This window comes from Salvelinus namaycush, unplaced genomic scaffold (genome assembly GCF_016432855.1).
Source record: "Salvelinus namaycush isolate Seneca unplaced genomic scaffold, SaNama_1.0 Scaffold98, whole genome shotgun sequence".
In the NCBI taxonomy this organism is placed as follows: Eukaryota; Metazoa; Chordata; class Actinopteri; order Salmoniformes; family Salmonidae; genus Salvelinus; species Salvelinus namaycush.
The window spans coordinates 129,163-273,341 of NW_024061730.1; the positions used below are offsets into that span (position 1 = coordinate 129,163).

Below are 144,179 nucleotides of genomic sequence, written 5' to 3' on the forward strand. Positions count from 1 at the left end.
TCTTAACTCTGTCTTGAACTGCACTGTTGGAAGGGCTTGTAAAGTCAGCGTTTCACTGTAAGGTCTACACATGTTGTGTTCGGGCACATGTGACTAATAAAGTTTGATTTGATTTGAAACTGAGCTGCACTTCCTAACCTCCTGCCCAAATGTATGACCATATTAGAGACACGTATTTCCCTCAGATTACACAGATCCACAAAGAATTAGAATACAAACCCATATATTTTGGGTGAAATTCCACAGTGTTGCATCACAGCAGCGATATTTGTTACCTGTTGCCACAAGAAAATGGCAAACCAGTGAAGAACAAACACCATTGTAAATACAACCCATATTTATGCTTATTTATTTTCTATTTTGTGTACTTTAAGAGAGAGAGAGAGACTAGAGACTAGAGAGACTAGAGAGACTCGAGAGACTAGAGAGACTCGAGACTAGAGACTAGAGACTAGAGAGACTCGAGAGACTCGAGAGACTAGAGAGACTCGAGACTAGAGACTAGAGACTAGAGACTAGAGACTAGAGAGACTCGAGAGACTCGAGACTAGAGACTAGAGAGACTAGAGACTAGAGACTAGAGAGACTCGAGAGACTCGAGACTAGAGAGACTAGAGACTAGAGACTAGAGAGACCAGAGACTAGAGAGACTAGAGACTAGAGAGACTAGAGACTAGAGACTAGAGAGACTAGAGTCTAGAGACTAGAGACTAGAGAGACTAGAGAGACTAGAGAGTCTAGAGAGACGAGAGACTAGAGACTAGAGAGACTAGAGACTAGAGAGACTAGAGAGACTAGAGAGACTAGAGTCTAGAGACTAGAGTCTAGAGACTAGAGAGAATAGAGACTAGAGACACTAGAGAGACTAGAGAGACTAGAGTCTAGAGACTAGAGAGACTAGAGTCTAGAGAGACTAGAGAGACTAGAGACTAGAGAGACTAGAGAGACTAGAGACTAGAGAGACTAGAGACTAGAGAGACTAGAGAGACTAGAGAGACTAGAGACTAGAGAGACTAGAGACTAGAGACTAGAGACTAGAGAGACTAGAGAGACGAGAGACTAGAGACTAGAGAGACTAGAGAGACTAGAGACTAGAGAGACTAGAGACTAGAGAGACTAGAGACTAGAGAGACTAGAGAGACTAGAGAGACTAGAGACTAGAGAGACTAGAGACTAGAGAGACTAGAGTCTAGAGACTAGAGACTAGAGAGACTCGAGAGACTAGAGACTAGAGAGACTAGAGACTAGAGACTAGAGAGACTAGAGACTAGAGAGACTAGAGACTAGAGAGACTAGAGACTAGAGAGACTAGAGAGACTAGAGACTAGAGAGACTAGAGAGACTAGAGACTAGAGAGACTAGAGAGACTAGAGACACTAGAGACTAGAGAGACTCGAGAGACTAGAGACTAGAGAGACTAGAGACTAGAGAGACTAGAGACTAGAGACTAGAGAGACTAGAGACTAGAGAGACTAGAGACTAGAGAGACTAGAGACTAGAGACTAGAGACTAGAGGGACTAGAGACTAGAGAGACTAGAGACTAGAGAGACTAGAGACTAGAGAGACTAGAGAGACTAGAGAGACTAGAGAGAAGATAGGAATATCCAGATATTAAGGTGTATTCCTATCTTAGCAAACTATTTGACATTTAAAAGTAATATATAGATAAGTGAAGATGCAGCACTATCTTCTTACATTACCTTTAAAACAGTTGGAGGACACACAAGTAATATATTACAAATTATGGACTACAATAAGACAGTAATATATGACATATTATGGACTACACCAAGACAGTAATATATTACATATTATGGACTACAATAAGACAGTAATATATTACATATTATGGACTACAATAAGACAGTAATATATTACATATTATGGACTACACCAAGACAGTAATATATTACATATTATGGACTGCAATAAGACAGTAATATATTACACATTATGGACTACAATAAGACAGTAATATATTACACATTATGGACTACAATAAGACAGTAATATATTACACATTATGGACTACAATAAGACAGTAATATATTACATATTACGGACTACAATAAGACAGTAATATATTACATATTACGGACTACAATAAGACAGTAATATATTACACATTATGGACTACACTAAGACAGTAATATATTACACATTATGGACTACACTAAGACAGTAATACATTACATATTATGGACTACACCAAGACAGTAATATATTACATATTATGGACTACAATAAGACAGTAATATATTACATATTATGGACTACAATAAGACAGTAATATATTACGGACTACACTAAGACAGTAATATATTACACATTATGGACTACACTAAGACAGTAATATATTACACATTATGGACTACAATAAGACAGTAATATATTACACATAAGACACTAATATATTACAATAAGACAGTAATATATTACATATTATGGACTACAATAGTGCCTCCATAACATATTTATTACATAGCCTACTTTACATACAGTATATGATCTCTTATTCTTCTTGTGCTGAGACGTGTTTGTTTCTCTCTAGAAGATAAGAGAGAGAGAGAGAGACGGGCTCTTTATCGCAGATACAACAGTCCACAGCACTGTCTCTCTGTATAGTACATCATGTCCCGATCTAACTTTGTTTAACGAGGTCACGATTCTGGCGCTCTGGAACGCATCGGTATCCAATGGATAAGCAGCTGCAAGACGACACACCCCTTTATGCATCGGGATGGCACGCCCCCAGCATGGAAACAGCTTCTAGTCGACTCGGCACATTGACCTGTCACAATGCAGGAGACAACTAGGGAAATATCACTGGGATGGAGTATGTTCATTTGGCTAAAGAAAGAAAGAAAAGTTATCATTTCATAACTGTTTAATTTCCCAAAGACCGGAAAGGGATTCATACTCGACGTGTTTACGTTTAGATTTTTCAAAAAAATCTAGGATGGCAATTCCATGGAGAAGCCGGTAACATGTATTATGTGAGTTGTTTCCTATCGATAGCATCCTGAGACCAAAGCTACCTCCATAATCACATAAAGGGATCAACCCGACTGAAATCCTTTAAACCAGAACATAGTTGTTATATTTGAATGTCACCAATTACGCATCGGTGTTCCGTCTGAAAGGATATGGATCATTTCGCCGCTGAGTGCCTTGTGTCTATGTCCAGCCGGGCTATCGTTCACCCTAAAGAGAACAGAGAGTTCAAAACGGAACCAGCCGCATGCTATCCAAGGAACGATGGGGACGATATGGTCAAAGACAACTCCTCTCTTTTCGTGGTGGCGAGGATTCTAGCGGATTTTAACCAGCAGGTACCCACGACTACTAGCGATATTGCCGAGCAGGCAAAAATACAAGAAGGGTGCGTATCGCCAGCTCAAGTCACAGAGGATGGGAATACTGCCACACCTATCCTCGTCAGCCCCGCCGCCGACCTCACACAAAGAGGCAGTAAACGTGTCAGAGGTCGATCCGAACCGGAATCGCCTCAGAAAAAGCACAAATGTCATTATTCAGGTTGTGAAAAAGTTTACGGGAAGTCGTCCCACCTCAAAGCGCACCTAAGGACACACACAGGTCAGTTCCCTTTAAAAACAATTTACATTCAAATACATTATTTATGTGATATTATACTCCCCATCGGTTTCACTAGTAGCCTAGTATTATGAAGGGCTGGGTGTGAATAGTGACCGTAAATTGGACGTGAGCCAACGCATTGATGCAATGCACAACGTGTCACATACGGTCGCTCACGGTTAACTATTCTATTGACCCGTTGCACATTAAAAAAACGCTTTAAAAACAACAACACATGATCTAACTATTCTGTTAATATAAACTTAACTCTGTAAACGACCCTCTCTGAAACAATGTTAGAGTTGCGGTGAATGAGAGAGCTGCGTTACATTGTAGTATTGTCTGTATTCACTGGCCGGTGGATAAGTTGAGCGCTTGTAGGAAACACTCAACTCAATGACCTGCCGTATGGGTGACGTAGAACAGCAGGTGCAGCGTAATGGGATTCATACAACTAACGGAAGTATACCACTATGGGCTTGTTTCAGTTGACAGAAAAAACACAAGAAACACACTGAACATAACGACAACAACAAAATTATTTGACTTTATCACAAAACGTTTCTGGAAAAAGTCAAATCTATTTATTTACTGTAAGCAATAAATCCTATAGGAAAGGATGGATGGAGGGAGGGAGAGAAAGAGAGAGATAGACAGAGAGGGTAAAGAGAGAAAGAGTGAGAGAGAGAGAGAGAGAGAGAGATGGTAAGTGTGACTCTAAGCTCTTTGTTTTGCTGTGGGAGGATGTACCACACCCCCTTCACTGGCTCCTCACTAGTTACCACAGCCACAAAGTCATAATTATGGAAAAACCGCGCCTATTTCTACAATTTATCATCTTAAAATCAGATTTTAACCCTAACCTTAAATTAAGACAAAAAAGCTATTTTTGTTTTCATGAATTTAAAAAAAATATAGCCAATTTTCACTTCGTGCTTGTGGTAACTAGTGACAACCCCTTCCCTGCCAACACCAGAGTTCTCTCTCTCTCTCTCTCTCTCTCTCTCTCTCTCTCTCTCTCTCTCTCTCTCTCTCTCTCTCTCTCTCTCTCTCTCACTCTCACTCTCACTCTCACTCTCACTCTTTCTCTCTTTACCCTCTCTCTCAGTCTCTCTCTCTCGGCTCCAGGCCCAGCCCCAGACACACAGTCTGCCTGCCTTACAGCTGATCTGTCCAGCAACAGACTCAGCTAGCAGAGCTCAGACACAGGGAGGTTTCCCATAGGATAAGATGCTTCATATCATATCATTAGATGGAGAACATAATGTCCTTAATCTGCCATCCTATAGCTTTCTGAGACCCAGCAGTTCATTGTTGTCCTCTCTAATGGACATGTGTTTTTCTACGTGTCCCTAAGGCCATACATGCCACTGTGTTGGGACTTGTTGTACCTTTGAGAGGAGCATTCTGGGCTTTTCAATGATATCACGTGTGTGAGGCTTCGTCATCTTTTCTTCTTTGTTCTTCAAAAGAGCTACCATCACAATTACCATCACAATTACCATCACGATTACCATCACGATTACCATCACGATTACCATCACAATTACCATCACACTTACCATCACGATTACCATCACAATTACCATCACAATTACTATCACAACTACCATCACACTTAGCATCACGATTACCATCACACTCACTATCACACTTACCATCGCAATTACCATCACAATTACTATCACAATTAGCATCACGATTACCATCACAATTTCCACCTTTTATGGTAAGTGTGTGTAATTGTGTAAATATAATTTTGTGTGAGTTTGATATCCAAATGGTTTCTAACAGGTAAATACCTCTTTGTCCCATTAAATCACACCTGTCCTCTGTATCTATAGCTTCTGTAGCTTCCAATTGGCTCATTCATCCCCCCCCCTCCTCTCCCCTGTAACTATTCCCCAGGTTGTTGCTATAAATGAGAATGTGTTTCTCAGTCAACTTACCTGGTAAAATAACGGTTAATAAAAAATAAATCAATCTATGTTTTCTACCTACTCATAGTTATTTTCAACAGAGTCCTAATGGCCACTACAGTGCACATACAACAAGATGGTGAAATAACTACCCCCCCCCCCTGTTACTTTCATCCCAACCCTTATGTTGATGAGAATAGAGCATGTTATGAGGTACTCATTAAATGGATAGCCGGACTGTTTGCCTACGCTGCTGCTACTCTCTGTTTATTATCTATGCATAGTCACTTTAATATCTCTACCTACATGTACATATTACCTCAATTACCTCGACACCGGTGCCCCCGCACATTGACTCTGTACCGGTACCCCCTGTATATAGCCTCCACATTGACTCTGTACCGGTACCCCCTGTATGTAGCCTCCACATTGACTCTGTACCGGTACCCCCCTGTATATAGCCTCCACATTGACTCTGTACCGTAACACCCTGTATATAGCCTCCACATTGACTCTGTACCGTAACACCCTGTATATAGCCTCCACATTGACTCTGTACCGGTACCCCCTGTATATAGCCTCCACATTGGCTCTGTACCGGTACCCCCTGTATATAGCCTCCACATTGACTCTGTACCGGTACCCCCCTGTATATAGCCTCCACATTGACTGTACCGGTACCCCCTGTATATAGCCTCCACATTGACTCTGTACCGGTACCCCCTGTATGTAGCCTCCACATTGACTCTGTACCGGTACCCCCTGTATATAGCCTCCACATTGACTCTGTACCGGTACCCCCCTGTATATAGCCTCCACATTGACTGTACCGGTACCCCCTGTATATAGCCTCCACATTGACTCTGTACCGGTACCCCCTGTATATAGCCTCCACATTGACTCTGTACCGGTACCCCCTGTATATAGCCTCCACATTGACTCTGTACCGGTACCCCCTGTATATAGCCTCCACATTGACTCTGTACCAGTACACCCTGTATATAGCCTCCTCATTGACTCTGTACCGGTACCCCCTGTATATAGCCTCCACATTGACTCTGTACCGGTACCCCCTGTATATAGCCTCCACATTGACTCTGTACCGGTACCCCCTGTATATAGCCTCCACATTGACTCTGTACCGGTACCCCCTGTATATAGCCTCCACATTGGCTCTGTACCGGTACCCCCTGTATATAGCCTCCACATTGACTCTGTACCAGTACCCCCTGTATATAGCCTCCACATTGACTCTGTACCAGTACACCCTGTATATAGCCTCCACATTGACTCTGTACCGGTACCCCCTGTATATAGCCTCCACATTGACTCTGTACCGTAACACCCTGTATATAGCCTCCACATTGACTCTGTACCGGTACCCCCTGTATATAGCCTCCACATTGACTCTGTACCGTAACACCCTGTATATAGCCTCCACATTGACTCTGTACCGTAACACCCTGTATATAGCCTCCACATTGACTCTGTACCGTAATACCCTGTATATAGCCTCCACATTGACTCTGTACCGTAACACCCTGTATATAGCCTCCACATTGTTATTTTTACTGCTGCTCTTTAATTATTTGTTACTTTTATCTATTTTTTAACTTAACACTTATTTTTATGAGGCGGCATTAAGGGAGAGTATCAGAGATGTGTAGATGGATAGGGTTAGAGGGGAGTATCAGAGATGTGTAGATGGATAGGGGTAGGGTTAGAGGGGAGTATCAGAGATGTGTAGATGGATAGGGTTAGAGGGGAGTATCAGAGATGTGTAGATGGATAGGGTTAGAGGGGAGTATCAGAGATGTGTAGATGGATAGGGGTAGGGTTAGAGGGGAGTATCAGAGATGTGTAGATGGATAGGGTTAGAGGGGAGTATCAGAGATGTGTAGATGGATGGGGTTAGGGTTAGAGGGGAGTATCAGAGATGTGTAGATGGATGGGGTTAGGGTTAGAGGGGATGGGGTTAGGGGTTAGTAGTGTAGTACAGAACTTCTGCATCATTTGGTCACCATCCAGAAACACCAAACGACCACAAATGAATCACTTGTATCGTTCTATCTAGGAACGTATCTATTGCAAATCCTAGCATAACATTCACGGTGCATCGGTTTCATCTGTCTTCTGGAGTTGTAATCTACAAAGGCTTCTGAAGTCCAGGAAGGCTTTGATCATCAAAGATAAAGTCCTTGTAGAGACGTGTTACACGTAGAAACGAAAAGAGCCAACAGGCCAACCCCTTCCAGCTGTGAAACAGACGAATCGTTGCATAACTGCTCATTTCATTCACCAATATAATAATAATGCTATATAACATCTGTATATTGTATTGTTTCTGTGGGCTGTCAGTGTTATGCTGTCTATGACTGAGTTCCAAATAGCATTCTATTATTTTTATAGTGCATATCCCTATGGGCCCTGGTCAAAAGTAGTGCACTAAATAGGGAATAGGGAGCCATTTGGGACAGAACCTATGACTATTCAGGGCTCCTAGACTAGTTATGGGGTCAGGGGATGGGCCACTGAGATGATGACTCACCCTATCCATCTACACATCTCTGATACTCCCCTCTAACCCTAACCCTATCCATCTACACATCTCTGATACTCCCCTCTAACCCTAACCCTATCCATCTACACATCTCTGATACTCCCTTCTAACCCTATCCATCTACACATCTCTGATACTCCCCTCTAACCCTAACCATCTACACATCTCTGATACTCCCCTCTAACCCTAACCCTATCCATCTACACATCTCTGATACTCCCCTCTAACCCTAACCCTAACCATCTACACATCTCTGATACTCCCCTCTAACCCTAACCATCTACACATCTCTGATACTCCCCTCTAACCCTAACCCTAACCATCTACACATCTCTGATACTCCCCTCTAACCCTATCCATCTACACATCTCTGATACTCCTCTCTAACCCTGTCCCATGTTGTGTTGCTACCATGCTGTGTTGTCATGTGTTGCTGCCTTGCTATGTTGTTGTCTTAGGTCTCTCTTTATGTAGTGTTGTGTCTCTTGTTGTGATGTGTGTTTTGTCCTATATTTATATTGTATTTATTTATTTATTTTAGTCCCAGGCCCCGTCCCCACAGGAGGCCTTTTACCTTTTGGTAGGCCGTCATTGTAAATAAGAATTTGTTCTTAACTGACTTGCCTAGTTAAATAAAGGTTAAATAAAATAAAAATTGAAAATCTATCAGATCAGAACATCTGAACAATACTGTAAGGTAAAGGATCTCCTGACCAGAAATTCTCCTGACCTTGGTCCTGAATATCAAGTGAGTCTAGACCTGCAGTCATATGATGCAGGAAAAAATGGCTTCAAAAATCCTGAACATAGCACTTTTAATGAACAATATTCATATTCTGTGAGTTGGGTGTGAACTCCTGAAATATAATCCTCCTCCCACCCACTTTGTTATTCTAGTGAGACTGCACTGCACCACAAAACGGGGACAATCAGCCATTTTGTCTAGACTGCTATGCTGAGTGTTCTATGTGTGGAGAAGAGAGACTGGCCCTTCAGGTTCTGATAGACAGCAGGGGGGGGGGGGGTGGGGGGGGGGGGGGGCATTCGTTTTCAATGAAGACTAGACTGGGGTGGGGGGGTGTTGGGGGGGGTGAAATTCTATCCAGGCAGAGCGGTCGGCGTTGCTCGTGCCGGTGACTGTCACTCAAGTGAGGCTGAGAAAATATAGAGATCTGTCCTATTTCTGAAGCAGTGGTGTCATTGTTGACCAATCACGGGAGACAACGTAGCCTGTTGGGGTGATACGTCAGCTGACGTACGTCCTTTTGTCCTCTTTAGCTAGCTGGCTAACAACTAGCAATTTACACAGACACGTTGAACAATAAGTTTCAAGTTTCATGTTTGTTTTATTTTTTTTTATGTCACCTGCACAAGTACAGTGAAAGGCCTTGCTTGCAAACTCAAAACCCAACAATGCAATCATTTATAACAATTTATTACTAGAAAAAAAACACGAGAAATAAGAAGAAATATGTGTGTGTGTGTGTGTGTGTGTGTGTGTGTGTGTGTGTGTGTGTGTGTGAGAGAGAATGTGTGTGAGTGGGTGTAGAGTCAGTATCAATGCATAATATGTGTGAATCAGCAGATTCTATAAATCCTTGTTTTCTAATCTATTTTTGGATTCATCATGTCTGTTGCACGTACAGGTAAATATGATTCACATTTCGCACGTCATGTTTGTTTATGTCGTTGCTATGGGCACACTGTGGCCTTTTTGTGTAAAGACACTGTCCGCCTGACTAGATGGACTAGACGTTGTTCTCAGTGGGGAACTCTGCCACATTCCAGTGGGTGTCTGCTCACAGGCCTTTAGGTACCGTCTGGTTAGACTTTTGCCTCTTCGTTCTAAAACTCATCGTCTCTCAGGAGTTCTTCAGCTGTAGAGTTTTAATGACATGTTGGCAACAGGGTTAGATCTCGTTTCGCTTCAAGTAAACAAGAGAAGTTGAGTGATTTGTGGCAACGTATTGTTGCCTGCCTGCGTGTGTGTGTGTGTGTGTGTGTGTGTGTGTGTGTGTGTGTGTGCCACGGGTTACACCAGGATACGTGTGCTGCGTTGGTCTGAGGTTAGTGGATGTTGTGTTTTGTTAGGTTTCTGTGACAGCGGCCCAGATGGGAACAGCAGAGCGCGCAACAGAGCACTGTCGTGTGTGTGTGTGTTTGTGTGTGTGTGTGTGTGTGTGTGTGTGTGTGTGTGTGTGTGTGTGTGTGTGTGTGTGTGTGTGTGTGTGTGTGTGTGGTATTTCCTGCTGTTGTTGAAACACACGCCATCACTGCGTCCCAAATGGCTCCCTATTACCATTATAGTGCACTACTTTTGACCAGTACCCTGTGGGGAGAAGCCCAAAAGTAGTGCACTATATAAGGAATAGGGTGCAATTTGGGACGTCTTCTCTTCTTTGAAAAGAGCTTCTATTCTTCCTCATTACATCACTCTCTCAGATAGTAAATACAACTACCTCCTCCACTTTACCTCAGGTAGTCTATACAACTACCTCCTCCACTTTACCTCAGGTAGTCTTAGTAAATACAACTACCTCCTCCACTTTACCTCAGGTAGTCTTAGTAAATACAAATGCCTCCTCCACTTTACCTCAGGTAGTCTATACAACTACCTCCTCCACTTTACCTCAGGTAGTCTATACAACTACCTCCTCCACTTTACCTCAGGTAGTCTATACAACTACCTCCTCCACTTTACCTCAGGTAGTCTACACAACTACCACCTTCACTTTACCTCAGGTAGTCTTAGTAAATACAACTACCTCCTCCACTTTACCTCAGGTAGTCTATACAACTACCTCCTCCACTTTACCTCAGGTAGTCTATACAACTACCTCCTCCACTTTACCTCAGGTAGTCTACACAACTACCACCTCCACTTTACCTCAGGTAGTCTTAGTAAATACAACTACCTCCTCCACTTTACCTCAGGTAGTCTTAGTAAATACAACTACCTCCTCCACTTTACCTCAGGTGGTCTACACAACTACCTCCTCCACTTTACCTCAGGTAGTCTTAGTAAATACAACTACCTCCTCCACTTTACCTCAGGTGGTCTACACAACTACCACCTCCACTTTACCTCAGGTAGTCTATACAACTACCTCCTCCACTTTACCTCAGGTAGTCTATACAACTACCTCCTCCACTTTACCTCAGGTAGTCTTAGTAAATACAACTACCTCCTCCACTTTACCTCAGGTAGTCTATACAACTACCACCTCCACTTTACCTCAGGTAGTCTTAGTAAATACAACTACCTCCTCCACTTTACCTCAGGTAGTCTACACAACTACCTCCTCCACTTTACCCCAGGTAGTCTTAGTAAATACAACTACCTCCTCCACTTTACCTCAGGTAGTCTATACAACTACCTCCTCCACTTTACCTCAGGTAGTCTTAGTAAATACAACTACCTCCTCCACTTTACCTCAGGTAGTCTATACAACTACCACCTCCACTTTACCTCAGGTAGTCTTAGTAAATACAACTACCTCCTCCACTTTACCTCAGGTAGTCTACACAACTACCTCCTCCACTTTACCTCAGGTAGTCTACACAACTACCTCCTCCACTTTACCTCAGGTAGTCTACACAACTACCTCCTCCACTTTACCTCAGGTAGTCTTAGTAAATACAACTACCTCCTCCACTTTACTTCAGGTAGTCTTAGTAAATACAACTACCTCCTCCACTTTACTTCAGGTAGTCTTAGTAAATACAACTACCTCCTCCACTTTACTTCAGGTAGTCTATACAACTACCTCCTCCACTTTACCTCAGGTAGTCTTAGTAAATACAACTACCTCCTCCACTTTACCTCAGGTAGTCTATACAACTACCACCTCCACTTTACCTCAGGTAGTCTTAGTAAATACAACTACCTCCTCCACTTTACCTCAGGTAGTCTTAGTAAATACAACTACCTCCTCCACTTTACCTCAGGTGGTCTACACAACTACCTCCTCCACTTTACCTCAGGTGGTCTACACAACTACCTCCTCCACTTTACCTCAGGTAGTCTTAGTAAATACAACTACCTCCTCCACTTTACCTCAGGTGGTCTACACAACTACCACCTCCACTTTACCTCAGGTAGTCTATACAACTACCTCCTCCACTTTACCTCAGGTAGTCTATACAACTACCTCCTCCACTTTACCTCAGGTAGTCTTAGTAAATACAACTACCTCCTCCACTTTACCTCAGGTAGTCTATACAACTACCACCTCCACTTTACCTCAGGTAGTCTTAGTAAATACAACTACCTCCTCCACTTTACCTCAGGTAGTCTACACAACTACCTCCTCCACTTTACCTCAGGTAGTCTTAGTAAATACAACTACCACCTCCACTTTACCTCAGGTAGTCTATACAACTACCTCCTCCACTTTACCTCAGGTAGTCTTAGTAAATACAACTACCTCCTCCACTTTACCTCAGGTAGTCTATACAACTACCACCTCCACTTTACCTCAGGTAGTCTTAGTAAATACAACTACCTCCTCCACTTTACCTCAGGTAGTCTACACAACTACCTCCTCCACTTTACCTCAGGTAGTCTACACAACTACCTCCTCCACTTTACCTCAGGTAGTCTACACAACTACCTCCTCCACTTTACCTCAGGTAGTCTTAGTAAATACAACTACCTCCTCCACTTTACTTCAGGTAGTCTTAGTAAATACAACTACCTCCTCCACTTTACTTCAGGTAGTCTTAGTAAATACAACTACCTCCTCCACTTTACTTCAGGTAGTCTATACAACTACCTCCTCCACTTTACCTCAGGTAGTCTTAGTAAATACAACTACCTCCTCCACTTTACCTCAGGTAGTCTATACAACTACCACCTCCACTTTACCTCAGGTAGTCTATACAACTACCTCCTCCACTTTACCTCAGGTAGTCTTAGTAAATACAACTACCTCCTCCACTTTACCTCAGGTAGTCTATACAACTACCACCTCCACTTTACCTCAGGTAGTCTATACAACTACCTCCTCCACTTTACTTCAGGTAGTCTTAGTAAATACAACTACCTCCTCCACTTTACCTCAGGTAGTCTATACAACTACCACCTCCACTTTACCTCAGGTAGTCTATACAACTACCTCCTCCACTTTACCTCAGGTAGTCTTAGTAAATACAACTACCTCCTCCACTTTACCTCAGGTAGTCTTAGTAAATACAACCACCTCCTCCACTTTACCTCAGGTAGTATACACAACTACCACCTCCACTTTACCTCAGGTAGTCTTAGTAAATACAACTACCACCTCCACTTTACCTCAGGTAGTCTATACAACTACCTCCTCCACTTTACCTCAGGTAGTCTTAGTAAATACAACTACTTCCACTTTACCTCAGGTAGTCTTAGTAAATACAACTACCTCCTCCACTTTACCTCAGGTAGTATACACAACTACCACCTCCACTTTACCTCAGGTAGTCTACACAACTACCTCCTCCACTTTACCTCAGGTAGTCTACACAACTACCTCCTCCACTTTACCTCAGATAGTCTATACAACTACCTCCTCCACTTTACCTCAGGTAGTCTATACAACTACCTCCTCCACTTTACCTCTGGTAGTCTACACAACTACCTCCTCCACTTTACCTCAGGTAGTCTACACAACTACCTCCTCCACTTTACCTCAGGTAGTCTACACAACTACCTCCTCCACTTTACCTCAGATAGTCTATACAACTACCTCCTCCACTTTACCTCAGGTAGTATACACAACTACCACCTCCACTTTACCTCAGGTAGTCTACACAACTACCTCCTCCACTTTACCTCAGGTAGTCTACACAACTACCTCCTCCACTTTACCTCAGGTAGTCTACACAACTACCTCCTCCACTTTACCTCAGGTAGTCTATACAACTACCTCCTCCACTTTACCTCAGGTAGTCTTAGTAAATACAACTACCTCCTCCACTTTACCTCAGGTAGTCTATACAACTACCTCCTCCACTTTACCTCAGGTAGTCTACACAACTACCTCCTCCACTTTACCTCAGGTAGTCTATACAACTACCTCCTCCACTTTACCTTAGGTAGTCTACACAACTACCTCCTCCACTTTACCTCAGGTAGTCTACACAACTACCTCCTCCACTTTACCTCAGGTAGTCTACACAACTACCACCCCCACTTTACCTCAGGTAGTCTACACAACTACCTCCTCCACTTTACCTCAGGTAGTCTATACAACTACCTCCTCCACTTTACCTCAGGTAGTCTATACAACTACCACCTCCACTTTACCTCAGGTAGTCTACACAACTACCACCTCCACTTTACCTCAGGTAGTCTATACAACTACCTCCTCCACTTTACCTCAGGTAGTCTATACAACTACCTCCTCCACTTTACCTCAGGTAGTCTCTACAACTACCACCTCCACTTTACCTCAGGTAGTCTACACAACTACCACCCCCACTTTACCTCAGGTAGTCTACACAACTACCTCCTCCACTTTACCTCAGGTAGTCTACACAACTACCACCTCCACTTTACCTCAGGTAGTCTATACAACTACCTCCTCCACTTTACCTCAGGTAGTCTATACAACTACCTCCTCCACTTTACCTCAGGTAGTCTATACAACTACCACCTCCACTTTACCTCAGGTAGTCTACACAACTACCTCCTCCACTTTACCTCAGGTAGTCTACACAACTACCTCCTCCACTTTACCTCAGGTAGTCTATACAACTACCACCTCCACTTTACCTCAGGTAGTCTATACAACTACCACCTCCACTTTACCTCAGGTAGTCTACACAACTACCTCCTCCACTTTACCTCAGGTAGTCTATACAACTACCACCTCCACTTTACCTCAGGTAGTCTACACAACTACCACCTCCACTTTACCTCAGGTAGTCTACACAACTACCTCCTCCACTTTACCTCAGGTAGTCTACACAACTACCTCCTCCACTTTACCTCAGGTAGTCTATACAACTACCTCCTCCACTTTACCTCAGGTAGTCTATACAACTACCTCCTCCACTTTACCTCAGGTAGTCTATACAACTACCTCCTCCACTTTACCTCAAGTAGTCTATACAACTATCACCTCCACTTTACCTCAGGTAGTCTATACAACTACCTCCTCCACTTTACCTCAGGTAGTCTATACAACTACCTCCTCCACTTTACCTCAGGTAGTCTATACAACTACCTCCTCCACTTTACCTCAGGTAGTCTATACAACTACCTCCTCCACTTTACCTCAGGTAGTCTATACAACTACCACCTCCACTTTACCTCAGGTAGTCTATACAACTACCTCCTCCACTTTACCTCAGGTAGTCTATACAACTACCACCTCCACTTTACCTCAGGTAGTCTATACAACTACCTCCTCCACTTTACCTCAGGTAGTCTACACAACTACCTCCTCCACTTTACCTCAGGTAGTCTATACAACTACCTCCTCCACTTTACCTCAGGTAGTCTATACAACTACCTCCTCCACTTTACCTCAGGTAGTCTACACAACTACCTCCTCCACTTTACCTCAGGTAGTCTACACAACTACCTCCTCCACTTTACCTCAGGTAGTCTATACAACTACCTCCTCCACTTTACCTCAGGTAGTCTATACAACTACCTCCTCCACTTTACCTCAGGTAGTCTACACAACTACCACCTCCACTTTACCTCAGGTAGTCTTAGTAAATACAACTTCCTCCACTTTACCTCCAGGAAAATAGGGACAGTGTTTTATACAATGCCCCTGTGTGAGGCTTTATTGGTTCTGTTCATGAAGTAGCTTGTGGATGATATTTATCCCGGTGCAGTTTGAACCTGGCCTTTCAGGTGAAGACAGAACCTGTCAGTTGGTCTTTGTCAATGTTATAGCTGCTAAGCTGAAGCCGACACGTCTATATCTCTCTCTGTCTCTCTCTGTCGTTCTGTACAGTGTGCTGTTAGTGTGCCGTTGAGAACGTTCAACACATGTTGTGTTTGGCTCAGTGTTCACACAGCTGTTTAAGTACACAGAGAAATCATGGCACATGGAAGTGAAAGCAACAGTTTCCAGTTGTCGGTTACCCCCTCTCTCTCTCTCTCTCTCTCTCTCTCTCTCTCTCTCTCTCTCTCTCTCTCTCTCTCTCTCTCTCTCTCTCTCTCTCTCTCTCTCTCTCTCTCTCTCTCTCTCTCTCTCTCTCTCTCTCTCTCTCTCTCTCGCTATCTCTCTCTCTCTCTCTCTCTCGCTATCTCTCTCTCTTTCTCTCTCTCTCTCTCGCTCGCACTCTCTCGCTGTCGCTCTCTCTCTCGCTCTCTCTCTCTCTCTCACTCTTTGGCTCTTGACTGCGGAGAGCTGCAACTGGCTCGGTCAGATAATATGTTTTCCGTCTCTCCTCTCGTTGGGTAATCAGAGAATATGGGTCATTTGAGTTCAGCTCTGGCTCAGCCAACACAGTTTGTCCCCGAAGTAGCTCTCTCTCTCTCTCTCTCTCTCTCTCTCTCTCTCTCTCTCTCTCTCTCTCTCTCTCTCTCTCTCTCTCTCTCTCTCTCTCTCTCTCTCTCTCTCTCTCTCTCTCTCTCTCTCTCTCTCTCTCTCTCTCTCTCTCTCTCTCTCTCTCTCTCTCTCGCTCGCACTCTCTCGCTCTCTCTCTCTCTCTCTCACACACACACACACACACACACACACACACACACACACACACACACACACACACACACACACACACACACACACACACACACACACACACACACACACACACACACACACACACACACACACACACACACACACACACACACACACCACTCCAGTGTGTACCAGTTGAGCAGAGAGAACAGGGAGTTCCCTCTTAGCGTGAAGCCATTTAAGTACTAGGAACTCCTTATCTTTTTAAAAGCTTTTCGTGTCAAATGTCAATGAAAGCTGGTTTGTGTCTAATTACCTTTATTGACCATTGACATTTGACTTTAAAATGTATTTTGACTCGTAAGACCTTGACTGAACTTGAAAAGTAAACATTGCAGTGAATTGGTTAACATTGCTATGCTGATTAGTGTCCAAATGTATTTTTAAAAATTATAATCAAGAGATCATCATACACATATTTTTTTTGGTTTCTTCTGCACTTAAATAATTGTAATGAACTTGAAAAAGGTTGCAGGGAGATGACAGCTTCTGTTCTATGTGTACTCTCCCGTCACGGAACACAGCTGAGAACCAATGGAATAACAGCAGACTGTGTGCTGATAAGTGCTCGGCGTAATAATGAGTGTCTGAGTAGCTTCACAGTGTGTCTGCTGTAAGAGATAGTCACAGCAACCTGGAGCGCAGAGCTTCAGTACGAGACACTCAACGTGTCAATTAAGAATTAACCACAGCACAGCAACCCTCCCTTCCCTTCAGGATCTAAAGATAGGGCTACATCCCAAATGACACCCTATTCCCTACATAGTGCACGACTTTGGTGCCCTGGTCTATAGGACTCTGGTCAAAAGTAGTGCACTATATAGGGAATAGGGTGCCATTTGGGAAGGTAAACAGAGAACATTTTAAATGGCTGACACTGGAACATACCATTTCCTTTGTGGACTTTAAAGGGATACTTCACCAATTTTAAACATCGTATATCTCCATTATCTCCAGCACCATACCAGTGATACTGAACAGGATGTTCAAATAGGGATTGGTTTGAGTGCCCCTTTAAGTTGAAAGTAAGCATTGCTTTGAAACAAACTGCTCTCCTTTGGAATCAGAGAGAGAGCTAACAGGAGCCTCTCTCAAGGGGGATTGTGGGAACAATTTTTAATGTTCACTGTTTTTCTCTTGTTTAACTCCTAAAGCACATGTTGCTACCCGGCTTAATGAGTCAGAGGTTTCCCTTTGTGAGGTAGTTGGTCAAAGTCTTCAGTCTGTACTATAGTACGGTGGTCAGTCTTCAGTCTGTACTATAGTACAGTAGGTAAAGTCTTCGGTCTGTACTATAGTACAATAGTCAGTCTTCAGTCTGTACTATAGTACAATAGTCAGTCTTCAGTCTGTACTATAGTACAGTAGTCAATCTTCAGTCTGTACTATAGTACAGTAGTCAGTCTTCAGTCTGTACTATAGTACAGTAGGTAAAGTCTTCAGTCTATACTATAGTACAATAGTCAGTCTTCAGTCTGTACTATAGTACAATAGTCAGTCTTCAGTCTGTACTATAGTACAGTAGTCAGTCTTCAGTCTGTACTATAGTACAGTGGTCAGTCTTCAGTCTGTACTGTAGTACGGTGGTCAGTCTTCAGTCTGTACTATAGTACAGTAGTCAGTCTTCAGTCTGTACTATAGTACAGTAGTCAGTCTTCAGTCTGTACTATTGTACAGTGGTCAGTCTTCAGTCTGTACTATAGTACAGTAGTCAGTCTTCAGTCTGTACTATAGTACAGTAGTCAGTCTTCAGTCTGTACTATAGTACAGTAGTCAGTCTTCAGTCTGTACTATAGTACAGTAGTCAGTCTTCAGTCTGTACTATAGTACAGTGGTCAGTCTTCAGTCTGTACTATAGTACAGTGGTCAGTCTTCAGTCTGTACTATAGTACAGTAGTCAGTCTTCAGTCTGTACTATAGTACAGTAGTCAGTCTTCAGTCTGTACTATAGTACAGTGGTCAGTCTTCAGTCTGTACTATAGTACAATAGTCAGTCTTCAGTCTGTACTATAGTACAGTAGGTAAAGTCTTCAGTCTGTACTATAGTACAGTAGTCAGTCTTCAGTCTGTACTATAGTACAGTAGTCAGTCTTCAGTCTGTACTATAGTACGGTGGTCAGTCTTCAGTCTATACTATAGTACAGTAGTCAGTCTTCAGTCTGTACTATACTACACTAGTCAGTCTTCAGTCTGTACTATAGTACGGTGGTCAGTCTTCAGTCTGTACTATACTACACTAGTCAGTCTTCAGTCTGTACTATAGTACGGTGGTCAGTCTTCAGTCTATACTATAGTACGGTGGTCAGTCTTCAGTCTATACTATAGTACAGTAGTCAGTCTTCAGTCTGTACTATACTACACTAGTCAGTCTTCAGTCTGTACTATAGTACGGTGGTCAGTCTTCAGTCTGTACTATAGTACAGTAGTCAGTCTTCAGTCTGTACTATAGCACAGTGGTCAGTCTTCAGTCTGTACTATAGTACAGTAGTCAGTCTTCAGTCTGTACTATAGTACAGTAGTCAGTCTTCAGTCTGTACTATAGTACAGTAGTCAGTCTTCAGTCTGTACTATAGTACAGTAGTCAGTCTTCAGTCTGTACTATAGTACAGTAGTCAGTCTTCAGTCTGTACTATAGTACGGTGGTCAGTCTTCAGTCTGTACTATAGTACAGTAGTCAGTCTTCAGTCTGTACTATAGTACAGTAGTCAGTCTTCAGTCTGTACTATAGCACAGTAGTCAGTCTTCAGTCTGTACTATAGTACGGTGGTCAGTCTTCAGTCTGTACTATAGTACAGTAGTCAGTCTTCAGTCTGTACTATAGTACAGTAGTCAGTCTTCAGTCTGTACTATAGTACAGTAGTCAGTCTTCAGTCTGTACTATAGTACGGTGGTCAGTCTTCAGTCTGTACTATAGTACAGTAGTCAGTCTTCAGTCTGTACTATAGTACAGTAGTCAGTCTTCAGTCTGTACTATAGTACAGTAGTCAGTCTTCAGTCTGTACTATAGTACAGTAGTCAGTCTTCAGTCTGTACTATAGTACAGTGGTCAGTCTTCAGTCTGTACTATAGTACGGTGGTCAGTCTTCAGTCTGTACTATAGTACAGTAGTCAGTCTTCAGTCTGTACTATAGTACGGTAGTCAGTCTTCAGTCTGTACTATAGTACAGTAGTCAGTCTTCAGTCTGTACTATAGTACAGTGGTCAGTCTTCAGTCTGTACTATAGTACGGTGGTCAGTCTTCAGTCTATACTATAGTACAGTAGTCAGTCTTCAGTCTGTACTATAGTACAGTAGTCAGTCTTCAGTCTGTACTATAGTACAGTGGTCAGTCTTCAGTCTGTACTATAGTACGGTGGTCAGTCTTCAGTGTATACTATAGTACGGTGGTCAGTCTTCAGTCTGTACTATAGTACGGTAGTCAGTCTTCAGTCTGTACTATAGTACGGTAGTCAGTCTTCAGTCTGTACTATAGTACGGTGGTCAGTCTTCAGTCTGTACTATAGTACGGTGGTCAGTCTTCAGTCTGTACTATAGTACAGTAGTCAGTCTTCAGTCTGTACTATAGTACAGTAGTCAGTCTTCAGTCTGTACTATAGTACAGTAGTCAGTCTTCAGTCTGTACTATAGTACAGTAGTCAGTCTTCAGTCTGTACTATAGTACAGTGGTCAGTCTTCAGTCTGTACTATAGTACGGTGGTCAGTCTTCAGTCTGTACTATATTTCAGTAGTCAGTCTGCAGTCTATACTATAGTACAGTAGGTAAAGTCTTCAGTCTATACTATAGTACAGTAGGTAAAGTCTTCAGTCTGTACTATAGTACAGTAGTCAGTCTTCAGTCTATACTATAGTACAGTAGTCAGTCTTCAGTCTGTACTATAGTACGGTGGTCAGTCTTCAGTCTGTACTATAGTACAGTAGTCAGTCTTCAGTCTGTACTATAGTACAGTAGTCAGTCTTCAGTCTGTACTATAGTACAGTAGTCAGTCTTCAGTCTGTACTATAGTACAGTAGTCAGTCTTCAGTCTGTACTATAGCACAGTAGTCAGTCTTCAGTCTATACTATAGTACGGTGGTCAGTCTTCAGTCTATACTATAGTACAGTAGTCAGTCTTCAGTCTGTACTATAGTACAGTGGTCAGTCTTCAGTCTGTACTATAGTACGGTGGTCAGTCTTCAGTCTATACTATAGTACAGTAGTCAGTCTTCAGTCTGTACTATAGTACAGTAGTCAGTCTTCAGTCTGTACTATAGTACAGTAGTCAGTCTTCAGTCTGTACTATAGTACAGTAGTCAGTCTTCAGTCTGTACTATAGTACAGTAGTCAGTCTTCAGTCTGTACTATACTACAGTAGTCAGTCTTCAGTCTGTACTATAGTACGGTGGTCAGTCTTCAGTCTGTACTATAGTACAGTAGTCAGTCTTCAGTCTGTACTATAGTACAGTAGTCAGTCTTCAGTCTATACTATAGTACAGTAGTCAATCTTCAGTCTGTAGTCAGTCAGTAGTCAGTCTTCAGTCTGTACTATAGTACAGTAGTCAATCTTCAGTCTGTAGTCAGTCAGTAGTCAGTCTTCAGTCTGTACTATAGTACGGTGGTCAGTCTTCAGTCTGTACTATAGTACAGTGGTCAGTCTTCAGTCTGTACTATAGTACGGTGGTCAGTCTTCAGTCTATACTATAGTACAGTAGTCAGTCTTCAGTCTGTACTATAGTACAGTGGTCAGTCTTCAGTCTGTACTATAGTACAGTAGTCAGTCTTCAGTCTGTACTATAGTACGGTGGTCAGTCTTCAGTCTGTACTATAGTACGGTGGTCAGTCTTCAGTCTGTACTATAGTACAGTAGTCAGTCTTCAGTCTGTACTATACTACAGTAGTCAGTCTTCAGTCTGTAGTCAGTCAGTAGTCAGTCTTCAGTCTGTAGTCAGTCAGTGGTCAGTCTTCAGTCTGTACTATAGTACAGTAGTCAGTCTTCAGTCTGTACTATAGCACAGTAGTCAGTCTTCAGTCTGTAGTCAGTCAGTAGTCAGTCTTCAGTCTGTACTATAGTACAGTAGTCAGTCTTCAGTCTGTACTATAGTACAGTAGTCAGTCTTCAGTCTGTACTATAGTACAGTAGTCAGTCTTCAGTCTATACTATAGTACAGTAGTCAATCTTCAGTCTGTAGTCAGTCAGTAGTCAGTCTTCAGTCTGTACTATAGTACAGTAGTCAATCTTCAGTCTGTAGTCAGTCAGTAGTCAGTCTTCAGTCTGTACTATAGTACGGTGGTCAGTCTTCAGTCTGTACTATAGTACAGTGGTCAGTCTTCAGTCTGTACTATAGTACGGTGGTCAGTCTTCAGTCTATACTATAGTACAGTAGTCAGTCTTCAGTCTGTACTATAGTACAGTGGTCAGTCTTCAGTCTGTACTATAGTACAGTAGTCAGTCTTCAGTCTGTACTATAGTACGGTGGTCAGTCTTCAGTCTGTACTATAGTACAGTAGTCAGTCTTCAGTCTGTACTATACTACAGTAGTCAGTCTTCAGTCTGTAGTCAGTCAGTAGTCAGTCTTCAGTCTGTAGTCAGTCAGTGGTCAGTCTTCAGTCTGTACTATAGTACAGTAGTCAGTCTTCAGTCTGTACTATAGCACAGTAGTCAGTCTTCAGTCTGTAGTCAGTCAGTAGTCAGTCTTCAGTCTGTACTATAGTACAGTAGTCAGTCTTCAGTCTGTAGTCAGTCAGTAGTCAGTCTTCAGTCTGTACTATAGTACAGTAGTCAGTCTTCAGTCTGTACTATAGTACAGTAGTCAGTCTTCAGTCTGTACTATAGTACAGTGGTCAGTCTTCAGTCTGTACTATAGTACAGTAGTCAGTCTTCAGTCTGTACTATAGTACAGTGGTCAGTCTTCAGTCTGTACTATAGTACAGTGGTCAGTCTTCAGTCTGTACTATAGTACAGTGGTCAGTCTTCAGTCTGTACTATAGTACAGTGGTCAGTCTTCAGTCTGTACTATAGCACAGTGGTCAGTCTTCAGTCTGTACTATAGTACAGTAGTCAGTCTTCAGTCTGTACTATAGTACGGTGGTCAGTCTTCAGTCTGTACTATAGTACGGTGGTCAGTCTTCAGTCTATACTATAGTACAGTGGTCAGTCTTCAGTCTATACTATAGTACAGTGGTCAGTCTTCAGTCTGTACTATAGCACAGTGGTCAGTCTTCAGTCTGTACTATAGCACAGTGGTCAGTCTTCAGTCTGTACTATAGTACAGTGGTCAGTCTTCAGTCTATACTATAGTACAGTGGTCAGTCTTCAGTCTGTACTATAGTACAGTGGTCAGTCTTCAGTCTGTACTATAGTACGGTGGTCAGTCTTCAGTCTATACTATAGTACAGTGGTCAGTCTTCAGTCTATACTATAGTACAGTGGTCAGTCTTCAGTCTGTACTATAGCACAGTGGTCAGTCTTCAGTCTGTACTATAGTACGGTAGTCAGTCTTCAGTCTGTACTATAGTACAGTGGTCAGTCTTCAGTCTGTACTATAGCACAGTGGTCAGTCTTCAGTCTGTACTATAGTACGGTACACGGTGGTGGCCAACATCAGCAGGGATCGTTCAGGTTACAGTGGAGCGTCACCAGACAGGCATTGTGTGATTTCCAGGAAAAGTAGGAGGTTCTTCCCTGTGGAGCTAGAGTGACCACACACACACACACACACACACACACACACACACACACACACACACACACACAATAATGCATCTACAGCAGTCTTTTATCTCACCTTCATTTGACCAGGAAGTCTCTTGAGGTTTGAACTATTCATCTCACCAGGAAGTCTCTTGAGGTTTAAACTATTCATCTCACCAGGAAGTCTCTTGAGGTTTGAACTATTAATCTCACCAGGAAGTCTCTTGAGGTTTGAACTATTCATCTCACCAGGAAGTCTCTTGAGGTTTGAACTATTCATCTCACCAGGAAGTCTCTTGAGGTTTGAACTATTCATCTCACCAGGAAGTCTCTTGAGGTTTGAACTATTAGTCTCCAACAACAATCTTTTATCGCACCTTCATTTCATTTGACCAGGACGTCTCTTGAGGTTTGAATCAAATCAAATGTATTTATATAGCCCTTCTTACATCAGCTGATATCTCAAAGTGCTGTACAGAAACCCAGCCTAAAACCCCAAACAGCAAGCAATGCAGGTGTAGAAGCACGGTGGCTAGGAAAAACTCCCTAGAAAGGCCAAAACCTAGGAAGAAACCTTGAGAGGAACCAGGCTATGAGGGGTGGCCAGTCCTCTTCTGGCTGTGCCGGGTGGAGATTATAACAGAACATGGCCAAGATGTTCAAATGTTCATAAATGACCAGCATGGTCAAATAATAATAATCACAGTGGTTGTCGAGGGTGCAACAGGTCAGCACCTCAGGAATAAATGTCAGTTGGCTTTTCATAGCCGATCATTCAGAGTATCTCTACCGCTCCTGCTGTCTCTAGAGAGTTGAAAACAGCAGGTCTGGGACAGGTAGCACGTCCGGTGAACAGGTCAGGGTTCCATAGCCGCAGGCAGAACAGTTGAAACTGGAGCAGCAGCACGGCCAGGTGTACTGGGGACAGCAAGGAGTCATCATGCCAGGTAGTCCTGAGGCATGGTCCTAGGGCTCAGGTCCTCCGAGAGAGAGAAAGAAAGAGAGAAAGAGAGAATTAGAGAGAGCATACTTAAATTCACACAGGACACCGGATAAGACAGGAGAAGTACTCCAGATATAACTGACTGACCCTAGCCCCCCGACACATAAACTACTGCAGCATAAATACTGGAGGCTGAGACAGGAGGGGTCAGGAGACACTGTGGCCCCATCCGATGATACCCCCGGACAGGGCCAAACAGGCAGGATATAACCCCACCCACTTTGCCAAAGCACAGTTCGTCTCCAACAACAACCAGGATATCTCACCTTCATTTGACCAGGAAGTCTCTTAAGGTTTGAATGGTTTGTTTCCAACAACAACCAGGATATGGGTCCAGAACAGGATGGCCTTTCGTTGGCTTTAGTAAATATACATTAAGATTGAAAGTGTGCCAAGTTATTTTCTCCTCCTTTGTTTATCTGAATGTATTGTCTAGACTATAAGGGCCTGTACTATGGGTTACTATATATCCTATATATATATATATAATATTATCAAAACAGTTTAGATTCTATAAGCATCCTAAGGATGGGTTCTGTAAGATACAATCAGCTCTCCAATTGACTGTCCGACTCTGGTATTTTCCTGTACAAACACATCAAGTCAAAGGCCACGTATATTTCACACAGAACTACTATTAAAATCCTTTCTTGTCCACAGTGTCCAGTCTCCCAGTCTGCCACTACTAGGTAACACAGTGTCCAGTCTCCCAGTCTGCCACTACTAGGTAACACAGTGTCCAGTCTCCCAGTCTGCCACTACTAGGTAACACAGTGTCCTGTCTCCCAGTCTACTAGGTCACACAGTGTCCAGTCTCCCAGTCTGCCACTACTAGCTAACACAGTGTCCAGTCTGCCACTACTAGGTAACACAGTGTCCAGTGTCCCAGTCTGCCACTACTAGGTAACACAGTATCCAGTCTCCCAGTCTACCACTACTAGGTAACACAGTGTCCAGTCTCCCAGTCTGCCACTACTAGGTAACACAGTATCCAGTCTCCCAGTCTACCACTACTAGGTAACACAGTGTCCAGTGTCCCAGTCTGCCACTACTAGGTAACACAGTGTCCAGTCTCCCAGTCTGCCACTACTAGGTAACACAGTGTCCAGTCTCCCAGTCTGTCACTACTAGGTAACACAGTGTCCAGTCTCCCAGTCTGCCACTACTAGGTAACACAGTGTCCAGTCTCCCAGTCTGCCACTACTAGGTAACACAGTGTCCAGTCTCCCAGTCTGCCACTACTAGGTAACACAGTGTCCAGTCTCCCAGTCTGCCACTACTAGGTAACACAGTGTCCAGTCTCCCAGTCTACCACTACTAGGTAACACAGTGTCCAGTCTCCCAGTCTACTAGGTAACACAGTGTCCAGTCTCCCAGTCTACTAGGTAACACAGTGTCCAGTCTCCCAGTCTACTAGGTAACACAGTGTCCAGTCTCCCAGTCTACTAGGTAACACAGTGTCCAGTCTCCCAGTCTACCAGTCTACCACTACTAGGTAACAGTGTCCAGTCTCCCAGTCTACTAGGTAACACAGTGTCCAGTCTCCCAGTCGACCACTACTAGGTAACACAGTGTCCAGTCTCCCAGTCTACCAGGTAACACAGTGTCCATTCTCCCAATCTACTAGGTAACACAGTGTCCAGTCTCCCAGTCTACCAGTCTACCACTACTAGGTAACACAGTGTCCAGTCTACCACTACTAGGTAACACAGTGTCCATTCTCCCAGTCTCCCAGTCTACTAGGTAACACAATGTCCAGTCTCCCAGTCTACCAGTCTACCACTACTAGGTAACACAGTGTCCAGTCTCCCAGTCTACTAGGTAACACAGTGTCCAGTCTCCCAGTCTACCAGTCTACCACTACTAGGTAACACAGTGTCCAGTCTCCCAGTCTACTAGGTAACACAGTGTCCAGTCTCCCAGTCTACCACTACTAGGTAACACCGTGTCCAGTCTCCCAGTCTCCTAGGTAACAGTGTCCAGTCTCCCAGTCTCCTAGGTAACACAGTGTCCAGTCTCCCAGTCTACTAGGTAACACAGTGTCCAGTCTCCCAGTCTACTAGGTAACACAGTGTCCAGTCTACCAGTCTACCAGTCTACCACTACTAGGTAACACAGTGTCCAGTCTCCCAGTCTACTAGGTAACACAGTCTCCCAGTCTACCACTACTAGGTAACACAGTGTCCAGTCTCCCAGTCTACTAGATAACACAGTGTCCAGTCTCCCAGTCTACTAGGTAACACAGTGTCCAATCTCCCAGTCTACTAGATAACACAGTGTCCAGTCTCCCAGTCTCTATAGGTAACACAGAGGGACAATCTTTCCTCTCTTACACTCTAAACTCCCCTTCCCTCCGCCCCCTATTCACACACAGAACCTGCTACATACAGAAGTGCTGCTGCGTAGACAAAGGAGGTAATACCGTAGGGCTGATTCTCACTCTATTGTCACGATCTTTCAAGATCGAACCCAGAAGCAGACCAGGACAAGGAGCGTAGGAAGAAGGTGAGTATTTATTTACAGTGAAATGTGAAAAGGTAGATATATCCAGATGGCGTAGCGGGCAGCGGTGGTGAGTAGATGAGAGGAAATAGGTGAATCCAATGTAGTAGCAGAATCCTCTGTCAACCAGGCGGGAATGGAGTGAATGATCCAGGTGAGTAACTGAAGACAAAACAAACGGAGGTAAGTTCAAGGCAAGCAATACGTAAATGAAAACAACAAAACAAATTCTATCCAACTGGAGTCTGGTACTCAGGCACAACATACTGTTCATGGCTAACGATCCGGCAGGGAATGGAAGTCAGGTCAGAGCTTTTGAAGGGTAGAGATGATGATCAGGACAGGTGTGCAGATTACTGACGGGAAACAGGTGCGGGTGAAATCAATCTCCCAATGAGCTAATTCGCCCGGCAACCAGACAGGGTGCGTTCCAGGACACCTGAAACACACTCCAGGACAGACACACAGGCAAACCCAGACTCAGGAAGCGGGATTCGTGACAGTACCCCCCCTCCGACGAACGCCACCGGGCGGACTACCTGGAGCGCCAGGATGGAGGCGGTAGAAGTCACGAATCAGGTCGTCATCCAGAATCTGTCGCCGAGGAATCCAACTCCTCTCCTCTGGACCATATCCTTCCCAGTCCACTAGAAACTGGTACCCTCTACCCCGCCGTCTGGAGTCCATGATGCGGCGCACCGTGTAGACAGGACCACCTCCGATCATCCGAGGAGGAGGAGGACGAGGAGGAGGAGGCAACAGAGGACTGAGGTGAACCGGCTTGAGACAGGAGACATGAAAAGTGGGATGCACTCTAAGTGTTGCAGGCAACTTGAGTCGAACCACCACAGGATTTATGATTCTCTCCACTACAAACGGACCAATGAACTTAGGTGACAACTTCCTTGACTCCGTCCGTAGAGGAAGATCCCGTGTAGCCAACCAAACCTTATCTCCAACCGTATAAGCTGGGGCAGGAATACGGCGACGGTTCGCCTGTATCTGATACCGGTCAGAAACTCTAAGGAGAGCCTTCCTGGCCCGATGCCAGGTCCGGTGGCAACGACGAATATGGGTCTGGACAGAGGGAACCGAGAGATCCCTCTCCTGAGAAGGAAACAAAGGAGGTTGGTATCCGTAAAGGCATTGGAAGGGGGACATCCCAGTGGCAGATGAAGGAAGGGTATTATGGGCATACTCAACCCAGGGTAATTGAGATGACCAAGAGGTGGGATCAGAGGAGACAAGACAACGCAGCGTGGACTCCATCTTCTGGTTGGCTCTCTCCGCTTGACCATTAGATTGTGGGTGAAATCCAGAAGTGAGACTGACTGTCGCTCCAATGGCCAAACAGAAGGATTTCCAGACAGCAGAGGTAAACTGAGGACCACGGTCAGACACAATGTCACTGGGCAATCCGTGAACCCTGAAAACCTCCCTGACCAGGATCTCGGACGTCTCCGTAGCCGATGGAAGCTTGGAGAGAGGAACAAAATGAGCAAACTTGCTGAATCTGTCCACAATGGTCAGAATGACCGTGTTCCCAACAGAAGGGGGCAATCCCGTGACAAAATCCAGGGCCAGATGCGACCAAGGTCGCCGAGGAATAGGTAGGGGGTGAAGAAGCCCAGAGCTGGGCCGATTGGTACTCTTGTTCTGGGCACAAACAGGACATGCGGCAACAAACCTCCGGGTATCTTCTCCCATGGCAGGCCACCAAAAACGTCTGCGCAGTAGTGCCATAGTCCGAGCAACGCCAGGGTGACAAGCTATCTTGCTGGCGTGGGACCACTGAAGGACAGCAGAACGGACCGACTCGGGTACGAACAACCGACCGGGTGGACCGTTACCGGGGCCGGGCTGCGTCCGAAGGGCCGCCATCACATCCTCCTCTATCCTCCATGTAACGGCTCCCACGACAACATTCTGGGGAAGAATCGTCTCAGTCTTGACCCCACTGTCCTCCGTCTTAGAGAACATCCGGGACAGGGCGTCCGCCTTCCCGTTCTTAGACCCAGGTCGGAACGTCAGGGAAAAATTGAAACGTCCAAAAAACAAGGCCCACCTAGCCTGACGGGCGTTGAGACGTTTAGCCGATTGTACGTAAGCCAGATTCTTGTGGTCAGTCCAGACCACAAACGGTTGCTCCGCTCCCTCCAACCAGTGCCGCCACTCCTCCAAGGCAAGCTTCACAGCGAGAAGCTCCCGGTTACCCACATCGTAGTTTCTTTCAGCTGGAGAAAGACGACCAGAGTAGAAAGCGCAGGGATGGAGTTTACCGTCAGTGGAGCTACGCTGGGACAGGATGGCGCCCACACCCACATCAGAAGCATCCACTTCCACAACGAACTGACGGGAAGTGTCAGGTTGAGAGAGAATCGGGGCGTTGGTGAATCGGCTCTTCAAGTCCAGAAATGCTCGGTCTGCCTCAGGAGTCCAACAGAACTTTCTGGTGCAAGACGTCAGGGCAGTTAAAGGTGCAGCCACCCGGCTGTAGTCACGGATAAACCTCCGATAAAAATTCGCAAACCCCAGGAATCTCTGGAGCTGCAATCTTGTACCGGGCTGGACCCAATCCCGAACCGCCCGAACCTTCTCTTGGTCCATCTTGATCTCTCCCCTGGATATGATGTACCCGAGGAAGGACGTTGTATGGGCGTGAAAATCACACTTCTCCGCCTTCACGAACAGACGGTTCTCCAATAACCGCTGCAGGACCTGCTTGACATGCAGAACGTGGCTAGAAAGCTCCTTTGAGAAGATGAGGATATCATCCAGGTAAACGAACACAAAAATACCAATCATATCTCTCAAAACGTCATTCACCATACTTTGGAACACCGCCGGAGCGTTGGTCAGTCCAAACGGCATCACCTGGTACTCAAAATGTCCCATCGGAGTATTGAACCCAGTCAACCACTCGTCCCCCTCCTTGATCCGAACCAAATGATAAGCATTACGTAAATCAAGCTTCGTAAAAACAGTAGCACCCTGTAAGGAATCGAAAGCCGAGCTCATCAAGGGCAGGGGATACTTGTTCTTAACCGTAATCTCATTCAAACCCCGATAATCAATACACGGTCGAAGAGAACCATCCTTCTTGCTCACAAAAAAAAAATCCTGCTCCCAAAGGTGATGACGATGGCCGAATGAGACCTGTAGCTAGAGACTCCTTGATGTAGGTCTCCAAGGCCTCACGTTCCGGTCGAGAGATACTGTATAACCGTCCCTTGGGAAAGGCAGATCCAGGAAACAGATTAATCGCACAATCATAAGGTCGGTGGGGAGGAAGAGACAGAGCCTTCTGTTTACTGAATACCTCACCCAACTCGTGATATGTTTCTGGGACCAGGGACAAATCAGGAGGAGCAGAGTCACTGACCTGACTGGAAACAGCAGGAGAACAGGCAGTCCTAAGGCAGTTAGCATGACACTCAATGTTCCAACTAGTTACCTTCCCTGTCACCCAATCAAACGAGGGATTGTGTTCCTTCAGCCAGGGGTAACCAAGAACCAGAGGAACATGAGGCGAGGACAAAATGAAGAAAGAGATAAACTCTGAATGATTTCCCGACACCAACATCTTAACCGGTTCAGTCCTCATAGTGATCCGTGCCAGACTACTGCCGTTCAGAGTGGTTGCTTCAATGGCTTCCGGCAATTGCTCCTTGGAAAGCCCCAGCTGTTCCACCAAGTCGGCATCCATAAAGTTGCCATCGGCACCTGAATCGATAAAAGCGTTCAGGTCAAAACTCTGATCCTTATTCATAAGGGTCGCAGGAAAACGGGGTCTGACAAGATCCTTGAGAGATTGAAACTGGCTCGCTAAAATTCCTCCCAAATTTAGCGAGCCGGGCAGTTTAACGGGCGCTGTGGACAAGCGGAGTTGTAATGTCCCGATCTACCACAGTAGAAAGAGCTATTGGTCTCACGTCTACGTTGGCGCTCCTCCTTAGTTAGCCCGTGTCGCCCCACTTGCATTGGTTCAGAATCTGGTGGCAAGACTCCTCCACTAATCCCGTGTGGAGAATAACGATCAATACGTCCTGGTTCACCTCCTGAACCGAATGGTAACCGAGTTACAGATTGATTGGATAGACCCCACTGCTTCTCCCTCCTTCTCTCTCGGACTCTATTATCAACCCGAATAGATAAAGCGACCAAGCTGTCTAAGTCACTAGGCTCTGGATAAGAAATCAGCTCATCCTTAAGTTCATCTGACAACCCCTTGTAAAAAACCGCTTGTAGTGACTCCTCATTCCAACCACTCTCCACAGCCAATGTCCTGAACTCAATCATAAAATCTGCCACACTGCGATATCCTTGGCGAAGAGAGAACAAACGTTTAGCTGCGTCCTTACCTCGGACTGGATGATCAAAAAGCTTCCTCATCTCTCCCGTGAACTCCTGATATGAAGCCGTGCAGGTTCCCTGTCGTTCCCAAACGGCTGAAGCCCATTCCAGAGCTCTTCCACGCAACAGTTCAATAACCAAGGCTATCCTAGCCTTGTCAGTGGCGTAAGAATGGGGCTGTAGATCAAACACTAACCCACACTGCATAAGAAACGAACGGCATTTTCCCAAATCCCCTTCATATTTATCAGGCGTCGGTACCTTGGGTTCACGAAATGGAACCGCTTCAGACACGGCAGGTGAGATGGGTGAAACCGGTGGTGAATGAATCACCTGCAAACTGAGCTGATCCTGGACTTGTCTCAAGCTAGCAGATAAATTCTGGATCGAACTCGCTATCTCCTGTAGCGCCATATTGTGTTGTCCCAATTTCTTCTCCTGCAGGGTAATGGCATGGCAAACGGAGTCCAGGTCCGCTGGGTTCATTACTGGCCGGATCGTTCTGTCACGATCTTTCAAGATCGAACCCAGAAGCAGACCAGGACAAGGAGCGTAGGAAGAAGGTGAGTATTTATTTACAGTGAAATGTGAAAAGGTAGATATATCCAGATGGCGTAGCGGGCAGCGGTGGTGAGTAGATGAGAGGAAATAGGTGAATCCAATGTAGTAGCAGAATCCTCTGTCAACCAGGCGGGAATGGAGTGAATGATCCAGGTGAGTAACTGAAGACAAAACAAACGGAGGTAAGTTCAAGGCAAGCAATACGTAAATGAAAACAACAAAACAAATTCTATCCAACTGGAGTCTGGTACTCAGGCACAACATACTGTTCATGGCTAACGATCCGGCAGGGAATGGAAGTCAGGTCAGAGCTTTTGAAGGGTAGAGATGATGATCAGGACAGGTGTGCAGATTACTGACGGGAAACAGGTGCGGGTGAAATCAATCTCCCAATGAGCTAATTCGCCCGGCAACCAGACAGGGTGCGTTCCAGGACACCTGAAACACACTCCAGGACAGACACACAGGCAAACCCAGACTCAGGAAGCGGGATTCGTGACATCTATAGAGTTATCGGGATAACGTTTACATTTGCATAATATCTTTATACAGTTTCACCGTAGCGACCGGAATGTCACGATCCAAGAGACTTGGTTCGGTTTATTAGCTGAAAAGTATTCCTCATGTATTTAAATGTATTCCTAGTTATCTACCCTCCAATTACCTTGTACCCCTGCACATCGACTCGGTAATGGGCCACCGTGTATATAGCCAAATGATTGTTACTCATTATGTATTTATCAAGTAATGTTAGCCTATCAGAAATGAACTCTTAGCCCTCTAATACAAAATATAAAATACAGTAGGTCTACTTTACAACATTACAACAAACCAGGCTTCTTTTCTATCAATATCATGCAAATTATTAGGCCAGTAACCAGCAGGTAGCCTAGTGGTTAGAGCGTTGGGCCAGTGACCAGCAGGTAGCCTAGTGGTTAGAGCGTTGGACTAGTAACCAGCAGGTAGCCTAGTGGTTAGAGCGTTGGACTAGTAACCAGCAGGTAGCATAGTGGTTAGAGCATTGGGCCAGTAACCAGCAGGTAGCCTAGTGGTTAGAGTGTTGGACTAGTAACCAGCAGGTAGCCTAGTGGTTAGAGCGTTGGACTAGTAACCAGCAGGTAGCCTAGTGGTTAGAGCGTTGGCCTAGTAACCAGCAGGTAGCCTAGTGGTTAGAGCGTTGGACTAGTAACCAGCAGGTAGCCTAGTGGTTAGAGCGTTGGGCCAGTAACCAGCAGGTAGCCTAGTGGTTAGAGCTTTGGACTAGTAACCAGCAGGTAGCCTAGTGGTTAGAGCGTTGGACTAGTAACCAGCAGGTAGCCTAGTGGTTAGAGCGTTGGGCCAGTAACCAGCAGGTAGCTTAGTGGTTAGAGCGTTGGGCCAGTAACCAGCAGGTAGACTAGTGGTTAGAGCGTTGGGCCAGTAACCAGCAGGTAGCCTAGTGGTTAGAGCGTTGGGCCAGTAACCAGCAGGTAGCCTAGTGGTTAGAGCGTTGGGTCAGTAACCAGCAGGTAGCCTAGTGGTTAGAGCGTTGGGCCAGTAACCAGCAGGTAGCCTAGTGGTTAGAGTGTTGGGCCCGTAACCAGCAGATAGCATAGTGGTTAGAGCATTGGGCCAGTAACCAGCAGGTAGCCTAGTGGTTAGAGCGTTGTGTCAGTAACCAGCAGGTAGCCTAGTGGTTAGAGCGTTGGGCCAGTAACCAGCAGGTAGCCTAGTGGTTAGAGTGTTGGGCCAGTAACCAGCAGGTAGCCTAGTGGTTAGAGCGTTGGGCCAGTAACCAGCAGGTAGCCTAGTGGTTAGAGCATTGGGCCAGTAACCAGCAGGTAGCCTAGTGGTTAGAGCGTTGGGCCAGTAACCAGCAGGTAGCCTAGTGGTTAGAGCGTTGGGCCAGTAACCAGCAGGTAGCCTAGTGGTTAGAGCATTGGGCCAGTAACCAGCAGGTAGCCTAGTGGTTAGAGCGTTGGACTAGTAACCAGCAGGTAGCCTAGTGGTTAGAGCATTGGGCCAGTAACCAGCAGGTAGCCTAGTGGTTAGAGCATTGGGCCAGTAACCAGCAGGTAGCCTAGTGGTTAGAGTGTTGGGCCAGTAACCAGCAGGTAGCCTAGTGGTTAGAGCGTTGGGCCAGTAACCAGCAGGTAGCCTAGTGGTTAGAGCATTGGGCCAGTAACCAGCAGGTAGCCTAGTGGTTAGAGCGTTGGACTAGTAACTGAAAGGTTGCTAGATTCCCCGAGCTGACAAGGTACTAATCTGTCGTTCTGCCCCTGAACAAGGCAGTTAACCCACTGTTCCCCGGTTTGGCAGTCATTTTAAATCATTTGTTCTTAACTGACTTGCCTAGTTAAATAAATAATAATTGTGACTGTAATGGTGGGTATAATTCCCTGGGGATTTGAGATGTTGACCTGTTTTATATGGAAGCTCTTTCCTGCCACCTAAAAAATAAAATACATATAGATCATACATATTCTGTCCTGTTTCTTCATGTGTAGCGTCGTGTGGTGATTTAAATATATCCACGATGAGGGAAATCAGCACGCCAATGTGTGGCCAGCACTTTGGATTTGTTTTTAATAAAAAAATATTGACACCAAAGCGTTGAAAAGAAAGACAAAGTGATGTTGTGTTTGTTTCCATGGAGAGGAGAGGGAAGTCAGTAGGGCTGATTCACCTCATGTGTTGGTTGGCAGGATGTTTTGGTTTCGTCCTCCCTAGGAGCCAGGAGTTTATCCAGGAGTTTATCCGGGAGTTTAGCCAGGAGTTTAGCCAGGAGTTTAGCCAGGAGTTTATCCGGGAGTTTATCCAGGAGTTTATCCAGGAGTTTAGCCGGGAGTTTAGCCGGGAGTTTAGCCAGGAGTTTATCCAGGAGTTTAGCCAGGAGTTTAGCCAGGAGTTTAGCCAGGAGTTTATCCAGGAGTTTAGCCAGGAGTTTATCCGGGAGTTTATCCGGGAGTTTATCCGGGAGTTTATCCGGGAGTTTATCCGGGAGTTTATCCAGGAGTTTATCCAGGAGTTTATCCGGGAGTTTATCCAGGAGTTTATCCAGGAGTTTAGCCAGGAGTTTATCCAGGAGTTTATCCAGGAGTTTATCCAAAAATGTATCCAGGAGTAAAACAATATGACCTGGTTAGAAACAATCTGGTCCCATCAGCTGATTTATTACTATGTCGTACCCAGAGTTTTCCCTGGTTAGGTTAGCCTGCCAGAATAGGGAAAACTCTGGGCCCCAGGAAAACAGGCTGTTACTGTAATTTCAGAATGTACAGTAAAAGGCTGTTACTGTAATTTCAGAATGTACAGTAAAAGGCTGTTACTGTAATTTCAGAATGTACAGTAAAAGGCTGTTACTGCAATTTCAGAATGTACAGTAACAGGCTGTTACTGTAATTTCAGAATGTACAGTAACATGCTGTTACTGCAATTTCAGAATGTACAGTAACATGCTGTTACTGCAATTTCAGAATGTACAGTAACAGGCTGTTACTGCAATTTCAGAATGTACAGTAACAGGCTGTTACTGTAATTTCAGAATGTACAGTAACAGTCTGTTACTGTAATTTCAGAATGTACAGTAACAGTCTATTACTGTAATTTCAGAATGTACAGTAACAGGCTGTTACTGCAATTTCAGAATGTACAGTAACAGGCTGTTACTGTAATTTCAGAATGTACAGTAACAGTCTGTTACTGTAATTTCAGAATGTACAGTAACAGGCTGTTACTGTAATTTCAGAATGTACAGTAACAGGCTGTTACTTGCAATTCCACAATTCCAGAATTTCAACTGTTTCAAAAAGCATTGCCCTGCTGTTACAATTTTGACTGAAACGAGTGTTGAGCGGAACAAGACAATTCTGTTTCCAATGCCGTGCTCGGCGCGAGGAGAAACTGTCTGTTGAGTGTGTGGTGCTCGAACCTCCGGAGGTAGCTCTCCAGACGTTTACACGACAGTATTGTCTCTGAAGAACCTCTAGAAAACGTCCCTTTGCTATCGTCAATAGTCTGACCCCCCCCCCCCCCTGCCCAACTCCCTCCCTCTCTCCCAGTCCTCCAAGACACAGGCCAGTTGGGGGACGTACATTTTAAGCCCTTAGGAGCTTTATTAATAAAGAGCATTAGAGACGGAAAAGTACCAGGGTTGAGTCCAAAATGGCACCCTGTTCCCTATATAGTGCACTATTTTTGAGGGATTCCCTATGGGCCCGGGTCAAATGTAGTGCACTATATAGGGAATAGGCTACCATTTAGGACACCCTCCTCCATCTCCAGAAGGAACGAATCAGCGTAGTTTTTACCCAGCAACAGGCAGCAGTAGCCAGGCTTTAGCGGAGTAGGGTCTGCGTCCCAAACGGCACCTTTTGACCTGGGACCATAGAGCTATGTTCAAAAGTAGTGCACTATGTAGGGAATAGGGTGCCGTTTGGGATGCAGTTAGATGTCTGACTGCCAAATCCACATTTTCACTCGCTCTGAATAGTGTGTGTCGTCCATCTCCTCCCATCCCCTCCCATCTGTCTCTCCCAGCTCTATCTCTAACTCTCGATCCCAGCTCTCTCTCTCTCTTTCTCTCCCAGCTCTCTCTCTCTCTCTCTCTCTCTCTCTCTCTCTCTCTCTCTCCCAGCTCTCTCTCTCTCTCTCTCTCTCTCTCTCTCTCCCAGCTCTCTCTCTCTCTCTCTCTCTCTCTCTCTCTCTCTCTCTCTCTCTCTCTCTCTCTCTCTCTCTCTCTCTCTCTCTTTCTTTCTTCTCTGGTCTTTCTGTCTCTCTCTTTCTCTCTCTCTTCCTGTCCCTCCCCCTGTAGACACCATGCCAGGTTACAGATCCAGAAAGTCCAACGTTCAGTCAGTCGGTCAGTCAGTCATTCAGTCAGTCAGTCAGTCAGAAGGTCAGTGTGTCCGTCCCTTCACTCTGTTGGCAGGCCACATGACAGCCCTGGTCAGGGCCAGATTGAGACTCACTGTGAGTTCTGGCTGTAGAGAGCGGTGGTGAGGATGGGTGGTGGGCTATGTGTGTGTAGCCCCTCTCCTCTCCATGGAAACAAACCCGACCCTGGTGTATTACAATCCCTAGTGTTATCCACCCTGACTCCCCTCTCCTCTCCATGGAAACAAACCCAACCCTGGTGTATTACAATCTCTAGTGTTATCCACCCTGACTCCCCTCTCCTCTCCATGGAAACAAACCCAACCCTGGTGTATTACAATCCCTAGTGTTATCCACCCTGACTCCTCTCTCCTCTCCATGGAAACAAACCCAACCCTGGTGTATTACAATCCCTAGTGTTATCCACCCTGACTCCTCTCTCCTCTCCATGGAAACAAACCCAACCCTGGTGTATTACAATCCCTAGTGTTATCCACCCTGACTCCTCTCTCCTCTCCATGGAAAAAAACCCAACCCTGGTGTATTACAATCCCTAGTGTTATCCACCCTGACTCCTCTCTCCTCTCCATGGAAACAAACCCAACCCTGGTGTATTACAATCCCTAGTGTTATCCACCCTGACTCCCCTCTCCTCTCCATGGAAACAAACCCAACCCTGGTGTATTACAATCCCTAGTGTTATCCACCCTGACTCTCCTCTCTCCTCTCCATGGAAACAAACCCAACCCTGGTGTATTACAATCCCTAGTGTTATCCACCCTGACTCCTCTCTCCTCTCCATGGAAACAAACCCAACCCTGGTGTATTACAATCCCTAGTGTTATCCACCCTGACTCCCCTCTCCTCTCCATGGAAACAAACCCGACCCTGTTCTGTTACAATCCCTAGTGTTATCCACCCTGACTCCTCTCTCTTCTCCATGGAAACAAACCCAACCCTGGTGTATTACAATCCCTAGTGTTATCCACCCTGACTCCCCTCTCCATGGAAACAAACCCAACCCTGTTGTATTACAATCCCTAGTGTTATCCACCCTGACTCCTCTCTCCTCTCCATGGAAACAAACCCAACCCTGGTGTATCACAATCCCTAGTGTTATCCACCCTGACTCCTCTCTCCTCTCCATGGAAACAAACCCAACCCTGGTGTATTACAATCCCTAGTGGTATCCACCCTGACTCTACTCAGTCAAAGTCAAACACAGGCTACGATGACGATCCTTCAGTGACATAACCTTGAGAGGAAGAATTTCACTGCTATATATATATATATATGTATGTCCTCTGTTGTTACTAGGTTTAGACCATGGACCAGGATCCACTACTCTGTTGTTACTAGGTCTCTAGACCATGGACCAGGATCCACTACTCTGTTGTTACTAGGTTTAGACCATGGACCAGGATCCACTACTCTGTTGTTACTAGGTTTAGACCGTGGACCAGGATCCACTACTCTGTTGTTACTAGGTTTAGACCATGGACCAGGATCCACTACTCTGTTGTTACTAGGTCTAGACCATGGACCAGGATCCACTACTCTGTTGTTAGTAGGTCTAGACCATGGACCAGGATCCACTACTCTGTTGTTACTAGGTTTAGACCATGGACCAGGATCCACTACTCTGTTGTTACTAGGTTTAGACCGTGGACCAGGATCCACTACTCTGTTGTTACTAGGTCTAGACCATGGACCAGGAACCACTACTCTGTTGTTACTAGGTTTAGACCATGGACCAGGATCCACTACTCTGTTGTTACTAGGTTTAGACCATGGACCAGGATCCACTACTCTGTTGTTACTAGGTTTAGACCATGGACCAGGATCCACTACTCTGTTGTTACTAGGTTTAGACCATGGACCAGGATCCAATACTCTGTTGTTACTAGGTTTAGACCGTGGACCAGGATCCACTACTCTGTTGTTACTAGGTCTCTAGACCATGGACCAGGATCCACTACTCTGTTGTTACTAGATCTCTAGACCGTGGACCAGGATCCACTACTCTGTTGTTACTAGGTTTAGACCATGGACCAGGATCCACTACTCTGTTGTTACTAGGTTTAGACCGTGGACCAGGATCCACTACTCTGTTGTTACTAGGTCTAGACCATGGACCAGGATCCACTACTCTGTTGTTAGTAGGTTTAGACCATGGACCAGGATCCACTACTCTGTTGTTACTAGGTCTCTAGACCATGGACCAGGATCCACTACTCTGTTGTTACTAGGTTTAGACCATGGACCAGGATCCACTACTCTGTTGTTACTAGATCTCTAGACCGTGGACCAGGATGCACTACTCTGTTGTTACTAGGTCTAGACCATGGACCAGGATCCACTACTCTGTTGTTAGTAGGTTTAGACCATGGACCAGGATCCACTACTCTGTTGTTACTAGGTCTCTAGACCATGGACCAGGATCCACTACTCTGTTGTTACTAGGTTTAGACCATGGACCAGGATCCACTACTCTGTTGTTACTAGATCTCTAGACCGTGGACCAGGATGCACTACTCTGTTGTTACTAGGTCTAGACCATGGACCAGGATCCACTACTCTGTTGTTACTAGGTTTAGACCATGGACCAGGATCCACTACTCTGTTGTTACTAGGTCTAGACCATGGACCAGGATCCACTACTCTGTTGTTAGTAGGTCTCTAGACCATGGACCAGGATCCACTACTCTGTTGTTAGTAGGTCTCTAGACCATGGACCAGGATCCACTACTCTGTTGTTACTAGGTTTAGACCATGGACCAGGATCCACTACTCTGTTGTTACTAGGTCTCTAGACCATGGACCAGGATCCACTACTCTGTTGTTACTAGGTTTAGACCATGGACCAGGATCCACTACTCTGTTGTTACTAGGTTTAGACCGTGGACCAGGATCCACTACTCTGTTGTTACTAGGTTTAGACCATGGACCAGGATCCACTACTCTGTTGTTACTAGGTTTAGACCATGGACCAGGATCCACTACTCTGTTGTTACTAGGTTTAAACCATGGACCAGGATTCACTACTCTGTTGTTACTAGGTTTAGACCGTGGACCAGGATCCACTACTCTGTTGTTACTAGGTTTAGACCATGGACCAGGATCCACTACTCTGTTGTTACTAGGTTTAGACTGTGGACCAGGATCCACTACTCTGTTGTTACTAGGTTTAGACCATGGACCAGGATCCACTACTCTGTTGTTACTAGGTCTAGACCATGGACCAGGATCCACTACTCTGTTGTTACTAGGTTTAGACCGTGGACCAGGATCCACTACTCTGTTGTTACTAGGTTTAGACCATGGACCAGGATCCACTACTCTGTTGTTACTAGGTCTAGACCATGGACCAGGATCCACTACTCTGTTGTTACTAGGTTTAGACCATGGACCAGGATCCACTACTCTGTTGTTACTAGGTCTAGACCATGGACCAGGATCCACTACTCTGTTGTTACTAGGTCTAGACCATGGACCAGGATCCACTACTCTGTTGTTACTAGGTTTAGACCATGGACCAGGATCCACTACTCTGTTGTTACTAGGTTTAGACCGTGGACCAGGATCCACTACTCTGTTGTTACTAGGTCTAGACCATGGACCAGGATCCACTACTCTGTTGTTACTAGGTTTAGACCATGGACCAGGATCCACTACTCTGTTGTTACTAGGTTTAGACCGTGGACCAGGATGCACTACTCTGTTGTTACTAGGTTTAGACCATGGACCAGGATCCACTACTCTGTTGTTACTAGGTTTAGACCATGGACCAGGATCCACTACTCTGTTGTTACTAGGTTTAGACCATGGACCAGGATCCACTACTCTGTTGTTACTAGGTTTAGACCATGGACCAGGATCCACTACTCTGTTGTTACTAGGTTTAGACCGTGGACCAGGATGCACTACTCTGTTGTTACTAGGTTTAGACCATGGACCAGGATACACTACTCTGTTGTTACTAGGTTTAGACCGTGGACCAGGATGCACTACTCTGTTGTTACTAGGTTTAGACCATGGACCAGGATCCACTACTCTGTTGTTACTAGGTTTAGATCATGGACCAGGATCCACTACTCTGTTGTTACTAGGTTTAGACCATGGACCAGGATCCACTACTCTGTTGTTACTAGGTTTAGACCATGGACCAGGATGCACTACTCTGTTGTTACTAGGTTTAGACCGTGGACCAGGATGCACTACTCTGTTGTTACTAGGTTTAGACCATGGACCAGGATCCACTACTCTGTTGTTACTAGATCTCTAGACCATGGACCAGGATCCACTACTCTGTTGTTACTAGGTCTAGACCATGGACCAGGATCCACTACTCTGTTGTTACTAGGTTTAGACCATGGACCAGGATCCACTACTCTGTTGTTACTAGGTCTAGACCATGGACCAGGATCCACTACTCTGTTGTTACTAGGTTTAGACCATGGACCAGGATCCACTACTCTGTTGTTACTAGGTCTAGACCATGGACCAGGATCCACTACTCTGTTGTTACTAGGTTTAGACCATGGACCAGGATCCACTACTCTGTTGTTACTAGGTTTAGACCATGGACCAGGATCCACTACTCTGTTGTTACTAGGTCTAGACCATGGACCAGGATCCACTACTCTGTTGTTACTAGGTTTAGACCATGGACCAGGATCCACTACTCTGTTGTTACTAGGTTTAGACCGTGGACCAGGATACACTACTCTGTTGTTACTAGGTTTAGACCGTGGACCAGGATCCACTACTCTGTTGTTACTAGGTCTAGACCATGGACCAGGATCCACTACTCTGTTGTTACTAGGTCTCTAGACCATGGACCAGGATCCACTACTCTGTTGTTACTAGGTCTAGACCATGGACCAGGATCCACTACTCTGTTGTTACTAGGTCTCTAGACCATGGACCAGGATCCACTACTCTGTTGTTACTAGGTCTAGACCGTGGACCAGGATCCACTACTCTGTTGTTACTAGGTCTCTAGACCATGGACCAGGATCCACTACTCTGTTGTTACTAGGTCTAGACCGTGGACCAGGATCCACTACTCTGTTGTTACTAGGTTTAGACCGTGGACCAGGATGCACTACTCTGTTGTTACTAGGTTTAGACCATGGACCAGGATCCACTACTCTGTGGTTACTAGGTTTAGACCGTGGACCAGGATCCACTACTCTGTTGTTACTAGGTTTAGACCATGGACCAGGATCCACTACTCTGTTGTTACTAGGTCTAGACCATGGACCAGGATCCACTACTCTGTTGTTACTAGGTTTAGACCGTGGACCAGGATCCACTACTCTGTTGTTACTAGGTTTAGACCATGGACCAGGATACACTACTCTGTTGTTACTAGGTTTAGACCGTGGACCAGGATCCACTACTCTGTTGTTACTAGGTTTAGACCATGGACCAGGATCCACTACTCTGTTGTTACTAGGTTTAGACCATGGACCAGGATCCACTACTCTGTTGTTACTAGGTTTAGACCGTGGACCAGGATCCACTACTCTGTTGTTACTAGGTTTAGACCATGGACCAGGATCCACTACTCTGTTGTTACTAGATCTGAGACGGCCCCATACCGGGTGACCAGCTGACCATCCATTCTGAGACTGTACAACAATGTGACCAGACAGTAAAGCAGAGCTCCATCACATGTAATAAGGTTAACTCAGTCGGTATTCTCATCAGGTTAACTCAGTCAGTATTCTCATCAGGTTAAAACTCAGTCAGTATTCTCATCAGGTTAACTCAGTCAGTATTCTCCATTGATGAAGGTGATCTGTTCTCCAGCTGAAAAGAGTTAACCATATTGGATTTCACGTGAGGAAAGCAAACAAGCGTTTGATGTGTCAAAGCCAGTCAGAGCCAGCCCTGCGTCTGGTAGTTAGAATATATCCTTACTAATAAAACAACTGTAATGTATATGGGTCTATGTGATACAGACTGACTGAAACAGAGAGGTCTTTCTCCCTGCTGACCCACCATATTGACTTTGTACAGGGAGGTTTGTACGGTTCCTAGACTGTACACACGCACGCACGCACACACAAACACACACACACACACACGCACGCGCACGCGCACGCACACGCACACGCACACGCACACGCACAGACACAGACACAGACACAGACACAGACACACAGCCACACACACAGACACACACACACACACACACACACACACACACACACACACACACACACACACACACACACACACACACACAGCCACAGACACACACAGACACACACACTCACACGCATGCACGCACGCACGCAAGCACACACACACACACACACACACACACACACACACACACACACACACACACACACACACACACACACACACACACACACACACACACACACACACACAGGCATGCACGCTCACACTGAGAGTAATGAATCAGATGGTCTGGGCTCCATGTCACCACAGAAGAAAAGGAGCATTCAGCAGATTGAGGAGAGGAGGGATGGAGGGGGAGAGGAGAGGAGGGATGGAGAGGAGGAGGGGGGAGGGGGAGAGGAGGGATGGAGGGGGAGAGGAGGGATGGAGAGGGAGAGGAGAGGAGGGATGGAAGGGGAGAGGAGAGGAGAAGAGGAGGGTGGGGGAGAGGAGAGGAGAGGAGAGGAGAGGAGAGGAGAGGAGAGGAGAGGAGAGGAGAGGAGAGGAGAGGAGAGGAGAGGAGAGGAGAGGAGAGGAGGGGGGTCTGTTGTGTCTCCTCTGAGCCCTGCACCTCATTGTAACCAACACCCCCCTCAGGCTGTTGTGTCTCCTCTGAGCCCTCTGTGAGAGCCAGTTTCACCAAAACATCAGCATTGGAGGGGCAACTGGCCTCTGGGACTGGTGCCATTGTGCATCCGATGGCTTCGTTTGTGCTGTCAACAGCAGCACAGTTGAGGGTTTGCCACATACTGTATAATGTGTTACGTGTAAAGGCTCTTTGGATGAAATCGTCTCTAGGCCCCAGTACTAAAAAAAAACATTATCATGGTATGATGGTGATTGCTAGCAGCGTCCGTTAGGTTAACTGTTTACTAGCTGTGTTAACCTTCTCCTCCTTTTAGGTTAACTAGCGTTGAAAGGACTAAGGCCGGGGTTACATTCAAGCTGCGAAATAGTGCACTGTAACAGACTTTTAAAGGTGTTTTCCCATTGAGCAGTATTTACCGCGAATACCATCTCCGCAAAAACACGCAAACATCGCTTTTAAAAGCTGCATTGTGGACGGCTCTCCAATGATTTAATCCTGGCCACGAAGTGTCTTTCTCCCAGGCCACAGCAGAGAAGAGCAGGGCGAGGTTAAAATGGGTTAGACCAGACTAGACGAGAGAAGAGCAGGGCGAGGTTAAGATGGGTTAGACCAGACTAGACGAGAGAAGAGCAGGGCGAGGTTAAGATGGGTTAGACCAGACTAGACGAGAGCAGAGCAAGGTGAGGTTAAGATGGGTTAGACCAGACTAGACGAGAGAAGAGCAGGGCGAGGTTAAGATGGGTTAGACCAGACTAGACGAGAGAAGAACAGGGCGAGGTTAAGATGGGTTAGACCAGACTAGACGAGAGCAGAGCCAGGTTAAGATGAGTTAGACCAGACTAGACGAGAGCAGAGCAGAGCCAGGTTAAGATGAGTTAGATAGACTAGATGAGAGCAGAGCAGAGCCAGGTTAAGATGGGTTAGACCAGACTAGACGAGAGCAGAGCAGAGACAGGTTAAGATGAGTTAGATAGACTAGATGAGAGCAGAGCAGAGCCAGGTTAAGATGGGTTAGGCCAGACTAGACGAGAGCAGAGCAGAGCCAGGTCAAGATGGGTTAGACCAGACTAGACGAGAGCAGAGCAGAGCCAGGTTAAGATGAGTTAGATAGACTAGATGAGAGCAGAGCAGAGCCAGGTTAAGATGGGTTAGACCAGACTAGACGAGAGCAGAGCAGAGCCAGGTTAAGATGAGTTAGATAGACTAGGTGAGAGCAGAGCAGAGCCAGGTTAAGATGGGTTAGACCAGACTAGACGAGAGCAGAGCAGAGCCAGGTTAAGATGAGTTAGATAGACTAGACGAGAGCAGAGCAGAGCCAGGTTAAGATGGGTTAGACCAGACTAGACGAGAGCAGAGCAGAGCCAGGTTAAGATGAGTTAGGCCAGACTAGACGAGAGCAGAGCAGAGCCAGGTCAAGATGGGTTAGACCAGACTAGACGAGAGCAGAGCAGAGCCAGGTTAAGATGAGTTAGATAGACTAGATGAGAGCAGAGCAGAGCCAGGTCAAGATGGGTTAGACCAGACTAGACGAGAGCAGAGCAGAGCCAGGTTAAGATGAGTTAGGCCAGACTAGACGAGAGCAGAGCAGAGCCAGGTCAAGATGGGTTAGACCAGACTAGACGAGAGCAGAGCAGAGCCAGGTTAAGATGAGTTAGATAGACAAGATGAGAGCAGAGCAGAGCCAGGTCAAGATGGGTTAGACCAGACTAGACGAGAGCAGAGCAGAGCCAGGTTAAGATGAGTTAGACCAGACTAGACGAGAGCAGAGCAGAGCCAGGTTAAGATGAGTTAGACCAGACTAGACGAGAGCAGAGCAGAGACAGGTTAAGATGAGTTAGATAGACTACTGGAGGGTAGGTTAATCCTATTGATGTGACTGTTTCATCGTGTTCACAGTGATTACACTCTAACTGCTACTCCATTAAAGAAATGACTTGAAGACTGGATGTGTAAACACAGGACACCTGGCCTTGTTTACGTTGTCTTGTTGTTGTTCTTCTAGGTCCTCTCTGTTCCTCATGCTATTATTGGCTTTAACTAGCTACGGTAAATATGTGACTATAATGGATATGAACAGTGTTTTAACTAGCTACAGTATATATGTGACTATAATGGATATGAACAGTGTTTTAACTAGCTACAGTATATATGTGACTATAATGGATATGAACAGTGTTTTAACTAGCTACAGTATATATGTGGCTATAATGGATATGAACAGTGTTTTAACTAGCTACAGTATATATGTGGCTATAATGGATATGAACAGTGTTTTAACTAGCTACAGTATATATGTGACTATAATGGATATGAACAGTGTTTTAACTAGCTACAGTATATATGTGGCTATAATGGATATGAACAGTGTTTTAACTAGCTACAGTATATATGTGACTATAATGGATATGAACAGTGTTTTAACTAGCTACAGTATATATGTGGCTATAATGGATATGAACAGTGTTTTAACTAGCTACAGTATATATGTGACTATAATGGATATGAACAGTGTTTTAACTAGCTACAGTATATATGTGACTATAATGGATATGAACAGTGTTTTAACTAGCTACAGTATATATGTGGCTATAATGGATATGAACAGTGTTTTAACTAGCTACAGTATATATGTGACTATAATGGATATGAACAGTGTTTTAACTAGCGACAGTATATATGTGACTATAATGGATATGAACAGTGTTTTAACTAGCTACAGTATATATGTGACTATAATGGGTATAAACAGTGTTTTAACTAGCTACAGTATATATGTGACTATAATGGATATGAACAGTGTTTTAACTAGCTACAGTATATATGTGACTATAATGGATATGAACAGTGTTTTAACTAGCTACAGTATATATGTGACTGTATGGGCTACTATATGGAGGTAATATAACTCAGGCCCTATATGGACTACTATATGGAGGTAATATAACTCAGGCCCTATATGGACTACTATATGGAGGTAATATAACTCAGGCCCTATATGGACTACTATATGGAGGTAATATAACTCAGGCCCTATATGGACTACTATATGGAGGTAATATAACTCAGGCCCTATATGGACTACTATATGGCGGTAATATAACTCAGGCCCTATATGGACTACTATATGGAGGTAATATAACTCAGGCCCTATATGGACTACTATATGGAGGTAATATAACTCAGGCCCTATATGGACTACTATATGGAGGTAATATAACTCAGGCCCTATATGGACTACTATATGGAGGTAATATAACTCAGGCCCTATATGGACTACTATATGGAGGTAATATAACTCAGGCCCTATATGGACTACTATATGGAGGTAATATAACTCAGGCCCTATATGGACTACTATATGGAGGTAATGTAACTCAGGCCCTATATGGACTACTATTTGAAGGTAATATAACTCAGGCCCTATATGGACTACTATATGGACTACTATATGGAGGTAATATAACTCAGGCCCTATATGGACTACTATATGGAGGTAATATAACTCAGGCCCTATATGGACTACTATATGGAGGTAATATAACTCAGGCCCTATATGGACTACTATATGGCGGTAATATAACTCAGGCCCTATATGGACTACTATATGGAGGTAATATAACTCAGGCCCTATATGGACTACTATATGGAGGTAATATAACTCAGGCCCTATATGGACTACTATATGGAGGTAATATAACTCAGGCCCTATATGGACTACTATATGGAGGTAATATAACTCAGGCCCTATATGGACTACTATATGGAGGTAATATAACTCAGGCCCTATATGGACTACTATATGGAGGTAATATAACTCAGGCCCTATATGGACTACTATATGGAGGTAATGTAACTCAGGCCCTATATGGACTACTATTTGAAGGTAATATAACTCAGGCCCTATATGGACTACTATATGGAGGTATAATAACTCAGGCCATATATGGACTACTATATGGAGGTAATATAACTCAGGCCCTATATGGACTACTATATGGAGGTATAATAACTCAGGCCATATATGGACTACTATATGGAGGTAATATAACTCAGGCCCTAACACATGTAATGAGAAGGCATAAGCAGAACGATTGAATGATCCTTCTCTGAAGGGGTCCGTCCTCCATTACTGAGCCTCTACCAGGTAATGTCAGACCTTCACATTTCAGGTTTATAACAGCTTTAGTGTGATGGAAAACATTCTGTCAATGGTGGACAGAAGTTGTAACGTTTTGACTCCCTTAGAGGCATGTCTGTCTGTCTGTCTGTCTGTCTGTCTGTCTGTCTGTCTGTCTGTCTGTCTGTCTGTCTGTCTGTCTGTGTCTGTCTGTCTGGCTTCACGTACACCGGGCCTGCCTATTGTCATTTTAGGATTCCAATCTCATGGAGAGTATGTGAACCGGAGACACGACGTAAGCATGCAAGAACACACACGATGCTGTCTGCTACAGCGTGTTGAAGTGGTTGTGCAGGAAACTGAAACTACCTGAGTGAGACACACACACACACACACACACACACACACACACACACACACACACACACACACACACACACACACACACACACACACACACACCGCAGTGATTGGAATGACTCAATGACTTTAACAAGGTGTGTGTGTGTGTGTGTCATTCAGGTAGTCTCAGTTCTCCCACGCAACCACTTCAACACGCTACATCAGATAGTGGCTACTACAGTCCTGTACATTGTGTTTTAAAGGTTGCAGGAAAGTGCTCCTGCAATTAAGATTCTACATCTGTACAGTTGTGTGTGTGTGTGTGTGTGTGTGTGTGTGTGTGTGTGTGTGTGTGTGTGTGTGTGTGTGTGTGTGTGTGTGTGTGTGTGTGTGTGTGTGTGTGTGTGTGTGTGTGTGTGTGTGTGTGTGTGTGTGTGATTGCCCTGAAACCTCCATAACCCTGATGATTTCTAAATGCACCCTTAATTTGACTCATTTTTTGTATTTAGTTTTTTACTGAGTCAGCAGCTACTCTTCCTGGGGTTTATTAGGATCCTCATTAACTGTTGTCATAGCAGCAGCTACTGATCCTGGGGTTTATTAGGATCCTCATTAACTGTTGCCATAGCAGCAGCTACTCTTCCTGGGGTTTATTAGGATCCTCATTAACTGCTGCCATAGCAGCAGCTACTCATCCTGGGGTTTATTAGGATCCTCATTAATTGTTGTCATAGCAGCAGCTACTCTTCCTGTGGTTTATTAGGATCCTCATTAACTGTTGTCATAGCAGCAGCTACTCTTCCTGGGGTTTATTATGATCCTCATTAACTGTTGTCATAGCAGCAGCTACTCTTCCTGGGGTTTATTATGATCCTCATTAACTGTTGTCATAGCAGCAGCTACTCTTCCTGGGGTTTATTATGATCCTCATTAACTGTTGTCATAGCAGCAGCTACTCTTCCTGGGGTTTATTAGTATCCTCATTAACTGTTGTCATAGCAGCAGCTACTCATCCTGGGGTTTATTAGGATCCTTATTAACTGTTGCCATAGCAGCAGCTACTCATCCTGGGGTTTATTAGAATCCTCATTAACTGTTGTCATAGCAGCAGCTACTCTTCCTGGGGTTTATTAGGATCCTCATTAACTGTTGTCATAGCAGCAGCTACTCTTCCTGGGGTTTATTAGGATCCTCATTAACTGTTGTCATAGCAGCAGCTACTCTTCCTGGGGTCCGCACAGAACATAGAACATGACATAATACAGAACAACGATAGACAAGAACAGCTCAAGGACTGAACTATACAAAAAGGACCTATTGACAGTTACCCACACATGGGTACAGGTACATATGCCTCAGAGTTCATTAGGTCTGATAGAGGAGAGGTGATGTGTTGTATTCATTTTTTAAAGCTCATTTAGCTGTTTGCTGAGAGGGAATGGAGTTCCATGCATTCATGGCTCTATATAACACTGCGTTTCCTCGAATATGTTCTGGATTCTGGGGACTGTGAAGGGTGGCCTGTCTTCTGGCCTGTCTGGTGGGGTAAGTATGTCTGTCAGAACTACGGTATATGTAAATTGATTATACAGTCAATTTGGAATTTTCAACACAATAATATTTTTCACAAAAACAAGTAGTGATGCAGTCAATCTCTCCTCTACTTTGACCCAAGAGAGGCTGACGGTCACACTTCTGACATTAGTTCTCTGTGTACCTCAAAGGACAAGACCTGATTCTCTGTTCTGGGCTCAGCTGCAGCTTGTCTAGGTCCTTCTTTGCAGCACTTGACCAACCAATCACCCGACAATAGTCAAGATGAGATCAAACTAGAGCCTACTAGAACTCGTTTGGTGTTGACTGTGGTGTTAAAAACACCGACTAGATCTCTCGCCCCCATCTTTTACAACAATTGAATCAATATGCCCTTTTGATCAAGCAGTTTCATCTCCTCTACTTGCTCAACAGCCACACCATTCATTGCCAGATTCAGCTGAGGTCTAGAATTTAGGGAATGATTTGTACCAAATATAATGCTCTTAGTTTAAGACATGTTCAGGACTACTTTATTAATAGCCACCCGTTTAAAAAAAAATATTGCAACTCTTTATGTGTTTCACTAGCTGTGGTAGCTGCCGTGTATAATGTGTAATCATCAGCCTACATACTGTAGACACAGAGGCTTTGTTTAATGCTAGTGACAGATCATTAGTAAAAATAGAGTACAGTACAGGACCACGAGAGCTGCCTTGGAGAATACACTTGACATGTTTTACATTGGAGAAGCTTTCATTAAAGAAAACCCTCTGTATTCTATTAGATAGATGCCTTCAAGCCATGATATGGCAGAGAACGTAAAGCCATATCACATAAATTGTGTGACTTCAATGCTAGCCTGTAACCAAACCTTCCCTAAATGTACAGCTTGTTGATGAATTAACATTATTGAAGTACATTTTTCCAATCAAATATTCCCTATAATTTGACAGTTATTTTTTAATTGGCTAAACTAATTGGCTAAGCTAATTGGCTAAGCTAATTGGCTAAGATGTTCAACTCCATGGTTCAGCAGTGTGGCATTTAAGACCATCTAGTTGTCTCCACAAATCTGTGTGTTTGACCTCTCTATGAACTAACATTGTTATAATCTGAGTGTTTGACCTCTATATGAACTAACAGTGTTATAATCTGAATGTTTGACCTCTATATGAACTAACAGTGTTATAATCTGAGTGTTTGACCTCTATATGAACTAACAGTGTTATAATCTGAGTGTTTGACCTCTATATGAACTAACAGTGTTATAATCTGAGTGTTTGACCTCTATATGAACTAACAGTGTTATAATCTGAGTGTTTGACCTCTATATAAACTAACAGTGTTATAATCTGAGTGTTTGACCTCTATATAAACTAACAGTGTTATAATCTGAGTGTTTGACCTCTATATGAACTAACAGTGTTATAATCTGAGTGTTTGACCTCTATATGAACTAACAGTGTTATAATCTGAGTGTTTGACCTCTATATGAACTAACAGTGTTATAATCTGAGTGTTTGACCTCTATATGAACTAACAGTGTTATAATCTGAGTGTTTGACCTCTATATGAACTAACCGTGTTATAATCTGAGCGTTTGACCTCTATATGAACTAACATTGTTATAATCTGAGTGTTTGACCTCTATATGAACTAACCGTGTTATAATCTGAGCGTTTGACCTCTATATGAACTAACCGTGTTATAATCTGAGTGTTTGACCTCTATATGAACTAACAGTGTTATAATCTGAGTGTTTGACCTCTATATGAACTAACAGTGTTATAATCTGTGTGTTTGACCTCTATATGAACTAACAGTGTTATAATCTGATTGTTTGACCTCTATATGAACTAACAGTGTTATAATCTAAGTGTTTGACCTCTATATGAACTAACAGTGTTATAATCTGAGTGTTTGACCTCTATATGAACTAACAGTGTTATAATCTGAGTGTTTGACCTCTATATGAACTAACAGTGTTATAATCTGAGTGTTTGACCTCTATATGAACTAACAGTGTTATAATCTGAGTGTTTGACCTCTATATGAACTAACAGTGTTATAATCTGAGTGTTTGACCTCTATATGAACTAACAGTGTTATAATCTGAGTGTTTGACCTCTATATGAACTAACAGTGTTATAATCTGAGTGTTTGACCTCTATATGAACTAACAGTGTTATAATCTGAGTGTTTGACCTCTATATGAACTAACAGTGTTATAATCTGAGTGTTTGACCTCTATATGAACTAACAGTGTTATAATCTGAGTGTTTGACCTCTATATGAACTAACAGTGTTATAATCTGAGTGGTTGACCTCTATATGAACTAACAGTGTTATAATCTGAGTGGTTGACCTCTATATGAACTAACAGTGTTATAACCTGCCACTCCTCTCTCCTGTCACTCCTGTCTCTCCAGTCTCTCCTGTCTCTCCTGTCTCTCCTGTCTCTCCTGTCTCTCCTGTCACTCCAGTCACTCCTGTCTCTCCTGTCTCTCCTGTCTCTCCTGTCTCTCCTGTCACTCCTGTCTCTCCTGTCTCTCCTGTCTCTCCAGTCTCTCCTGTCACTCCTGTCTCTCCTGTCTCTCCTGTCACTCCTGTCTCTCCTGTCTGTCCTGTCTCTCCTGTCACTCCTGTCTCTCCTGTCTCTCCTGTCACTCCCGTCTCTCCTCTCTCCTGTCTCTCCTGTCACTCCTGTCTCTCCTCTCTCCTGTCTCTCCTGTCACTCCTCTCTCCTGTCTCTCCTGTCTGTCCTGTCACTCCTGTCACTCCTGTCACTCCTGTCACTCCTGTCTCTCCTGTCTCTCCTGTCTCTCCTGTCTCTCCTGTCACTCCTGTCTCTCATGTCTCTCATGTCTCTCATGTCTCTCCTGGCTACTGACTGTGAATGAGGGTGTTTACATAAGAGCAGCTACTGTGACATAATGAGAGGTAGGGCCTGAGGGGAGATAATGCTGTTTCACCACAGATATACTGGAGCTACTGTACACACACACACACACACACACACACACACACACACACACACACACACACACACACACACACACACACACACACACACACACACACACACACACACACACACACACACACACACACACACACACACAGGATTGACGTAACAGCCTCACGGTAGAAGTGGGTCAATGTGTTCATTCTAACGAATGAAATCTTCCCTGATTACCGCTGGCACTCCCATTCCCAGAAAGTGTGTGTGTTTGTCTGTGGCAGAACTCCAGAGAAGGGCCACTTATCAGGAAGTTAACAAGGCATCAAGGAGCACTGTGCCCTAACGGCTAGGAACACGCACACAGAGGTCACACAGAGGTCACACAAGGCAAAAGACGTGGGTCTGGAAGAAAGATTTGTTTTCATATTCTGGCATGAATCATTTGTAGACTATGGCTGTTAGCAGCATCTAGCATCATGAATCAGTTGTAGACTATGGCTGTTAGCAGCATCTAGCATCATGAATCAGTTGTAGACAATGGCTGTTAGCAGCATCTAGCATCATGAATCAGTTGTAGACTATGGCTGTTAGCAGCATCTAGCATCATGAATCAGTTGTAGACTATGGCTGTTAGCAGCATCTAGCATCATGAATCAGTTGTAGACTATGGCTGTTAGCAGCATCTAGCATCATGAATCAGTTGTAGACTATGGGTGTTAGCAGCATAATGAATCAGTTATAGACTATGGGTGTAAGCAGCATCTAGCATCATGAATCAGTTGTAGACTATGGCTGTTAGCAGCATCTAGCATCATGAATCAGTTATAGACTATGGCTGTTAGCAGCATAATGAATCAGTTATAAACTTTGGGTGTAAGCAGCATCTAGCATCATGAATCAGTTATAGACTATGGCTGTTAGCAGCATAATGAATCAATTGTAGACTATGGCTGTTAGCAGCATAATGAATCAGTTATAGACTATGGCTGTTAGCAGCATAATGAATCAGTTGTAGACTACGGCTGTTAGCAGCATCTAGCATCATGAATCAGTTGTAGACTATGGCTGTTAGCAGCATCTAGCATCATGAATCAGTTGTAGACTATGGCTGTTAGCAGCATAATGAATCAGTTATAGACTATGGCTGTTAGCAGCATAATGAATCAGTTGTAGACTATGGCTGTTAGCAGCATCTAGCATAATGAATCAGTTATAGACTATGGCTGTAAGCAGCATAGCATGCCTCGTGCTAGTTTTGTTTGTCCTGGAACAATCAGCCCACTTGACTGTATGTTCATCCCAAATGGCACCCCATTCCCTTTATAGTGCACTACTTTTGACCAGGGCCCACTGCCTACATAGTGCACTATACAGGGAATAGTGTGCCGTTTGGGACAGACGCTGTGGCTTCCCTCATTGTTCCCTCTTTAAGGACAAAGAGCTGTTCTCAAAGCGTCTCTCTCCACAGTTCTGTTTCTACCATCCTGACCAGGAAAACAACCCGAGTGTGTGTGTGTGTGTGTGTGTGTGTGTGTGTGTGTGTGTGTGTGTGTGTGTGTGTGTGTGTGTGTGTGTGTGTGTGTGTGTGTGTGTGTGTGTGTGTGTGTGTGTGTGTGTGTGTGTGTGCCTGTTCTTGTTTTGTTACCAAAACAGCCAGTACAACCCAGGCCAAGCCTGACCTTATGTAAGGGTGATTAGGTCTCTGTAATTACAGTAGGTCTTATGTAAGGGTGACTAGGTCTCTGTAATTACAGTAGGACTTATGTAAGGGTGACTAGGTCTCTGTAATTACAGTAGGACTTATGTAAGGGTGACTAGGTCTCTGTAATTACAGCAGGTCTTATGTAAGGGTGACTAGGTCTCTGTAATTACAGTAGGTCTTATGTAAGGGTGACTAGGTCTCTGTAATTACAGCAGGTCTTATGTAAGGGTGACCAGGTCTCTGTAATTACAGCAGGTCTTATGTAAGGGTGACTAGGTCTCTGTAATTACAGCAGGTCTTATGTAAGGTTGATTAGTTCTCTGTAATTACAGTAGGTCTTATGTAAGGGTGACCAGGTCTCTGTAATTACAGCAGGTCTTATGTAAGGGTGAATAGGTCTCTGTAATTACAGTAGGTCTTATGTAAGGGTGACTAGGTCTCTGTAATTACAGCAGGACTTATGTAAGGGTGACTAGGTCTCTGTAATTACAGCAGGTCTTATGTCAGGGTGACCAGGTCTCTGTAATTACAGCAGGTCTTATGTAAGGGTGACTAGGTCTCTGTAATTACAGCAGGTCTTATGTAAGGGTGATTAGGTCTCTGTAATTACAGTAGGTCTTATATAAGGGTGACTAGGTCTCTGTAATTACAGCAGGCCTGACCTTATGTAAGGGTGACTAGGTCTCTGTAATTACAGTAGGTCTTATGTAAGGGTGACCAGTTCTCTGTAATTACAGCAGGACTTATGTAAGGGTGACTGGGTCTCTGTAATTACAGCAGGACTTATGTAAGGGTGACTAGGTCTCTGTAATTACAGCAGGTCTTATGTAAGGGTGACTAGTTCTCTGTAATTACAGTAGGTCTTATGTAAGGGTGACTAGGTCTCTGTAATTACAGCAGGTTTTATGTAAGGGTGACCCGGTCTCTGTAATTACAGCAGGACTTATGTAAGGGTGACTAGTTCTCTGTAATTACAGCAGGACTTATGTAAGGGTTACTAGGTCTCTGTAATTACAGCAGGACTTATGTAAGGTTGATTAGGTCTCTGTAATTACAGTAGGTCTTATGTAAGGGTGACCAGGTCTCTGTAATTACAGTAGGTCTTATGTAAGGGTGACTAGGTCTCTGTAATTACAGTAGGACTTATGTAAGGGTGACTAGGTCTCTGTAATTACAGTAGGACTTATGTAAGGGTGACTAGGTCTCTGTAATTACAGCAGGTCTTATGTAAGGTTGATTAGGTCTCTGTAATTACAGTAGGTCTTATGTAAGGGTGACCAGGTCTCTGTAATTACAGCAGGTCTTATGTAAGGGTGACTAGGTCTCTGTAATTACAGCAGGTCTTATGTAAGGTTGATTAGTTCTCTGTAATTACAGTAGGTCTTATGTAAGGGTGACTAGGTCTCTGTAATTACAGCAGGTCTTATGTAAGGGTGACTAGGTCTCTGTAATTACAGCAGGACTTATGTAAGGGTGACTAGGTCTCTGTAATTACAGCAGGTCTTATGTAAGGGTGACTAGGTCTCTGTAATTACAGCAGGTCTTATGTAAGGGTGAATAGGTCTCTGTAATTACAGTAGGTCTTATGTAAGGGTGACTAGGTCTCTGTAATTACAGCAGGACTTATGTAAGGGTGACTAGGTCTCTGTAATTACAGCAGGTCTTATGTCAGGGTGACCAGGTCTCTGTAATTACAGCAGGTCTTATGTAAGGGTGACTAGGTCTCTGTAATTACAGCAGGTCTTATGTAAGGGTGATTAGGTCTCTGTAATTACAGTATGTCTTATATAAGGGTGACTAGGTCTCTGTAATTACAGTAGGTCTTATGTAAGGGTGACCAGTTCTCTGTAATTACAGCAGGACTTATGTAAGGGTGACTGGGTCTCTGTAATTACAGCAGGACTTATGTAAGGGTGACTAGGTCTCTGTAATTACAGCAGGTCTTATGTAAGGGTGACTAGTTCTCTGTAATTACAGTAGGTCTTATGTAAGGGTGACTAGGTCTCTGTAATTACAGCAGGTCTTATGTCAGGGTGACCCGGTCTCTGTAATTACAGTAGGTCTTATGTAAGGGTGACCAGGTCTCTGTAATTACAGCAGGTCTTATATAAGGGTGACCAGTTCTCTGTAATTACAGCAGGACTTATGTCAGGGTGACCCGGTCTCTGTAATTACAGCAGGTCTTATGTAAGGGTGACCCGGTCTCTGTAATTACAGCAGGACTTATGTAAGGGTGACTAGTTCTCTGTAATTACAGCAGGACTTATGTAAGGGTTACTAGGTCTCTGTAATTACAGCAGGTCTTATGAAAGGGTGACTAGGTCTCTGTAATTACAGCAGGACTTATGTAAGGGTGACTAGGTCTCTGTAATTACAGCAGGACTTATGTAAGGGTGACTAGGTCTCTGTAATTACAGCAGGACTTATGTAAGGGTGACTAGGTCTCTGTAATTACAGCAGGTCTTATGAAAGGGTGACTAGGTCTCTGTAATTACAGCAGGACTTATGTAAGGGTGACTAGGTCTCTGTAATTACAGCAGGTCTTATGAAAGGGTGACTAGGTCTCTGTAATTACAGCAGGACTTATGTAAGGGTGACTAGGTCTCTGTAATTACAGCAGGACTTATGTAAGGGTGACTAGTTCTCTGTAATTACAGCAGGACTTAAGTAAGGGTGACTAGGTCTCTGTAATTACAGCAGGTCTTATGTAAGGGTGACTAGGTCTCTGTAATTACAGCAGGACTTATGTAAGGGTGACCAGGTCTCTGTAATTACAGCAAGACGTATGTAAGGGTGACTAGTTCTCTGTAATTACAGCAGGACTTATGTAAGGGTTACTAGGTCTCTGTAATTACAGCAGGTCTTATGTCAGGGTGACCCGGTCTCTGTAATTACAGCAGGTCTTATATAAGGGTGACCAGGTCTCTGTAATTACAGCAGGACTTATGTAAGGGTGAATAGGTCTCTGTAATTACAGCAGGACTTATGTAAGGGTGACTAGTTCTCTGTAATTACAGTAGGTCTTATGTAAGGGTGACTAGGTCTCTGTAATTACAGCAGGACTTAAGTAAGGGTGACTAGGTCTCTGTAATTACAGCAGGTCTTATGAAAGGGTGACTAGGTCTCTGTAATTACAGCAGGACTTATGTAAGGGTGACCAGTTCTCTGTAATTACAGCAGGTCTTATATAAGGGTGACTAGGTCTCTGTAATTACAGCAGGAACACATAAACATAATTCAGACATTTCCAGCTTGTTAGCTTTTACTGTTATTGTTCAGAAGCAATAACACTTATGATGTGGGCGGGCTGGAGCCACCGGGCTGTATGGAGGACAGGGGTAGTCCCAAATGGATCTCCATTTCCCTATATAGTGCACTACTTCTGTCTACAGTAGTGGACTATAGGGAATAGGGTTCCATTTGGGACACATCCATAGCGTGTCACAGCAGCATGGCAGAACAGAAGTCCATAGTACAGCATGTCTCTATAGTCACCACTCTCCTCCTTTCTAGAACCAGAGGGGCGTAGTTACAGGCTTTGTTTGGGTTTCACTACCGTTCTCCAGAACCAGAGGACCGTAGTTACAGGCTTTGTTTGGGTTTCACTACTGTTCTCCAGAACCAGAGGGCCGTAGTTACAGGCTTTGTTTGGGTTTCACTACTGTTCTCCAGAACCAGAGGACCGTAGTTACAGGCTTTGTTTGGGTTTCACTACCGTTCTCCAGAACCAGAGGACCGTAGTTACAGGCTTTGTTTGGGTTTCACTACCGTTCTCCAGAACCAGAGGACCGTAGTTACAGGCTTTGTTTGGGTTTCACTACTGTTCTCCAGAACCAGAGGACCGTAGTTACAGGCTTTGTTTGGGTTTCACTACTGTTCTCCAGAACCAGAGGACCGTAGTTACAGGCTTTGTTTGGGTTTCACTACTGTTCTCCAGAACCAGAGGACCGTAGTTACAGGCTTTGTTTGGGTTTCACTACTGTTCTCCAGAACCAGAGGACCGTAGTTACAGGCTTTGTTTGGGTTTCACTACTGTTCTCCAGAACCAGAGGACCGTAGTTACAGGCTTTGTTTGGGTTTCACTACCGTTCTCCAGAACCAGAGGACCGTAGTTACAGGCTTTGTTTGGGTTTCACTACCGTTCTCCAGAACCAGAGGGCCGTAGTTACAGGCTTTGTTTGGGTTTCACTACCGTTCTCCAGAACCAGAGGACCGTAGTTACAGGCTTTGTTTGGGTTTCACTACCGTTCTCCAGAACCAGAGGACCGTAGTTACAGGCTTTGTTTGGGTTTCACTACTGTTCTCCAGAACCAGAGGACCGTAGTTACAGGCTTTGTTTGGGTTTCACTACCGTTCTCCAGAACCAGAGGACCGTAGTTACAGGCTTTGTTTGGGTTTCACTACCGTTCTCCAGAACCAGAGGGCCGTAGTTACAGGCTTTGTTTGGGTTTCACTACCGTTCTCCAGAACCAGAGGACCGTAGTTACAGGCTTTGTTTGGGTTTCACTACCGTTCTCCAGAACCAGAGGACCGTAGTTACAGGCTTTGTTTGGGTTGTGGGTGTGTCTGGTCATGTGGGTGTGTCTGACCATGTGGGTGTGTCTGACCATGTGGGTGTGTCTGACCATGTGGGTGTGTCTGACCATGTGGGTGTGTCTGGCCATGTGGGTGTGTCTGGCCATGTGGGTGTGTCTGGTCATGTGGGTGTGTCTGAACATGTGGGTGTGTCTGACCATGTGGGTGTGTCTGGCCATGTGGGTGTGTCTGACCATGTGGGTGTGTCTGACCATGTGGGTGTGTCTGGCCATGTGGGTGTGTCTGACCATGTGGGTGTGTCTGACCATGTGGGTGTGTCTGGCCATGTAGGTGTGTCTGGCCATGTGGGTGTGTCTGTTTATAGCCAGTCTGTAGCCACAGCTCAGGAGAAACTAGTCAGAACTCAGAACTAATTACTGGGTATCCCGTGTCACCAACCACCATTTTGTGAAAGCACATTGGTTTAAGCACTGAGTTGGACACAGTCATTCATGATAGAATCTAGATGATGGATTCCAGGACTGACATGTTTTGCTGCGTGAACTATCTAGTTAAATACAGATAGCTGGAGGACTGTTAGTGTATTACAGTACTGTTGTCATCACTATACTGTATGTTCAGAGAGACCATTCTGATTACAGTACTGTTGTCATCACTATACTGTATGTTCAGAGAGACCATTCTGATTACAGTACTGTTGTCATCACTATACTGTATGTTCAGAGAGACCATTCTGATTACAGTACTGTTGTCATCACTATACTGTATGTTCAGAGAGACCATTCTGATTACAGTACTGTTGTCATCACTATACTGTATGTTCAGAGAGACCATTCTGATTACAGTACTGTTGTCATCACTATACTGTATGTTCAGAGAGACCATTCTGATTACAGTACTGTTGTCATCACTATACTGTATGTTCAGAGAGACCATTCTGATTACAGTACTGTTGTCATCACTATACTGTATGTTCAGAGAGACCATTCTGATTACAGTACTGTTGTCATCACTATACTGTATGTTCAGAGAGACCATTCTGATTACAGTACTGTTGTCATCACTATACTGTATGTTCAGAGAGACCATTCTGATTACCGTACTTGAAATGAACACAAGGGGAGACAGAGAGCTGGTTTCAAGCGCACGGCACAGCTGGTGTTTATTGCAAAGGACCACAGGAGGAGGCAGGTAGCTGGATCCAGGGGCAGGCAGAAGGTCATACACAGGAGGAGGCAGGTAGCTGGGTCCAGGGGCAGGCAGAAGGTCATACACAGGAGGAGGCAGGTAGCTGGGTCCAGGGGCAGGCAGAAGGTCATACACAGGAGGAGGCAGGTAGCTGGGTCCAGGGACAGGCAGAAGGTCATACACAGGAGGAGGCAGGTAGCTGGGTCCAGGGGCAGGCAGAAGGTCATACACAGGAGGAGGCAGGTAGCTGGGTCCAGGGGCAGGCAGAAGGTCATACACAGGAGGAGGCAGGTGGCTGGGTCCAGGGACAGGCAGAAGGTCATACACAGGAGGAGGCAGGTAGCTGGGTCCAGGGGCAGGCAGAAGGTCATACACAGGAGGAGGCAGGTAGCTGGGTCCAGGGGCAGGCAGAAGGTCATACACAGGAGGAGGCAGGTCGCTGGGTCCAGGGGCAGGCAGAAGGTCATACACAGGAGGAGGCAGGTAGCTGGGTCCAGGGACAGGCAGAAGGTCATACACAGGAGGAGGCAGGTCGCTGGGTCCAGGGGCAGGCAGAAGGTCATACACAGGAGGAGGCAGGTAGCTGGGTCCAGGGGCAGGCAGAAGGTCATACACAGGAGGAGGCAGGTAGCCGGGTCCAGGGGCAGGCAGAAGGTCATACACTGGAGGAGGCAGGTGGCTGGGTCCAGGGGCAGGCAGAAGGTCATACACAGGAGGAGGCAGGTAGCTTGGTCCAGGGGCAGGCAGAAGGTCATACACAGGAGGAGGCAGGTAGCTGGGTCCAGGGGCAGGCAGAAGGTCATACACAGGAGGAGGCAGGTAGCTGGGTCCAGGGGCAGGCAGAAGGTCATACACAGGAGGAGGCAGGTAGCTGGGTCCAGGGGCAGGCAGAAGGTCATACACAGGAGGAGGCAGGTAGCTGGGTCCAGGGGCAGGCAGAAGGTCATACACAGGGGGTCCAACAAGGCAACAGTACAGGCAGGGAAAAGGCTAGTAACGTCGTCCGGGAGATCAGGCAAGAGGTTGACGACAGGAAATCTGATCAAAAGTACAGGCAGGGAATAGGCAAAAAGGTGTCGTTAGTGAGGGTGGCCAAAAACTACGATACACAGGAGGACTAATACGGAAATGAACAGAGCTCCGAATAGAATGTGTATCAAAGCAAACAATACCTCACAATGATGGGGTGCAAAGAACTGAAATAAATAGTGTGTGATAATGACATACAGGTGTGTGAACAGGTGATCAGAATTCAGGTGATAACTGATGTCTGTTGAGTCATGATATCCCAGCAGTCTCTCCTCCACTGTGTTGGTACCTGATGTCTGTTGAGTCATGATATCCCAGCAGTCTCCTCTCCACTGTGTTGGTACCTGATGTCTGTTGAGTCATGATATCCCAGCAGTCTCCTCTCCACTGTGTTGGTACCTGATGTCTGAGTCATGATATCCCAGCAGTCTCCTCTCCACTGTGTTGGTACCTGATGTCTGAGTCATGATATCCCAGCAGTCTCCTCTCCACTGTGTTGGTACCTGATGTCTGTTGAGTCATGATATCCCAGCAGTCTCCTCTCCACTGTGTTGGTACCTGATGTCTGAGTCATGATATCCCAGCAGTCTCCTCTCCACTGTGTTGGTACCTGATGTCTGAGTCATGATATCCCAGCAGTCTCCTCTCCACTGTGTTGGTACCTGATGTCTGAGTCATGATATCCCAGCAGTCTCCTCTCCAATGTGTTGGTACCTGATGTCTGAGTCATGATATCCCAGCAGTCTCCTCTCCACTGTGTTGGTACCTGATGTCTGAGTCATGATATCCCAGCAGTCTCCTCTCCACTGTGTTGGTACCTGATGTCTGTTGAGTCATGATATCCCAGCAGTCTCCTCTCCACTGTGTTGGTACCTGATGTCTGAGTCATGATATCCCAGCAGTCTCCTCTCCAATGTGTTGGTACCTGATGTCTGTTGAGTCATGATATCCCAGCAGTCTCCTCTCCACTGTGTTGGTACCTGATGTCTGTTGAGTCATGATATCCCAGCAGTCTCCTCTCCACTGTGTTGGTACCTGATGTCTGTTGAGTCATGATATCCCAGCAGTCTCCTCTCCACTGTGTTGGTACCTGATGTCTGAGTCATGATATCCCAGCAGTCTCCTCTCCACTGTGTTGGTACCTGATGTCTGAGTCATGATATCCCAGCAGTCTCCTCTCCACTGTGTTGGTACCTGATGTCTGTTGAGTCATGATATGCCAGCAGTCTCCTCTCCACTGTGTTGGTACCTGATGTCTGTTGAGTCATGATATCCCAGCAGTCTCCTCTCCACCACTGACACCTCCCAGATCCAGTCACCTCTGAAAAGCTGTTAAATATTGAAGCACAGTGATACGTTACCCCCTGCTGCTTTGTAACTGGGTCTGCTTCCCAAATGGCACTCTATTCCCTATATAGTGCACTACTGTTGACCAGGGCCAAATAGGGCTAGTTGTGCACTATGTAGGGAATAGGGTGTTGTTTGGGAAGCAGCCCTTGAGGTTACATGAACAGATGTAGTTTGTAATTCAGCTCATCTCAACAGTAAATCCCCAGCAGGCTCTTTGTGTTGCTAGGATCAGTCAGGTAGGATGATACAGACAGTGTCAGTAGGTAGTATGTGCTGGTAGGATCAGTCAGGTAGGATGATACAGACAGTGTCAGTAGGTAGTATGTGCTGGTAGGATCAGTCAGGTAGGATGATACAGACAGTGTCAGTAGGTAGTATGTGCTGGTAGGATCAGTCAGGTAGGATGATACAGACAGTGTCAGTAGGTAGTATGTGTTGGTAGGATCAGTCAGGTAGGATGATACAGACAGTGTCAGTAGGTAGTATGTGCTGGTAGGATCAGTCAGGTAGGATGATACAGACAGTGTCAGTAGGTAGTATGTGCTGGTAGGATCAGTCAGGTAGGATGATACAGACAGTGTCAGTAGGTAGTATGTGCTGGTAGGATCAGTCAGGTAGGATGATACAGACAGTGTCAGTAGGTAGTATGTGCTGGTAGGATCAGTCAGGTAGGATGATACAGACAGTGTCAGTAGGTAGTATGTGCTGGTAGGATCAGTCAGGTAGGATGATACAGACAGTGTCAGTAGGTAGTATGTGCTGGTAGGATCAGTCAGGTAGGATGATACAGACAGTGTCAGTAGGTAGTATGTGTTGGTAGGATCAGTCAGGTAGGATGATACAGACAGTGTCAGTAGGTAGTATGTGCTGGTAGGATCAGTCAGGTAGGATGATACAGACAGTGTCAGTAGGTAGTATGTGCTGGTAGGATCAGTCAGGTAGGATGATACAGACAGTGTCAGTAGGTAGTATGTGCTGGTAGGATCAGTCAGGTAGGATGATACAGACAGTGTCAGTAGGTAGTATGTGTTGGTAGGATCAGTCAGGTAGGATGATACAGACAGTGTCAGTAGGTAGTATGTGCTGGTAGGATCAGTCAGGTAGGATGATACAGACAGTGTCAGTAGGTAGTATGTGCTGGTAGGATCAGTCAGGTAGGATGATACAGACAGTGTCAGTAGGTAGTATGTGCTGGTAGGATCAGTCAGGTAGGATGATACAGACAGTGGCTGTTGGTTTGGTAGAGTTAGTCAGGTAGGAGGTGAAAGACAGTAGCTGTTGGTTTGGTAGAGTTAGTCAGGTAGGAGGTGAAAGACAGTGGCTGTTGGATAGTGTATAGTGGAGGGGGAGGGTGGAGTGTATAGTGAAGGGGGAGGGTGGAGTGTATAGTGAAGGGGGAGGGTGGAGTGTATAGTGGAGGGGGAGGGTGGAGTGTATAGTGGAGGGGGAGGGTGGAGTGTATAGTGGAGGGGGAGGGTGGAGTGTATAGTGGAGGGGGAGGGTGGAGTGTATAGTGGAGGGGGAGGGTGGAGTGTATAGTGGAGGGGGAGGGTGGAGTGTATAGTGGAGGGGGAGGGTGGAGTGTATAGTGAAGGGGGAGGGTGGAGGGTGGAGTGTATAGTGAAGGGGGAGGGTGGAGTGTATAGTGGAGGGGGAGGGTGGAGGGTGGAGTGTATAGTGGAGGGGGAGGGTGGAGTGTATAGTGAAGGGGGAGGGTGGAGTGTATAGTGGAGGGGGAGGGTGGAGGGTGGAGTGTATAGTGGAGGGGGAGGGTGGAGTGTATAGTGAAGGGGGAGGGTGGAGTGTATAGTGGAGGGGGAGGGTGGAGTGTATAGTGGAGGGGGAGGGTGGAGTGTATAGTGAAGGGGGAGGGTGGAGTGTATAGTGGAGGGGGAGGGTGGAGTGTATAGTGGAGGGGGAGGGTGGAGTGTATAGTGGAGGGGGAGGGTGGAGTGTATAGTGGAGGGGGAGGGTGGAGTGTATAGTGGAGGGGAGGGTGGAGTGTATAGTGGAGGGGGAGGGTGGAGTGTATAGTGAAGGGGGAGGGTGGAGTGTATAGTGGAGGGGGAGGGTGGAGTGTATAGTGGAGGGGGAGGGTGGAGTGTATAGTGGAGGGGGAGGGTGGAGGGTGGAGTGTATAGTGAAGGGGGAGGGTGGAGGGTGGAGTGTATAGTGAAGGGGGAGGGTGGAGTGTATAGTGGAGGGGGAGGGTGGAGTGTATAGTGGAGGGGGAGGGTGGAGTGTATAGTGGAGGGGGAGGGTGGAGTGTATAGTGGAGGGGGAGGGTGGAGTGTATAGTGGAGGGGGAGGGTGGAGGGTGGAGTGTATAGTGAAGGGGGAGGGTGGAGTGTATAGTGGAGGGGGAGGGGGGAGTGTTTAGTGGAGGGGGAGGGTGGAGTGTATAGTGGAGGGGGAGGGTGGAGTGTATAGTGAAGGGGGAGGGTGGAGTGTATAGTGGAGGGGGAGGGTGGAGTGTATAGTGAAGGGGGAGGGTGGAGTGTATAGTGGAGGGGGAGGGTGGAGTGTATAGTGGAGGGGGAGGGTGGAGTTTATAGTGGAGGGGGAGGGGTAGGGTGGAGTGTATAGTGAAGGGGGAGGGGGAGGGTGGAGTGTATAGTGGAGGGGGAGGGGGAGGGTGGAGTGTATAGTGGAGGGGGAGGGTGGAGTGTATAGTGGAGGGGGAGGGTGGAGGGTGGAGTGTATAGTGAAGGGGGAGGGTGGAGTGTATAGTGGAGGGGGAGGGTGGAGTGTATAGTGAAGGGGGAGGGTGGAGTGTATAGTGAAGGGGGAGGGTGGAGTGTATAGTGGAGGGGGAGGGTGGAGTGTATAGTGGAGGGGGAGGGTGGAGTGTATAGTGGAGGGGGAGGGTGGAGTGTATAGTGGAGGGGGAGGGGTAGGGTGGAGTGTATAGTGAAGGGGGAGGGTGGAGTGTATAGTGAAGGGGGAGGGTGGAGGGTGGAGTGTATAGTGAAGGGTGGAGGGTGGAGTGTATAGGGGAGGCAGTAGTTTCTACTGTACCGTGTCAGTTGATAATAGCATGATAGAACAGGAACTAGGAGTGCTGGTTCACAGATCATTATCATGTGGGTTTCCATTTCTATTGAACTGCACATCAGGCTGCCAAACCTCTACTAGAGACGGCTTTGAAACTGCCATGGGAAGGTTTATTATGGGAAGGTTTATTATGGGAAGGTTTATTATGGGAAGGTTTATTATGGGGAGGTTTATTATGGGAAGGTTTATTATGGGAAGGTTTATTATGGGAAGGTTTATTATGGGAAGGTTTATTATGGGAAGGTTTATTATGGGAAGGTTTATTATGGGAAGATTTATTATGGGAAGTTCTATTCTGGGAAGGTTTATTATGGGGAGGTTTATTATGGGAAGGTTTATTATGGGGAGGTTTATTATGGGAAGGTTTATTATGGGAAGATTCTAGCTACATCATACACTAGAGGCCTTCCTGGAAACTAATACTCATTCCAGTTTTGTAAGACCATTTTACACTTTATCTACACATTTAAATCTGTTGCTATTAAACATTTACATGCTAGTTTTACCGCTGTCTGAGTAAGTTTATAAAATATACTCTATATATCTGTCTTTGAGGTATAGTAAAGTCTTGCAGAGTGTCTCTTCTCTGGAAGTAAACACATGGCTTTCTGACTGAAATCACTGTTTCCTCTGATACCATGGCTTCTCAGAGAGGGCCTGTGAGAGGACTGTAACAAAGATAGAAGTAACACATGGCTTTATGACTGAAAACACTGTTTCCTCTGATACCATGGCTTCTCAGAGAGGGCCTGTGAGAGGACTGTAACAAAGATAGAAGTAACACATGGCTTTATGACTGAAAACACTGTTTCCTCTGATACCATGGCTTCTCAGAGAGGGCCTGTGAGAGGACTGTAACAAAGATAGAAGTAACACATGGCTTTATGACTGAAAACACTGTTTCCTCTGATACCATGGCTTCTCAGAGAGGGCCTGTGAGAGGACTGTAACAAAGATAGAAGTAACACATGGCTTTATGACTGAAAACACTGTTTCCTCTGATACCATGGCTTCTCAGAGAGGGCCTGTGAGAGGACTGTAACAAAGATAGAAGTAACACATGGCTTTATGACTGAAAACACTGTTTCCTCTGATACCATGGCTTCTCAGAGAGGGCCTGTGAGAGGACTGTAACAAAGATAGAAGTAACACATGGCTTTATGACTGAAATCACTGTTTCCTCCGATACCATGGCTTCTCAGAGAGGGCCTGTGAGAGGACTGTAACAAAGCTAGATGAAAACGCTAAGTATCGCCTGGGGCCACAGATGACTTTGATGGGACGGCATTCTCGCCACTGTCACAAGCTTACATCCTGTATAGTGCACTACTTTAGACCAGAACCCTACCTAGTGCACTACTTTTGACCAGAACCCTACATAGTTCATAAATTGTAATTATTCGCTCCTATGGCCTATTTATTTCCTACCTCCTCATGCCTTTTGCACACATTGTATATAGATTCTCTTTTTTTTCCCTACTGTGTTATTGACTTGTTTATTGTTTACTCCATGTGTAACTCTGTGTTGTTGTCTGTTCATACTGCTATGCTTTATCTTGGCCAGGTCGCAGTTGTAAATGAGAACTTGTTCTCAACTAGCCTACCTGGTTAAATAAAGGTGAAATAAAAAAATAAAAAAAATAGTGCACTACTTTAGACCAGAACCCTACATAGTGCACTACTTTTTGATCAGAGCCCTACATAGTGCACTACTTTAGACCAGAGCCCTACATAGTGCACTACTTTAGACCAGAACCCTACATAGTGCACTACTTTAGACCAGAACCCTACATAGTGCACTACTTTTTGATCAGAGCCCTACATAGTGCACTACTTTAGACCAGAACCCTACATAGTGCACTACTTTAGACCAGAACCCTACATAGTGCACTACTTTAGACCAGAACCCTACATAGTGCACTACTTTAGACCAGAACCCTACATAGTGCACTACTTTAGACCAGAACCCTACATAGTGCACTACTTTAGACCAGAGCCCTACATAGTGCACTATTTTAGACCAGAACCCGACATAGTGCACTACTTTAGACCAGAACCCTACATAGTGCACTACTTTAGACCAGAACCCTACATAGTGCACTACTTTAGACCAGAACCCGACATAGTGCACTACTTTAGACCAGAACCCTACATAGTGCACTACTTTAGACCAGAACCCTACATAGTGCACTACTTTAGACCAGAACCCTACATAGTGCACTACTTTAGACCAGAACCCTACATAGTGCACTACTTTAGACCAGAGCCCTACATAGTGCACTACTTTAGACCAGAACCCTACATAGTGCACTACTTTAGACCAGAACCCTACATAGTGCACTACTTTAGACCAGAACCCTACATAGTGCACTACTTTAGACCAGAGCCCTATGGGAAATAGGGTGCCATTTGGGATGTAGCCACACTACTCCAGGAAATGGAGATGTTGTGATTACAGTGGGTAGATAAGTTATGTCTGCTGTTGCTGTCTCCTTACGTCAACCAGAGTGCAAAGGTTAGGGAGAGGTCAGATCTATAGACTGACGAAGGGAGGGACTCAGAGGCCCTCAGTGAGGATTGGATAGGTGGAAGCAATATGGCAATATTTCCACCTGGCCAATCAGAAGACAAGATGAAGCTATTATTACAATGATACCTACCCAATCCTCTCAAATGTCCATGTGCCCACTGCCTTTAGGGCAGGGGTCCCCAACTACACTAATATAGGGCAGAGGTCTCCAACTACATTAATATAGGGCAGGGGTCTCCAACTACATTAATATAGGGCAGGGGTCTCCAACTACATTAATATAGGGCAGGGGTCTCCAACTACATTACTATAGGGCAGGGGTCTCCAACTATATTAATATAGGGCAGGGGTCTCCAACTACATTACTATAGGGCAGGGGTCTCCAACTATATTAATATAGGGCAGGGGTCTCCAACTACATTAATATAGGACAGGGGTCTCCAACTACATTAATATAGGGCAGGGGTCTCCAACTACATTAATATAGGGCAGGGGTCTCCAACTACATTAATATAGGGCAGGGGTCCCCAACTACATTAATATAGGGCAGGGGTCTCCAACTACATTAATATAGGGCAGGGGTCTCAAATACACTAATATAGGGCAGGGGTCTCCAACTACATTAATATAGGGCAGGGTCTCCAACTACATTAATATAGGGCAGGGGTCTCCAACTACATTAATATAGGGCAGGGGTCTCCAACTACATTAATATAGGGCAGGGGTCTCAAATACACTAATATAGGGCAGGGGTCTCCAACTACATTAATATAGGGCAGGGGTCTCCAACTACATTAATGTAGGGCAGGGGTCTCCAACTACATTAATATAGGGCAGGGGTCTCCAACTACATTAATATAGGGCAGGGGTCTCCAACTACATTAATATAGGGCAGGGTTCCCAACTACATTAATATAGGGCAGGGTTCTCCAACTACATTAATATAGGGCAGGGGTCTCCAACTATATTAATATAGGGCAGGGGTCCCCAACTACATTAATATAGGGCAGGGGTCTCCAACTACATTAATATAGGTGCAGGGATCCCCAACTACATTAATATAGGGCAGGGGTTCCCAACTGTTATCCTGTATAGAGCTATATGATTGTTATCCTGTATAGACCTATATGTTTTGTCTAGGTCCTATGATTGTTTAGTCTAGTTAACTAGTTTGCTTGTCCAGGGGGACGTACCATAGGAATGTAATTCTTCTCCCTCCATACAGTATGGTTGTCCCATCTCTCTCTCTCTCTCTCTCTCTCTCTCTCTCTCTCTCTCTCTCTCTGTCTCTGTCTCTGTCTCTCTCTCTCTCTCTCTGTCTCTGTCTCTGTCTCTGTCTCTGTCTCTGTCTCTGTCTCTCTCTCTCTCTCTCTCTCTCTCTCTCTCTCTCTCTCTCTCTCTCTCTCTCTCTCTCTCTCTGTCTCTCTCTCTCTCTCTCTCAATACAATTCAATTCAATTTAAGGGCTTTATTGGCATGGGAAACATATGTTAACATTGCCAAAGCAAGTGAAGTAGATAATAATAATAATAATAATAACTAATTACTCTCTCTCTCTCTCTCTCACTGTGTGTATCTTCCAGGAGAGCGTCCCTTCCCCTGCACCTGGACTGATTGCAACAAGAAGTTTGCCCGTTCGGATGAGCTGGCCCGTCACTACCGCACCCACACCGGGGAGAAGAAGTTCAGCTGCCCGCTCTGCGACAAACGCTTCATGCGTAGCGACCACCTGATGAAGCACGCTCGCCGCCACTCTGAGTTCCAGCCCGCCATGTTGAAACGGCCGTACGGGTGTGGCGGAGGAATGGGAGGAGGAATGGGTGGAGGTGTGGGCGGAGGAATGGGCGGAGGAATGGGCGTGGTCGGGAGTACTACACGCCCCGGATCCCTCAGCGACTACAACAGCCGCTCCGACTCGTCCAGCCCCACCCTAAGCCCCACCCCCAGCCCCACCCTCAGCCCAGCTAACTCGCCTTAAAGCCCCCGCCAACAGCACTTTCAGGCTCTGCCTCCAACGCCCTGATTGACCCACCCACCCACCCACCCACAAGACAAGACACACACCCACAGACAGGACAGGACTCTTTCAGTCTGTTTTAGACCTTTTCCACCACAGGGTTTGGGTTTTACACCGGTGCCCTGTGGAATGTCTCAGCCCACAACAGCATTGCGATGGAAATAGGCGATTTAAATATTTTCTTATCATGATGGTGGTCTTAGACTGGATCCTCTTTAGCACCCGCTCCAGTCACACTTGAGTCTTTTTACCATGACAGGTGGTGGTAGAAGGAATCCTTTCAAAGAACTTGATGCCCCTGTCCCTTGTTCTAACGTCTCACCCTAACCTTGACTTCAATGGGACTACGCCACAACCCCAGCAGTAACTCTGATTCGTTATTTTGGTCAGTAGGGTTCCTCTGATTGGCTCTGGTCCTAATTGGAACCCTCCCCTGCCCCCCCCGCCATTCCACTTATTGCACAGTTACTTACCTTGCGCGCCTCCTTTCCAATGCTCTGTCTGCTTGCTGCATTATACTGTCTTCTACATCATGTACTATACTGCCTATTGTAGAGCAATCCTTTCAACAGCAAAGACAAAAAAAAAGAATGCTTTTCTTGATGGCAATATTTCCATAGTATACAAATGTACTGTGTCGGCATTGTCTCTTTGAGAAGCCTCAGGCCATTGTTCCCATTTGTTATATTGTTTCATTTAGGTTGTGGTACTTAACGTTAGCAGAATCAGCCAAGAAAGAACACAGGATATTCGATATTCTAAATACTACAGGACGTTACATTTATTTGAAATGGCGAAAGGGAGAGAGATTTCATCTTCATCCTCAGGATTATAAACACACAGTTTTATTTCTTTTTTTAACTTGACTTGCACAAATACAAAACATCACTTTACTCTGAAATTCAACGCAGGTTGTATCTTCTGCCCTGCTCAGGGAAGGCCTCTTTGATAGCTTGAAATGAATGGACACAATGAAGACACGCAGAAACAAACACACACACACACACACACACACACACACACACACACACACACACACACACACACACACACACAATAGCCTTACACTCAAACAGAATTGCACTCCTCTCCTTGAATAAATTCTGTTTTGTTTTTCACACTGAAAGAACCCATGGAAGTAGTCCTTCAAAACTAGGTCTTATCTTTGAATGGTGATGACACAAAATAACCAGTGGAAACTAGAGAGAGAGAGAGAGACAAAACATACTGTTCCCTCTTTCACTTTCATTTGAATCCAAGAGCCCATATCTCTGACTTGAATCTCTTACGTCACTGAACCACAGTGTGGCAGTGAGCTGTGTCGGTCAACACGTAAGACTTCTTCAAAAGGGGGATGTGAAGATGAGAGTAGAGACGTGTCTAACTGCCTCGCTTCATAACCTCATCCAGGGCAGAGGTGTCTAGTTCCCATGTCAGACACCTAGAACTCAACTCTTGTGTAATTGCGTCAAGATGCAGGATTATTCGTGAGAGATAAGTTCCCGTGTAAACACACCAGTCCATGGTGGGCTAGCTTCAAAGGAGCTGTCTGAGGACACGTTGATGCTGTACGGTCAACACAGGTCTCAAAACCCCTCGTCCTCAACAACACTTTAGGCCGTGTTACTGCAGGGCTGGAACAAAACCCTGCACGTGGTTTGGGGTTTGGCCACCCACCCCTGATCTTATTTGTATCGTCCTCACGATTCACCCAGCTACACACACACACACACACACACACACACACACACACACACACACACACACACACACACACACACACACACATACAGTACACACACACACACACACACACACACACACACACACACACACACACACATCGCTGTGTCATGTTGACAGACAGGGTGTGTGTGAGGTGTTATTACAGTGTCTATCTCCAGAGACATGGTGGTGAAGGACAGGAAGACACTAATGACAGGGAGGAGGACTAGATCATAAACACATGGTGACATGAGGAGGACAGTTATCTAGTTATTATAGCCCCATACAGGCTGGGAGACATGAGGAGGACAGTTATCTAGTTATTATAGCCTCATACAGGCTGGGAGACATGAGGAGGACAGTTAACTAGAGTTATTATAGCCTCATACAGGCTGGGAGACATGAGGAGGACAGTTAACTCGAGTTATTATAGCCCCATACAGGCTGGGAGACATGAGGAGGACAGTTAACTAGAGTTATTATAGCCTCATACAGGCTGGGAGACATGAGGACAGTTAACTAGAGTTATTATAGCCCCATACAGGCTGGGAGACATGAGGAGGACAGTTAACTAGAGTTATTATAGCCTCATACAGGCTGGGAGACATGAGGAGGACAGTTAACTAGAGTTATTATAGCCTCATACAGGCTGGGAGACATGAGGAGGACAGTTAACTAGAGTTATTATAGTCCCATACAGGCTGGGAGACATGAGGAGGACAGTTAACTAGAGTTATTATAGCCTCATACAGGCTGGGAGACATGAGGAGGACAGTTAACTAGAGTTATTATAGCCCCATACAGGCTAGGAGACATGAGGGCTGTTAACTAGCTCCTACAAGGCCCTACAGCTCTATCCTACAGCTAGCTAACTCTATAACAGCCTGGGAGAAACGAGGGCAGTTAAATAGCCTGTAGCTTGTACAGGGACAACAGTTAGTTCCTGAGGGCAGAACATCCACTTGTAGCTATTTTTAAAGGGTAGTTAACTCCTCTAGCTATCTCTACAAAATATTCTATCTACCTTAGACAGAGATTAGAGGCCAGATGGAGTCATTATAAGAATCCCTATAAGAACTGTGTGGTATAATAAAAATACTATCTATCACTGGTAATCTGTTATAAGGAACACCCAGTGAGTTCACTCTGAGAACCTCGCTGGGGTGTTACTGTAAACCGCCTTCATCCCTTCTACCAGCTTCTAAAGGTCACTGAGAACCTCGCTGGGGTGTTACTGTAAACCGCCTTCACCTCCTTCTACCAGCTTCTAAAGGTCACTGAGAACCTCGCTGGGGTGTTACTGTAAACCGCCTTCATCCCTTCTACCAGCTTCTAAAGGTCACTGAGAACCTCGCTGGGGTGTTACTGTAAACCGCCTTCATCCCTTCTACCAGCTTCTAAAGGTCACTGAGAACCTCGCTGGGGTGTTACTGTAAACCGCCTTCATCCCTTCTACCAGCTTCTAAAGGTCACTGAGAACCTCGCCGGGGTGTTACTGTAAACCGCCTTCATCCCTTCTACCAGCTTCTAAAGGTCACTGAGAACCTCGCTGGGGTGTTACTGTAAACCGCCTTCATCCCTTCTACCAGCTTCTAAAGGTCACTGAGAACCTCGCCGGGGTGTTACTGTAAACCGCCTTCATCCCTTCTACCAGCTTCTAAAGGTCACTAAAGGTCACTAAAGTTCAATTTTACTCCTGACACTGTACCCTTGAGTTGGCCCAGAGTGACTGTACAGAGAATTGACTTTATCACAGGACAGACTGCACAGGACAGACTGCACAGGACAGACTGCACAGGACAGGAGTGAGGAAAAACTCCAGGTGAATGGGACCAGTAAAGAGACGCATGGCGGGAAACATTAGTTATTAATTTGGTCTTTAATCTTGACTTTATCTTGAGTTATGTGACGTACAGAAACTTGACTTAGTCACACAGGACAAACAGTGCAGAGGAGAGAAAATCTCCTGATGAATACGGTGTTAACCATGTCATTGGCTTCCCTTTTAGATTCACTGAGAATTCTTCCCTCAACAGTTGTTCTCGTTACCTTGACGATCCGATCTGTCTCTACATGAAGTCACAGGTTTCATACCTAGGCGGTGGCACCCTATTCTGGCACCCTATTCTCTATACAGTGCACTACTTTTGACCAGGGTTTATAGGGAATAGGGTACCATTTAAGATGCAACTTTGCAATGTGGCAATGTTTTTATTATGACCTTGCCATTTTTATTAGTACCCTACCATCCAACTGTTTCTAGCATGCCTCAGGTTCCCAAACACACCCAAGGCTTGGTTTATAGCTCTGGGAAGGCCCTTCGATTTCAGTTTACAGTAGATTACCTCAATGTGTTCTTTACAGCCTGTTTTAAAACAATCTCGTCATTGTAAACAGCCTGTAGACCCACTCTCATAAAGACCTGGTTTTTATCTGTACCGTTTCCTCTGTGATCGTACTCGTGAAGTTACAGGATGGCTCCCAAATGGCACCCTATTCCCTATTGCGCCCTAGTCAAAAGTAGTGCACTATATAGAGAATAGGGTGCCATTTGGGACAGCCATAGATATTATCTCTCTGAAGTAGTACACTATATAGGAAAGAGTGCCATTTGGGACAGCCATAGATATTATCTCTGAAGTAGTGCACTATATAGAGAATAGGGTGCCATTTTGAGACGTCGCCACATTGACTCCAGCTGAAAGGCAAAGCTCTGCAGCGTGTCTCCCTTTCTCTATGCTTTCTTGGAACTACCAGCCGTGTTCCAAGCTCTGTTGGCAGCGTTTCTAGTCCAAACCCAGTGAAAGGTTCAGGAAAATATAAGACGGAGCTTTCAGCACAGCGGGTGCTCATGTCAGTCTACACTCTGTATTGAAGACATTGTAAATTATGGCCGGTGCTAAATGAATGCCTCCATGTCTAAAATAGTCTGAGGATTTCATTTCTCTGCTTCCTCTCTGACTAATCTACTGTGCTTTAGCTTCTCAATGAGCTAAGCTGAGGTCCTTGGTTTTGGCTGGGCTGCCGTTGCACAGCCTCAGTGTTGGCGTTCAGTAAAAGGCTACACACACATGCTCGCACACACAGACACAGACACACGCACACACACACACACACACACACACACACACACACACACACACACACACACACACACACACACACACACACACACACACACACACACACACACACACACACACACACACACACACACACACACACACACACACACATCACAACACAACACGCAAGGAGAAGAGAGAGTCCAGCTGGAGAGAATTCTAGGAATCCTTCACAGGGTGAAGGAAACAGGTGTCAGGCCTGTGAATGGCCAGCCTTGTCCCCCTGACTCCCCCCTCAGTATCCCCCATACCCTCCTGCCTCCCCATGGGCCTCTCTCTTCCCAGTCACCTAAAAGAAACCAGAATCAGCTTTTCTCTCCCCCTTCCAAATAGAAACTCCCCTTGTAAAAACACACAGCATCACCACTATGCCAGCTAGCCCAGACATACAGCACAGTGGAACTAGTCTAAGATAACTCTCCTCTAACGCTGTGTAAAGAGAGGCTTGGTTCAGCCCACTGTGTCTTGAGTAATCACGGAATTCCGCCGTAAAACTCAAACTAAGGAGGAGTGAAGGGACAGCCCTGTCGTGTTCCACAAATAACTCATTTTTTAAAAGCCATTCAGAATAGGTGACAGGTGGCCATTTTGAAATGTCTCTGTAGCTGTCAGATACCTCCGTAATCACATGCTCATCAGTTAACTGGACTCTGTTGAATGTTCTATATTATATATTTTCTTTCTTTCATGCAACATATACCATGTACATTTAAACATTTACACCGTCTCTTGTGGGATACATTCATACCATCCTACCCATCACGGTCAGTGCTTGTCTGACCATGTAGGTAATATCTGAAAACAGAAAAGCCATCCCTTCACAGTACCTCAGTGCGTTGTAACTGGTGTCCATCCGTTCATTCAGAACATGCCATATACCTCACTATCTCTCTATAACACTTTGCACAGTCAGTCAGACAGTCAGACAATCAGTCAGTCAGGTAGTCGGTCAGTCAGCCAATTCAGTTATGATTGTAGTTATTTTCATCTCTAGTCTAGTTCAGTGTCAGCAGCCAGTCAGGAAGATGATCCTCCAATGCCACCTCCCGTTTCCCTCTATTCCAATACCCACAATTCCTTTTACTGACCACTTCAACATAAGATGGTCCAACCTGAACAATGTCTAGGTCATGTACCTCTACAAATTTGAACTCGGTTCAAAGAGACAAAGTGATGAGTGTAAGATAACAGTTGTTTTAAAAACTTCCCCTTTTGAAACTGAAAGCTCACTGAGGGTGTCCAGGATTGACTGAGAGATGCCAGGTGTGTTTTTGACCAGCGTTTTAGACTTTGATTACTATAGTGAGTATATTACTAGACATTTATTTGTTAGATTTCAATATTATTTTCTGGCTTTCTGTTATTTCCATGTTTTATTTGAACTGCTATAATGTTATTTTGTGTTTTGTACATTTTGTTATTATCACCTGTGTGTGTGTGTTCATATCATGTTTTTTAATTGATTTGCTACATTATTTAATTTTTCTCATGCTTGATTGATGCTAAGCATTACGAATAGAACGTCAGGACATTATTCATTTTCCTCGTAATCTCAGAAAACTGTACATCTTTTGTCTGTAACGCAAAGACATCGCAGGGAAATGATTCAGGAAGTTGTAATTTCAGAGGAAATTAAACCCAACTGTTGTGAATATATTTTGTCGTCGCGTCGTCCCTCAGAGTGACGCGTAAAACCATATAAACAGCAACAGCTGTTTTAAATGTTCATATATTATCTCATTCCAGTTTTATTTTACTCTCATCACGTCCTATCTGAAACACAATGCATTATTACGGAACTACTCGTCAAAACATCACAACTGACGTGACTTTCAGAATCTGCATTCTGGAGGTAGACAAGGTTAAGCTCATGTCATTACAATAAATGACTGTGACTACCAAGGAATGGGGGAAAATATAAAATCCTTGAACAAAATGACTTCAGGTTTTTAATCATGTTGTTACAAGTTATGCTTTGTTTTTGACCCTGAACCCTGCTCTGGGTTATAAAATGATGTCATTAGGCTACACAAGAGCTGTGACTAATTATCATGGTTGGGATTTGATGGAATTGTGTGCAAAAAAAAGGCTAAATAAAACAGTGATCATTCCATAACAAACCTATAGCTATATTCAACAGACAATTGATGATAGAGCACGAACACAATTTGTATAACACTTGTGTACGAGGACATTTTAAACACGAGATGCGGAACTCAAACATGAACTCAAGTTTTTATCTTCTCTGAAAATGATTTACTTAAGATTTGACTTTAATCTCACTGCAAAAAAGAGGGAAGCAGGACGCAGTAGAATGTATTCTCTCGTGTTCAGAATGTTGTATCCATAGTTTAATGTTGGCGTTTTTTTGACATGGTCTGTGTTGCATCTAGGACATGCCAAACAGCCATCAACTGTAGCGGAACGGTGACAGTGGAACGCTCTACAGGTGAACGCCTATTCCAAAGGATAATGATATTTCATTTTTTATGCCATGTATATGTACACTGCTTACTTCAAAACCAATGTATCTGGCCTAACCTCATTTAATGGATTGTATTTATTTTTGAATTTTGTACTATATTCTTGACTGTGATTCATTTGACTATTCAAGTAATAGATTCATTATCAATTCATGCTCTTTTTCTTAGTTTGCTTATTTTTTGGTATTTCTTTATACTATTTAGTTTATGCTCTAGTCTAGTAGAGTTGCTCTCAGAAAACAAGACAAAAAAATTGTCATATTCAAGACTCCCCTTGAGGAGATGTCAGTCACCGATATACATTGTCATGGATACAAACCATTCTCATTGACCTTTAACAATATCAGTCACCGATATACATTGCCAGGGATATAAACCATTCTCATTGACCTTTAACAATATCAGTCACCGATATACATTGCCAGGGATATAAACCATTCTCATTGACCTTTAACAATATCAGTCACCTATATACATTGTCAGGGATACAAACCATTCTCATTGACCTTTAACAATATCAGTCACCGATATACATTGCCAGGGATATAAACCATTCTCATTGACCTTTAACAATATCAGTCACCGATATACATTGCCAGGGATATAAACCATTCTCATTGACCTTTAACAATATCAGTCACCGATATACATTGCCAGGGATATAAACCATTCTCATTGACCTTTAACAATATCAGTCATCTATATACATTGTCAGGGATACAAACCATTCTCATCGACCTTCTTTAACAAACTCAGTCACTGATAGTGGATAATCACTGTATTAAATGATGTCAGACAAATTGCCATCGTGGTGCAATATCATGTGCTCGTATTGGTCGTGCTCCCGTGGGCGGCAGGTAGCCTAGTGGTTAGAGAGAGTTGGACTATTAACCGAAAGGTTGCAAGATCGAATCCCTGAGGTGACAAGGTTAAAATCTGTCGTTCTGCCCCCTGAACAAGGCAGTTAACCCACTGTTCCTAGGCCGTCATTGAAAAATAAGAATGTCTTCTTAACTGACTTTTGCCTAGTAAAATAAAAAATAAATTGGGAAGAGCGACATACCATTTACACTTATACTGTTCCCCTTTATCAGCTGACATCGCCATAGTAACTGAGAACACATCCTGCCTAAAGCCAGATGTGATCGTCACCAAAGTCGTCAGGTACAGATGAATGTTTATAACTACATGATTCCTCTTTAGACACGCCCCTAGTAAAGACAGCATTTCATTGCTGTTACTACTAGTTCTAGCCTGCTTCTCAGCAGAGAGAGAGAGACCTGTTTGAGGCCAGACTCTCTCTCTCTCTCTCTCTCTGTGTGTGTGTGGTAGCTAGATGGAAAGACATGGGATATTTTCTCTACTCCAGTAGTCTGACAAGGTATTTATCATAAGTGGGTACAGAACATTCTGCTCTTGCAGAATGAAACACATTCTTCATCAGTCTCAGGCTACCAATATTGTACCTTTTTGCTTTTTAGCACCATTAAGCTTTGAAATGACCCACAAGAGAACAAGACATCTGGGAAGAGGTCTCTACCGCCATATCTCTAAATGAGGACCTGCTCACAAGAGAACAAGAGGTCTGGGAAGAGGTCTCTACCACCATATCTCTTAATGAGGACCTGCTCACAAGAGAACAAGAGGTCTGTGAAGAGGTCTCTACCACCATATCTCTTAATGAGGACCTGCTCACAAGACGTCTGGGAAGAGGTCTCTACCGCCATATCTCTTAATGAGGACCTGCTAAGAAGAGGTCTGGGAAGAGGTCTCTACCTCCATATCTCTTAATGAGGACCTGCTCACAAGAGGTCTGGGAAGAGGTCTCTACCTACATATCTCTTAATGAGGACCTGCTCACAAGACGTCTGGGAAGAGGTCTCTACCGCCATATCTCTTAATGAGGACCTGCTAACAAGAGGTCTGGGAAGAGGTCTCTAACTACATATCTCTTAATGAGGACCTGCTCACAAGAGGTCTGGGAAGAGATCTCTACCTACATATCTCTTAATGAGAACCTGCTCACAAGAGAACAAGAGGTCTGGGAAGAGGTCTCTACCTCCATATCTCTTAATGAGGACCTGCTCACAAGAGGTCTGGGAAGAGGTCTCTACCTACATATCTCTTAATGAGGACCTGCTCACAAGAGGTCTGGGAAGAGGTCTCTACCTCCATATCTCTTAATGAGGACCTGCTCACAAGAGAACAAGAGGTCTGGGAAGAGGTCTCTACCACCATATCTCTTAATGAGGACCTGCGTTGCTTTTATAACCACAGCGGGAGGGTTGTCCTGCATCTTTGTGAGGATTTGGTTTCCTATGGTTACCATGGCAGCAAGACACTCTGTTACCTCATGCTCCGTTATGATGTCAGCAGGTGACTGTGGTCCAAAATGACACCCTAGTTTCTGTAGTCCACAAGCTCTGTTCCAATGTAATGCACTTTAAAATGTAAGTAGGGTGCCATTTCAGATATATACAATACACTGAACTGTGTTCATAATGTCCAGTACAGTAGACTGTGTTCATAATGTCCAGTACAGTAGACTGTGTTCATAATGTCCAGTACAGTAGACTGTGTTCATAATGTCCAATACACTGAACTGTGTTCATAATGTCCAATACAGTAGACTGTGTTCATAATGTCCACTACAGTAGACTGTGTTCATAATGTCCAATACAGTAGACTGTGTTCATGTGTTCATAATGTCCAATACAGTAGACTGTGTTCATAATGTCCAGTACAGTAGACTGTGTTCATAATGTCCAGTAAAGTAGACTGTGTTCATAATGTCCAGTACAGTAGACTGTGTTCATAATGTCCAGTACAGTAGACTGTGTTCATAATGTCCAGTACAGTAGACTGTGTTCATAATGTCCAGTACAGTAGACTGTGTTCATAATGTCCAATACAGTAGACTGTGTTCATAATGTCCAGTACAGTAGACTGTGTTCATAATGTCCACTACAGTAGACTGTGTTCATGTGTTCATAATGTCCAATACAGTAGACTGTGTTCATGTGTTCATAATGTCCAATACAGTAGACTGTGTTCATAATGTCCAATACAGTAGACTGTGTTCATAATGTCCAGTACAGTAGACTGTGTTCATAATGTCCAGTACAGTAGACTGTGTTCATAATGTCCAGTACAGTAGACTGTGTTCATAATGTCCAGTACAGTAGACTGTGTTCATAATGTCCACTACATCACTGTGTTCATATCTGTCAACGAGGGCCTCTGAAGTCCATACGAACGGTCACATGATAATTCCTCTAAGCTCTATTCGAGGAATCCTGTAGGAATGTTACAGTCCTCCACCTTGTTAGTTTTGGTTGTCTTGATCCTTGTTTGATCACACAAGATGTAGAAACACTGCTGCAGGCAGAAATATGTGGCTGGAAGTTTCCATTCGAAGCAGAAATATGTCTCCTACTGTACTGTTAAGTGTCGTCTCTGAGACCAAGTAGTCTACGGGCTAAGCTAACATAGTATCTAGTATCAATATGGGGAATACACAGTATATCTGAGGTGATTGTTATTGAATGGTACATTATCCACTAGCATTACCACCCGCCCTCTTTAGAGTGGTAGAATGATATCCAATCAGGGCTGAAACTCTGATTAATTGATTAGTTGATCACCCTGTGTGTCTCTGTACTGCCCTGTAACCATACCAACAGAACCTGCCTTCTAAAAGGGGGAACGTGGTGTTTAAGCTCATCGTTAGTTTGCTGTAAAGAGTAGTGTCACGGTAACGCTGTTTGTGTTCGCCTGATGTCATCACACCGGTGGCTTTACCTGTCCCTGCTTTTGGAAAAAATTAACCCTCTTTAGAGTCTAAATGAGGTCTTCTGTAATATTGACCAATATTTGTCCCAGTATGTATATACCACAGCTATGCTGCCATGGAACCATAATGTGTATACGACGTCTCAATGAAACTCAGTCACTATGTTGAGGTGTCCCAGCTGTACAGTTCCCTGCACACATTCATGTACAGAATGACAGACATGTACAGTTATTCCTGGTCTGATGTGTCTCTCTGCTTACATCTACCTTTTTGTAGGAGGTTCTTTTTTACTCCCTAGATGATTATTTTGTGATGACTGTCCTATGCAAATATGAAAAAAATTAACAGGATTAATACGATATAATGTTATGTTGTCTTAACTTGTATGCATGGATTTGTGAAGTTTACATTTGGTAAATTAAATTCATAAATTAGCATTTTTTTTAATGTTTTACGTGTCTTTTTTTGGACAGTAGCTTAAATATGATAAATAATCATTTTAATGTTGTCAGTGTCTTTTTCTGGATGATAGTTTAATTTGTACAGTAATTCATAGCCACATACAGCTCCCACTATATGCCCGTTCACGCCGGTTTCATCACCCTGACAACAGACAACTATGGCTGTGTCCCAAATGGCTCCCTAATCATTACTATGGGCCATGTAGTAGTGCTCAATGGAGGGAATAGGGTTCATCATTACTATGGGCCCTGTAGTAGTGCTAAATGGAGGGAATAGGGTTCATCATTACTATGGGCCCTGTAGTAGTGCTCAATGGAGGGAATAGGGTTCATCATTACTATGGGCCATGTAGTAGTGCTCAATGGAGGGAATAGGGTTCATCATTACTATGGGCCCTGTAGTAGTGCTCAATGGAGGGAATAGGGTTCATCATTACTATGGGCCATGTAGTAGTGCTCAATGGAGGGAATAGGGTTCATCATTACTATGGGCCCTGTAGTAGTGCTCAATGGAGGGAATAGGGTTCATCATTACTATGGGCCATGTAGTAGTGCTCAATGGAGGGAATAGGGTTCATCATTACTATGGGCCCTGTAGTAGTGCTCAATGGAGGGAATAGGGTTCATCATTACTATGGGCCCTGTAGTAGTGCTCAATGGAGGGAATAGGGTTCATCATTACTATGGGCCCTGTAGTAGTGCTCAATGGAGGGAATAGGGTTCATCATTACTATGGGCCCTGTAGTAGTGCTCAATGTAGGGAATAGGGTTCATCATTACTATGGGCCCTGTAGTAGTGCTCAATGGAGGGAATAGGGTTCATCATTACTATGGGCCCTGTAGTAGTGCTCAATGGAGGGAATAGGGTTCATCATTACTATGGGCCCTGTAGTAGTGCTCAATGGAGGGAATAGGGTTCATCATTACTATGGGCCCTGTAGTAGTGCTCAATGGAGGGAATAGGGTTCATCATTACTATGGGCCCTGTAGTAGTGCTCAATGGAGGGAATAGGGTTCATCATTACTATGGGCCCTGTAGTAGTGCTCAATGGAGGGAATAGGGTTCATCATTACTATGGGCCCTGTAGTAGTGCTCAATGGAGGGAATAGGGTTCATCATTACTATGGGCCCTGTAGTAGTGCTCAATGGAGGGAATAGGGTTCATCATTACTATGGGCCCTGTAGTAGTGCTCAATGGAGGGAATAGGGTTCATCATTACTATGGGCCCTGTAGTAGTGCTCAATGGAGGGAATAGGGTTCATCATTACTATGGGCCATGTAGTAGTGCTCAATGGAGGGAATAGGGTTAATCATTACTATGGGCCCTGTAGTAGTGCTCAATGGAGGGAATAGGGTTAATCATTACTATGGGCCCTGTAGTAGTGCTCAATGGAGGGAATAGGGTTCATCATTACTATGGGCCCTGTAGTAGTGCTCAATGGAGGGAATAGGGTTCATCATTACTATGGGCCCTGTAGTAGTGCTATATGGAGGGAATAGGGTTCATCATTACTATGGGCCCTGTAGTAGTGCTCAATGGAGGGAATAGGGTTCATCATTACTATGGGCCATGTAGTAGTGCTCAATGGAGGGAATAGGGTTCATCATTACTATGGGCCCTGTAGTAGTGCTCAATGGAGGGAATAGGGTTCATCATTACTATGGGCCATGTAGTAGTGCTCAATGGAGGGAATAGGGTTCATCATTACTATGGGCCCTGTAGTAGTGCTCAATGGAGGGAATAGGGTTCATCATTACTATGGGCCCTGTAGTAGTGCTCAATGGAGGGAATAGGGTTCATCATTACTATGGGCCATGTAGTAGTGCTCAATGGAGGGAATAGGGTTCATCATTACTATGGGCCCTGTAGTAGTGCTCAATGGAGGGAATAGGGTTAATCATTACTATGGGCCCTGTAGTAGTGCTCAATGGAGGGAATAGGGTTAATCATTACTATGGGCCCTGTAGTAGTGCTCAATGGAGGGAATAGGGTTCATCATTACTATGGGCCCTGTAGTAGTGCTCAATGGAGGGAATAGGGTTAATCATTACTATGGGCCCTGTAGTAGTGCTCAATGGAGGGAATAGGGTTCATCATTACTATGGGCCCTGTAGTAGTGCTCAATGGAGGGAATAGGGTTCATCATTACTATGGGCCCTGTAGTAGTGCTATATGGAGGGAATAGGGTTCATCATTACTATGGGCCCTGTAGTAGTGCTCAATGGAGGGAATAGGGTTCATCATTACTATGGGCCCTGTAGTAGTGCTCAATGGAGGGAATAGGGTTCATCATTACTATGGGCCCTGTAGTAGTGCTCAATGGAGGGAATAGGGTTCATCATTACTATGGGCCCTGTAGTAGTGCTCAATGGAGGGAATAGGGTTCATCATTACTATGGGCCCTGTAGTAGTGCTCAATGGAGGGAATAGGGTTCATCATTACTATGGGCCCTGTAGTAGTGCTCAATGGTGGGAATAGGGTTCATCATTACTATGGGCCCTGTAGTAGTGCTCAATGGAGGGAATAGGGTTCATCATTACTATGGGCCCTGTAGTAGTGCTCAATGGAGGGAATAGGGTTCATCATTACTATGGGCCCTGTAGTAGTGCTCAATGGAGGGAATAGGGTTCATCATTACTATGGGCCCTGTAGTAGTGCTCAATGGTGGGAATAGGGTTCATCATTACTATGGGCCCTGTAGTAGTGCTCAATGGTGGGAATAGGGTTCATCATTACTATGGGCCCTGTAGTAGTGCTCAATGGAGGGAATAGGGTTCATCATTACTATGGGCCCTGTAGTAGTGCTCAATGGAGGGAATAGGGTTCATCATTACTATGGGCCCTGTAGTAGTGCTCAATGGTGGGAATAGGGTGCCATTTGGGACTTAATTATAGTTATCTGTATGGTAACCTGGCTGACAGTCATGATAAGATATACCTGGGCTCTTCTTACAGTATATAACTAGGTCACATGATAGGACACACCTGGGCCCTTCTTACAGTATATCACTAGGTCACATGATAGGACACACCTGGGCCCTTCTTACAGTATATCACTAGGTCACATGATAGGACCCAGCATACCTGGGCTCTTCTTACAGTATATCACTAGGTCACATGATAGGACACACCTGGGCTCTTCTTACAGTATATCACTAGGTCACATGATAGGACATACCTGGGCTCTTCTTACAGTATATAACTAGGTCACATGATAGGACACACCTGGGCTCTTCTTACAGTATATCACTAGGTCACATGATAGGACACACCTGGGATCTTCTTACAGTATATCACTAGGTCACATGATAGGACCCAGCATACCTGGGCTCTTCTTACAGTATATCACTAGGTCACATGATAGGACACACCTGGGCTCTTCTTACAGTATATAACTAGGTCACATGATAGGACACACCTGGGATCTTCCTACAGTATATCACTAGGTCACATGATAGGACCCACCTGGGCTCTTCTTACAGTATATCACTAGGTCACATGATAGGACCCACCTGGGCTCTTCTTACAGTATATCACTAGGTCACATGATAGGACCCAGCATACCTGGGCTCTTCTTACAGTATATCACTAGGTCACATGATAGGACCCAGCATACCTGGGCTCTTCTTACAGTATATCACTAGGTCACATGATAGGACACACCTGGGCTCTTCTTACAGTATATAACTAGGTCACATGATAGGACACACCTGGGCCCTTCTTACTGTATATCACTAGGTCACATGATAGGACACACCTGGGCTCTTCTTACTGTATATCACTAGGTCACATGATAGGACCCAGCATACCTGGGCTCTTCTTACAGTATATCACTAGGTCACATGATAGGACCCAGCATACCTGGGCTCTTCTTACAGTATATCACTAGGTCACATGATAGGACATACCTGGGCTCTTCTTACAGTATATCACTAGGTCACATGATAGGACATACCTGGGCTCTTCTTACAGTATATCACTAGGTCACATGATAGGACATACCTGGGCTCTTCTTACAGTATATCACTAGGTCACATGATAGGACCCAGCATACCTGGGCTCTTCTTACAGTATATCACTAGGTCACATGATAGGACACACCTGGGCCCTTCTTACAGTATATCACTAGGTCACATGATAGGACCCAGCATACCTGGGCTCTTCTTACAGTATATCACTAGGTCACATGATAGGACCCAGCATACCTGGGCTCTTCTTACAGTATATCACTAGGTCACATGATAGGACCCAGCATACCTGGGCCCTTCTTACAGTATATCACTAGGTCACATGATAGGACCCAGCATACCTGGGCTCTTCTTACAGTATATAACTAGGTCACATGATAGGACCCAGCATACCTGGGCTCTTCTTACAGTATATCACTAGGTCACATGATAGGACCCAGCATACCTGGGCTCTTCTTACAGTATATCACTAGGTCACATGATAGGACCCAGCATACCTGGGCCTTCTTACAGTATATCACTAGGTCACATGATAGGACCCAGCATACCTGGGCTCTTCTTACAGTATATCACTAGGTCACATGATAGGACCCAGCATACCTGGGCTCTTCTTACAGTATATCACTAGGTCACATGATAGGACCCAGCATACCTGGGCTCTTCTTACAGTATATCACTAGGTCACATGATAGGACCCAGCATACCTGGGCCCTTCTTACAGTATATCACTAGGTCACATGATAGGACCCAGCATACCTGGGCTCTTCTTACAGTATATCACTAGGTCACATGATAGGACCCAGCATACCTGGGCCCTTCTTACAGTATATCACTAGGTCACATGATAGGACCCAGCATACCTGGGCTCTTCTTACAGTATATCACTAGGTCACATGATAGGACATACCTGGGCTCTTCTTACAGTATATCACTAGGTCACATGATAGGACACACCTGGGCTCTTCTTACTGTATATCACTAGGTCACATGATAGGACCCAGCATACCTGGGCTTTTCTTACAGTATATCACTAGGTCACATGATAGGACATACCTGGGCTCTTCTTACAATATATCACTAGGTCACATGATAGGACACACCTGGGCTCTTCTTACAGTATATCACTAGGTCACATGATAGGACATACCTGGGCTCTTCTTACAGTATATCACTAGGTCACATGATAGGACACAGCATACCTGGGCTCTTCTTACAGTATATCACTAGGTCACATGATAGGACATACCTGGGCTCTTCTTACAGTATATCACTAGGTCACATGATAGGACATACCTGGGCCCTTCTTACAGTATATCACTAGGTCACATGATAGGACATACCTGGGCTCTTCTTACTGTATATCACCAGGAACAACTGGGCCCTGGTTACTGGCTACATGACACCACCAGGAACAACTGGGCCCTGGTTACTGGCTACATGAGACCACCAGCAACAACTGGGCCCTGGTTACTGTCTACATGACACCACCAGGAACAACTGGGCCCTGGTTACTGTCTACATGACACCACCAGCAACAACTGGGCCCTGGTTACTGTCTACATGACACCACCAGGAACAACTGGGCCCTGGTTACTGTCTACATGACACCACCAGCAACAACTGGGCCCTGGTTACTGTCTACATGACACCACCAGCAACAACTGGGCCCTGGTTACTGTCTACATGACACCACCAGGAACAACTGGGCCCTGGTTACTGGCTACATGACACCACCAGGAACAACTGGGCCCTGGTTACTGGCTACATGAGACCACCAGCAACAACTGGGCCCGGGTTACTGGCTACATGACACCACCAGGAACAACTGGGCCCGGGTTACTGGCTACATGACACCACCAGGAACAACTGGGCCCTGGTTACTGTCTACATGACACCACCAGGAACAACTGGGCCCTGGTTACTGTCTACATGACACCACCAGGAACAACTGGGCCCTGGTTACTGTCTACATGACACCACCAGGAACAACTGGGCCCTGGTTACTGTCTACATGACACCACCAGCAACAACTGGGCCCTGGTTACTGGCTACATGACACCACCAGGAACAACTGGGCCCTGGTTACTGGCTACATGACACCACCAGGAACAACTGGGCCCTGGTTACTGTCTACATGACACCACCAGCAACAACTGGGCCCTGGTTACTGGCTACATGACACCACCAGGAACAACTGGGCCCTGGTTACTGTCTACATGACACCACCAGGAACAACTGGGCCCTGGTTACTGTCTACATGACACCACCAGGAACAACTGGGCCCTGGTTACTGGTTACAACTACAACTAGAGCCTGGAGTTTCTCCCGGGGAAGAAAAGTCAACCGATAGTTCTGACTATGAAGTTGATCCTCCATGCTACATTGGCAGTTCATCGTCATGTCTAGTTACTGGCATAGAGCGGGAATATATTATATCTGAATGATACTGGGGGCAAGGCAACCTGCCAATGTCACTCTGAAAGAAGTCTGTGTCCTCCTCTGTCAAAACCGGGAAATCTTTCTGCTACCACAGCAAAGCGGTCAGATTTAATTAACGGAGCATTGGGTTGCAGGGAGAGGTGGCGGTGACGGAAGAGAGCTGGCAGGGACGGAAGGAAGGTGTTGAAATCATTATGCTAATACACTGGTTAATACTCAGGTAATAATGCTCACCTCTACGTTCGTGGCGTTAGACTGCATGGTTGGTCATGGATGTACTGAGAGTAGTGTTAGATTGGATGGTTGGTCATGGATGTATTGACAGCACTGTTAGATTGGATGGTTGGTCATGCATGTATTGACAGTAGTGTTAGATTGGATGGTTGGTCATGGATGTACTGAGAGTAGTGTTAGATTGGATGGTTGGTCATGGATGTACTGAGAGTAGTGTTAGATTGGATGGTTGGTCATGGATATAATAACAGTAGTGTTAGATTGGATGGTTGGTCATGGATGTACTGAGAGTAGTGTTAGATTGGATGGTTGGTCATGGATGTATTGACAGCACTGTTAGATTGGATGATTGGTCATGGATGTACTGAGAGTAGTGTTAGATTGGATGGTTGGTCATGGATGTATTGACAGCACTGGTAGATTGGATGGTTGGTCATGGATGTATTGACAGCACTGGTAGATTGGATGGTTGGTCATGGATGTATTGACAGTAGTGTTAGATTGGACGGTTGGTCATGGATGTATTGACAGTAGTGTTAGATTGGATGATTGGTCATGGATGTATTGACAGTAGTGTTAGACTGGATGGTTGGTCATGGATGTATTGACAGTAGTGGTAGATTGGATGGTTGGTCATGGATGTATTGACAGTAGTGTTAGATTGGACGGTTGGTCATGGATGTACTGAGAGTAGTGTTAGATTGGATGGTTGGTCATGGATGTACTGAGAGTAGTGTTAGATTGGATGGTTGGTCATGGATATAATAACAGTAGTGTTAGATTGGATGGTTGGTCATGGATGTATTGACAGCACTGTTAGATTGGATGGTTGGTCATGGATATAATAACAGTAGTGTTAGATTGGATGGTTGGTCATGGATGTATTGACAGCACTGTTAGATTGGATGGTTGGTCATGGATGTATTGACAGTAGTGTTAGATTGGATGGTTGGTCATGGATGTATTGACAGTAGTGTTAGATTGGATGGTTGGTCATGGATGTACTGAGAGTAGTGTTAGATTGGATGGTTGGTCATGGATGTATTGACAGTAGTGTTAGACTGGATGGTTAATCATGGATGTATTGACAGTAGTGTTAGAACTGAGAGTATTGACACACTCCCACAGTGTACAGACTGACTAGAGAACTGAGAGTATTGACACACTCCCACAGTGTGCTGACTGGCTAGAGAACTGAAAGTATTGACACACTCCCACAGTGTACAGACTGGCTAGAGAACTGAGAGTATTGACACACTCCCACAGTGTGCTGACTGACTAGAGAACTGAGAGTATTGACACACTCCCACAGTGTACAGACTGACTAGAGAACTGAGAGTATTGACACACTCCCACAGTGTGCTGACTGACTAGAGAACTGAGAGTATTGACACACTCCCACAGTGTACAGACTGACTAGAGAACTGAAAGTATTGACACACTCCCACAGTGTACAGACTGACTAGAGAACTGAGAGTATTGACACACTCCCACAGTGTGCTGACTGGCTAGAGAACTGAAAGTATTGACACACTCCCACAGTGTACAGACTGACTAGAGAACTGAAAGTATTGACACACTCCCACAGTGTACAGACTGACTAGAGAACTGAGAGTATTGACACACTCCCACAGTGTGCTGACTGGCTAGAGAACTGAAAGTATTGACACACTCCCACAGTGTACAGACTGACTAGAGAACTGAGAGTATTGACACACTCCCACAGTGTGCTGACTGACTAGAGAACTGAGAGTATTGACACACTCCCACAGTGTGCTGACTGGCTAGAGAACTGAAAGTATTGACACACTCCCACAGTGTACAGACTGACTAGAGAACTGAGAGTATTGACACACTCCCACAGTGTGCTGACTGGCTAGAGAACTGAAAGTATTGACACACTCCCACAGTGTGCTGACTGACTAGAGAACTGAGAGTATTGACACACTCCCACAGTGTGCTGACTGGCTAGAGAACTGAAAGTATTGACACACTCCCACAGTGTACAGACTGACTAGAGAACTGAGAGTATTGACACACTCCCACAGTGTACAGACTGACTAGAGAACTGAGAGTATTGACACACTCCCACAGTGTGCTGACTGGCTAGAGAACTGAAAGTATTGACACACTCCCACAGTGTACAGACTGACTAGAGAACTGAGAGTATTGACACACTCCCACAGTGTGCTGACTGACTAGAGAACTGAGAGTATTGACACACTCCCACAGTGTACAGACTGACTAGAGAACTGAGAGTATTGACACACTCCCACAGTGTGCTGACTGACTAGAGAACTGAGAGTATTGACACACTCCCACAGTGTGCTGACTGACTAGAGAACTGAGAGTATTGACACACTCCCACAGTGTGCTGACTGACTAGAGAACTGAGAGTATTGACACACTCCCACAGTGTGCTGACTGGCTAGAGAACTGAGTGTACTGGGAACAGAGGCTGGTACACAGGAGATCAAACTCACTGTGGACTGCATCCCAAACCGATTCCCTTTATAGTGCACTACTTCTGACCATGGGACCTGGTAAAAAGTAGTGCACTATAAAGGGAATAGGGTGCCATTTGGAACACAACCCCTGAAGTACAAACGTCTCTTAATTCAACAGAGACACGGCGATATAATACTAATCTTCTAATTCCATTTTCTATATGTACTTTCCAATTCCCTGTCACGGCAAGGTTACCCTAATCACCCCTCTATCTCTTTCTAGGAACCGATAAGGGTTTATTGGTAAAAAGCCTGTGTTGCAATCAGGGTTTCGTTAGATAAATATTTACTATAGCGTACAAGTGAGGGCAGTGCATTTTCTATTCAGGTCACACTGATTGTGGTATCCATGCCAAGGTCTCTGTGAGAGAGGGGCCAGAGAGGATTGGAGGACTGGGCACATTCTCACCAGTGTTCACATGAGGGCACATAACAATTCATGAGGGCACATAACAACTCATAAGGGCACATAACAACTCACAAGGGCACATAACAACTCATAAGGGCATATAACAACTCATGAGGACACATAACAACTCCTAAGGGCACATAACAACTCATAAGGGCACATAAGAACTCCTAAGGGCACATAATCAATCAATCAATCAATCAAGTTTATTTTATATAGCCCTTCGTACATCAGCTAATATCTCGAAGTGCTGTACAGAAACCCAGCCTAAAACCCCAAACAGCAAGCAATGCAGGTGTAGAAGCACGGTGGCTAGGAAAAACTCCCTAGAAAGGCCAAAACCTAGGAAGAAACCTAGAGAGGAACCAGGCTATGAGGGGTGGCCAGTCCTCTTCTGGCTGTGCCGGGTGGAGATTATAACAGAACTATGCCAAGATGTTCAAAATGTTCATAAGTGACAAGCATGGTCAAATAATAATCATGAATAATTTTCAGTTGGCTTTTCATAGCCGATCATTAAGAGTTGAAAACAGCAGGTCTGGGACAGGTGGCGGTTCCATAACCGCAGGCAGAACAGTTGAAACTGGAATAGCAGCAAGGCCAGGCGGACTGGGGACAGCAAGGAGTCATCATGCCCGGTAGTCCTGACGTATGGTCCTAGGGCTCAGGTCCTCCGAGAGAGAGAAAGAAAGAGAGAAGGAGAAAATTAGAGAGAGCCAAGATTTTCAAAATGTTCATAAATGACAAGCATGGTCAAATAATAATCAGGAATAAATGTCAGTTGGTGTAACGGCTTTCCTCTTCCTCTTCATCCGAAGAGGAGGAGCAAGGATTCGACCAAAATGCAGCGTTGGAATAGGACATAATGAATTTATTTAAACAAGACAAAAACGAACTATACTTGAATAACTAACAAAATAACAAACGACGTAGACAGACCTGGACATGCGAACTTACATGTAACGAAGAACTCACGAACAGGAAAATGACTACACAAAAGAACGAACGTACAAACAAACCGAGACAGTCCCGTGTGGCGCGACAAACACAGACACAGGAGACAACCACCCACAACAATCAATGTGAAAACACCTACCTTAATATGGCTCTCAATCAGAGGAAATGAAAACCACCTGCCTCTAATTGAGAGCCATATCAGGTCACCCTTTAACCAACATAGAAACACATAACATAGACTACCCACCCAAACTCACGCCCTGACCGTCAAACACATACAAAATAACAGAAAACCGGTCAGGAACGTGACATAACCCCCCCCTCAAGGTGCGTACTCCGAACGCACCACCAAAAAGTCTAGGGGAGGGTCTGGGTGGGCGTCTGACCACGGTGGTGGCTCAGGCTCTGGGCGAGGTCCCCACCCCACCATAGTCAATCCCAGCTTACGTCTCCCCCTTAGAATGACCACCCTCATCTTACACCCACTTAATTTAAATGTTAACCTTAAGATAAGGGGCAGCACCGGGACAAGGTGCAGCCATGGGATAAGGTAGCTCAGGACAGAGATATAGCTCAGGACAGAGAGGTAGGTCAGGATAGAGAGGTAGCTCAGGATAGAGGGGCAACTCCGGACTGAAGGGCAGCTCCGGACAGAGAGACAGCTCTGGACTGAGGGGCAGTTCTGGATAAATGACCGCTCTGGGCTGAGGGGCAGCTCATGACTGGCTGACGGTTCTGGACGCTCATGGCTAGCTGACGGCTCTGGACGCTCATGGCTAGCTGACGGCTCTGGACGCTCATGGCTGGCTGACGGCTCTGGACGCTCATGGCTGGCTGACGGCTCTGGACGCTCATGGCTGGCTGACGGCTCTGGACGCTCATGGCTGGCTGACGGCTCTGGACGCTCATGGCTGGCTGACGGCTCTGGACGCTCATGGCTGGCTGACGGCTCTGGACGCTCATGGCTGGCTGACGGCTCTGGACGCTCATGGCTGGTTGGCGGCTCTGGCAGATCCTGTCTGGTTGGCGGCTCTGGCAGATCCTGTCTGGTTGGCGGCTCTGGCAGATCCTGTCTGGTTGGCGGCTCTGGCAGATCCTGTCTGATTGGCGGCTCTGGCAGATCCTGTCTGGTTGGCGGCTCTGGCAGATCCTGTCTGGTTGGCGGCTCTGGCAGATCCTGTCTGGTTGGCGGCTCTGGCAGATCCTGTCTGGTTGGCGGCTCTGGCAGATCCTGTCTGGTTGGCGGCTCTGGCAGATCCTGACTGACGAATGGCTCTAGCGGCTGCTGACTGACTAACGGCTCTGACGGCTCGGGACAGACGGGCGGCTCTGACGGCTCGGGACAGACGGGCGGCTCTAATGGCTCGGGACAGACGGATGGCTCAGACGGCACTGGGCAGACGGATGGCTCAGATAGCGCTGGGGAGACGGATGGCTCAGATGGCGCTGGGGAGACGGATGGCTCAGATGGCGCTGGGGAGACGGATGGCTCAGATGGCGCTGGGGAGATGGATGGCTCAGATGGCGCTGGGGAGACGGATGGCTCAGATGGCGCTGGGGAGACGGATGGCTCAGATGGCGCTGGGGAGACGGATGGCTCTGGCCGGATGAGGCGCACTGTAGGCCTGGTGCGTGGTGCCGGAACTGGAGGCACCGGGCTAAGGACACGCACCTTCAGGCTAGTGCGGGGAGCAGGGACAGGGCACACTGACCTCTCGAAGCGCACTATAGGCCTGGTGCGTCGTACCGGCACTGGTGGTACCGGGCTAAGGGCACGCACCTCAGGGCGAGTGCGGGGAGAAGGAACAGTGCGTACAGGGCTCTGGAGACGCACAGGTGGCTTAGTGCGTGGTGCCGGAACTGGAGGCACTGGGCTGGAGACACGCACCATAGGGAGAGTGCGTGGAGGAGGAACGGGGCTCTGGAGACGCACAGGAAGCCTGGTGCGTGGTGTAGGCACTGGTGGTACTGGGCTGGGGCGGGGAGGTGGCGCCGGAAATACCGGACCGTGCAGGCGTACTGGCTCCCTTGAGCATTGAGCCTGCCCAACCTTACCTGGCTGAATGCTCCCCGTCGCCCGACCAGTGCGGGGAGGTGGAATAACCCGCACCGGGCTATGTAGGCGAACCGGGGACACCATGCGTAAGGCTGGTGCCATGTAAGCCGGCCCGAGGAGACGTACTGGTGGCCAGATATGTAGGGCCGGCTTCATGACATCCGGCTCAACGCTCAATCTAGCCCTACCAGTGCGGGGAGGTGGAATAACCCGCACCGGGCTATGCACACGTACAGGAGACACCGTGCGCTCTACTGCGTAACACGGTGTCTGCCCGTACTCCCGCTCTCCACGGTTAGCCTGAGAAGTGGGCGCAGGTCTCCTACCTGCCCTTGGCCCACTACCTCTTAGCCCCCCCCCCAAGAATTTTTTTGGGTTTCTTCACGGGCTTCCGTGCTAGCCGCGTACCTTCATAACTCCGGTCTTGAGCTTGATTCTCCGGCTTCCAGCCACGTCTCCTTGCTGCCTCCTCATACCACCGCTCCTGGGCTCTCGCTGCTTCCATCTCCTCACGAGCGCGGCGATATTCCCCAATATGAGCCCAGTGTCCTTTTCCCTCCAATACTTCTTCCCATGTCCAGGATTCCTGTTTCCTAGGCCACTGCTCGAACTCACGCTGCTTGGTTCTGGTTCGGTGGGTGGTTCTGTAACGGCTTTCCTCTTCCTCTTCATCCGAAGAGGAGGAGCAAGGATTCGACCAAAATGCAGCGTTGGAATAGGACATAATGAATTTATTTAAACAAGACAAAAACGAACTATACTTGAATAACTAACAAAATAACAAACGACGTAGACAGACCTGGACATGCGAACTTACATGTAACGAAGAACTCACGAACAGGAAAATGACTACACAAAAGAACGAACGTACAAACAAACCGAGACAGTCCCGTGTGGCGCGACAAACACAGACACAGGAGACAACCACCCACAACAATCAATGTGAAAACACCTACCTTAATATGGCTCTCAATCAGAGGAAATGAAAACCACCTGCCTCTAATTGAGAGCCATATCAGGTCACCCTTTAACCAACATAGAAACACATAACATAGACTACCCACCCAAACTCACGCCCTGACCGTCAAACACATACAAAATAACAGAAAACCGGTCAGGAACGTGACAGTTGGCTTTTCATAGCCGATCATTAAGAGTTGAAAACAGCAGGTCTGGGACAGGTAGGGGTTCCGTAACCGCAGGCAGAACAGTTGAAACTGGAATAGCATCAAGGCCAGGCGGACTGGGGACAGCAAGGAGTCATCATGCCCGGTAGTCCTGACGTATGGTCCTAGGGCTCAGGTCCTCCGAGAGAGAGAAAGAAAGAGAGAAGGAGAAAATTAGAGAGAGCCAAGATTTTCAAAATGTTCATAAATGACAAGCATGGTCAAATAATAATCAGGAATAAAAGTCAGTTGGCTTTTCATAGCCGATCATTAAGAGTTGAAAGCAGCAGGTCTGGGACAGGTAGGGGTTCCATAACCGCAGGCAGAGCAGTTGAAACTGAAACAGCAGCAAGGCCAGGTGGACTGGGGACAGCAAGGAGTCATCATGCCTGGTTTGCCGTGACGTATGGTCCTAGGGCTCAGGTTCTCAGAGAGAGAGAAAGAAAGAGAGAACGAGAGAATTAGAGAGAGCATACTTAAATTCACACAGGACACTGGATAAGACAGGAGAAGTACTCCAGGTATAACCAACTGACCCTAGCCCCCCGACACATAAACTACTGCAGCATAAATACTGGAGGCTGAGACAGGAGCGGTCAGGAGACACTGTGGCCCCATCCGAAGATACCCCCGGACAGGGCCAAACAGGAAGGATATAACCCCACCCACTTTGCCAAAGCACAGCCCCCGCACCACTAGAGGGATATCTTCAACCACCAACTTACAATCCTGAGACAAGGCCGAGTATAGCCCACAAAGATCTCCACCACAGCACAAACCAAGGGGGGGCGCCAACCCAGACAGGAAGATCACGTCAGTAACTCAACCCACTCAGGTGACGCACCCCTCCTAGGGACGGCATGAAAGAGCACCAGTAAGCCAGTGACTCAGCCCCTTATGTGCCCTTAAGAACTCATAAGGGCACATAACAACTCATGAGGACACATAACAACTCATAAGGGCACATAACAACTCATGAGGGCACATATCAACTCATAAGGGCACATAACACCTCATAAAGGACACATAACAACTCCTAAGGACACATAGCAACTTATAAAGGGCACATAACAAATTATAAAGGGCACATAACAACTCATAAAGGGCACATAACAACTTATAAAGGGCACATACCACCTCATAAAGGACACATAACAACTCCTAAGGACACATAGCAATTTATAAAGGGCACATAACAAATTATAAAGGGCACATAACAACTCATAAAGGGCACATAACAACTTATAAAGGGCACATACCACCTCATAAAGGACACATAACAACGCATAAAGGGCACATAACAACTTATAAAGGACACATAACAACTTATAAAGGACACATAACAACTCATAAAGGGCACATAACCACTTATAAAGGGCACATAACAATGCATAGGGCACATAACAAATTATAAAGGACACATAACAACTTATAAAGGACACATAACAACTTATAAAGGACACATAACCACTTATAAAGGACACATAACAACGCATAGGGCACATAACTCATAAAGGGCACATAACCACTTATAAAGGGCACATAACAACTTATAAAGGACACATAACAACTTATAAAGGACACATAACAACTTATAAAGGACACATAACAACTTATAAAGGACACATAACAACTTATAAAGGACACATAACAACTTATAAAGGGCACATAACAACTTATAAAGGACACATAACAACTTATAAAGGACACATAACAACTCATAAAGGGCACATAACAACTTATAAAGGACACATAACAACTTATAAAGGACACATAACAACTTATAAAGGGCACATAACAACTTATAAAGGACACATAACAACTCATAAAGGACACATAACAACTTATAAAGGACACATAACAACTTATAAAGGACACATAACAACTTATAAAGGGCACATAACAACTAATAAAGGGCACATAACAACTTATAAAGGGCACATAACAACTTATAAAGGGCACATAACAACTTATAAAGGACACATAACAACTTATAAAGGGCACATAACAACTTATAAAGGACACATAACAACTCATAAAGGACACATAACAACGCATAGGGTACATAACAACTCATGGGGAAAATGGTTCCATTTGGGACACAGCCAAGACGTCATAAGGATACATGAGGACGCATAAGAAGTCATAAGGATACATGAGGACGCATAAGAAGTCATAAGGATAACTAATAACAACCAGACATTGACACATTGGACTCCTTACGTTTCTCCCTGCGTCATTTCACCTGAAAATGGACGTTTCACTTCCTTTTATTTCATCCCTCACTTTTTAACCACTTCTGCTTGTATTCTCTCACTATTTAGGGTAATTCCTGCCGTCTGGTTTGCTTAATATAAGACATTTGAAATGATTTATACTTTTATTTTTTACTTTCAATACTTAAATAATATTTAAAACCAAAATACTTTAAAACTTTTACTCAAATAGTATTTTACCGGGTTACTTTCACTTCAGTCATTTTCTATTAAAGTATCTTTACTTTTACTCAAGTATGACAATTAGGTACTTTTTCCACCACTGAGTAGTCCACTATGGTGGGATTGTTCAGTGCATAAGACTCCTAATCATGGCCAGTTGTGATACAGCCTGGAATCGAACCAGGGTCTGTAGTGACACCTCTAACCCTGAGATGCAGTGCCTTAGACCACTGCGCCACTCTGGAGCCACACAATAGTAGTGCTAACTACTTAGCTAGCTAGTGTTAGTGTGCAGTGGAGAATGAAACCCATTGTTGAGGAAGGTTCCTGTTACAGTCCTGTGTTATTGTACTGATCAGAGGTTAGAGAACGAGGTCACATGGGTTTAAACCACAGTCGGGGCCACGTGAGGCAACAGGTCAGAGAGCTGGGTCAGCGTCTGGAATGGCTCCTTATTCCCATAGGGCTCTGGTCAAAAGTAGTGCACTAAATAGGGAATAGGGTGCCATAGAGCTCTGGTCAAAAGTAGTGCACTATATAGGGAATAGGGTGCCATTGGGGACAGAACCTGGGTCTGTGAGCTTGGTCTAATAAAGCCTCATGGTAAAGACTGGGACTTCCTGTCTGGGTAACCCTTTAGGACAAATGGTCACGAGAATGGAGGAATTGAGCAGTATCGGCACTTCCTGTCTGGGTAACCCTTTAGGAGAAATGGCCATGAGAATTCAGCAATGGAGCAGTATGGGGACTTCCTGTCTGGGTGAACCCCCTGCTCCATTCCTCCATATTAATGCCCATGATTTTTGAACGAGATGCTCGACGAACACGTGTCCACACACTTTTGTCCACGTAGTGATATTTCTCCTTGGGAGATCTACTAATCCCCGCTTAGTAAATATTGTTTTACATCGAGTTTTACAGCCTCTGGGCCATCCGAGGTTCTCCTGCTACTTTGAAAAGAGAAGCAGAACTCCTGGAACTGATGTCGGCTCAGTGGGAGAGCTAGGCTAGAGATAACTGGACCTGAGGGACAGAGAGGTACTAGGGTGGTACTGGGAGAGCTAGGCTAGAGTTAACTGGACCTGAGGGACAGAGAGGTACTAGGGTGGTACTGGGGTGAGGTGGTACTGGGAGAGCTAGGCTAGAGTTAACTGGACCTGAGGGACAGAGAGGTACTAGGGTGGTACTGGGAGAGCTAGGCTAGAGTTAACTGGACCTGAGGGACAGAGAGGTACTAGGGTGGTACTGGGGTGAGGTGGTACTGGGAGAGCTAGGCTAGAGTTAACTGGACCTGAGGGACAGAGAGGTACTAGGGTGGTACTGGGAGAGCTAGGCTAGAGTTAACTGGACCTGAGGGACAGAGAGGTACTAGGGTGGTACTAGAGTGGTACTAGGGTGAGGTGGTACTAGAGTGGTACCAGGGTGGTACTAAAGTGGTACTAGTGTAGTACCAGGGTGGTACAAAGGTGGTACTAGAGTGGTACTAAGGTGGTACTAGGGTGGTACTAGGGTGGCACTAAGGTTGTACTAGAGTGGTACTAGAGTGGTACTAAGGTGGTACTAGGGTGGTACTAAGGTGGTACCAGGGTGGTACCAGGGTGGTACTAGGGTGGTACTGGGGTGAGGTGGTACTAGAGTGGTACTAAGGTGGTACTAGGGTGGTACTAGGGTGGTGCTGGGGTGGTACTAGGGTGGTACTGGGGTGGTACTAGGGTGGTATGAAGGTGGTACTAGGGTGGTACTAGGGTGGCACTAAGGTGGTACTAGGGTGGTATGAAGGTGGTACTAGGGTGGTACTAGAGTGGTACTAGGGTGGCACTAAGGTGGTACTAGGGTGGTACTAGGGTGGCACTAGGGTGGTACTAGGGTGGCACTAAGGTGGTACTAGGGTGGCACTAAGGTTGTACTAGAGTGGTACTAGGGTGGTACTAGGGTGGAACTAAGGTGATACTAGGGTGGTACTAGAGTGGTACTAGAGTGGTACTAGGGTGGTACTAGGGTGGCACTAAGGTGGTACTAGGGTGGTATGAAGGTGGTACTAGAGTGGTACTAGGGTGGTACTAGGGTGGCACTAAGGTGGTACTAGAGTGGTACTAGGGTGGTATGAAGGTGGTACTAGGGTGGTACTAGGGTGGCACTAAGGTGGTACAAGTGTGGTACTAGAGTGGTACTAGGGTGGTACTGGTGTGAGGTGGTACTAGGGTGTTACTAGGGTGGTATGAAGGTGGTACTAGAGTGGTACTAGAGTGGTACTAGGGTGGTACTAGGGTGGTACTGGTGTGAGGTGGTACTAGGGTGTTACTAGGGTGGTATGAAGGTGGTACTAGAGTGGTACTAGAGTGGTACTAGGGTGGTACTAGGGTGGTACTGGGGTGTTACTAGGGTGGTATGAAGGTGGTACTAGGGTGGTACTAGAGTGGTACTAGGGTGGTACTAGAGTGGTACTAGGGTGGTACTAGGGTGGTATGAAGGTGGTACTAGAGTGGTACTAGGGTGGTACTAAGGTGGTACTAGGGTGATACTGGTGTGAGGTGGTACTAGAGTGGTACTAGGGTGGTACTAGAGTGGTACTAGGGTGGTACTAAGGTGGTACTAGGGAGGTACTGGTGTGGTACTAAGGTGGTACTAGGGTGATACTGGTGTGAGGTGGTACTAGGGTGGTTCTAGGGTGGTACTGGCGTGGTACTAGGGTGGTACTAGGGTGGTACTGGTGTTAGGTGGTACTAGGGTGGTTCTAGGGTGGTACGAAAGTGGTACTAGGGTGGTACTGGTGTGAGGTGGTACTAGGGTGGTACTAGGGTGGTACTAGGGTGGTACTGGGGTGGTACAAGGGTGGTACTGGGGTGGTACTGGGGTAGTACTAGGGTGGTACTAAGGTGGTACTAAGGTGGTACTGGGGTAGTACTGGGGTGGTACTAGGGTGGTACTAGGGTGGTACTGGTGTGGTACTAGGGTGGTACTAAGGTGGCACTAGGGTGGTACTATGGTGGTACTGGTCTGGTACTAGGGTGGTACTAAGGTGGTACTAGGGTGGTACTAAGGTGGTACTAGGGTGGTACAAGGTGGTACTAGGGTGGTACTAAGATGGTACTAGGGTGGTACTAGGGTGGTACTAATGTGGTACTAGGGTAATACTGGTGTGAGGTGGTACTAGGGTGGTACTAAGGTGGTACTAGGGTAATACTGGTGTGGTACTAAGGGGGTACTAGGGTAATACTGGTGTGGTACTAAGGTGGTACTAGGGTGATACTAGGGTGGTACTAAGGTGGTACTAAGGGGGTACTAGGGTGGTACTAGGGTGGGGTGGTACATAGGGTGGTACTAGAGTGGCACTAGGGTGGTACTAGGGTGGCACTATGGTGGTACTAAGGTGGTACTATAGTGGTACTAGGGTGGTACTAGGGTGGTACTAAGGTGGTACCAGAGTGGTACTAGGGTGGTACTAGGGTGATACTAGGGTGGTACTAGGGTGGTACTGGTGTGAGGTGGTACTAGGGTGGTACTAAGGTGGTACTAGGGTAATACTGGTGTGGTACTAAGGGGGTACTAGGGTAATACTGGTGTGGTACTAAGGTGGTACTAGGGTGATACTAGGGTGGTACTAGGGTAATACTGGTGTGGTACTAGGGTGGTACTGGTGTGGTACTAGGGTGGTACTAGGGTAATACTGGTGTGGTACTAGGGTGGTACTGGTGTGGTACTAGGGTGGTACTAGGGTGGGGTGGGCCTGAGGGGGAGATAGATACTGGGGTTGTACTACAGTAAGGGTGATAAATTCCAGTAACATTCCCAAAATTCCCAGAAGTCCTGGTAGGAATATTCCTGGAATCAGGAGGGAATACGCAGGAACACCGGTAATCCCCCCAACCAGAATGTCTGTCAAACCTGGGAAACCTGGGAAACCTGGGAAACCTGGGAATGGTGTCAAACCTGGGAAACCTGGGAATGGTGTCAAACCTGGGAAACCTGGGAATGGTGTCAAACCTGGGAAACCTGGGAATGGTGGGAAAGACATTTGCTGGAATGTTGCTGCCCTAATTGGTTCTGGTGATATTTTCCACACAGAAACATTTTACAGTATTCAAACATTTCCCAAAAGTGAAAAACAACAAAGAAGAGACAGAAACGTGAGACAGGTATAAATGATTGTTATTATAATTGTTTAAGTTATGAACACATCCCACTGCAATGGGCTATATGAACCACACACTACCTCTCAACAAGGTAAGACACAAACTAACTCTGCACATCACCTCATCCACTCACTGGTAGGTATTGGTGATGCACATCACCTCATCCACTCACTGGTAGGTATTGGTGATGCACATCACCTCATCCACTCACTGGTAGGTATTGGTGCTGCACATGACCTCATCCACTCACTGGTAGGTATTGGTGATGCACATCACCTCATCCACTCACTGGTAGGTATTGGTGATGCACATCACCTCATCCACTCACTGGTAGGTATTGGTGATGCACATCACCTCATCCACTCACTGGTAGGTATTGGTGATGCACATCACCTCATCCACTCACTGGTAGGTATTGGTGATGCACATCACCTCATCCACTCACTGGTAGGTATTGGTGCTGCACATCACCTCATCCACTCACTGGTAGGTATTGGTGATGCACATGACCTCATCCTCTCACTGGTAGGTATTGGTGATGCACATGACCTCATCCTCTCACTGGTAGGTATTGGTGCTGCCCATCACCTCATCCACTCACTGGTAGGTATTGGTGATGCACATGACCTCATCCACTCACTGGTAGGTATTGGTGACGCACATCACCTCATCCACTCACTGGTAGGTATTGGTGCTGCACATGACCTCATCCACTCACTGGTAGGTATTGGTGATGCACATGACCTCATCCACTCACTGTTAGGTATTGGTGATGCCCAGCACCTCATCCACTCACTGGTAGGTATTGGTGATGCACATGACCTCATCCACTCACTGGTAGGTATTGGTGACGCACATCACCTCATCCACTCACTGGTAGGTATTGGTGATGCACATCACCTCATCCACTCACTGGTAGGTATTGGTGACGCACATGACCTCATCCACTCACTGGTAGGTATTGGTGACGCACATCACCTCATCCACTCACTGGTAGGTATTGGTGATGCACATCACCTCATCCTCTCACTGGTACAGTAGGTGAAGCACAGCACCTCATCCTCTCACTGGTACAGTAGGTGAAGCACATCACCTCATCCTCTCACTGGTAGGTATTGGTGATGCACATCACCTCATCCTCTCACTGGTAGGTATTGGTGAAGCACAGCACCTCATCCTCTCACTGGTACAGTAGGTGAAGCATTGTTTCTTGCCTTTTTAAAATATCACAACAGTGCTTTCTTTGAATAAAGGTTTGGATAGTCCAATTTTCAAAGGTCTCTATCGTTGTTATTGCAATGTAGGGCAAACTAGGACACACACAAAAAAAGTAACATTTGGCTTCATTGACACGTACCCCCATATAGACATTGTACTGAAACACAGCTGATTGATTGAAACAATAGGTGGTCGTCTAAACCAGTGGTTCCCAAACTGTGGGGTGCCCCCCCCCCCCCCCCCGCCCGAGGGGTCGGCAGCGGCAGAACGTGGTCCGCCCCTCTCCATTTTTTTAAAATATATTTTTAAAGGAACTCAGTCCAACTTTTAACTTAGTCCTGAAAGTTATAATAGTAGAATGTACAAGGTGATATTTCTAAACTGGGTGTTACATCATCAGTTCCTCTTGTCATGTTAGTCATTGTCCACATTAGAGAGATATTTATAATTAGTCGGGAATGTCCAGATGAATCAGCCCATGTCAGTCTTTTTACTTCCTTTTTTTAACCCATAAATATTGTTGTATTTTTTATGGCACTCAAATATCACATCAATACACATTACATTTGGCTAAATGTATAGAATTGAAAGAAAATGTGCTTTAAAACGGCAACATTTTCCTTGCATCCCATATGACAACATGTGTAGAATTGTAAGAAATAAGATTTAAACCTGCTAAATTGTCTCCGCCAACAAGAGGGGTGTGAACCATTTGTGTCATGAACACTGCTTGTGCCCATAGGGGGGGGGGGGGACGGTACGGGACGAAGGGGCGTGGGACGGGGGGGCATGGGACGGGGGGGGACGGTACGGGATGTTACCCAACGCTGGAGAGGGGGGCTCCGAGTGAAAATGTTTGGGAACCCCTGATCTATACCGACAACAGAACACAAGGACAGTTTATTATTATTGCAAATCAAAGACGTGAAAGTCGATGCCAAACCATTGTTGACAACCCCTAAACCCACGAATAGGACAACTGAGGTATTTCAGATTAGACTCAGACACACACACACACACACCCTGCCATCTTGCTCTGCATATACATACAATGTGACCATTATGTAGAGATGAAGAAACTGTACCATATGCTATCCCTTACTGTTGACACTGTTTATTCTATAGGACTCTGGATGGATGGGTTCTAACCGTTACTGTTGACACTGTTTATTCCATAGGACTCTGAATGGATGGGTTCTAACCGTTACTGTTGACACTGTTTATTCCATAGGACTCTGAATGGATGGGTTCTAACCGTTACTGTTGACACTGTTTATTCCATAGGACTCTGAATGGATGGGTTCTAACCGTTACTGTTGACACTGTTTAATCCATAGGACTCTGGATGGATGGGTTCTAACCGTTACTGTTGACACTGTTTATTCCATAGGACTCTGGATGGATGGGTTCTGACCGTTACTGTTGACACTGTTTATTCCATAGGACTCTGAATGGATGGGTTCTAACCGTTACTGTTGACACTGTTTATTCCATAGGACTCTGGATGGATGGGTTCTAACCGTTACTGTTGACACTGTTTATTCCATAGGACTCTGGATGGATGGGTTCTAACCGTTACTGTTGACACTGTTTATTCCATAGGACTCTGGATGGATGGGTTCTAACCGTTACTGTTGACACTGTTTATTCCATAGGACTCTGAATGGATGGGTTCTAACCGTTACTGTTGACACTGTTTAATCCATAGGACTCTGGATGGATGGGTTCTAACCGTTACTGTTGACACTGTTTATTCCATAGGACTCTGAATGGATGGGTTCTAACCGTTACTGTTGACACTGTTTATTCCATAGGACTCTGGATGGATGGGTTCTAACCGTTACTGTTGACACTGTTTAATCCATAGGACTCTGGATGGATGGGTTCTAACCGTTACTGTTGACACTGTTTATTCCATAGGACTCTGGATGGATGGGTTCTAACCGTTACTGTTGACACTGTTTATTCCATAGGACTCTGGATGGATGGGTTCTAACCGTTACTGTTTATTCCATAGGACTCTGGATGGATGGGTTCTAACTGTTACTGTTGACACTGTTTATTCCATAGGACTCTGGATGGAGGGGTTCTAACCGTTACTGTTGACACTGTTTAATCCATAGGACTCTGGATGGATGGGTTCTAACCGTTACTGTTTATTCCATAGGACTCTGGATGGATGGGTTCTAACTGTTACTGTTGACACTGTTTAATCCATAGGACTCTGGATGGATGGGTTCTAACCGTTACTGTTTATTCCATAGGACTCTGGATGGATGGGTTCTAACTGTTACTGTTGACACTGTTTAATCCATAGGACTCTGGATGGAGGGGTTCTAACCGTTACTGTTGACACTGTTTATTCCATAGGACTCTGGATGGATGGGTTCTAACCGTTACTGTTTATTCCATAGGACTCTGGATGGATGGGTTCTAACCGTTACTGTTTATTCCATAGAACTCTGGATGGATGGGTTCTGACCGTTACTGTTCACACTGTTTATTCCATAGGACTCTTGATGGATGGGTTCTAACCGTTACTGTTGACACTGTTTATTCCATAGGACTCTGGATGGATGGGTTCTAACCGTTACTGTTGACACTGTTTATTCCATAGGACTCTGGATGGATGGGTTCTAACCGTTACTGTTGACACTGTTTATTCCATAGGACTCTGGATGGATGGGTTCTAACCGTTACTGTTGACACTGTTTATTCCATAGGACTCTGGATGGATGGGTTCTAACCGTTACTGTTGACACTGTTTATTCCATAGGACTCTGGATGGATGGGTTCTAACCGTTACTGTTGACACTGTTTAATCCATAGGACTCTGGATGGATGGGTTCTAACCGTTACTGTTGACACTGTTTATTCCATAGGACTCTGGATGGATGGGTTCTAACCGTTACTGTTGACACTGTTTATTCCATAGGACTCTGGATGGATGGGTTCTAACCGTTACTGTTGACACTGTTTATTCCATAGGACTCTGGATGGATGGGTTCTAACTGTTACTGTTGACACTGTTTAATCCATAGGACTCTGGATGGATGGGTTCTAACCGTTACTGTTTATTCCATAGGACTCTGGATGGATGGGTTCTAACCGTTACTGTTGACACTGTTTATTCCATAGGACTCTGGATGGATGGGTTCTAACCGTTACTGTTGACACTGTTTATACCATAGGACTCTGAATAGATGGGTTCTAACCGTTACTGTTTATTCCATAGGACTCTGAATAGATGGGTTCTGTTTGGGTGACAAGACACCAGGTCCCATATTCATTAAGCCTCCCAGAGTAGGAGTGCTGTTCTCAGATCCACTTTGTTAAGACTATAATGAATGGACTGGGGGGGGCGGGGGACTTGATCCTAGATGAGTATTCCTCCTCTGGGACGCTTTATGAATACAGGTCCCCTGAATCTCAACAGTATGTCTTTTAACCCCAAAACTATAGGACAACATAATGCCATGGTAGGGACAGACAGATAACCACTGTGGAAGTACAACATAGTATTAATGAATATATGTTGTACAACATAGTATTAATGAATATATGTTGTGCTTTTACATATGAATTAAAAAGAACGATTCAATATATCACCGTCATCACGCGATGGGACCTCTGATGACTCGTGACTAACCAGGAACTAGAAATATCCCCTTCACATTTAAAACGTTTGGTGTTAACTACGTGTTACAGTTTTGTCGGCAATATGCAGCCCGGTGGACCAACCATGACGGGTGTAACACGCCTGCAGTCTCATAAATGAGGTGATCTTGAAGGATGTTGCTATATCGACGATCTATCAACCCGTTTAAAAACCAACAGCCCTTTCAATGTCAGATTGATTGAAACAATCATGACAATACTATAGGTCATTTTCCCCTTGATATGACGTAGGACCAATGACTCCCTTCGACCAACAGACGGTTCACTTTCAGCCCTAGCCCCCCCCCCCCCCCCCCCCACCCAATGTCCGTCGTGCACTTAAAGTAACTTACCAAAGTGACAAACCGTGTCCATAAGGAAAAAGCGCAAAATATTGCTTCATGGCATTTTGTGAAAATTATATAAAAATATTTTCTATATAACACTTTTATAGCCTTGGCTTGTAAATTCCCCATCATCACATTCTCTATACACAAAAACACACAAACTGAATTATTATTTTTTTTACACAATATACTAATCTTATTTTTGTTCCTCATTTTTGCTATGTACTGTACATTGGTATCTAATGTGCAAATTAATAATTTAAGTTGTGTAAAACTCTCAAATGAATACAAAATCATATATTTTTTTACATTTAAATGGTGAGAGTCCATGAACCAGACACAATAAAAAGGATCCCAAACGTCATTATATTCAGGAGTTGTTTGAAGAGCGTTCTCTCTGTAGATATTTAACATCTTTGGCCAGGAGATTTCATGTTATTTTGTCGTTGTTAATAAACCCTAATGGGTAGCAACACCACGCAGCACCTGTAAAATAACAACCAAGATAATCAACTGCTGATGAAAACACGTTCGGTTTATCTAAGACCTGTAGAATGTAGAGGAAAACATTAAATACAAATATTTTGTGAGGCAGACCAAATCAAACTAGCATTGAAACAGTCTCCCTGCCCTCCCTGTGATAAGGAGTACGATTCATTAAAACCAATTCGATTTTGTTGTTGTTTCGTTTAAACCATGTAATCAATGTGAGTGCACACTGCAAACTTAAATTACAAAGTGCATTTTCACCACACGAAACGATTATTTTCCTTGGTGTGGGTTTCTTTGCGTTCGACTGAATATCCTGCCTATTGTTGTCTATTGTCTTTCAGCTGCACCAGAGGATTTGAACTCTCTACTGAAGCCAACAGGAGTGCATAGACAACAGAAAGGGTTCACAGTGAGTTGCCTTTAGGACAATTATTGATCCAAAATAAAAATAAAAAACCCTGTTGAAGTTACTAACGTATTGCTTTGAGAAGTTTGTTTTGAAAGTTGGTTGAAGGTTTTAAATCAAAACAGTCCAGTTTAAGTTTGAAGTTAGGCTTAAGTTTAAAGTTTAAGTTTTGAACCACTGCACAACAAAATGCAATTTTGCTATTTTATGTGTGCCTGAAATGATATCTGAGTTTGCCATTCAAGTTGTGGGCAAAAAAACACAGACATTTCTCCATAAACTAACTAAAAGTTGAACCAAATTATATATTTTTTAAAAACGAACAAAGTTATAAATTCCTGCTGGCCAAAGATGTCAAGTGGACAGAGATCTACCCTGCTTGTCATCAAGTAGTTGTGTCCTTTACAGTAGCCTACTGTACTGTACACTGAGACAGAGGAAGTGACAGGAATCAAACGTTTTAAACAGAGCAGGCGATCACCTGGCTCTGAGCATGTCTGTCTGTCTGTCTTGATGTCCCAACGTCCACAGACAGTCTATTGAGTAGACCTGTTCTATCTCCTTCTCTATGGGACACAGTTCTGTTGTCTTCTGTTGTGTTGCGTTGTCAGCAGCAGGGTTTGCAGTACCTGTAGTGTGATAGATAGTACACCAGGCTAGAGTAGCAGCACCTCTGGCTGGCGCGGTACCAGGGGCTATCCAGGCCTACTGAGGACTTTGGCCTCCCTCTCCTTGTGTTTCAGATCCTCCTTGAAGCAGTAGGAACAGTAGTTATCTGTCTCTGGTCGCCCGTAGAAGGAGCACTTCTCCCTCTTGCATCGCCTCTGCTGCAGGCAGTACACCAGGCAACCCCCACCAGCGCTACCCATCTGACTTTTGACCTTGTCGGACCCCGAACCCGTCCTGGTGACGCTACTGCTCCCCCAGGTCTGAGGCAAGTCGACGTCGGCGAACTCCAGACAGTCCTGTATGTGGCTCGCGTTGAAGCCATTGGTATAGGTATGGGACTTGTGCTCCCCAGGCATGTTGTAGGGCTCCGTGGTGCCTGGGACCCCCGGGTGGGCGTGGTTGACCCCGGTGCCCAAACGGACCCCAGACAGGCGGGCTGGAGAGTAGCTCTGGGAGGACAGAGAGCGGTTCTGCTGGGGGTAAGTGGCACAGGTCTTCAGGGTGCCCACCAGAGGAGGCTTGTAGCTGGGCTGGGGGTCGTCCGGCTGGAAGCTGGGTGCCTGGAGGGCCTGGAGGTTGACGTCTCTCAGGTGTATGATACTGGACCTCTGGATGGGAGGGGTATGGCTGTAGTGGGCTGACACTGGGACTGCAGTTGGGACGGGGCCGGGGACAGGTGGGACGGACCCCGGTCTCCTGGTAGCACCGTTGCTGGGGGAGGAGTGGGGCGAGGGGCTGTGGCGGCCCTGCATCTTCAGGGCAATCTGTGGGGGGATGTGAGGGGTATGGCTTTGGTGGTGTCTGGCTGGGGAAGAGATGAAGTCCTGGGGAAGGGGAGTAGGAGGAGGAGGGCAGGAGGGAGGTGGAGGAGGGGTGCGGGTGTCTCGCTCCCTCTCCCTCTCCCTCTCTCTCTCCCTTTCTCTCTCTCTCTCCCTCTCTCTCTCCCTCTCTCTCTCCCTCTCCCTCTCTCTCTCCCTCTCCTTTTCTCTCTCTCTTTCCTTCTCCCTCTCTCTCTCCCGGTGAGGGGCGCTCTCCTGCTCTGGTTTCTTCAGGGCGTTGGAGGACCCGTTGGTCGTAGTCGTCGTGGTTGTAGAGTTTGCTGCAGGTTTCTTCTCTCCTTCCTTCCTCCTAGTCTCCTGCTCGGCAGAGAAGCGCTCCTGAGCGGAGGTCAGGTAGAAGGAGATCATCTCCTCATGGAACTGGTGGCGATGGGAGGTGAGGAGAAGGCCAGCGAAGATGAACTTCCTCTCGCCCTGCATGGCGGCTCTCAGTATGTTGAGGCTCAGCTTGACGTCTGTGCTGTACTTCCAGTGCTCCGACAGGGCCTTATCCCCCACCAGTCTGGCCAGGAGACCCCCCCTGTCCCTGTCCCGTTCCCCGGGAGGAGAGGGCACGCCTGGGGGGCGCTCGGTGGGAGACGGGCTGGTGGTCTTGTCCGAGGAGAACGACGTACTCGCAGACTGGCCTTCCTTCTCTCCTCCTCCTCCATCCTTCCGTGCTTTCCCCTCCTTTTTCTCCTTCTTCTTCTCTACATTATTCTCTGTCCCTCCTCCGTTGCCGCCCCCTCCTCCTCCGTTGCCCCCCACTCCTCCGTTGTTCCGGCCGTTGCCTCCGGAGTTGGAGCGGTTGATCTTTCCGTGGACCAGCCCTCCCAGACCTCCCATGTTCTTCTTCAGCTTGATACCCAGGGTCTTGCTGAAGCTGCCTAGCTTGTTGGCCACAGAGTCCGTCCTGGTCTTGTCCTTGTCTTTACGCTGTTGCTGCCTCTCCGTCTTCTCCCTGGGATCCTTGTCCTTGTCCTTGGTGGAGACCTTGCCGTTGTTGACGTTGGAGTTGCTGCAGACGGAGTCGCGGTCGGAGTCCATGGAGTCGGCTAGAGACTGGACGTCATCGCCCCCGTGGGACGCCGTGGGAGACTCCGGTTGGGCCAGGGGAGCCTGGAGAGAGAGAGGGAGGAAGGGGTGAGAAGGGATGGAGAGGAAGCACAATCAGTAAATGATGTTGATCTGTCTAATCTACTCATTTTCAAGACTTTGACAGCAAATTGTAGTTTTCTTAATTCGTTGTATATAGACAGTAAGGTGCTGGGGAGCTGGCAGTACAACAAGCATGCAGAACAACCTATCAAATTCATTTACAACAATTATTTGCTGGCATTAGCCAATCAATGTGGAAGAGGAAGAGGAGAGGTACCCTGGTCTCAGATGGTATCCTGATCCATGTTACGTTCATGTAGTTATGCAGCAGGTTCAGTTTGGCTTCCAGAGACAGGATTAAACTGAGGAGGGAGAAAGGTTACGGACATTAGGGGCGGCAGGGTAGCCTAGTGGTTAGAGCGTTGGACTAGTAACCAGCAGGTAGCCTAGTGGTTAGAGCGTTGGACTAGTAACCAGCAGGTAGACTAGTGGTTAGAGCGTTGGACTAGTAACCAGCAGGTAGCCTAGTGGTTAGAGCGTTGGACTAGTAACCAGCAGGTAGCCTAGTGGTTAGAGCGTTGGACTAGTAACCAGCAGGTAGTCTAGTGGTTAGAGCGTTGGACTAGTAGCCAGCAGGTAGCCTAGTGGTTAGAGCGTTGGACTAGTAACCAGCAGGTAGCCTAGTCGTTAAAGCGTTGGACTAGTAACCAGCAGGTTCAGTTTGGCTTCCAGAGACAGGATTAAACTGAAGGAGAGAAAGGTTACGAACATTAGATATCAACAGTAAATCTGGATTATAAATGCTACGCTTTCGAAGAAATATAAACTCAACAACAAAAACAAAAGAAACGTCCCCATTTTCAGGACTCCGTCTTTTAAAGATAATTCGTAAAAATCCAAATAACTTAACAGATCTTCATTGTAAAGGGTTGTAAACACTGTTGATTGTTCAATGAACCATAAACAATTAATGAACATGGACCTGTGGAAAGGTCGTTAAGGCACTAACAGCTTACAGACGGTAGGCAATTAAGGCCACAGTTATGAAAAATTAGGACACTAACTAGGCCTTTCTACTGACTCTGAAAAACACCAAAAGAAAGATGCCCAGGGTCCCTGCTCATCAGCGTGAACGTGCCTTAGGCATGCTGCAAGGAGGCATGAGGACTGCAGATGTGGCCAGGGCAATAAATTTGCAATGTCCATACTGTGAGACGCCTAAGACAGCACTACAGGTAGACAGGACGGACAGCTGATCGTCCTCGCAGTGGCAGACCACGTGTAACAACACCTGCACAGGATCGGTACATCCGAACATCACACCTGCGGGATAGGTACATGATGGCAAGAAAAATTGCCAAGTTACACCAGGAACGCACAATCCCTTCATCAATGCTCAGACTGTCAGCAATAGGCTGAGAGAGGCTGGACTGAGGGCTTGTAGGCCTGTTGTAAGGCAGGTCCTCACCAGACATCACGGGCAACAACGTCGCCTATGGGCACAAACCCACCGTCGCTGGACCAGACGGGACTGGCAAAAAGTGCTCTTCACTGACGAGTCGCGGTTTTGTCTCACCAGGGGAGATGGTCAGATTCGCATTTATCGTCGAAGGAATGAGTGTTACACCGAGGCCTGTACTCTGAAGCGGGATTGATTTGGAGTTGGAGGGTCTGTCATGGTCTGGGGCGGTGTGTCACAGCATCATCGGACTGAGCTTGTTGTCATTGCAAGCAATCTCAACGCTGTGCATTACAGGGAAGACATCCCCCTCCCTCATGTGGTACCCTTCCTGCAGGCTCATCCTGAAATGACCCTCCAGCATGACAATGCCACCAGCCATACCTCTCGTTCTGTGCGTGATTTCCTGCAAGACAGGAATGTCAGTGTTCTGCCATGGCCAGCGAAGAGCCCGGATCTCAATCCCATTGAGCACGTCTGGGACCTGTTGGATCGTTGGGTGAGGGCTAGGGCCATTCGCCCCAGAAATGTCCGGGAACTTGCAGGTGCCTTGGTGGAAGAGTGGGGTAACATCTCACAGCAAGAACTGGCAAATCTGGTGCAGTCCATGAGGAGGAGGTGCACTGCAGTAATTACTGCAGCATTTCTGTTAGTCACATGTTTGTGGAACTTGTTCAGTTTATGTCTCAGTTGTTGAATCTTGTTATGTTCATACAAATATTTACACATGTAGTTTGATGAAAATAAACTCAGTTGACAATGAGAGGACGTTTCTTTTTTTGCTGAGTTTATTTAGCCATGAATTAAGATTGAACACTACAGCATGTAGTGATACATGTTAACGTTTTATAGATAATAAACTATGGATCGTTCATCTCTAATAAAATAAGGCCCTTTGTGTTTAGTGCTGGGAACAATGTTTAGTTGAGAACACGAATCCCAACATTCATTCTTGTATTCAAGAAGAATGATATTTTTCAATGTTCCCTTCAGAACAGTTAGCGGACTTGACCAGGGTCCTGTAAACCCTGCAGCACAGTTAGTGGACTTGATTGACCAGGGCCCTATAACCCTGCAGCACAGTTGGCTGACTTGATTGACCAGGGCCCTATAACCATGCAGCACAGTTATCTGACTTGATTGACCAGGGCCCTATAACCCTGCAGCATAGTTAGCTGACTTGATTGACCAGGGCCCTATAACCCTGTAGCATAGTTAGCTGACTTGATTGACCAGGGCCCTATAACCATGCAGCACAGTTATCTGACTTGATTGACCAGGGCCCTATAACCCTGCAGCATAGTTAGCTGACTTGATTGACCAGGGCCCTATAACCCTGCAGCATAGTTAGCTGACTTGATTGACCAGGGCCATATAACGTTCTGATTGACCAGGGCCCTAAAACTTCTTGTTTAGTCTGATTGACCAGGGCCCTATAACTTCCTGTTTGTCTGATTGACCAGGGCCCTATAACTTCCTGTTTGTCTGATTGACCAGGGCCCTATAACTTCCTGTTTTGTCTGATTGACCGGGGCCCTAAAATGTTCTATTTTGTCTTGCAGTGGAATACACTGGAAGCTTACTTGACAAAGTAAATGGACAGAGTTATTTACATATTGTCAAATGAGCCGCTGCCAGAGAACCCAGCTGCTCCAAGGGAGAAGGACCTTAAAAGACCTCAGTTACAAAACGAGGCGAGGCTCCATTGTAGTGCTTTTAACTCCACTAGAAACTTATTTTCAAAATCGTAAGACTGTCTTTTAGATGGAAAAGTAAATACCAAAAAAGACAGAGGCTCTAACTTCACAATCACCTTCAGAGGCTCTAACTTCACAATCACCTTCAGAGTCTGTAACTTCACAATCCCCTTCAGAGTCTGTAACTTCACAATCACCTTGAGAGTCTGTAACTTCACAATCACCTTGAGAGGGTCTAACTTCACAATCACCTTCAGAGTCTGTAACTTCACAATCACCTTCAGAGTCTGTAACTTCACAATCACCTTCAGAGTCTGTAACTTCACAATCCCCTTCAGAGTCTGTAACTTCACAATCACCTTGAGAGTCTGTAACTTCACAATCACCTTGAGAGGGTCTAACTTCACAATCACCTTCAGAGGGTCTAACTTCACAATCACCTTCAGAGGGTCTAACTTCACAATCACCTTCAGAGTCTGTAACTTCACAATCACCTTCAGAGTCTCTAACTTCACAATCACCTTCAGAGTCTCTAACTTCACAATCACCTTCAGAGTCTGTAACTTCACAATCACCTTCAGAGTCTGTAACTTCACAAACACCTTCAGAGTCTGTAACTTCACAATCACATTCAGAGGGTCTAACTTCACCATCACCTTCAGAGGGTCTAACTTCACAATCACCTTCAGAGTCTGTAACTTCACAATCACCTTCAGAGTCTGTAACTTCACAATCACCTTCAGAGTCTGTAACTTCACAATCACCTTCAGAGTCTGTAACTTCACAATCACCTTCAGAGGGTCTAACTTCACAATCACCTTCAGAGGGTCTAACTTCACAATCACCTTCAGAGTCTGTAACTTCACAATCACCTTCAGAGTCTGTAACTTCACAATCACCTTCAGAGTCTCTAACTTCACAATCACCTTCAGAGTCTGTAACTTCACAATCACCTTCAGAGTCTGTAACTTCACAATCACCTTCAGAGTCTGTAACTTCACAAACACCTTCAGAGTCTCTAACTTCACAATCACCTTCAGAGGGTCTAACTTCACAATCACCTTCAGAGTCTGTAACTTCACAATCACCTTCAGAGTCTATAACTTCACAAACACCTTCAGAGGGTCTAACTTCACAATCACCTTCAGAGTCTAACTTCACAATCACCTTCAGAGTCTGTAACTTCACAATCACCTTCAGAGTCTCTAACTTCACAATCACCTTCAGAGTCTCTAACTTCACAATCACCTTCAGAGTCTGTAACTTCACAATCACCTTCAGAGTCTGTAACTTCACAAACACCTTCAGAGGGTCTAACTTCACAAACACCTTCAGAGTCTGTAACTTCACAATCACCTTCAGAGGGTCTAACTTCACAATCACCTTCAGAGTCTGTAACTTCACAATCACCTTCAGAGTCTGTAACTTCACAAACACCTTCAGAGGGTCTAACTTCACAATCACCTTCGGAGTCTGTAACTTCACAATCACCTTCAGAGTCTGTAACTTCACAATCACCTTCAGAGGGTCTAACTTCACAATCACCTTCAGAGTCTATAACTTCACAAACACCTTCAGAGTCTGTAACTTCACAATCACCTTCAGAGTCTGTAACTTCACAATCACCTTCAGAGGGTCTAACTTCACAAACACCTTCAGAGTCTGTAACTTCACCATCACCTTCAGAGTCTATAACTTCACAAACACCTACAGAGTCTAACTTCACAATCACCTTCAGAGTCTGTAACTTCACAATCACCTTCAGAGTCTATAACTTCACAATAACCTTCAGAGTCTATAACTTCACAATCACCTTCAGAGTCTGTAACTTCACAATCCCCTTCAGAGTCTGTAACTTCACAATCACCTTGAGAGTCTGTAACTTCACAATCACCTTGAGAGGGTCTAACTTCACAATCACCTTCAGAGTCTCTAACTTCACAATCACCTTCAGAGGGTCTAACTTCACAATCACCTTCAGAGTCTGTAACTTCACAATCACCTTCAGAGTCTGTAACTTCACAATCACCTTCAGAGGGTCTAACTTCACAATCACCTTCAGAGTCTATAACTTCACAATCACCTTCAGAGTCTGTAACTTCACAATCACCTTCAGAGTCTGTAACTTCACAATCACATTCAGAGGGTCTAACTTCACCATCACCTTCAGAGGGTCTAACTTCACAATCACCTTCAGAGTCTGTAACTTCACAATCACCTTCAGAGTCTGTAACTTCACAATCACCTTCAGAGTCTGTAACTTCACAATCACCTTCAGAGTCTGTAACTTCACAATCACCTTCAGAGGGTCTAACTTCACAATCACCTTCAGAGGGTCTAACTTCACAATCACCTTCAGAGTCTGTAACTTCACAATCACCTTCAGAGTCTGTAACTTCACAATCACCTTCAGAGTCTCTAACTTCACAATCACCTTCAGAGTCTCTAACTTCACAATTACCTTCAGAGTCTGTAACTTCACAATCACCTTCAGAGTCTGTAACTTCACAATCACCTTCAGAGTCTCTAACTTCACAATCACCTTCAGAGTCTCTAACTTCACAATTACCTTCAGAGTCTCTAACTTCACAATCACCTTCAGAGTCTATAACTTCACAAACACCTTCAGAGGGTCTAACTTCACAATCACCTTCAGAGTCTAACTTCACAATCACCTTCAGAGTCTGTAACTTCACAATCACCTTCAGAGTCTCTAACTTCACAATCACCTTCAGAGGGTCTAACTTCACAATCACCTTCAGAGTCTGTAACTTCACAATCACCTTCAGAGTCTGTAACTTCACAAACACCTTCAGAGGGTCTAACTTCACAAACACCTTCAGAGTCTGTAACTTCACAATCACCTTCAGAGGGTCTAACTTCACAATCACCTTCAGAGTCTGTAACTTCACAATCACCTTCAGAGTCTGTAACTTCACAAACACCTTCAGAGGGTCTAACTTCACAATCACCTTCGGAGTCTGTAACTTCACAATCACCTTCAGAGTCTGTAACTTCACAATCACCTTCAGAGGGTCTAACTTCACAATCACCTTCAGAGTCTATAACTTCACAAACACCTTCAGAGTCTGTAACTTCACAATCACCTTCAGAGTCTGTAACTTCACAATCACCTTCAGAGGGTCTAACTTCACAAACACCTTCAGAGTCTGTAACTTCACCATCACCTTCAGAGTCTATAACTTCACAAACACCTACAGAGTCTAACTTCACAATCACCTTCAGAGTCTGTAACTTCACAATCACCTTCAGAGTCTATAACTTCACAATAACCTTCAGAGTCTATAACTTCACAAACACCTTCAGAGGGTCTAACTTCACAATCACCTTCAGAGGGTCTAACTTCACAATCACCTTCAGATTCTAACTTCACAATCACCTTCAGAGTCTGTAACTTCACAATCACCTTCAGAGTCTGTAACTTCACAATCACCTTCAGAGGGTCTAACTTCACAATCACCTTCAGAGTCTGTAACTTCACAATCACCTTCAGAGTCTGTAACTTCACAAACACCTTTAGAGGGTCTAACTTCACAAACACCTTCAGAGTCTGTAACTTCACAATCACCTTCAGAGGGTCTAACTTCACAATCACCTTCAGAGGCTCTAACTTCACAAACACCTTCAGAGTCTCTAACTTCACAAACACCTTCAGAGTCTGTAACTTCACAAACACCTTCAGAGGGTCTAACTTCACAATCACCTTCAGAGGGTCTAACTTCACAATCACCTTCAGAGGGTCTAACTTCACAATCACCTTCAGAGTCTGTAACTTCACAATCACCTTCAGAGTCTCTAACTTCACAATCACCTTCAGAGTCTGTAACTTCACAATCACCTTCAGAGGGTCTAACTTCACAAACACCTTCAGAGTCTGTAACTTCACAATCACCTTCAGAGTCTATAACTTCACAAACACCTACAGAGTCTGTAACTTCACAATCACCTTCAGAGTCTGTAACTTCACAATCACCTTCAGAGTCTCTATCTTCACAATCACCTTCAGAGGGTCTAACTTCACAATCACCTTCAGAGTCTGTAACTTCACAAACACCTTCAGAGTCTGTAACTTCACAATCACCTTCAGAGTCTGTAACTTCACAATCACCTTCAGAGTCTGTAACTTCACAAACACCTTCAGAGTCTGTAACTTCACAATCACCTTCAGAGTCTATAACTTCACAATCACCTTCAGAGGGTCTAACTTCACAATCACCTTCAGAATCTGTAACTTCACAATCACCTTCAGAGTCTGTAACTTCACAATCACCTTCAGAGTCTGTAACTTCACAATCACCTTCAGAGGGTCTAACTTCACAATCACCTTCAGAGAGTCTAACTTCACAAACACCTTCAGAGTCTATAACTTCACAATAACATTCAGAGGGTCTAACTTCACAAACACCTTCAGAGTCTGTAACTTCACAATCACCTTCAGAGTCTGTAACTTCACAAACACCTTCAGAGAGTCTCTAACTTCACAATCACCTTCAGAGGGTCTAACTTCACAATCACCTTCAGAGTCTGTAACTTCACAATCACCTTCAGAGAGTCTAACTTCACAACCACCTTCAGAGTCTATAACTTCACAATCACCTTCAGAGGCTGTAACTTCACCATCACCTTCAGAGGCTGTAACTTCACCATCACCTTCAGAGAGTCTAACTTCACAATCACCTTCAGAGGGTCTAACTTCACAATCACCTTCAGAGTCTGTAACTTCACAATCACCTTCAGAGAGTCTAACTTCACAATCACCTTCAGAGGGTCTAACTTCACAATCACCTTCAGAGGGTCTAACTTCACAAACACCTTCAGAGAGTCTAACTTCACAATCACCTTCAGAGTCTCTAACTTCACAATCACCTTCAGAGGGTCTAACTTCACCATCACCTTCAGAGGGTCTAACTCCACAAACACCTTCAGATGGTCTAACTTCACAATCACCTTCAGAGGGTCTAACTTCACAATCACCTTCAGAGGGTCTAACTTCACAATCACCTTCAGAGTCTAACTTCACAATCACCTTCAGAGAGTCTAACTTCACAATCACCTTCAGAGGGTCTAACTTCACAATCACCTTCAGAGAGTCTAACTTCACAATCACCTTCAGAGGGTCTAACTTCACAAACACCTTCATAGAGTCTAACTTCACAATCACCTTCAGAGTCTCTAACTTCACAATCACCTTCAGAGGGTCTAACTTCACCATCACCTTCAGAGGGTCTAACTTCACAAACACCTTCAGAGAGTCTAACTTCACAATCACCTTCAGAGTCTGTAACTTCACAATCACCTTCAGAGTCTGTAACTTCACAATCACCTTCAGAGAGTCTAACTTCACAATCACCTTCAATCTTAGACTTTGTGTGACTTCACATATGTACACAATTAATGGGGAGTTTTCTTCTCTAAGGAACCCAAATTCCCATTGGGAAATTATTCAATGTAAGTCTCACAGATTAGTGGTTTTTAAACTCACCAAATCACACACGTCTCAGACATGATCTCATCAACCTAGCATCCTGTCTCTTTCTCTCATTCTGACAGACAGACAGACAGACAGACAGACAGACAGACAGACAGACAGACAGACAGACAGACAGACAGACCAGACAGACAGACAGACAGACCAGACAGACAGACAGACAGACAGACAGACAGACAGACAGACAGACAGACAGACAGACAGTGCTCCATGACAGACAGACAGTGCTCCATGACAGACAGACAGACAGACAGACAGACAGACAGACAGACAGACAGACAGACAGACAGACAGACAGACAGACAGACAGACAGACAGACAGACAGACAGACAGACAGACAGACAGACAGACAGACAGACAGACAGTGCTCCGTGAGGTTATGCCATTCAGATCAGAGTTGAGCTCCTCTGTGTAAAGCAGCGTTATAGAAGATAATGATGTATGAAGCCTAGAGATAATGACTCTATGATTAGAGGGGGGGATCTCCTCTCCTCCTTTCTGTATTTGTCTTCTCATTTGTCTTCTGTATTTACTGTCCTCCCACAGAGAGGAAGCAAGACTTTAACTGTCCCCTCCACCCCTACTGTCCCCCCACAGAGAGGAAGCAAGGCTTTAACTGTCCCCTCCACCCCTACTGTCCTCCCACAGAGAGGAAGCAAGGCTTTAACTGTCCCCTCCACCCCTACTGTCCCCCCACAGAGAGGAAGCAAGGCTTTAACTGTCCCCTCCACCCCTACTGCCCCCCCACAGAGAGGAAGCAAGGCTTTAACTGTCCCCTCCACCCCTACTGTCCTCCCACAGAGAGGAAGCAAGGCTTTAACTGTCCCCTCCACCCCTACTGTCCTCCCACAGAGAGGAAACAAGGCTTTAACTGTCCCCTCCACCCCTACTGTCCTCCCACAGAGAGGAAGCAAGGCTTTAACTGTCCCCTCCACCCCTACTGTCCTCCCACAGAGAGGAAGCAAGGCTTTAACTGTCCCCTCCACCCCTACTGTCCTCCCACAGAGAGGAAGCAAGGCTTTAACTGTCCCCTCCACCCCTACTGTCCTCCCACAGAGAGGAAGCAAGGCTTTAACTGTCCCCTCCACCCCTACTGTCCCCCCACAGAGAGGAAGCAAGGCTTTAACTGTCCCCTCCCCCTCCCCCTTAATACCCCCCTACTATCCCCTCCCCCTCCCCCTTACTATCCCCTCCCCCTCCCTCTTACTATCCCCTCCCTCTCTCCCCTTACTAACCCCTCCCCCTCCCTCTTACTATCCCCTCCCCTTCTCCTCTTTACTATCCCCCCCTTACTATCCCCCCTTACTATCCCCTCCCCCCTTACTATCCCCTCCCCCTCTCCCCTTTACTATCCCCTCCCTCTTACTATCCCCTCCCCCTCTCCCCTTTACTATCCCCTCCCCCTCTCCCCTTTACTATCCCCTCCCCCTTCCCCCCTTACTATTCCCTCCCTCTCCCCCTTTACTATCCCCTCCCCTTCTCCTCTTTACTATCCCCCCCTTACTATCCCCCCCTTACTATCCCCTCCCCCCTTACTATCCCCTCCCCCTCTCCCCTTTACTATCCCCTCCCTCTTACTATCCCCTCCCCCTCTCCCCTTTACTATCCCCTCCCCCTCTCCCCCCTTACTATTCCCTCCCTCTCCCCCTTTACTATCCCCTCCCCCTCTCCCCTTTACTATCCCCTCCCCCTCTCCCCTTTACTATCCCCTCCCCCTCTCCCCTTTACTATCCCCTCCCCCTCCCCCTTACTATCCCCTCCCTCTCCCCCCTTACTATTCCCTCCCCCTCTCCCCTTTACTATCCCCTCCCCCTCCCCCCTTACTATCCCCTCCCCCTCCCCCCTTACTATCCCCTCCCCCTCTCCCCCTTACTATTCCCTCCCCCTCTCCCCCCTTACTATTCCCTCCCCCTCCCTCTCCCCTTTACTATCCCCTCCCCCTCCCCCCTTACTATCCCCTCCCCCTCTCCCCCCTTACTATTCCCTCCCTCTCCCCCTTTACTATCCCCCCTTACTATCCCCTCTCCCCTTTACTATCCCCTCCCCCTCCCCCCTTACTATTCCCTCCCTCTCCCCCTTTACTATCCCCTCCCCCTCTCCCCTTTACTATCCCCTCCCCCTCTCCCCTTTACTATCCCCTCCCCCTCTCCCCTTTACTATCCCCTCCCCCTCCCCCTTACTATCCCCTCCCCCTCTCCCCCCTTACTATTCCCTCCCCCTCTCCCCTTTACTATCCCCTCCCCCTCCCCCCTTACTATCCCCTCCCCCTCTCCCCCTTACTATTCCCTCCCCCTCTCCCCCCTTACTATTCCCTCCCCCTCCCTCTCCCCTTTACTATCCCCTCCCCCTCCCCCCTTACTATCCCCTCCCCCTCTCCCCCCTTACTATTCCCTCCCTCTCCCCCTTTACTATCCCCCCCCTTACTATCCCCTCCACCCATTATATCTCCTCCACCACCTCTGCCCCTCTACTACCCCTCCACCCCTATTACCCCCCCACCCCTACTACCCCCCACCCCTATTACCCACCCACCCCTATTACCCCCCCCCCCCCCCCACCCTATTAACACTGCCCCTACTACCCCTCCATCCTATTAACGCTAGCTTGATGTTTGTCGTTGGTTGTAACTAACTCACTTGGCTAGCTTGATGTTTGTCGTTGGTTGTAACTAACTCACTTGGCTAGCTTGATGTTTGTCGTTGGTTGTAACTAACTCACTTGGCTAGCTTGATGTTGTCGTTGGTTGTAACTAACTCACCTGGCTAGCTTGATGTTTGTCGTTGGTTGTAACTAACTCACTTGGCTAGCTTGATGTTTGTCGTTGGTTGTAACTAACTCACCTGGCTAGCTTGATGTTTGTCGTTGGTTGTAACTAACTCACTTGGCTAGCTTGATGTTTGTCGTTGGTTGTAACTAACTCACTTGGCTAGCTTGATGTTTGTCATTGGTTGTAACTAACTCACTTGGCTAGCTTGATGTTTGTCGTTGGTTGTAACTAACTCACTTGGCTAGCTTGATGTTTGTCGTTGGTTGTAACTAACTCACTTGGCTAGCTTGATGTTTGTCGTTGGTTGTAACTAACTCACTTGGCTAGCTTGATGTTTGTCGTTGGTTGTAACTAACTCACTTGGCTAGCTTGATGTTTGTCGTTGGTTGTAACTAACTCACCTGGCTAGCTTGATGTTTGTCGTTGGTTGTAACTAACTCACTTGGCTAGCTTGATGTTTGTCGTTGGTTGTAACTAACTCACCTGGCTAGCTTGATGTTTGTCTTTGGTTGTAACTAACTCACTTGGCTAGCTTGATGTTTGTCGTTGGTTGTAACTAACTCACCTGGCTAGCTTGATGTTTGTCGTTGGTTGTAACTAACTCACTTGGCTAGCTTGATGTTTGTCGTTGGTTGTAACTAACTCACTTGGCTAGCTTGATGTTTGTCGTTGGTTGTAACTAACTCACCTGGCTAGCTTGATGTTTGTCGTTGGTTGTAACTAACTCACTTGGCTAGCTTGATGTTTGTCGTTGGTTGTAACTAACTCACTTGGCTAGCTTGATGTTTGTCGTTGGTTGTAACTAACTCACTTGGCTAGCTTGATGTTGTCGCTGTCGTCCCGGCCCCACTCCCAGTCCTTCCCAGGGTCCGTAGCGAAGTGGAGAGATAGCAGCTTGTGTTCTGAGTCGGTCAGCGGGATCACAGCTGGAAAACACAGATCACACATCTCTATGGTCAGATCAGATCACACATCACTATGGTCAGATCAGATCACACATCACTATGGTCAGATCAGATCACACATCACTATGGTCAGATCAGATCACACATCACTATGGTCAGATCAGATCACACATCATTATGGTCAGATCAGATCACACATCACTATGGTCAGATCAGATCACACATCACTATGGTCAGATCAGATCACACATCATTATGGTCAGATCAGATCACACATCACTATGGTCAGATCAGATCACACATCACTATGGTCAGATCAGATCACACATCACTATGGTCAGATCAGATCACACATCACTATGGTCAGATCAGATCACACATCATTATGGTCAGATCAGATCACACATCACTATGGTCAGATCAGATCACACATCACTATGGTCAGATCAGATCACACATCACTATGGTCAGATCAGATCACACATCACTATGGTCAGATCAGATCACACATCACTATGGTCAGATCAGATCACACATCATTATGGTCAGATCAGATCACACATCACTATGGTCAGATCAGATCACACATCATTATGGTCAGATCAGATAGATAAGCAGGGGTACAAACACACAGCCAGGTAACCACACAGCCAGGTAAACACACAGCCAGGTAAACACACAGCCAGGTAAACACACAGCCAGGTAACCACACAGCCAGGTAACCATACAGCCAGGTAACCACACAGTACACAACCAGGTAACCATACAGCCAGGTAACCATACAGCCAGGTAACCACAGACAGGTAAACACAGCCAGATAACCACACAGCCAGGTAAGCACAACAGCCAGGTAACCACACAGCCAGGTAACCACACAGCCAGGTAAACACACAGCCAGGTAAACACACAGCCAGGTAACCACACAGCCAGGTAAACACACAGCCAGGTAACCACACAGCCAGGTAACCACACAGCCAGGTAACCACACAGTACACAGCCAGATAACCACACAGCCAGGTAACCACAGCCAGGTAAACACAGCCAGATAACAACACAGCCAGGTAACCACAACAGCCAGGTAACCACACAGCCAGGTAACCACACAGCTAGGTAACCACACAGCCAGGTAACCACACAGCTAGGTAACCACACAGCCAGGTAACCACACAGCTAGGTAACCACAACAGCCAGGTAACCACACAGTACACAGCCAGGTAACCACAGCCAGGTAAACACAGCCAGATAACCACACAGCCAGGTAACCACACAGCCAGGTAACCATACAGCCAGGTAACCACACAGTACACAGCCAGATAACCACACAGCCAGGTAACCACAGCCAGGTAAACACAGCCAGATAACAACACAGCCAGGTAACCACAACAGCCAGGTAACCATACAGCCAGGTAACCACACAGACAGGTAAACACAGCCAGATAACCACACAGCCAGGTAACCACACAGCCAGGTAACCACACAGTACACAGCCAGGTAACCACACAGCCAGGTAACCATACAGCCAGGTAACCACAACAGCCAGGTAACCACACAGCCAGGTAACCACAACAGCCAGGTAACCACACAGCCAGATAACCACACAGTACACAGCCAGGTAACCACACAGCCAGGTAACCACACAGCCAGGTAACCACACAGTACACAGCCAGGTAACCACACAGCCAGGTAACCACACAGCCAGGTAACCACAACAGCCATATAACCACACAGCCAGGTAACCACACAGCCAGGTAACCACACAGCCAGATAACCACACAGCCAGGTAACCACACAGCCAGGTAACCACACAGCCAGGTAACCACACAGCCAGGTAACCACACAGCCAGGTAACCACAACAGCCAGGTAACCACACAGCCAGGTAACCACACAGCCAGGTAACCACACAGTACACAGCCAGGTAACCACACAGTACACAGCCAGGTAACCACACAGCCAGGTAACCACACAGCCAGGTAACCACACAGCCAGGTAACCACACAGCCAGGTAACCACACAGCCAGGTAACCACAACAGCCAGGTAACCACACAGCCAGGTAAACACAACAGCCAGGTAACCACACAGCCAGGTAACCACACAACCAGGTAACCACACAGCCATATAACCACACAGCCAGGTAAACACACAGCCAGGTAACCACACAGCCAGGTAAACACAACAGCCAGGTAACCACACAGCCAGGTAACCACACAGCCAGGTAACCACACAGCCAGGTAACCACACAGCCAGGTAAACACAGCCAGGTAACCACACAGCCAGGTAACCACACAGCCAGGTAACCACAACAGCCAGGTAAACACACAGCCATATAACCACACAGCCAGGTAAACACACAGCCAGGTAACCACACAGCCAGGTAAACACAGCCAGGTAACCACACAGCCAGGTAACCACAACAGCCAGGTAAACACACAGCCATATAACCACACAGCCAGGTAAACACACAGCCAGGTAACCACACAGCCAGGTAAACACAGCCAGGTAACCACACAGCCAGGTAACCACAACAGCCAGGTAAACACACAGCCATATAACCACACAGCCAGGTAACCACACAGCCAGGTAACCACACAGCTAGGTAAACACAACAGCCAGGTAACCACACAGCCAGGTAACCACACAGCCAGGTAAACACAACAGCCAGGTAACCACACAGCCAGGTAACCACCACAGCCAGGTAACCACAACAACCAGGTAACCACAACAGCCAGATAACCACACAGCCAGGTAACCACACAGCCAGGTAAACACACAGCCAGGTAACCACACAGCTAGGTAACCACACAGCCAGGTAAACACACAGCCAGGTAACCACACAGTACACAGCCAGGTAACCATACAGCCAGGTAACCACACAGCCAGGTAACCACACAGCCAGGTAACCACAACAGCCTAGGTAACCACACAGCCAGGTAACCACACAGTACACAGCCAGGTAACCATACAGCCAGGTAACCACACAGCCAGGTAACCACACAGCCAGGTAACCATACAGCCAGGTAACCACACAGCCAGGTAACCACAACAGCCAGGTAACCACACAGCCAGGTAACCACACAGCCAGGTAACCACACAGCCAGGTAACCACACAGCCAGGTAACCACAACAGCCAGGTAACCACACAGCCAGGTAACCACACAGCCAGGTAACCACACAGCCAGGTAAACACAGCCATATAACCACACAGCCAGGTAAACACACAGCCAGGTAAACACAGCCATATAACCACACAGCCAGGTAAACACACAGCCAGGTAAACACAGCCATATAACCATACAGCCAGGTAACCACAACAGCCAGGTAACCACACAGCCAGGTAACCACAACAGCCAGGTAACCACACAGCCAGGTAACCACACAGCCAGGTAACCACACAGCCAGGTAAACACACAGCCAGGTAACCACAACAGCCAGGTAACCACACAGCCAGGTAACCACAACAGCCTAGGTAACCACAACAGCCAGGTAACCACACAGCCAGATAACCACACAGCCAGGTAACCACACAGCCAGGTAACCACTCAGCCAGGTAACCACAACAGCCAGGTAAACACAACAGCCAGGTAACCACAACAGCCAGGTAACCACAACAGCCAGGTAACCACAACAGCCAGGTAACCACACAGCCAGGTAACCACACAGCCAGGTAACCACACAGCCAGGTAACCACACAGCCAGGTAACCACAACAGCCAGGTAACCACACAGCCAGGTAACCACACAGCCAGGTAAACACAGCCATATAACCACACAGCCAGGTAAACACACAGCCAGGTAAACACAGCCATATAACCACACAGCCAGGTAAACACACAGCCAGGTAAACACAGCCATATAACCATACAGCCAGGTAACCACAACAGCCAGGTAACCACACAGCCAGGTAACCACAACAGCCAGGTAACCACACAGCCAGGTAACCACACAGCCAGGTAACCACACAGCCAGGTAAACACACAGCCAGGTAACCACAACAGCCAGGTAACCACACAGCCAGGTAACCACAACAGCCTAGGTAACCACAACAGCCAGGTAACCACACAGCCAGATAACCACACAGCCAGGTAACCACACAGCCAGGTAACCACACAGCCAGGTAACCACAACAGCCAGGTAAACACAACAGCCAGGTAACCACAACAGCCAGGTAACCACAACAGCCAGGTAACCACAACAGCCAGGTAACCACACAGCCAGGTAACCACACAGCCAGGTAAACACAACAGCCAGGTAACCACACAGCCAGGTAAACACAACAGCCAGGTAACCACACAGCCAGGTAAACACACAGCCAGGTAACCACAGCAGCCAGGTAACCACACAGCCAGGTAACCACACAGCCAGGTAACCACACAGCCAGGTAAACACACAGCCAGGTAACCACACAGCCAGGTAACCATACAGCCAGGTAACCACACAGCCAGGTAACCACACAGCCAGGTAACCATACAGCCAGGTAACCACACAGCCAGGTAACCACAACAGCCAGGTAACCACACAGCCAGGTAACCACACAGCCAGGTAACCACACAGCCAGGTAACCACAACAGCCAGGTAACCACACAGCCAGGTAACCACACAGCCAGGTAAACACAGCCATATAACCACACAGCCAGGTAAACACACAGCCAGGTAAACACAGCCATATAACCACACAGCCAGGTAAACACACAGCCAGGTAAACACAGCCATATAACCATACAGCCAGGTAACCACAACAGCCAGGTAACCACACAGCCAGGTAACCACAACAGCCAGGTAACCACACAGCCAGGTAACCACACAGCCAGGTAACCACACAGCCAGGTAAACACACAGCCAGGTAACCACAACAGCCAGGTAACCACACAGCCAGGTAACCACAACAGCCTAGGTAACCACAACAGCCAGGTAACCACACAGCCAGATAACCACACAGCCAGGTAACCACACAGCCAGGTAACCACAACAGCCAGGTAAACACAACAGCCAGGTAACCACAACAGCCAGGTAACCACAACAGCCAGGTAACCACAACAGCCAGGTAACCACACAGCCAGGTAACCACACAGCCAGGTAAACACAACAGCCAGGTAACCACACAGCCAGGTAACCACACAGCCAGGTAAACACAACAGCCAGGTAACCACACAGCCAGGTAAACACACAGCCAGGTAACCACACAGCCAGGTAACCACACAGCCAGGTAACCACACAGCCAGGTAACCACACAGCCAGGTAAACACACAGCCAGGTAACCACACAGCCAGGTAACCACACAGCCAGGTAACCATACAGCCAGGTAACCACAACAGCCAGGTAACCACACAGCCAGGTAACCACACAGCCAGGTAACCACACAGCCAGGTAACCACACAGCCAGGTAACCATACAGCCAGGTAAACACACAGCCAGGTAACCACAACAGCCAGGTAACCACACAGCCAGGTAACCACACAGCCAGGTAACCATACAGCCAGGTAAACACACAGCCAGGTAACCACAACAGCCAGGTAACCACACAGCCAGGTAACCACAACAGCCAGATAACCACACAGCCAGGTAACCACAACAGCCAGGTAACCACACAGCCAGGTAACCACAACAGCCAGGTAGGTAGGATAAGCAGAGTCTCTATTGACCAGGAGGGCAATTCGGGTTTGAAAGTTCACACAGACCCATTAATCACAGTAAACACCGGCTCATAAAGTCATGGTTTGATGAGCTCTGTTGCCCCACTGCCTTTAGCCTTCTATTGGTATCAACTTCCTGTTGACACGTTTGATGCCAAGAGGGCCTCTTTTTTCTTCTTTTCTTCTTCAGCCAACATGTAAAATAACGGATGTTGCTGAGGAGCACCTGACATTACAGGGAGTGTGTTGTGTGGGTGGATGTTCACACACCCTAATAACACTGTCTAGAGAGAGAGAGAGATGAGTCTCCATCACGAGGGTCTGATTCCTTTCTGTCTTTGTTAGTGGGGGGGGATCAGCTTTAATACCGCAGATAGATCTACCCTCAACCTCTCCCATCTATTACTGATGTCCTTCCTCTACCCTCAACCTCTCCCATCTATTACTGAAGTCCTTCCTCTACCCTCAACCTCTCCCATCTATTACTGATGTCCTTCCTCTACCCTCAACCTCTCCCATCTATTACTGATGTCCTTCCTCTACCCTCAACCTCTCCCATCTATTACTGAAGTCCTTCCTCTACCCTCAACCTCTCCTATCTATTACTGATGTCCTTCCTCTACCCTCAACCTCTCCCATCTATTACTGATGTCCTTCCTCTACCCCCAACCTCTCCCATCTATTACTGATGTCCTTCCTCTACCCTCAACCTCTCCCATCTATGACTGACGTCGTTCCTCTACCCTCAACCTCTCCCATCTATTACTGATGTCCTTCCTCTACCCTCAACCTCTCCCATCTATGACTGACGTCGTTCCTCTACCCTCAACCTCTCCCATCTATGACTGACGTCGTTCCTCTACCCTCAACCTCTCCCATCTATTACTGATGTCCTTCCTCTACCCTCAACCCCTCCCATCTATCTCTTAACACCATCCATATTGGATTTCTATTTGTCATATATTTTTTCAACTGTGTTGTGATGTTTCACAAATGTTCTGAACCTTTCGATTCTCATAGTTTCTACAGATTGTAAATTGAAAATATATATTTTTAACTAAAAGTATTATAATACGATTGATCGATTGACTATGACTTTTCAGATCACCCAGTATTGCTATCTGCAGAGTGAGCTCCAGGTAAATGTTGCAATTCTTCAGCCATCCCTGAACCTGCAACCAAAAACAAGCTCCATATGGACAATATCAAAACATATGATCTAATGATTCAGACTCTTCGCAGCAGAATCTGCAGAACTGAGGCGGTTGTATCCGCCATATAAATAACATTCTATTGGTTGCAAGAATTTTGTATGATAAATAAAAAATTCAAAGTTTTGAATCCGGCGTTGTTTTGCGTATCAGTTCATAAACCATGTGCCATGGAATCGGTACGTCCCAAAAAAATCTCTTCCCAACTATTTTGCAATCTATATGGCACGGCTGTCCATTCTTTGGTCCTTAAATGAAACTGGTGTACTTTAAAAAAAATGTATCACAATTTTCTTTCCAAAGGTTGTTGAGACAGAGGACAGGCTGTACTGTAAAAGTGTCTGTCAGACAGTCAGCTAGCTTCTGACGTTCAGGGCTTTTGCCAAAAAGGTTGAGCTGTGACTCTCAGAATGTAGAGAGGAATGCTGCATCCTGGGTGTGTGGGAGTGTTTACGTAAGTAGTGTGTGTGTGTGTGTGTGTGTGTGTGTGTGTGTGTGTGTGTGTGTGTGTGTGTGTGTGTGTGTGTGTGTGTGTGTGTGTGTGGGAGTGTTGACGTAAGTAGTGTGTGCATGTCTCTGATAAAGTACAGCTGTGTTGTGCTGTGGTCTTGAGGGTTTCTCCCACAGGTCTTCAGTGAGACTGTTCTGTCTTTCTGTGTGTTTGCTCGTGTGTGTGTGTGTGTGTGTGTGTGTGTGTGTGTGTGTGTGTGTGTGTGTGTGTGTGTGTGTGTGTGTGTGTGTGTGTGTGTGTGTGTGTGTGTGTGTGTGTGTGTGTGTGTGTGTGTGTGTGTGTGACGCCGTTCTGTCTTTCCTTTCACAGAAAGTTCCTCGCACCACAGTTTGATCAGCCTCAAACCTGAGACACGATGAATTACTTTACACCACCGACTGATTGAGACAACGTACTATCAGATATAATACATCTCTCTGTATTGAGACAATGTACTGTCAGATATAATACATCTCTCTGTATTGAGACAATGTACTGTCAGATATAATACATCTCTCTGTATTGAGACAATGTACTATCAGATATAATACATCTCTCTGTATTGAGACAATGTACTATCAGATATAATACATCTCTCTGTATTGAGACAATGTACTGTCAGATATAATACATCTCTCTGTATTGAGACAATGTACTGTACTATCAAATATAATACATCTCTCTGTATTGAGACAATGTACTGTCAGATATAATACATCTCTCTGTATTGAGACAATGTACTGTCAGATATAATACATCTCTCTGTATTGAGACAATGTACTATCAGATATAATACACTGCTCAAAAAAATAAAGGGAACACTTAAACAACACAATGTAACTCCAAGTCAATCACACTTCTGTGAAATCAAACTGTCCACTTAGGAAGCAACACTGATTGACAATAAATTTCACATGCTGTTGTGCAAATGGAATAGACAAAAGGTGGAAATTATAGGCAATTAGCAAGACACCCCCAATAAAGGAGTGATTCTGCAGGTGGTGACCACAGACCACTTCTCAGTTCCTATGCTTCCTGGCTGATGTTTTGGTCACTTTTGAATGCTGGCGGTGCTCTCACTCTAGTGGTAGCATGAGACGGAGTCTACAACCCACACAAGTGGCTCAGGTAGTGCAGCTCATCCAGGATGGCACATCAATGCGAGCTGTGGCAAGAAGGTTTGCTGTGTCTGTCAGCGTAGTGTCCAGAGCATGGAGGCGCTACCAGGAGACAGGCCAGTACATCAGGAGACGTGGAGGAGGCCGTAGGAGGCCAACAATCCAGCAGCAGGACCGCTACCTCCGCCTTTGTGCAAGGAGTAGCACTGCCAGAGCCCTGCAAAATGACCTCCAGCAGGCCACAAATGTGCATGTGTCAGCATATGGTCTCACAAGGGGTCTGAGGATCTCATCTCGGTACCTAATGGCAGTCAGGCTACCTCTGGCGAGCACATGGAGGGCTGTGCGGCCCCACAAAGAAATGCCACCCCACACCATGACTGACCCACCGCCAAACCGGTCATGCTGGAGGATGTTGCAGGCAGCAGAACGTTCTCCACGGCGTCTCCAGACTCTGTCACGTCTGTCACATGTGCTCATGTGCTCAGTGTGAACCTGCTTTCATCTGTGAAGAGCACAGGGTGCCAGTGGCGAATTTGCCAATCTTGGTGTTCTCTGGCAAATGCCAAACGTCCTGCACGGTGTTGGGCTGTAAGCACAACCCCCACCTGTGGACGTCGGGCCCTCATACCACCCTCATGGAGTCTGTTTCTGACCGTTTGAGCAGACACATGCACATTTGTGGCCTGCTGGAGGTCATTTTGCAGGGCGCTGGCAGTGCACCTCCTTGCACAAAGGCGGAGGTAGCGGTCCTGCTGCTGGGTTGTTGCCCTCCTACGGCCTCCTCCACGTCTCCTGATGTACTGGCCTGTCTCCTGGTAGCGCCTCCATGCTCTGGACACTACGCTGACAGACACAGCAAACCTTTTTGCCACAGCTCGCATTGATGTGCCATCCTGGATGAACTGCACTACCTGAGCCACTTGTGTGGGTTGTAGACTCCGTCTCATGCTACCACTAGAGTGAGAGCACCGCCAGCATTCAAAAGTGACCAAAACATCAGCCAGGAAGCATAGGAACTGAGAAGTGGTCTGTGATCACCACCTGCAGAATCACTCCTTTTTTGGGGGTGTCTTGCTAATTGCCTATAATTTCCACCTTTTGTCTATTCCATTTGCACAACAGCATGTGAAATGTATTGTCAATCAGTGTTGCTTCCTAAGTGGACAGTTTGATTTCACAGAAGTGTGATTGACTTGGAGTTACATTGTGTTGTTTAAGTGTTCCCTTTATTTTTTTGAGCAGTGTACATCTCTCTGTATTGAGACAACGTACTATCAGATATAATACATCTCTCTGTATTGAGACAATGTACTGTAAGACATAATTAGCATTGCAAAGGGAGGGTATATTACTGGAAACTTTCAAAATGGACCAGTAAACTACCAGAACTTTGGTATCTTTCAAGGAATTTATGTAATCTATCACAAGACTGACCGAAAAGACAGAATACACCACATGGGAATGACAGCTACTGTGACTAAATATACCCCTGGGTAATTAAGACTAAATACACCCCTGGGTAATGAAGCCTAAATACACCCCTGGGTAATGAAGACTAAATATACCCCTGGGTAATGAAGACTAAATATACCCCTGGGTAATTAAGACTAAATATACCCCTGGGTAATTAACACTAAATACACCCCTGGGTAATGAAGTCTAAATACACCCCTGGGTAATGAAGACTAAATACACCCCTGGGTAATGAAGACTAAATACACCCTGGGTAATGAAGACTAAATACACCCCTGGGCAATGAAGACTAAATACACCCCATGGTAATGAAGACTAAATATACCCCTGGGTAATGAAGACAAAATACACCCCTGGGTAATTAACACGAAATACACCCCTGGGTAATTAACACTAAATACACCCCTGGGTAATGAAGTCTAAATACACCCCTGGGTAATGAAGACTAAATATACCCCTGGGTAATGAAGACTAAATACACCCCTGGGTAATGAAGACTAAATACACCCCTGGGTAATTAAGACTAAATACACCCCTGGGTAATGAAGACTAAATATACCCCTGGGTAATGAAGACTAAATACACCACTGGGTAATTAAGATGAAATACACCCCTGGGTAATGAAGACTAAATACACCCTGGGTAATGAAGACTAAATATACCCCTGGGTAATGAAGACTAAATACACCCTGGGTAAAGAAGACTAAATACACCCCTGGGTAATGAAGACTAAATAGACCCCTGGGTAATTAAGACTAAATACACCCCTGGGTAATGAAGACTAAATAGACCCCTGGGTAATTAAGACTAAATACACCCCTGGGTAATGATCTGTCAAAACCTACATGTAGTGTACTGATGGAAGCTATAATGACTGAAATGCCAATACCTTTATACTGTAAAACAAATCAGCCAAGAAAATGTTTTTTATTTTGAAATGAGTTGTGATGACTATCTTTTGAAGAGAGCCACAAATAGCCTCGACATTGTCTTCTATAATGGAGAAATGTGTACCTTTAAAAACTCAACTGTACTGTACTATCAAAATGGCTGATTACCACATGTCACACAAGGTCACTTTTTCCCCTTTGCTAAATGAGTCTCAACAACACATGTACCATCAAGTCAACTGTCCTGTCTTCCTCTCTAGTCTGGAGTGATACACTGTACACCCGTCTGAACAAGTCGAGACATAATAACCCTCTGACAGAGTTACGGCCTAACCTCACCTCTCAGGTCAACCAGTCACGCGGGCAGTCTCTCTCCCCTCTCTCACTCTCCCTGTCTCTCTCTCTCTGTCTCTCTCTCTCTCCTTCTTTCTCACCTCTCTCGCTCTCTCTCTCTTCCTCTCTCTCCCTCTCCTTGTCTCTCTCTCTCTCTCCCTCTCTCTGTCTCTCTCTCTCTCCCTACCTTTCATGGAGGGTGTTATGGGAGAGAGGGGTATGAGAGGGGAGACAGAGAGAGAGAGACAGAGAGAGGGAGAGAGAGAGAGACAGGGAGAGAGAGAGAGGGAGAGAGAGAGAGAGAGAGAGGAAGAGAGAGAGAGAGGTGAGAAAGAAAGAGAGAGAGAGAGACAGAGAGAGGGAGAGAGAGACAAGGAGAGGGAGAGAGAGGAAGAGAGAGAGAGAGAGAGAGAGAGAGAGAGAGAGAGAGAGAGAGAGGTGAGAAAGAAGGAGGCACGCAACGCAGCACACCTGGATTCAAATACTGTTCGTAATCATTTCAAATAACGTTTTTGTGCTTGATTGAGCTCGCCTGTTGCACTAAAACCTATGTAATTATCATGTAATTATCTCAAAAGTGCAAACCCCACCAATCGGCACTCCAAGCAAACACTTCAAAGTATCTGAAAGATGTTGAATAGTATTTGAACCCGGGTCCAAAACAGGCTGTGTTCCTGGCTGTGTGCACCTGTTTAACATGTCAATAACAACCTGCCTGCAATGTGACTCAGATAGTTACAACCTTTCATACCCTACCTCTCTTTCTGTCTTCCTTCTCCCTCTCTCTCTTTCTGTCTTCCTTCTCCCTCTCTCTCTCTCCCTCCTCTCTCTCTCTCCCTCTCTCTCTTTCTGTCTTCCTTCTCCCTCTCTCTCTCTCCCTCCTTCTCTCTCTCTCCCTCTCTCTCTCCTTCTTTCTCACCTCTCTCGCTCTCTCTCTCCCTCTCTCTCTCCTTCTTTCTCACCTCTCTCACTCTCCCTGTCTCTCTCTCTCTCCCTCTCCTTGTCTCTCTCTCTCTCTCTCCCTCTCTCTGTCTCTCTCTCATACCCCTCTCTCGCTCGCTCTCTCTCTCTCTCTCCCTCTCTCTCTCACTCTCCCTGTCTCTCTCTCTCTGTCTCTCTCTCTCTCCTTCTTTCTCACCTCTCTCGCTCTCTCTCTCTCTTCCTCTCTCTCACTCTCCCTGTCTCTCTCTCTCCTTCTTTCTCACCTCTCTCGCTCTCTCTCTCTCTTCCTCTCTCTCACTCTCCCTGTCTCTCTCTCTCCTTCTTTCTCACCTCTCTCGCTCTCTCTCTCCCCCTCTCTCTCTCTCCCCTCTCTCACTCTCCCTGTCTCTCTCTCTCTGTCTCTCTCTCTCTCCTTCTTTCTCACCTCTCTCGCTCTCTCTCTCTTCCTCTCTCTCCCTCTCCTTGTCTCTCTCTCTCTCTCCCTCTCTCTGTCTCTCTCTCTCTCTCTCTCTCTCTCTCCCTCTCTTCTCACCTCTCTCTCTCTCTCTCTCTCTCTCTCTCTCTCTCTCTCTCTCTCTCTCTTCCTCTCTCTCCCTCTCCCTCTCTCTCTCTCCCTCTCTCTGTCTCTCTCTCTCTCTTTCTTTCTCACCTCTCTCTCTCTCTTCCTCTCTCTCTCTCTCTCTCTCCCTCTCTCTCTCTCCCTGTCTCTCTCTCTCTCCCTCTCTCTGTCTCTCTCTCTCTGTCTCCCCTCTCATACCCCTCTCTCCCATAACACCCTCCATGAAAGGTGAGGGTTAAACTAGACCAGTCAGAGTCAGTGAGAGTGCGTGCACGTGCACGTGCACACCTGTTGCTCTCTATGCATATCAGTGTAAAGAGGTGGTTCACACAGGGTTCACAGCTGGTATGGATGGCATCACTATGATCAGTATTAGGCCCCCAACACGCTACAGCAGCTGTTAACTGTACAGAGTAGATAGAGGACCAACTCTATTCCCTCTATAGAGCACTACTTTCAACATGAGCCCTCTATAGTGCACTACTTTCAACATGAGCCCTCTATAGTGCACTACTTTCAACATGAGCCCTATATAGTGCACTACTTTCAACATGAGCCCTCTATAGTGCACTACTTTCAACATGAACCCTCTATAGTGCACTACTTTCAACATGAGCCCTCTATAGAGCACTACTTTCAACATGAACCCTATATAGAGCACTACTTTCAACATGAGCCCTCTATAGTGCACTACTTTCAACATGAGCCCTCTATAGTGCACTACTTTCAACATGAGCCCTATATAGTGCACTACTTTCAACATGAGCCCTCTATAGAGCACTACTTTCAACATGAACCCTCTATAGTGCACTACTTTCAACATGAGCCCTATATAGTGCACTACTTTCAACATGAGCCCTATATAGAGCACTACTTTCAACATGAACCCTCTATTAGTGGTCGACCGATTAATCGGAATGGCCGATTAATTAGGGCTGATTTCAAGTTTTCATATCAATGTGGCCGATTACATTGCACTTCACGAGGAGACTGCGTGGCAGACTGACCAGCTGTTATGCGAGTGCAGCAAGGAGCCAAGGTAAGGTGCTAGCTAGCATTAAACGTATCTTATAAAAGAAACAATCAATCTTAACATAATCACTAGTTAACTACACATGGTTGATGATATTACTAGTTTATCTAGCGTGTCCTGCATTGCATATAATCAACGCGGTGCCTGTTCATTTATCATTGAATCACAGCCTACTTCTCCAAACGGTGATGATTTAACAAGCGCATTTGTGAAAAAAGCACTGTCGTTGCACCAATGTGTACCTAACCATAAACATCAATGCTTTCTTAAAATCAATTCACAAGTAAATATTTTTAAACCTGTATATTTAGTTAATATTGCCTGCTAACATACATTTTATTTTAACTAGGGAAATTGTGTCACTTCTCTTGTGTTCCGTGCAAGCAGAGTCAGGGTATATGCAGCATTTTGGGCCGCCTGGCTCGTTGCGAACTGTGTGAAGACCATTTCTTCCTAACAAAGGCCGTAATTAATTTGCCAGAATTGTACATAATTATGACATAACATTGAAGGTTGTACAATGTAACAGCAATATTTAGACTTAGGGATGCCACCCGTTAGATAAAATACGGAACGGTTCCGTATTTCACTGAAAGAATAAACGTTTTGTTTTCGAAATGATAGTTTCCGCATTTGACCACATTAATGACCTAAGGCCTGTATTTCTGTGTGTCATTATATTATTATTAAGTCTATGATTTGATAGAGCAGTCTGACTGGGTGGTGGTAGGCAGCAGCAGGCTCGTAAGCATTCATTCAAACAGCACTTTACTGCGTTTTGCCAGCAGCTCTTCGCTGTGCTTCAAGCATTGAGCTGTTTATGACTTCAAGCCTATCAACTCCCGAGATTAGGCTGGTGTAACCGATGTGAAATGGCTAGCTAGTTAGCGGGGTGCGCGCTAATAGCGTTTCAATCGGTGACGTCACTCGCTCTGAGACTTGGAGTAGTTGTTCCCCTTCCCCGCAGCTTTTGTGGAGCGATGGGTAACGATGCTTCGAGGGTGGCTGTTGTCGATGTGTTCCTGGTTCGAGCCCAGGTAGGGGCGAGGAGAGGGACGGAAGCTTTACACTGGCAATACTAAAGTGCCTATAAGAACATCCAATAGTCAGAGGTATATGAAATACAAATGGTATAGAGAGAAATAGTCCTATAATTCCTATAATAACTACAACCTAAAACTTCTTTCTTGGGAATATTGAAGACTCATGTTAAAAGGAACCACCAGCTTTCATATGTTCTCATGTTCTGAGCAAGGAACTTAAACGTTAGCTTTCTTACATGGCACATATTGCACTTTTACTTTCTTCTCCAACACTTTGTTTTTGAATTATATAAACCAAATTGAACATGTTTCATTATTTATTTGAGACTAAATTGATTTTATTGATGTATTATATTAAGTTAAAATAAAAGTGTTAATTCAGTATTGTTGTAATTGTCATTATTACAAATAAATATATACATGTAAAAAATCAGCCGATTAATCGGTATCGGCTTTTTTTAGTCCTCCAATAATCGGTATCGGCGTTGAAAAATCATAATCGGTCGACCTCTACCCTATATAGAGCACTACTTTCAACATGAGCCCTCTATAGAGCACTACTTTCAACATGAACCCTCTATAGTGCACTACTTTCAACATGAGCCCTATATAGTGCACTACTTTCAACATGAGCCCTCTATAGTGCACTACTTTCAACATGAGCCCTATATAGTGCACTACTTTCAACATGAACCCTCTATAGTGCACTACTTTCAACATGAGCCCTATATAGTGCACTACTTTCAACATGAAACCTATATAGTGCACTACTTTCAACATGAGCCCTATATAGTGCACTACTTTCAACATGAGCCCTCTATAGTGCACTACTTTCAACATGAAACCTATATAGTGCACTACTTTCAACATGAGCCCTATATAGTGCACTACTTTCAACATGAGCCCTCTATAGTGCACTACTTTCAACATGAGCCCTCTATAGTGCACTACTTTCAACATGAGCCCTCTATAGTGCACTACTTTCAACAAGAGTCCTATATAGTGCACTACTTTCAACATAAAAAGCTGTTGCGCAGCAACTCACTGCCTTCCTGAAGACAAACAATGTATACGAAATGCTTCAGTCTGGTTTTAGACCCCATCATAGCACTGAGACTGCACTTGTGAAGGTGGTAAATGACCTTTTAATGGCGTCAGACCGAGGCTCTGCATCTGTCCTCGTGCTACTAGACCTTAGTGCTGCCTTTGACACCATCGATCACCACATTCTTTTGGAGAGACTGGAAACCCAAATTGGTCTACACGGACAAGTTCTGGCCTGGTTTAGATCTTACCTGTCGGAAAGATATCAGTTTGTCTCTGTGAATGGTTTGTCCTCTGACAAATCAACTGTACATTTCGGTGTTCCTCAAGGTTCCGTTTTAGGACCACTATTGTTTTCACTATATATTTTACCTCTTGGGGATGTTATTCGAAAACATAATGTTAACTTTCACTGCTATGCGGATGACACACAGCTGTACATTTCAATGAAACATGGTGAAGCCCCAACATTGCCCTCGCTAGAAGCCTGTGTTTCAGACATAAGGAAGTGGATGGCTGAAAACTTTCTACTTTTAAACTCGGACAAAACAGAGATGCTTGTTCTAGGTCCCAAGAAACAAAGAGATCTTCTGTTAAATCTGACAATTCATCTTGATGGTTGTAAAGTCGTCTCAAATAAAACTGTGAAGGACCTCGGCGTTACTCTTGACCCTGATCTCTCTTTTGACGAACATATCAAGACTGTTTCAAGGACAGCTTTTTTCCATCTACGTAACATTGCAAAAATCAGAAATTTTCTGTCCAAAAATGATGCAGAAAAATTAATCCATGCATTTGTTACTTCTAGGTTAGACTACTGCAATGCTCTACTTTCCGGCTACCCGGATAAAGCACTAAATAAACTTCAGTTAGTGCTAAATACGGCTGCTAGAATCCTGACTAGAACCAAGAAATTTGATCATATTACTCCAGTGCTAGCTTCCCTACACTGGCTTCCTGTTAAGGCAAGGGCTGATTTCAAGGTTTTACTGTTAACCTATAAAGCGTTACATGGGCTTGCTCCTACCTATCTTTCCGAGTTGGTCCTGCCGTACATACCTATACGTACGCTACGGTCACAAGACGCAGGCCTCCTAATTGTCCCTAGAATTTCTAAGCAAACAGCGGGAGGCAGGGCTTTCTCCTATAGATCTCCATTTTTATGGAACAGTCTGCCTACCCATGTGAGAGACGCAGACTCGGTCTCAACCTTTAAGTCTTTACTGAAGACTTATCTCTTCAGTAGGTCATATGATTGAGTGTAGTCTGGCCCAGGAGTGTGAAGGTGAACGGAAAGGCTCTGGAGCAACGAACCGCCCTTGCTGTCTCTGCCTGGCCGGTTCCCCTCTCTCCACTGGGATTCTCTGCCTCTAACCCTATTACAGGGGCTGAGTCACTGGCTTACTGGTGCTCTTTCATGCCGTCCCTAGTAGGGGTGCGTCACTTGAGTGGGTTGAATTACTGACGTGATCTTCCTGTCTGGGTTGGCGCCCACCCTTGGTTTGTGCTGTGGTGGAGATCTTTGTGGGCTATACTCGGCCTTGTCTCAGGATTGTAAGTTGGTGGTTGAAGATATCCCTCTAGTGGTGCGGGGGCTGTGCTTTGGCAAAGTGGGTGGGGTTATATCCTTCCTGTTTGGCCCTGTCCGGGGGTATCTTCGGATGGGGCCACAGTGTCTCCTGACCGCTCCTGTCTCAGCCTCCAGTATTTATGCTGCAGTAGTTTATGTGTCGGGGGGCTGGGGTCAGTTGGTTATACCTGGAGTACTTCTCCTGTCTTATCCAGTGTCCTGTGTGAATTTAAGTATGCTCTCTCTAATTCTCTCATTCTCTCTTTCTTTCTCTCTCTCTGAGAACCTGAGCCCTAGGACCATACGTCAGGACTACCGGGCATGATGACTCCTTGCTGTCCCCAGTCCGCCTGGCCTTGCTGCTATTCCAGTTTCAACTGTTCTGCCTGCGGTTATGGAACCGCCACCTGTCCCAGACCTGTTGTTTTTCAACTCTTAATGATCGGCTATGAAAAGCCAACTGAAAATTATTCATGATTATTATTTGACCATGCTTGTCACTTATGAACATTTTTGAACATCTTGGCATAGTTCTGTTATAATCTCCACCCGGCACAGCCAGAAGAGGACTGGCCACCCCTCATAGCCTGGTTCCTCTCTAGGTTTCTTCCTAGGTTTTGGCCTTTCTAGGGAGTTTTTCCTAGCCACCGTGCTTCTACACCTGCATTGCTTGCTGTTTGGGGTTTTAGGCTGGGTTTCTGTACAGCACTTCGAGATATTAGCTGATGTACGAAGGGCTATATAAAATAAACTTGATTGATTGGTTGATGAGCCCTCTATAGTGCACTACTTTCAACATGAGCCCTATATAGTGCACTACTTTCAATATGAGCCCTATATAGTGCACTACTTTCAACATGAGCCCTCTATAGTGCACTACTTTCAACATGAGCCCTCTATAGTGCACTACTTTCAACAAGAGTCCTATATAGTGCACTACTTTCAACATGAGCCCTCTATAGTGCACTACTTTCAACATGAGCCCTATATAGTGCACTACTTTCAACATGAACCCTCTATAGGGACTAGGGTGCCACTTGGGATACGGCCAGAGTACAGATTACTGAACGTGCTGTCCTGTCCCTGTTCCTCTTTCTGTTCAGACATGAGCCCCCCCCCCCCCCCCGTCCCCCCACCCCCCCACCCCCTCTCTCTCATTCAGGGAACTGGAAAAGTGTTTACAGCTCCTCTGTTGACAAGAACCTCAGCGTCTGTCCTAGAACAACCCAACGCCCCCTTCCTCACCCCTAACCCCGAAAAACATCCCTCCCTCCCCCTTAATGAACCCTGAACACCCCCTCCCTCATCCTCTCCCTGAATAACTCCCTCCCTCCCCCTTAATGAACCCTGAACACCCCCTCCCTCATCCTCTCCCTGAATAACTCCCTCCCTCCCCCTTAATGAACCCTGAACACCCCCTCCCTCATCCTCTCCCTGAATAACTCCCTCCCTCCCCCTTAATGAACCCTGAACACCCCCTCCTCATCCTCTCCTGAATAACTCCCCCTCCTCCCCCTTAATGAACCCTGAACACCTCCTCCCTCATCCTCTCCCTGAATAACTCCCCTCCCTCCCCTTAATGAACCCTGAACACCTCCTCCCTCATCCTCTCCCTGAATAACTCCCTCCCTCCCCCTTAATGAACCCTGAACACCCCCTCCCTCATCCTCTCCCTGAATAACTCCCCCCCCCCCCCTTAATGAACCCTGAACACCCCCTCCCTCATCCTCTCCCTGAATAACTCCCTCCCTCCCCCTTAATGAACCCTGAACACCCCCTCCCTCATCCTCTCCCTGAATAACTCCCTCCCTCCCCCTTAATGAACCCTGAACACCCCCTCCCTCATCCTCTCCCTGAATAACTCTCCTCCCTCCCCCTTAATGAACCCTGAACACCCCCTCCCTCATCCTCTCCCTGAATAACTCCCTCCCTCCCCCTTAATGAACCCTGAACACCCCCTCCCTCATCCTCTCCCTGAATAACTCCCTCCCTCCCCCTTAATGAACCCTGAACACCCCCTCCCTCATCCTCTCCCTGAATAACTCCCTCCCTCCCCCTTAATGAACCCTGAACACCCCCTCCCTCATCCTCTCCCTGAATAACTCTCTCCCTCCCCCTTAATGAACCCTGAACACCCCCTCCCTCATCCTCTCCCTGAATAACTCCCTCCCTCCCCCTTAATGAACCCTGAACACCCCCTCCCTCATCCTCTCCCTGAATAACTCCCTCCCTCCCCCTTAATGAACCCTGAACACCCCCTCCCTCATCCTCACCCTGAATAACTCCCTCCCTCCCCCTTAATGAACCCTGAACACCCCCTCCCTCATCCTCTCCCTGAATAACTCCCTCCCTCCCCCTTAATGAACCCTGAACACCCCCTCCCTCATCCTCTCCCTGAATAACTCTCTCCCTCCCCCTTAATGAACCCTGAACACCCCCTCCCTCATCCTCTCCCTGAATAACTCCCTCCCTCCCCCTTAATGAACCCTGAACACCCCCTCCCTCATCCTCTCCCTGAATAACTCCCTCCCTCCCCCTTAATGAACCCTGAACACCCCCTCCCTCATCCTCTCCCTGAATAACTCCCCCCTCCCTCCCCCTTAATGAACCCTGAACACCCCCTCCCTCATCCTCTCCCTGAATAACTCCCTCCCTCCCCCTTAATGAACCCTGAACACCCCCTCCCTCATCCTCTCCCTGAATAACTCCCTCCCTCCCCCTTAATGAACCCTGAACACCCCCTCCCTCATCCTCACCCTGAATAACTCCCTCCCTCCCCCTTAATGAACCCTGAACACCCCCTCCCTCATCCTCTCCCTGAATAACTCCCTCCCTCCCCCTTAATGAACCCTGAACACCCCCTCCCTCATCCTCTCCCTGAATAACTCCCTCCCTCCCCCTTAATGAACCCTGAACACCTCCTCCCTCATCCTCTCCCTGAATAACTCCTTCCCTCCCCCTTAATGAACCCTGAACACCCCCTCCCTCATCCTCTCCCTGAATAACTCCCTCCCTCCCCCTTAATGAACCCTGAACACCCCCTCCCTCATCCTCTCCCTGAATAACTCCCTCCCTCCCCCTTAATGAACCCTGAACACCCCCTCCCTCATCCTCTCCCTGAATAACCCTCCCCCTTAATGAACCCTGAACACCCCCTCCCTCATCCTCTCCCTGAATAACTCCCTCCCTCCCCCTTAATGAACCCTGAACACCTCCTCCCTCATCCTCTCCCTGAATAACTCCCTCCCTCCCCCTTAATGAACCCTGAACACCCCCTCCCTCATCCTCTCCCTGAATAACTCCCTCCCTCCCCCTTAATGAACCCTGAACACCCCCTCCCTCATCCTCTCCCTGAATAACTCCCTCCCTCCCCCTTAATGAACCCTGAACACCCCCTCCCTCATCCTCTCCCTGAATAACTCCCTCCCTCCCCCTTAATGAACCCTGAACACCTCCTCCCTCATCCTCTCCCTGAATAACTCCCTCCCTCCCCCTTAATGAACCCTGAACACCCCCTCCCTCATCCTCTCCCTGAATAACTCCCTCCCTCCCCCTTAATGAACCCTGAACACCCCCTCCCTCATCCTCTCCCTGAATAACTCCCTCCCTCCCCCTTAATGAACCCTGAACACCCCCTCCCTCATCCTCTCCCTGAATAACTCCTTCCCTCCCCCTTAATGAACCCTGAACACCTCCTCCCTCATCCTCTCCCTGAATAACTCCCTCCCTCCCCCTTAATGAACCCTGAACACCCCCTCCCTCATCCTCTCCCTGAATAACTCCCTCCCTCCCCCTTAATGAACCCTGAACACCCCCTCCCTCATCCTCTCCCTGAATAACTCCCTCCCTCCCCCTTAATGAACCCTGAACACCCCCTCCCTCATCCTCTCCCTGAATAACTCCCTCCCTCCCCCTTAATGAAACCTGAACACCTCCTCCCTCATCCTCTCCCTGAATAACTCCCTCCCTCCCCCTTAATGAACCCTGAACACCCCCTCCCTCATCCTCTCCCTGAATAACTCCCTCCCTCCCCCTTAATGAACCCTGAACACC

At 45.9% G+C, this 144,179-nt stretch overlaps 3 protein-coding genes and 1 long non-coding RNA gene across 4 annotated transcripts in view; 2 read left to right on the forward strand and 2 right to left on the reverse strand.

Annotated features, from left to right (window-relative positions):
- The first annotated feature begins 2,759 nt into the window (after positions 1-2,759).
- On the forward strand, positions 2,760-71,634 carry klf13 (Kruppel-like factor 13). Its single transcript, XM_038988181.1, has 2 exons — positions 2,760-3,598; positions 69,415-71,634. Exons 1-2 carry the CDS (start codon positions 3,148-3,150, stop codon positions 69,807-69,809), a joined length of 846 nt encoding a protein of 281 aa, XP_038844109.1. The 5' UTR covers positions 2,760-3,147; the 3' UTR covers positions 69,810-71,634.
- On the forward strand, positions 43,388-47,370 carry LOC120043627. Its single transcript, XR_005476491.1, has 2 exons — positions 43,388-46,577; positions 46,941-47,370. It is a non-coding gene; the product is annotated as an uncharacterized LOC120043627 (long non-coding RNA).
- A 36,806-nt stretch (positions 71,635-108,440) lies between the features above and the next one.
- LOC120043630 (OTU domain-containing protein 7A-like) lies at positions 108,441-109,287 on the reverse strand. The gene has a single exon (XM_038988183.1). The coding sequence runs from the start codon at positions 109,285-109,287 to the stop codon at positions 108,562-108,564; it is 726 nt and encodes a 241-aa protein (XP_038844111.1). The 3' UTR covers positions 108,441-108,561.
- Positions 109,288-109,548: 261 nt separating this feature from the next.
- The window catches only part of LOC120043631 (OTU domain-containing protein 7A-like), a gene marked incomplete at both ends in the record, with an annotated part of 69,708 nt that continues 35,077 nt past the window's right edge, over positions 109,549-144,179 (reverse strand). Inside the window, 3 exons of the mRNA XM_038988184.1 lie at positions 109,549-110,472; positions 110,729-110,813; positions 122,696-122,810. Coding sequence (XP_038844112.1) covers positions 109,549-110,472; positions 110,729-110,813; positions 122,696-122,810 — 1,124 coding nt within the window. The remainder of the gene's footprint in view (positions 110,473-110,728; positions 110,814-122,695; positions 122,811-144,179) is intronic.

Excerpts from the sequence above, each read along its gene's own strand:
- klf13 (XM_038988181.1), top strand. The coding sequence starts at position 3,148 with ATGGATCATTTCGCCGCTGAGTGCCTTGTGTCTATGTCCAGCCGGGCT. Across the intron at positions 3,599-69,414 it reads GCACCTAAGGACACACACAG|GAGAGCGTCCCTTCCCCTGC; the intron begins GTCAGTTCCCTT and ends TGTATCTTCCAG.
- LOC120043630 (XM_038988183.1), bottom strand. The coding sequence starts at position 109,287 with ATGCAGGGCCGCCACAGCCCCTCGCCCCACTCCTCCCCCAGCAACGGT.